Below are 144,179 nucleotides of genomic sequence, written 5' to 3'. Positions count from 1 at the left end.
CATTATCAAGTGCGAAAGAATAACATATAGAAGGAATGAGTTGTGAGGTGAGTATTAAGGTCCATATTTGTAGAAAAAGGAAGTTGAGCTACTTTGTAGCGAAGTGCAGTTTTGCTACCCATATAAGGATCGAGGGTTGTCATGCCTTAAGAAGGTGAGGCCCTCCATGGGCGACAGCTAGGGTTTAGTCATAGTATAAATAATTAGCATAAGTTAAAGTTTCATCGCAACCATGTTTGGGAAGGCAACTAGCCTTAAGGGTTAATTATGAGCTTCATACCTTTGTTGCCTTTATGGTAAGGTTTTGGTCATTGCATGAAAGGGCTATCTGAGCCTTCCTATGGATGTGAGATATCAATGGTCGAAATTAGTATTGTTCTTTAGCAAAGTGTTATTGTCAATGTACGGGATGGGTGAAGTTTGTCCTCCCTTAGACCATTGCATTTATAAGTTAAACAAAGTATCTGTATTTATAAATTATATAGGAATCATACCTGATATCGACACAGCCCCCTAGGGGTTGCACAGGGATGTGAGTGCACCTGAGGTGGCTATGGAGTCTAGGTGCAAGCCTGGGGTTTCTAGGTGATATGAGCGCTCATGGGGTTGCCAAGGCCTTCCCAGGGTTGCCGGGGAATCTAAGTGCAAGCTTGGGGTTACCAGGTGATATAAGCGCACCTAGAGTTGCCAGGGCCTTCCCAGGGTTACTAGGGAATCTAAGTGCGCCTAGTGTTGCTAGGGAATGTTCGTGTGCCTGGGGTTGCCAAGGCCTTCCCGAGGTTGCCGAAGAATCTGAGTGCGCCTAGGATTTCTAGGGCCTTCTTGGGGTTGCCAAGGAATGTGAGCGGGCCTAGGGTTACCAAGGCCTTCCCGGAGTTTCTGAGAAATCTGAGTGCACCTGAGGTTTCCAGGGAATGTGAGTACTCTTGGGGTTGCTAGGGCCTTCCCGGGGTTGCCGAGGAATCTGAGTGCAATCCTGGGGTTGCTAGGAGATATGAGTGCGCCTGGGGTTGCCAGGAGATAATGAATGCACTTGGGATTGCCAGGGCCTTATATATATATATATATATATATAGATAGAGAGAGAGAGAGAGAGAGAGATAATAAGCATGGTCAAGATTCATCGCACAAATAAAAAGATATCCATTAACATCAGTTATATCATATTATTTAGACCATATCAGTGTATCATAACTTCATCACAAGACTTAAAATAAATTGCAAGAGGTGTAACGAATGCATAAAAACTTGTTTCAAAATTTGTTAACCAAACTCAAAGTCATATTTTTACTGTAAAAAAGAAAAACCATGTTTTAAAACCACAAAATGATAAAATTTTGGAGCTAGATGATAACATATTTTACATATCTTAGATGATTTTATTGAAAGCATGTTTTTGGAAATAACTATTTGAATGGGAAAACCTTACTGGAATAGTGTTTTGTGATAAAAGCGTGCTTTTGAGAAATAACTATTTGACTTGAAATCTCATTTTCTAATAGCGTGCTTTGAGGGTTATCCGGAAAACAATCTCTTATTTAGAAAACTCAGAGGTAAAGCCTAAATTATGCGGTTTCAAAGGAATGATTTCTGATGTAGGGTGATTTGGCCCGACCTAGTAATAGGGGGACACGTGGACACGACCTAACTAGCAGGATGACAGGTCAGTCCGACACACCAAGTCTGCAATGGATCGAGCTACCGCGGGATGAGTTCACCTCAGTGCATGATCGCATCAGGACCACCTTGGTCCCAAGGCACTTCGACATTCATACCAAGTCGGATCCAAATGGCACTAGCTCGAGTAATACTAACCAACCACTACATGGCAACCCCGAAGATCTTGCCACTAGATTCTGCGCCTCAATGACTACTTGAAGGCCAACGGGATAATATCACAGTTAGCTCCTCCTGCTACACCACAGCTTAATGGTGTTTCAAAGAGGAGGAATAGGACATTGTTAGACATGGTCCGGTCACTTCTCACACGCTCGGAATTACCCACATCCTTTTGGTGATATGCATTAGAGACTGCTATCTACATGCCGAATCGGGTTCCAACCAAATCAGTTCCGAAAACTCCATACGAACTTTGGACCAGAAAGAAACCAAGTGTCAAACACTTGAAGATTTGGGGTTGTCCTGCGCACGTTAAAAGAACAAGTGTGGACAAGTTGGAATCGAAGACCAGTTGTTGCCTATTTGTAGGCTACCCAAAGGACTCGGTGGGCTATCTATTCTATGACCCAAGTGAGCAGAAAGTGTTCTACAGTCAAAATACCCAGTTCTTAGAGACCGATTACATCCTGGACACCCATCGTTAGGAAATAGTTCTTGATGAGGAGAGCTCAGGAGCAATGGGAGGTGTCCCATAAGTTCCAGGTAGTGACCAACCTATAAGATCCACCCGGGTATCCAGGCTACCAGTCCATTATGGTTATGACCAGGATAGTTACCTGGTGGAAGCCTTGACTATTGAGGAGAATCTCATGACTTACTCAGAAGCTATGTTAGACATAGATTCCCAGAAGTGGGTGAAGGCCATTAGAGCCAAGATGGACTCGATGGAGGCCAATGGAGTCTAGACTCTAGTAGATCCGCCCTCTAGGGTAAAAGCAATTGGTTGCAAATGGATCTATAAGAGGAAGAAGGGCCCCAATGGCAAGATTGAGACATACAAAGCTCGTTTGGCAACGAAAGGGTATACTCAGAAAGAAGGCATCGGCTATGAGGAAACATTTTCGTCCATGGCCATGCTTAAATCCATTAGTACTAGTTGTAGCAGCATACCATGACTATGAGATTTAGCAGATGGATGTAAAAATTGCGTTCCTAAATAGAGATCTTAGTGAAGATATCTACATGCAGCAGCTGCAAGGCTTTATTGTTGTTGGTCAGGAACGCATGGTATGTAAACTTAACAGATCCATATATGTACTTAAGCAAGCTTCTAGGAGTTGGAACATCCGTTTTGACTCTGTAGCCAAATCGTTTGACTTTGAGCAGAATCCAGATGAGCATTGTGTTTATAGAAAGTCCAGTGGGGATAAGGTCACCTTCTTGGTGTGGTATATGGACGATATCCTACTCATTGGGAATGATGTAGGAATGTTGACTTCGCTCAAGGTGTGGCTTTCGCAGCAATTCTCCATGAAAGATCTTGGAGAAGCCTCCTATATACTGGGTCTTCAACTCTATAGAGATAGATTGAAGCAGATAATAGGATTACCCCAGATTGCTTACATTGACAAAATTGTCAAAAGGTGCAGCATGGAGAACTCCAAGAAAGTAAATGTTCCTTTCAGGCACGGAGTCACTCTCTCCAAGAAGATGTCTCCCAAGACTTCTAAGGAGATTGAGGGCATGAAAGACATTCCCTATGCCTCAGCCGTAAGGAGCATCATGTATGCCATGCTGTGCACTCGCCTTGACATTGCTCAGGCGGTGAGTGTCGTAAGTAGGTTATAGGCCAACCCAGGGCAGGAGCATTGGACTGCTGTGAAAAATATACTCAAATACCTTCGACGGACAAAAAAGTTTTGTCTAGGATTTGATGTTAGTTCACTACAAATTCTAGGGTATACTGATGTCGATTTCTAGTCGAATCCAGATAATAGAAAGTCTACATCTGGATATGTTTTCACGATAGGATTGTATGCTATTTAACGGAAAAGTAGCAAACAAGGGTCCACGGAAGACTCCACGACCGAAGCCGGGTACATTGCCGCAAGTTAAGCTGCCAAGGAAGCCGTGTGGATGAAAAAGTTTATTCACGAATTAGGAGTGGTTCCGTCCAGCACATCACCCATCTCATTGTTGGGTGACAACAATGGAGCGATCGCCTAGGCTAAGGAGCCTCGAACCCACTCAAAGTCGAAGAACATCGAGAGGAAGTACCATGTACTGCGGGAGATTGTTGGTAGAGGGGACGTCTTGATTCAGAGGGTAGCATCAACGGATAATGTGGTAGACCCATTGACTAAGCCACTCACACAGAAAGTGTTTGAGAAATATGTGGAAAGCATGGGACTCCGGCTTGTACCAAATTGGACCTAAGTGCAAGTGGGAGCTGTTAAACAGTTTTGTATGCCCTTAGCTCCAACCAGTTTTGATGTACTTTTGACATTTTGTGTAAATGAATAAAGTGCATGTTTGATTTATGTTGTGTGGTATGTTTCTATGTAAGACCCTTAAACTGGACACTTAATGAGAGTCGTGTTAGTTTAGAATGTTCACAGCCGTTGGATAAGTCCTGTGAGATTTATCTTGCCAAGGCTGACACTGGTGTGCTGCCAAATGTTGGGGTGGCCTATCTCAGCCGCCAGGGTGAGACCCAAGGCACATGTAGTATAGAATTACTTAAATCTTTGAACCGGACCAGATTTATAGTATTGCCCTGAACCTTGGAGATTGATGGGCAAAACTGGAAAGTTACACCTGACCCCTAGACTCGATTATGATACTACATTGGGTGGTAGATTGGGTTGTCTTTGATATGCCAATCAGTGAGATCCTCAGAGGGGGTCAAAACTTGGGTATGTTGGGTTGGTTCGTGAACCCATCTGAGTGGGTGTTCATAGTGACGATATCAGCCCCTTTGTCGGACAAAGGTAATGATCGGGGATGCACTCTCTCTGATGGAAACCAAACTGCTAGCAGATGATTTCAATCGTTGGAATTTTGTTTTGCAAAATTTATATATAAGATATATAGATATGTACGGTTTCAAAATGTTTGCAAATGGTTTTAATTCCCAGGATTCATGTGATCGAAGAGTGCAGCACTGTTCCTTGTAGCCGAGGGAGAGGTCCTCTCTTGTTGGGCAATGATTGATCATTATGGGCTGAGAGGTTGAGTGTAAGGCCATTTAGGGTTATACCTAATGGGATAATCTTGCATCTGCCCACAATCCCTAGGTTTTTATGAGATGGCTTGGCCCAGAGACCACTTAGTGTAAGTGTTGGGCCCATAAAGTCCATGTTATGGGCTCAAGGGGTTCACTGGGCTTTCCAGTGAATTCAGCTAGGCCTTGTAACAGAGGCTAGGTCGAACCCATGTGGCTGATGTGTAGATCAGTGCTTGGGTCCCACACCATACAAAGAAGCCCAACTGGGCGGCAGTTTGGAAGCCTATTGATCACTTAATACATATTGGGCCTAAAGCCCATTTTGAACTAGGCTGATTTGATCAGTCACTTAAAGGGGAGGATCTGAGATTAGGTCAAGCCAAATGGATTGGGTCTTAACCCTATCCACTCATGGAGACCAAATTCAAATTAGGATTTGAATCCGGTAACCTCCTGATAAGATCAAGAGTGGGTTGATCTAATATACAAATAGGATTAAGAAGACTCCTTATCCAAATACAGATTTGGATTAGGATAACTCCTAATGGGATTAGGAGGTTTCTTAATCACTAAGAAAAAGAGGAGAAACCCTAATTTCGAATTACAAGAATTCAAACCCTAAGGATTTCATAGAACACTCTACAACTTTGAGATAGGATCTAGGAAACCCTAGAAAAGAGAAAAACAATTCACCATCTTCTTCTCTAGCATTCTCCTCCAGCAGTCACCACCATTCTACTGCCAGTTCGAGTTCTCTGTGAAGGAAGATCAAGAAAAGTTCTTGATTTTGTGTGGCGCTCTCTGCTTCCATCGAGTTCTTCAGAAGAACCTGGTTCATGGGACGAACACTGTTGGTTCTGTTCCATCATCACTGTGTCATCTTCAATGGGAGCAGATCTTGGGATTTTCTTTGGGTGTGAACACCAACATTGGGAGATACTGCTTCTCCGGATCAGGTATATCCCTTCCCTTCTCTTTTGGTTCAGAATTGGTTCGGTTTTGATTAAAGATAAATTCTAAAAAATTCAGGAATATGATTCCCAATTGGAAGAATGGCAAGAGATTTTTGAAATTCACTCACCCATTCTGCAACAATTTTGGCGTCCATATGATGGATCTTACCATTCTTTCAAAGGCCTGTGTGGCGGACACTTGGGGGGCAGGGCTCTCGCCTAGAAAGCGTTGTGACAAGGGTATTACTGGCCCACGATGAAGGCGTACGCACTCGAGCTTGTTAAGAAGTGCGATAAATGCCAAAGGCACACCAACATCCACCATCGACCTGCTACCGACCTGAAGTACCTCACTAGCCCATGGTCTTTTGCACAGTGGGGAATCGACATTTTTGGATCATTCCCGCCAACGACAGGACAGAGGAGATTCTTGGTGGTAGCAGTGGATTACTTCACGAAATGGGTGGAGGCGGAACCCCTAGCAACAATCACAGCCCAAAGCGTACAAAACTTCTTTTTGAGGAATATAGTATGCCGCTTCGGGCTACCTCAGGTGCTTATCTCAGACAATGGTAAGCAGTTTGAAGATATCAAGTTTTAGAACTGGTGTGCCGAGATGGGGATACAGCAAAGTTTCACTTCAATGGCACACCCTCAAGCAAACGGGCAAGCGGAAGTCACGAACAGAGCTATACTCCGTGGACTAAAAGCCCACTTAGCTCGAGCTAAGGGACTATGGGTAGACGAGCTGCCCAGTGTGTTATGGGCCTACTGAACTACCGTGAAGACGGCCACAAGTGAGACCCCCTTCAATCTCACCTATGGCACGGAAGCGGTAATCCCAGACGAGATCGAGGTGCCGACATTATGCCTAGAGGCATACGACGAAGAGGTAAATGATGACAAGCTCCATACCAACCTTGACCTGGTGGAAGAAGTACAGGACCTCGCATATATCCGGACCGCAGCCTACCAGCAAAGAGTGGCTCGGTACTATAACGCCCGGGTCAAGAAGCACCACTTCCATGTCGGAGACCTAGTCCTTTGGAAAGTTATGGTGCCTAAGCCCGGTGTCAGTAAGCTCGGACTAAACTGGGAAGGTCCCTACTGAGTAAAACGGGTACTTGGGGAAGGTACGTACGAGCTTGAAACCTTAGAAGGAAAACAAGTACCTCGAGCGTGGAACAACAGCAATTTAAGGCAATACTACCTGTGATCGTTGAACCGAAGAGCGGATTGCGAGTCACTCCCAGAAGTCCAAGGACTAAAAGTGTCGAGCTAATAAAAAACCTCGGCATCATATAAGTCCCACTCGCCTCTTCGACATGGGCGATCAAGTCCCAATCGCCTCCTCGGCATAGGCATATAAGTCCTAGTCGCCTCTTTGGCATAGGCAAAGTACCTCTAATGCCTAAGGCGTAGACAACTTGGGTATTAGCCCTACGATGTCTAGCCCATTTTGACATATATCAACAAGTTGGGCCCGTTAGGGACAACCGACATTTAAATGAGTAGCCCATGTGCAGACAGGTTGGGTATATACCCTGCAATGTCACTCACCCCGGCGTACATTACGTAAAGTTGCCCTTACTAATAGTCCAAGTAAATAGTTCGGGGTAACAAACACTTAGATAAATTTTTACTTTGGTTATCCTTACTTGTTGTCCAGTTCGGTAGCTCGACAATTCGGGTAACCTATACACTTGTTGCCCAAATCGGGAGTCATTTACACTTGGAATATTTTTGCACAAGGATTACTCGGAAAAGTTCGTATTTCATTAATGAAAAGAGTGTAAGTACAAAGATTTCATTGTAACCCGAGCTTGGTGGCCACGGGGTGTACATCCAAAACACAAAAAGAAGAAAAACCCAGAATCATGCATGAGGACTGCCAGCCGAGTCGGTCTCCATGTGCTCTCCCACATCCTCTTGACCTGAGGGACCCACCTCTACCACCTCAAGGTAAGGCCCGACATAGAGACAACTCTGAGATCAAGATCAGGGAACTTCTGTCGCATCAAGTACTTGCACAGCTTGTAACCGGAATGATAGGAGCTTGATCCATATTCGACCTGGAGATCGTGGAATTCCGAGGATCCCTTGAAGTGTTCAATGGCGTGGCTTCTTTCTTCAGCTCGTGCCTCTTGGATGGAGGTCTCGAAGATCTTAGTCCGCTCCTAGATCATCGCTTCAAGATTCTTGATCTCTCGTTGAAGCCTCGCCTTCTCCTCGATCATCGTTGAGATTAGCTCCTATTGCTTCATCTTCTCCTCGGTCAGTTCGGAGATTATTTCCTATTGTTTCACCTTCTCCTCAGTCATGACCAAGATTAGCTCCTGCTAGCTTCGAGCTCCATTCTTGGACCGAAGTATCAGCTCCTACAGAAGTGCTCTCCGGCTCATGAGGTTGGACGATTTCCTGCTCAGGTACAGAAGTGCTCCCCGGTTCATGAGGTTGAGCACCTTCCTCCTGATCGTCATCCAGGTCCACTACGGGGGGTTGAGGACGGACCTCCTCCTCGAGGAGCTCGGCAGAGATCAACTCCATGGCAAGGACTTCGGATGTGGCAGGGGCTGAAGGATTGGCCTCCCAGCGAGGCTTCTTCAAAGCCTTCCTCTTCTTCCCTCCCTGAAAGCTCTTGAGAAGGTTCTTGGCATCGACCTCCGGCATGGTAACTGCAAGAGCAAAAGGTTAGTCGCGAGCTAAAGAGAATCTTAAAGTAAAAACCAAGGTGGAAACCTACTAGGAGGGCTCAGAACAACTCGCACAAGCTTCTCCTCAGCCAAGAAATCTTTCTTCTCGAGGCCGAGGTCCCTCCACGAGTTAATAACTGCCCTAGTTTCCGCATCTAAGCTCACCCTAGGATCCTTGATAGCCACCCTCTAGTGAGGTGGAAAAGACCACCCTTCAGGATTTCGGACAATGAAGTACCTCCTCTTCTAGGTCGGAACCTTGTTCAGGCAGCCGAACAGGATTTTGAACCCAAGCCGATGAGAGATGTAATAGCTTTGTCTGACATCCCCGTGCAGACAAGCAGAATTTCTCTTGATCGCATAGATCGAGCTGAAGATGTCTAGGGACAGAGGTTGGTTATACGTGTGGAATAAAGAGATGGTACCAACTATATTCTAGATGAAGTTCGGGTGTAGTTGGTTGATGGTGATGTTAAAAAACTTTACTATCTTTACGATGAAGGGGTGAAGCGGGAAGCGCAGCTCGGCCGCGATCTCATGGTAATCGTGTGCCCAAGAATATTGACCTATAGGAAGACTAAAGAATAAGCTATCGGGAAGACGATAGCGAGCTACTAAGTACACTAGCCTATCCGATGTCAAAGTAGAAGGACTGAAGTCGTCTGGATCCCAACCCTAGAAAGAAGACGGGGCCTCCGTTCTAGAGGATGGACCCTCTTCCCGAACCTCGGTCTCCCCGAGCCGAGATGGCTCAACTTCAGGCACGGAAGTTCCCTCTAAAGACCGAAGAGGGGAGTCGCCCAGCAACAAGCTGACCTCCCCAGCAGGGGCCGTGGATTGCACCTCGGCACCCTCGACCTCACTAGAGTTACCGAAGAGCTTATCTATGCTAGAGCTAGACATGATTAAAAAAACAAAGGAAGAACAAACTTAGGAAAACACGAACTCACCAAGAAAAGAGTGACCTCGGAAAATGAAGAAGAAAATAGCGAACTGAAGGATTCCAACGCGACCTTAGAACAAAGACTTGTGGATTTGTGGCGAGAAAAATGAGCCACAGACCCCCCCTATTTATAGGCGCTATGTCCGAAAACTAACGGTTGAGATTGAAGCAATCCAATGGCTCCCTAGGAAAACCGGCTATACAACCCCTGAGGATAAAATCGGTTTAGCGCGTTTTCTGACGTCCGCAGAATTAATAGATCGTGTAACATCTGCGCGTAGGCCAGACGCGACATAGGTTTTTCCTGGTTGAGCCGGGTGGCCAAACAAGTCCGACCCGTGATTCAGTTGGCCAATGCCTGGACCTTGAACCAAATCCACTTGGCTCGTCATGAACTCCCCGCATTGGGTCGAAACCCTTGGCTTGGGGAGTGGGGGGCAATTGATGTAGGGTGATTTGGCCCGACCTAGTAATAAGGGGACACATGGACACGACCTAACTAGCAGGATGATAGCTCAGTCCGACACACCAAGTCTGCAACGGATCGAGCTCGAATAATCGAACCACCTCGAGGCAAGTCCACCTCGGGACGAGTTCACCTCGGTGCACGATCGCATCAGGACCACCTCGGTCCCAAGGCACTTCGGCATTCGTACCAGATCAGATCCAAAGGGCACTAGCTCAGGTAATACTAACCGACCACTGCATGGCAACCCCGAAGATCTCGCCACCAAATTCAACGCCTCACGGGATCACGCCTCGTAACAGCTAACATTATCTCCCCCATCCGATTCGGGTGAAAGTGATGAATCTTATCAATTGGCAATGTTATCCCCAATTAACGCGGAAACGGACCTCATCGTAACGAGGATCCCAAAACTGCTCTGCAAAACCCGCGAATGCTCCACTATATAAAGTCTCCACCTCCCGGGGGAGAAAGGTACGCATAATCTCTGCTCTCTAGCTCTCTTGCATTCTAAGCTATTATCAACTCGCAACCAAGTACTAACTTAAGCATCGAAACAACCTCGCCGGGTAAGCAACCCCGGGTTCTCTAATTTGCTTTTTGCAGATCAACCGAGTCCGTCGTCTACTGGAAGCCAAATCACCTCCAATTGGGAGCAGTCGGATTGCATTACATCAATTTCAAATCTGGAAAATGAGTTATGAAAAATGAAATGCCTTAACGTAACAATCCACCGAAAGTGAACCTTCCAGTGATGGTGATTCTAGTGTAAAACCCTAAAACAGATTTTTTGTCCTCATGTAAATTCCTAACCACTAGATATTAACACTAGAAGAAATATGACTTTTAGCTACGAACAAAACTGTGGCTAAAGGTTAAAAAAACTGTAGCTATAAACCTATAGCTATGGTTTAGCTACAAACAAAAAACCATAGCCTATTTTCGCGTGGCTATAGCCTATGGCTATGGTTCACCTAATCCATGGCTATAACTCATCTAATAGCTATAGTATTTGTCCATACTAAAGGGCAAACACAAACCATATGAACCTTTAGCCACGGGCTAAAATGTAACTAAAAGATGCATATAGCTACGATTTTTAAATTGTCTGTAGTTATATACCCAAATCTATAACCACAGATTTTTATAAAACCGTAGCTATAATTTTTCTATTTATAACTACAGTTTGCTACAAAACCATAGCTAAATGTACTAACCTATAACCACGGTTTTTTTTGTTAAAACCAAAGTTAAATACTCTAACCTATAGCTACAGTTTTTTGACAAACCATGGCTAAAAGATGCAATATATGCCCACAAATTTCTTGGAAAACCATAACTACTTGTCTTAATCTATAGAAAAAATTGTGGCTCTATTCCAAATAAAATAGCAAAATAATGACAATTAGGAATGCCACCTTAAAGCAACACCTATTTTATTCATACATCAAATAAAAATTATATAATAACTACTAGCAAATACTTATATTATTGTAATAATTCAATACATGCCACATATAATTTGAATACATCCATCGTTCTACAAAAAAAAATACATCCATTGTTTAAAATGTATTACAAATGTCAAATTTCCCTCCATACATATTAAAGTCTCCATGACTTTCAAAAAAATAGAGAAATTTTAAATATAAAAGAATTATCCATTGTCTTCAACTATGCTTTAACAGTCACTCGTTGCGTCTTTAACCTACAAAGAAAAACGAAAAAAAAAATAGAACAATGATTAGTTTGATCTAATTAAATATGTAATATACAATGAACAAATGTGAAGAAAGATAGGTAACAAAATCCAATATATTTTGTTTAATGCAAGATAAATTTTAAAATTCTAATTAAATGGGCTTGGTGCACTTATTGAGGGGATCTCTTAGCTTAATATATTTAATTTAAGTTGTGTTATAACTATAAATTACTTGGGCACTAGGCATTTTGAAACTATAAGGTAAAGTATTTCATTAAAATCAGAGAACCCCTTGAATTGCAAGGTCTGAATTAAACAAGATCAGCCCATCTGTGTCAAATGCAATTACAGATATTATTCTCATTGTTAATAGTAAAAGCATAACAGACTTGATAGTTTGGTGTTTGGAGCCAACTGCCCAACAAACCAATTGAGTCCTAGCTTATAGTATCTGAATTGTACAGTTTATTCCCAAGATTTTCTTATTATATGTAACAGTCAATAAGCTTGCTGGTATATTATAGTATCTATTGTTCTCATGGGTCCAGAGGTTGGTCAATAAGCTTGCTGACAACTTGGCTAGGGGGGAGGAGGGAGAGAAGAGGCTTAGACTGAGGTTCAGCCTTTCCCAAGTTAGTTGCTTTTGGTGTAAACTGTAGGCTTGGGAGGGGTGGGTCCTCTGTTTTTTCCTAGTGTAGGTGCTGTTAAAAGAAGGCCAAATGCCTTCAAGACTCTAGGCTCGTTTATAAGCACTGGAACTTAAGAAAGCACTAGGCTCATTTCCTAGTGTAGATGCTGTAAGAAGAAGGCTAAATGCCTTGAAGACTCTCTTTATTTTCAAAGCATCATGAAGCCCATTTCTTCAACAAACAAGCGATCGCCAAACTACTGCTTAGGCAGGATGTTTATTGACTCCAGCATCACCACCTAACAAAATTAAATACACCGCTCATGACCTTTGCCACAAATGCACCCATTAATCTCACAATACCCGAAATACCAGCACCTCATGTATAACCGATTCCGTCGATGGACTACATTCACCATTAAATTTCTCCCATTAAAATAATTAAGGTTAGTCAAAGGAAAGGAAATACTAAGAAGTAAGGACATGATCATTGTCGTCGTCAAAGAAATTCGAAACCTTAAGACATCAAAAAAGCATCATTTTTTTCTTCGAGAAATTCCCGTTTTCCTCAAGATTCCTTTCTTCCCTTGGAAGGGCTCTCATATATATTCTTAAATTACACATTGATATAATCAATCCAATCAAAGAAGGAAAAAATGAAGCTAAAAATAAAGAACACCGGCAAACAAAATAATCATTAATAACCAGATAAATAAGAAGGAATCAAAAAAATAAACAACCTGATCGTCCACGTCAGGAAAAATATCTCTGAGATGATTGAGCAAGGGCATGGAGGCCATCCCATAGCATACAATTCTTGCTCTGTTGTGTCTGTGCACATAAAGCAGTCCCCCATCGCAAATTGAATGAAACAAAAGCTACTGGCATTCTAGATTTTGAATCTTGGAGAATCATTTGAAGTTCCAATACCATCTGAAGCAAACAACATTGATAAAATCAACACCGAACAGAGATAGAACAATAAAACATAGTCAAGATATTGTAGATTTGAGAAGAAGAAGAAGAAGAAATTAGTCAAGCCTGTGTACATCGGGATCACTTGCAGTTCAGACTTCCTGTTCAAGTTTTTTGTTCGAGCCCTAAACTTTGAGTTGAAAATGAAACGGTGGAAAGCTCCTCCCCCCTTTACGTCTCTCTCTCTCTCTTTATGCGTGCGGCTGCGCGGGCGCGGGTATTTGAATTTTAGGGTATTTCAATTTTGGATCACCGCCATTTCCAAGTGTGGCCCGGGTAGGGTTAGGCATCTAAGTTTACATTAACATGGTTTTTGAACTGCCGTTGACCTGGATAGTCAGGCTGTTCAGCCCGGGAATTCTTCAAGCAACCGGTCCCGTTTTACCTCAAATTCGGTCCTTGGCTAAAAACCGTTGAATCGGTCAATACCTTGTTGACTTGGGTTGTCGAACCATCAACCCATATAATGGTTTTTGGCCATTTTTTATTTTAATTTTTTTAATTTTTGTTGTTAAAATGGGCCATCCATTCGAACTGGATAGTCAAACCGTCGACCCGAAAACCAATGACTAGAATAGTTCCATTTTCAGGTCGTTTTAAAACCATGCTAACTAATAATAAGCATTAATAAGATATATATTAACTAATAATTGTTAATTAATAATTGAATAACTATTTGTTAACATTAATCAATTAACTAATTATTTAACTATATAATTAAATAATAAAATATTAATAATTATTAATTAATAATTAAACAGTTAATAATTAATAATTAAATATACAATAATATAAAAGTTATTGATTAACATACCATTTAATTAATTTATTTACTAAATAATGATTAGGTAGGGATGGCAATTTCCCCCATTCCTACCAAGTACCCGACATCAAGCTAGGGATGGGGATTGCTTTGGGGAGGTGGGGACGGGGATGGGGATTAATAGGGATCTCCAATCAAGGTCGGGTTGGGATGTGGAATGAAGTCCCTACCCTGACCCCGACTATATATATTAAATAGTATTCATATTAAATATATATTATTTATATTATATGTTTAAAATATATTTAAAATATGACTTATATTTTAAATTTTTCTTTTATATTAATACATTTATTTTTCAAAAAATATTGTTGATTAAAAAATCCTAGGGATTTGGGGCCCCGTAGGGAACCCATCTTCGTTAGGGATCGAGGATGGAGGACAACTTTTATCTTCAATAGGGAACATGGTCGGTGATGGGGATTTATTTCAAAATCGAGGTTGGGGACAGGGAATATGATCCCTACCCTAAACCCACCTTGTTGCCATTCTTATGATTAGGGATACAAGCTAGGCTTAGTAGTAGGGGTGGAAACGATTGAGCTTTTCACAAGCTATCGAAGCTCAACTCGTGAAAAGCTTGATTCGACTCGATTAAAATTAAGCCTCAAGCCAAGCTCAATCCCAATATATAGGCTCGTTTGCTAATTGAGCTCAACTCATGAGACTCACCAATGATTTACATATATATATATATATATATATATATTGTATCATAATATTTTTATTTTTTATATATTTGATAATAAATGATTTTTATAATTCTTAAATATTTGTATGTAAAATAAAAAATAATTTTATATGTATGATTTTTATTTTTATAAGAAACTTAGCTCACATTCGAGATCAAATATAAGAGCTTTTGAGTCGAGCCGAATTTGAGCCCAAATCTCTACCTTTAATATATAAATTTTATATAAATATATTTAGAAGTGTAAAAATATATTCCATATATTGTATAATATATGAATCTATATGGTAAATTTGTTATGTTATATTTATATTAATTTATTATATATAAATGTTGAAAATAAATATTTTTTATTTTTTTGATATTCCATTGAATGCTTTCAGAGCCTTTTATGCATGGTTTTCAAAACCGGACCGGACGGTTGGACCCACTTATATTAGTATTTATAAACTAATATAAATACTAATATATATATATATTGCCTCAAGGGGCTACACAACGGGAGGTACCATATCCCCCAACCCTAGTGGCAACAGAATTTGATCATAGGTCTTTGCTACAATGACTAGAGATCCTACCAACTAAGCCCCATCAAACCAATAATCAAATAAATCAAACTAAAATTGCTTATTTAGTTTGGTTTGATTTGGTTTTCGTTTCAGTAACCAAATTTGAGTACCCCTATCTTTCATTGCTTGTGACATGACATTTGCTTTTTGAGATGAAAAATGAAACACCAAATATTCCATGACCCATCCCTTTGGTTGTAGTGTGTTTGTTGTCTCTATGTCATTAGTGAATAAAGGTCAATGGGGATGGTTGGTCATCAGTATTATAGATTGAAAATTAGATTTTGGTCACTGTGACCTGAATAAGATAATGTTGCAACACAAAAATGTTTCACTAAGAGGGGAGAATAGAAGAAATCTGACTATTGGGTCGAGTTTGAATCAGTTAAGGACTAGGTGGAACCAGTTCCAAACAGATAATAATTGGGACAATATATTCAAAACCAGAGTCAACTCATTGGTTCCTATTCCTATAACCATAACCAACCTAATCAGTTCATGAACATTGGGTTCGTTGGGTCGAACCTAACCCATTGAATGCCCTATTTCTATGTAATATAAAATAACATATATAGTATCTATAATATACATATAGTTAAATATATGTGGGTCAAGTTAAGTCCAAGGCGGGTTTAAAGTATTAGGCCTATGCCCAACCCTAAAATTTGGGACTCTAATGAAGGCCCGAGCCTCTGCTAGGGCTTAAACACAAAATCTAGGTACAAGAGTGAAAATTTCCAACTTGCTAAAATGATCACCCTTGTTTTATGGCAAAAATAGCAGGGTAAGGTGCCTTCAGTACTTTAAAACACATAGGTAGGGGCCCTATTATCACAATAACATCCAAGGCAGAAGAAATAATGCACCGATCCCTCCTCCTTTTTCCTGCACCAAAGAGGAGGTACTCATGATCATGAACAAGCTCATGGAAGATCATGTCATCAACCTACCGCCACCACCAGCAGGGATTGACCCAGAGAAGGAGAGACACGGAGGAAGGTGGTGTAATTTCCACCCATCATCGCACCATAACCTCATGGACTATTTTTCACTAAGGTGACTATATGTACAAAAGGTAAAACTTGACGATTTCGTGAAGAGGAAACCAGCGCAAGTAGAGACAAACCCCATCCATGTGCACACCTAGGAAGGAAGTATCAACGTAGTTGAAGTATCGGGGCAAGACCACCTAGATATGTTGATCCAAAGATTTGAACAAATCCCGGAACAACAATTTTTTAGTAAGCAGGGAGACAACGCCTCGACTAGGAGGCTTTTCATCAGGGCACTGGTAGAGATGTTTAGAAGGCTTTTGGAGCCCCGCCGGTCTGATAGAACAAATGTGGAATTCACCTAGGATGACATGCTAGCCACTGACCCCTACCACAATCGGCCCTTATACATCACAACAAGGAAAGGGGGCTTTGAGATGAGGTGATCCATGGTTGATTTGTGAAGCTCCGTGAACCTGATATCCATCCACACCTTGAAGTTGATGAGCATCCAAAAGGAGACAGTCAAGGGGTTACCCATGGAAGTGATGGACTTCAACGGTAACACATCTATCACGAAAGGATCCTTTGAGCTACCAGTTGCGATAGGGCTATTCACCACCACCCAAGATTTCCAGGTGATCTCAGGGAGGACTATATACCATGCCCTGCTAGGACGACCGTTGATACACAGGTTGGCCTTAGTCCCTTCGACATACCACCAATGCATTAAGGCAAAACACAAGGGACATGTGGTGAGGATCCTGGTGACTCATGTACCTTTTGATAAATTAGAGGCTCACTTATAGGATGTGATCTACTACACCGAATTGGCTGATGAGGGTGAGACCAGGGTAGCCAAGGTAGAGGGTGTGCAGTTGCCAAACCCCACGAATGAACCCCCTGCTGCACCAAAGAGGAAGAAGAGGACGAGATGCATACGAGTGACTAGTGATGAAGGGAAGAGCTACTACACCAACGTAGAGGAGTATGAGGATGATGAAGCGCCAACAACTAAGAAAGCCATCCTAAAGGTATGACTTTACGATTAATGTTTGATCACATATCATGAAACAATCACTATAAGCTATACTGTTAAGATTAAGATAACCAATATGCTTAAGATTTTCCATACATACATTATCAAAAATTTTGTTGTACTACAATCATCAAGTTCAAGTTAATCACTGTACATGCATCTTTTATTGAAGTCAAAATTTCCATGTACTCATCGCTTGAACCAAAATATCATTGTGCATAAATGTTCATATAGCTCCATCATTATACGCATGCACCCAGAATGGAAATGGTTATTGCACTTTCCAATATAAATATATCCATGCACTCATATTGAGTGACGTTTCAACCAGAACTATTTCGCCAGAAGGAGGAGACGTAGAATACTATGATGATGTCTACACACCTCCCAAACATATGCAAGATTCCATCGATACGATGGAAGAACCACCAAAAGAAATAAACATGGCCACGGAAGGAGCAGAGAAAAGACCATTATACATCTCAGCCAAGCTAGGAATTGAGGAGAAACAGAAGTTACTTGACCTACTGAAAGGTAAAAGAAGCCTTTCCTCATTGAAAATAGTAGGATTTTGTTAAAAGTAAAACTGATATGTGTTTTCTTTCACAGAATTCTAGGATGTCTTCGCTTGGTTGTATGACCAGATGCCAGGCTTGGACTTGGTCCTTGTCAAACATTCATTGTGCATAGATCCAAAATTCAAACCAATGAAACAACCACATAGGATCTTCAAGTCGAAAATAGCACTGAAAATCAAAGAAGAGGTCGAACGACTTCTAAAAGTAAGATTCATCAAGCCCATCGCACACCCGCAGTGGTTAGCTAATGTGGTTCTAGTTAAAAAGAAAAATGGACAACTTAGGTTAGTATTTGAACTTCAAGAACACAATTAGCTTTTGGTTATCAGAATAAAATTAGTGCACTAACTTCTCCCACCCCTACCTTAGGTGTTGCGTCAACTTTAGAGGTTTGAATAAAGCCCGCCCTAAAGATGAGTTCCCTTTACTAAACATGGATATCCTAATAGACTCGGTGATGGGAAACCAACTGTTCTCTTTCTTAGATGCCTACAATAGCTATAACCAGATTTTCATGGACCTTATAGATGCACTACATACAACATTCCAAATGTCAATAGGGAATTTTTATCACAAGATGATGCCCTTTGGCCTGAAGAATAACAGAGCCACTTACCAAAGGGCAATGGCAAATGTTTTCCATGATATGATGCACAAAGAGATAGAGTGCTATGTAGATGACATACTAACACTGTGATCAGCCTAGCAGACCGGCAAATATACTTCTTCCTAACTCATACATATAACATAGGCGATAATCATAGCAAATTAAAAAGCATATGCATGTACAAAAGGATCTTTTCAATCAAATTTCATACCATTTTACTAAATACAAAATATAGAACTTCATTCTCTGGACCACTCTTCCCTTACACGGGTAATCTCTTTTAAACTCTATCGCTCTAGCTTCTTGTCCTCTACCTCATATTGCCAAACTATCTTTTGCTGCCGAGTGCATTTGTCAAATAGAGCATTTAGTTTCTCCTTAGATTGGCCTGAACAACCTTGTGGTGCTGGCATAGTTCTTTTGAAGCTTGTGCAGTCGACGATCGGGACTCCTTGTAGCCAACCTTCTAGAAAATGTGAGCCAATCAGACCACCCTTTCCTCAACCCGGTCCATTTTGAAACCCATCGCAGCAAACAATGAACATGTCTTGAGCTAGCTGGCAAAACCCGACCACGAGAGCTCTTCTATAGCTTGACCCATAATTCAGTTCATCCGCAATTGTGTTCAAGGAAGATTTCGCCATAGAGTCAGAAACCACGTACTTCTCATTCCTATGTAGGCCCTAAATGGCGACGGGTTGGATAACGGAGTAACCCAGTGGGAGAAGTTCATGGCGTTGATAGTAGTTTTCAAGTTCCCGATGGACGTATGCTAACTCCTCCGCAAATGACATGGGCTCTGATAGCAACAGGACCTCAATTGCTATAGATTCAGATGTAGGCCGGACCTCGGGAGGCACATATGGTTCAAAGGAAGCTTCAGGGGGGATGAGAACTTCGTTAATCAATTGAGCACAGAGCTGCCTAAGCAGCCTGTCAAAAGATAGGGGGCTGAATCACAAAAAAATTAAAAGTTAGCCCAAAACAAACACTCCTGATTCCCATCCAAAGATATTACTAAGTCGAATGCCAGAATACTTATTGACAAGTTCACACTTATCAATAAGTAGGGGGCTAATAACATATCTAAATTAAAATTTTCTACAAACAAAATCCGTAGAGCATTCCATCAAAAACAGGAGCGATCAACAGATCTAATGCGAAAGGATCAAGGTACCACAACACCTACAATCCCATTCCTCATCGTTCCATCACAAAACCTCAAAAGTAGGGGGGCTAATGTAGGTACATAGTGGTCACTCAGATCATCAGAATATAGAGGGTGTCAAACCAATACTACACGAATGGCTACGATAAATCATAACCCATTGCACGTCTATGATAAGTTCAGAATTCATTGCACATCTGCGATAAACTCATACCCGAAACAGGTTGTGATGAACTTTGGCCCATACGGATTTGCGATGAGCTTTGGACACACGTGGACTCGCGATGTGCTTTGGACACACGTAGATTCACGATGAGCTTCAGGCCCGCGTGAATTTGTGGTGAGTTTAAAGCTATCGCAGAACCATGACAAGCGCATAATCACCGCAGGCCGAGAACAAATTATAGACACACGTAAGTTGTTAAATAACGTGCATGACGGGACACCCTGTGGGCCTAATACGGGCCCACAAGCTAAATAATAACGTCACCCATGCTACATCGGTTTAAAAGGGTCACAAAAGGAAGTAGTACACGTGTATTATGAGAATCCCCAGACGAAAGGAAAATTCATCATTGAGATATTTCATAAGACACACGGCGAAACCCTAGCAGTGCTCTCTGACAACTGACAACGAATCCGAAATCCCTTTCCTAATGGGAATCAAACGCTTTCGGCTCAACCCTTTCGGGACCTCAGGATTTCTCCCTATAAATAGGGATCCATATCATAACGAAATCACCATTCTATCATCTCATTTGCCCTTAGCCTTTAGCCTACCTCTTGCACTTGATCTTCCTTTGTCCTTCAATGAAGCCCCTGTGCATAGCCTAACCACCACACTCACATTGATATTTAGAACCTTGCTGAGGGTATTTTAAAGAACAGGTGTCAAAAAATTTCTAAGTGCTCATTTAACGTGATTACAACATTGTGTTTACCTGATCCAAACTGATTTCATCCATGAACAGGTTGCTTGTGGTCAACTTTGAGTTCAGTACCACACTGATCACCCTGCTGATATCCACACCAAGTCCCTTCTGGGTCCACGATTCATCATACTATGGGACAAGTTGAATGTGAAGCCTTCCCCTTCAACTTACAGGGGGATGTTATTTGCCAACCCACCCGATAGATAATATCGGTGTTCGAGATTATTTGAAACAATATCCAACTGTTGTATTTTGTCTTGATCTTTCCTGTTTCTTGGTTGTATATCCTTCAGCTTTCCTCTCATTGTATGATTCTAACTGTGTATGTATCTCATGGTATACGATCAATGAATCAAGTCATTCGCTCTTAATAAATTTTATTCTTTACCTTTCAAAAAATGAATCAAATCATTCAATTCTTCTCTTTAGGGAACCACCTTATTAACGAGACCAGATAACCAGTTCACACAGATATGCTGCATGCGTTCATGTCGGTGTGAAATGGAGGTGTTAATATAACCAAATGATGCTGGGTCCATTGAGACAGGCATGTAGAGAATGTAATTTATACAATTCAAACCCCTGGGTTCAATCCGTTTATCGATCATTTTGCATTGTAAAAGGATGTGGACCTAACGCCAAACCAAGGTTTTTAAAACTGGATTGGACAGGGAATTGTTCAGGGTCTGGTTTCGGGTCGAACGGTCTGACCCTTTGGGCCGAATGGATGGCCTGCTCTGATAAAAAATAAAAAATAAATAAACATTTTAAAATAGCCAAAAAATGGCTAAAAACCATTCCTGGGTCGAACAGTCTGATGGTTTGACCATCCAAATTAATGGTTCCTGATCAAATCAACGGGTTTTAATCAAACAGTAGTTTTGAGATAAAATAGAGACTGGTTCCTGATTTTTCCGGTCCGACCATTCGATTCGGTCTGATTTTGAAAATATTGCGCCAAACAATCAAATACCCATTGATTACCCCCAGAATATACTTCTTTATATAATCTAATTATGAACTCGCTTTCACATGAGCATCTACAGAGAGAGAGAAAACAATGAGGCCATCTTGGGTGGAAACTGGAAAAGCAAAACTAAATTGCTCTCTTTTCATCTCCTTTATGTACACAACAATCAATATATATTCTAATGCTTTGCAGAGACTGAGCAAGCTTGTCTTTCCTAGGTATAAAGAAGAAGATGTTCCTCTCTAAAGCATATTTTGTCTTCCATTCTCCCATTATTCTAGAGTCTCTTTTCTCCTTTATCTTTTCCAACATAACTTTACTTCTTCTACCCAGCTCTCTTTCATATCCTCAAGCATCTAAAGCACACTTTTGGGTAGTAAAATAAAGATGCTTTTGAATTAATATACTAGAAATTTCAGAGCATGTTTCTCTGTCATGGTTTTACTTTTTGATCCTATTAATCTAAGATACTTCTCCCCAACTGACACAGTACCCAGAGAGATGCCATGACAAGTAATGATACAAAAGTCCAAAATGAAAACCCTTTATTTCTCTATACATTAGGAGGTAAAAGTAGTTTTTTTTTATAGGTAGATAAAAGTAGGTTGGATCCTTGCATGTGAGGCTTCATGATTCTGCTTGTAAGAGGAGGTGGGTTTAGGTCCCTTTTAAATAATTCTAATTATCCGGAAAACAAATTGGGCTTAGATCTTTTGATCCTTGTTTACTTGAGCATGCTCAGTTTTAGCGTCCTCCATCTCCATTGTAAGACGAATCTAAAGGCTAAACCTTTTTAATAGATTTTACCCTTTGGGTCACGTTAGGATGTGTTTGGTTTGAGGGAAGATCTTGGTGGAATGCATGGGGATTAAGGCTATGTTTGGTTTGAAGGAAAAAGTAGGGAAAGGAAGGGAAAAGAAGGGAAACCCTTACAAATCTTGTATTGGTTTTCCTGCATTTCCCTTCCTTTCCCTATTCTTTCCTTCAAACCAAACATAGCGTAAAGGATGGGATAGGATGAGAAATGGAAAGTTGGTGGAAATTTTCCACATTCTATTGTTTTGTTGAAGAAGGGAAAATAATGAGAAAATCAATCCTAATAACAATTATTAATTAATAAAGTAATTAGTAATATTTTTATTTTTTATATTTTACTATTAATTAATCATTAATTATTAATATGTTATGAATTAATTTTATAATTAATTAATATTGAGAATTGGATAACTAATTATTAATTAAAATTAATGTTTTATTTGCATTATTAATTGCTTTTAATTATTTAACTTTTTTATTATTTAATTACTTACTTAACTGATTATTAACTTTTTTGTTGTTAACTGTAATTAATTAATAATATTTTTGTGATTTAGTATTTTATTATTGATTATTAATTTTATACTAAATAATAATTTCAACATTATAATTTTTATTAGTTCATATTGTACTATTAATATTTTGTTTTATCTATATTTATCATGTAATTAATAATCTTAGTACTTTATTCTAAAATATATTAGCAAATTTTTTTAATTGATTAATAGTTTTTAGTAATTATTACTTTAATTTATATATTAATTAGTTTTAATTATATGTTTTTAAATAAAATAATGATTTATTAATGGGTCATGGGTATAATAGTAACTCTTCGAAATACTACAAGGTATATGTTTTTTTTTTTTTTTTGTTAAACAAGTTTCCCCCTCCATTCTTAGTTGTTTCCCACCAAAAAAATAGGATTCTACATCCCAATAATTGGGATCTATAACCCCACTTTTTCCCATATATTCCACCTCATGACATTCCACAAACCAAACATAAAAAGGGAAGAATATTCCATATTTTTCCTTCCCATCCCACAAACTAAGCAAAGTTGATCATAGCAATCGAGAATAGTGTTGCAAGTTGACAAGAAATGCAAATATTTATAATCTAATTATCCTTTGTGAGAAAACAAAGGAAATAATGGAATTGATAATGACTTATGAAGCTCAAAATCTAGCATTGGTTTGCATGGCCTTGACCTTATTAACCACCTCATGCACAACATGTTCTAGTGCGACACCGTCACAATTAATAGTTCGCTGTCCATATTGACAATTTATTCTGTAAAATAATATTTATTAGATTGATGGGCTGATTTCTAATCATTGGATTTGTGAGCCTTTGATATAAACTTTATGAGCAAGCCCATGGGGCCCATGAATGAAAGAAGAAAGAAAAATAATATTATGATACAACATAGGTACATGATACAATAGTTACCATTTTTCAGATGTAGATTAGAGTAGCAAAACATAGGGCTAGGAAGCTAATCTATATAGTCCATGTCATCATGTATTTTCTTTCTCCTTAACTCTCTCTCTTTTCCCCTTCTCACCCCTATCATTATGCCAAATTAGCAGCTTCTCTCTCCATTTCTCTCTTCCCATTGGACGTAGACTCCTCTCTTATGAGTTTGTTTTCTTCCCCTGGCTCCTCCTATAATATCACTCGTATGATTTTATTGGATTCTTTTATAATATAGTTTCCATGTTTTTGTTTCTTTCTTGGTTAGAAACTATTTTTGAATGCCTACATTTGTTTCCTATATTTTCCTTATCATTCTTTTATGCTTCCCAAATTTTCTTATCATTCAGTAAACATCTATTACATCTCCTCCATATTCCTCTCTCTTCTCTTTGTTCTGTTTCGCCATATTCTTAAGAGGAGAGATCAAACTGCACCTAAGATCACCCCTCCATTGGATTTCACTTATCTCAAACAAGGTATGGTCTATCTCTTGCATTTTTTCTCTATTAACTACATTACCTAGATGTGTTTTAATGCTTCCTAAGTTCTAACTTTTATTGTTTCTAAGTTCTAAACTATTTGCAGGTTCCTTTTTGGAGAGAGCTAAGTTGAAGCAACGATATCCAAGTTCAAGTCCTTTAACCTTGGTAAGGTTTCCTTCTTGGAAATTTGTGTTACATCAGATTTTCCATTCTTTTGTGTTCTTTTGATGTGTTGGTTTTCTTTATGCTATTTTCCAATATTTAATGCCTATTTTAATTTAATGTATTATTTGAAATTTAATTAATAATTTTTAGTAATTTAATAAATATTATTGATTAATATAACAATAAATCATTGTTATTTTCATGGGCTGGATTTAATAAGAAGTTTCCAATAATTATTGGATGATTAACTTATTGTTATTTAATAGTAAGTTATTGTTAATTTCTTTTTGTTATTTAACAGTATATTTTCAGTAATTATCATTATTTTCATTATGCCGTTTTCTATAATTTAATTTAATTTTTAAAATAAAATTTTAATGATTAATTGCTTATATTATTCTAATTTTTATATTTAATTTAATGGATTTTCGGGAATTTAATTATTTATTAGTAGTAATTTACTTTGTTTTATGTAATATTTATTAAATTTTAATTTGTAATTTAGGTGTTAAAATATTATTAATTTCTTTTAGTTATTTAATAGTAAATTTATAGTAATTACTTTTTTTTTTAAATCTAGTTTAATGTATGTTTTCGAAATATTTTAATTTTCTGTATATAATGTTTATTAAATTGTTGTAATTTAGACATTAAATTATTGTTAATTTATTTTGTAATTTAATAGTAAAATTTTTAGTAATTATTTATGTTTGTTATGCTTCTATAATTTAATTATTGATTTGATGTAATTTAATCTAATGTATCTTAAGGAAATTATTGATTAATATTTATTAGAGATTAGACTATTTACCTAAATTTAAGCATTGGACTTTTAGCTCTATTAACCTTTGTACTTTGTGAAAAGGCCACTTTTGCCATTTTATAATCCAAGGGGCTAATTTAGATTTCAAACTAATTTAGAAAGGCCACTATTAGCCTAAAAATGCATGGTGTTAGTGATACCGTTCACAATTCGCTAAATGATAAATAAAATAATAGGAAATGCTGACATGATAATCTCAAAAAAATAAAAAAAAATGCAAGTGAATCCCATTGGATATAATAAAGACTATTTAATGTATAATTAATAAATATTGAAAACAATATATAAATGGGTCCTACTTGAAAATTTTCTCAAATAAGAGAGAAATAATAGGTGATTCCACATGAAAATTTCTCTTTCAAGAAAATATTAATAGGTGAATTTCACTCCAAAACCCTCCTATTTTCAGTCACCATTGAAACCAATCGAACAATGATCCGTGCTAGAAACACCTTTCTAGGTTTCTTTCTTTTCCCACTGTTATTCATTTCTGCCTTTGCAATCTCATCCTTTCTAATCTCTAATGATTCTTCGGTCTACAAACAGCAAACTCCTACCCAAGTTCAGTCTACCGAGTGGCTTCCTGCCTGGGTCGGTTAAAGACTTTTCTCTCACCAACAACCGAAGGTTCGTTGTTGAATTGGATAAACCCTATTACGTCCGGTTTGACTACTTGTTTTCTCTTTTTGGCTTGACTATCGTTGGTCGATTATATATACTTTCAGGTGGGGTTTATCAACAAGAAGCTTGACGTTGACCAGTTTCAAACGGTGCATTCTTGCCAAGACAGGATTTCGTGCAAAGGAGTATCTTTGGGTCATATTCATGATAGGAAATGGATAATTATTGGGTCATATCTTAGTATTTGTCAATTTCAAATATATATATTTATTTATGTATTGGGTTGATAATAAGTATGGGTCAATGAGAATGTTTTGTAAGTTGGGAGATAGACTCCTATTTGGAGTGGGATTCTAAGTGTGGTAAGATTGGATTGAGATTAGTTTGATGGGGAAATAATCTCAATTAGTAATAAGAATTGTTAGAGTCCTGGTCATCTCTAGATGGAGATTTTAGACCCATCACTGTTGAACTCAAGATCCAGAGAGACTAGTAAACTCAAAGAACTGATAAAAAAAGAAACACAGTACAAGCATTCAACAACAATGGCTGGAACACAGAGCAGAATTCAAAAGAATATGAACTTTTGGATCTGATTTCTTATTTTGTTTTACTGTTCGTTGATTGAATGAGTTTTATAACTTGCAATTGGTATCAGAGCCATTATCATCAGTTGATGAACGGCTTGATCAGAATTTTATTGCGTCTTAATTTTAACAAAATTTCGATTTGTCTCTTGTTGATATGTCTGAACAAGACTTTTAATTGATTCGTCTTTATTAGATTTGACGGTTTGTCTTGAAAGTTGTCGGTAATCGCTTGAACATCCGTCATTTAAATTGGTAAAGACTAGTTTACAGCCAGTTGGATTTTCGATCAATTAATCTTCCTTGTCATCTATAGACTTTATAACTAATGGGTATGATTAATGACTGCCGCTCTTAGTTTTTTAACCATTGGTTTGTATTGGCTTTGTTGTGAAGGGGTTTTTTTCTCATCAAAGCAAAAGGTTTAAAAATTAATAATAAATAAAAGAAAAAGGGGGCAAAATATTTTAACTTGCCGCTGTGAATTGCATCAAAATATTTTGAAAAGGCAAAGATAATTTAAGTATTCAAAATCCTTTTCAAAAGCTATAGATAACGCCCTTGAATTTTGTTAGTCTATTCAGCATTTCTAACAAGACTAAACCTTGTTATTTTGACCCGATTTAGACCCAACTACTTCTATTTCCATCTTAGTTATCTGAATTCTTGTGTAAACCCAAATTGATTTATCTGAAATATTATTGGTTCCTTTTATTTCTCTCTTTAGTATTAAATTTTATCTCCTTAAGTTTAAGATGAATTATTTGATGCATTTGTTAATATTGTATGTCAGTTTTATATGATTAGAGGGAAGGTATACGTTTAAAATTCATCGTTGATTGAAACTTGGGGACATTTAATAAATGGATGGTGCCAAAGTGCTTGAAGTTTATGACATGATAACCAAGCGTTTAATCCCTTATTTGTTATTTTAAGAACCTTGAAATAGGTTGTCATTACCATTCTTTCCTTATTCTTGTTATGGTTAGCCCAAAGGCGACACTTAGCATTGTGATAAAGATGGAATGAGACAAGGGAGGAAAGTACATGGTGTTTAAGTGAACTTCTTAAGCTCAAAGGAGTAAGAGGAGATCATATACATGAAAGAATGGTAGGATCCATCGTATGGATGCCAAAAAGGTTGCGGAATGGGTGGGCGAATTTCAAAAAAAATTTCCTACCTTCTTCCAACTGGGAATCATATTCCCTAAATTTAGAATACAATATCCAATGATCCTACTTGAACCATAATCGAACCAGATCTGAACCAAAAGACAAGGGAGGAATTATACCTGATCCAGAGAAGTAGTATCTCCCAAAGTTGGTGTTCACACCCAAAGAGGACACCAAGATCCGCTCCTATTGAAGATGACACAACAACATGTGGAACGGAACCAACAGAATGCGTCCCACACACTGAATCCTTCAAAAGAATCCTCTGGAAACACTGAGCATTGAATCTTTTCAGTTCTTTGATATCAAGAACTGATTTCTTTTCTTCAAAAGATCGAATCTTTTCAGAGAATGGCGGTAGCTGGAGGAGAATTCCTGAGATGAAGATGGCGAAGAATGCTTCTCTTCTCTCTGGAGTGTGTATGAGATCCTATCTCAATTCGTAGGATTTTCTTGCTCAAAAACCCTAGGTTCGAATTCTGTTGTCTCTCTCTTAGGGTTTCTCCCCTTTTCTTCTTGATTAAGAAATCTCCTAATTAGGAGTTATCCCAATCCAAATCAGCATCTGGATTGGGGATGATCTTAATCATATCTGCAAATTAGGTTAAATAACTATTGATCTTATCAGGAGATTACGATATTCAAATATGATTTGAATTTGGTCTCTTAGAGTGGATTAGGTTAAATGCCCAATCCTTTTGCTAACCTTAATCTCAGATCCGCCCCTTAAGTGGGTGATCATATCAGCCTAGTTCGAAATGGGCTTTTGGCCCATTAAATAATCAGTACTTAATTAGTTTCCAATCTGCTGCCCAGTTGGGCTTCTTTGTATGGCATGGAACCCCTGAGCTCATCATATGGACCCTATGGGCCCAACACTTACATTAAGTGATCCCTGGGCCAAACCATTTTATAAAAACCCATGGACTATGGGCAGATGCAAGATTAGCACATCAGGTATTATCCTAAATGGCCTTACACTTAACCTCTCAACCCATAATGATCAAGCACTGCCCGACAAGAGAGGACCTCTCCCTCGGCTGCAAGGAACAGTGCTGCACTCTCCACTCACATGGATCATGGGAATTAAAACCATTTGCAAACATTTTGAAACCGTATATATATCAAATATAAATTTTGCAAAACAAAATTCCAACGATTGAAATCAGCTGTTGGCAGTTTGGTTTCCATCAGAGAGAGTGCATTCCCGATCATTACCTTTGTCCGACAAAGGGGTTGTTCCTGTCACTATGATCACCCACTTAGACTGCCCCAACATGTCCAGGTTTTGACCCCCGCTAAGGATCTTACTGATTGGCATATCAAAGACAGACCGATCCGACACCTAGTGAAGTATCATAATTGAGTCTAGGGGTCAGGTGTAACTTTCCAGTTTTGCCCATCTATCTCCAAGGTCCAAGGCAATACTGGAAATCTGGTCCGGTTCAAGGATTCAAGCAATCCCACACTGCATGTGCCTTGGGTCTTACCCTGGTGGCCGAGACAGGCCATCCCAACACTTGGCGGCACACCAGTATTAGCCTTGGCTGGATAAATCTCCCCAGACTTATCCAATGGCTATGAACATTTGAAACTAACACAAGTCTCAATAAGTGTACAGTTTTAGGGTCTTACACAGAATCAAACCAAACAACATGAATCAAACATGCACTTTATTTATTTACATTAAATGTCAAAAGTACATCAAATCAGATTGAAGCTAAGGGCATACAAAACTGTCTAACAATACATTCATATATGGAACTTGCTTTGTTTGAGCAATGTTTATTCATTGAAAATGATGATGTGGCTATTTATCTTAGCCCAAAGGAGGGGATAGATAAGTCATAAACATTTAGGGCGATATACTATCTCTATGTCAGTCATTAGACATTCCCTTTTGTATGTGATTAGATGTGATGCATGATGTATGGACCTTAGATATAAATATACTCCCTTGACATCATGATTGCTTAGTTTTTTTTGAAATAATGATTAGTTTGATAGTTTAAAATTGCAGTTGATGTGAACACCTTTGCTGGACCTAATCAGTCTTACCCTATTGATCTTCTCACAAATAATAACTATAAGAGATGGAGAGGCCAATTGGAATCCTACTTAGGAATTCGAGAAATAAGAATTTTGTCTCACCCAACTTGAGCCATTTGAGCCTGTTCCCAATGCTTCTAAGACACTTAGAACAAGATACACCACTTGGCACAAAGCAAATAAACTAGTACTCTGGATAGTTCAGAACACTATCTCTGAACCTCTTAGACCCGGGATTCTCATTTTGAGCACTACCAAAGATACACTTGACAACATAGAGGTATGGTTTGCTAGATCAACTAAAGCCCTCACAATGAGCTTGTTCACACAATTCTTCACTATTAGTTTTGAGCCTAGAATGAATATTAGAGAGTTCATCTCTACGATCTCAGAAATTGTTTACCAACTTAGTGATTTGAAGATGAAATTAAGTGATGAATTTTTGGTGTATGCTGTCATGTCAAAGTTACCAAAATCCTTTGATACTTTTGTGGTGAATTTTAATACAAGTGCAGCAAAATGGATCGTCAATGAGATGATAAATCAATGTGTTCTAGAAGAAGAAAGGCAGAAAAGACAGAAAATAGAATCTGCTCATTTTACCTCCTTGGGTCCTAAAAAGAGCCCTTCAAGAAAGGTCCAAAGAAGGACAATGAGGGAAAGAAGAAATATAAGAAGGGTAAAAAAGTGTCACCAACCAAACAACCTGAACCGAATCCGACTATAATTGAACCAGCCACCAGTGTGGATAAGGTGATATGTTACTATTGCAAAATGCCTGGAAATTTCATAAGCGATTGTCAAAAGTTGAAACAGAAGAAAAAGAAATAAGGTATTTCTTATGTAATCTCTAAAGTAAATTTTTAGACACCCCATCTGATGTCTGGGTTGTTGACTCTAGTTGTACGATTCATGTTGCTAATTGTGTATAGGGATTCCAGAATCTAAGAAGAATTGATGATGAAGAGGAGATACTAATATATACAGGAGATGAACATAAAGTGAAGGCAACTGGCATAGGAACCTTTAGATTAGTCTTGAATACTGGATATGTTCTAGATTTATTGGATACTTTATTTGTACCCACTATGAAGTGCAATCTTCTTTCTATTTCTAGATTGGATATAGTTGGATATTCCTTTCATTTTGCTTCTAGTACTTTGTCAATCTTACATGATGCAAACATTATTGGTTCAGGAGTTCTTTATAATGGATTATATCTGTTAAATTTGAATAGGTCCAATGCATGTGTCCTTGCTAGAAATGATGTTATGTTGATAAATGAAAATGATAAAAGAAAAATGCAATGTGATAATTCTTCCCTATTATGGCATAAAAGGTTATGGCACATTTATAAGGAGAGATTGGAATGACTTGTCAAAGATGATATCTTACCTGTGCTAGATTTCAATGACCTTAATGTTTGCATAGATTGTTTGAAAGGAAAAATGACAAGAAAACCCTTTCCTAAGGATACTAGGTCAAGCTCTCTTTTAGAACTAATTCTATCTGATGTATGTGGCCCTTTTAGGCATTTGCAATGAGGTGGACAAAAATATTTTCTAAGTTTTATTGATGATTACTCAAGATTTGGGTACATATACTTGATGGAACACAAGTATGATGCATTAGAAATGTTCAAAATTTATAAAGCTGAAGTTGAAAAGCAACTAGGGAAGCAAATCAAGGTAATAAGAATTGACAAGGGAGGAGAATATGATAGCTTTGATGCCTTTTTTCAAGATCATGGGATTGTTCATCAAACTACAATATTAGGAACTCCGCACCAAAATGGAGTTGTAGAAAGGAGAAATAGGACATTGATGGACATGGTGTGTAGTATGATTGCTGGATCAACCCCACCTGAATCCTTTTGGGCAAAAGCACTCAAAATGGCTACCTACATATTGAATCGAGTACCCACCAAATTAGCATTGAAAACTCCATTCAAACTTTGGATTGGTAGGAAACCTAGCCTAAATCATCTTCATGTTTAGGGTTGTGAAGCAGTGGCTAAGATTAACAATCCTAGTTTACCTAAAACTATTAGCCGGGCAATTAAGTGTGTGCTCGTAGGGTATCTTGAAAGATCTAATGGTTATCGGTTGATTGAATCGTCTAACCTGAGTAGTGTAATTTTTTAGTCGAGATGTAGAATTTTTAGAAGAGACTTCTACATCACAAGGGAGAGGACAAGTAGAACTTGAAGAACTCTCAGAGTTCAGACCTTCATATGTTGAATATATTGATCCTCATACAATTGCTAGAGAAGAACCTCAATGCTCCCAAAGAGTGAGAAGGTCTGTCAAATCAGATGATTTTCTTGTGTAGTTATCTGACTCATCCATTGGTTGTAAGTGGGTTTTTAAGACTAAATGAGGCTCAAGTGATCAAATTAAGAAATACAAAGCAAGGCTCATAGCCAAGGGCTATACTCAAAATGAGGGTATTGATTATGATGAGGCTTTTTCTCCTGTCTCGAGAAAGGACTCTCTTAGAATACTATTAGCTTCTTGTGGCATATTTTGAATATGAAATATATTAAATGGATGTAAAAACAACATTGTTATATGGTGAGGTATGCAAGTTGAACAAATCATTATATGGACTCAAACAAGCTTTTAGACAGTGGTATGGTAAATTTCATGGCATTATCATTGACTTCGGATATAAGGAGAACACTGCCAACAATTGCATTTACACCAAGACCAGTGGGAGCAACATTATATTTTTTATACTATATGTAGATGATATCCTCTTGGTCTCTAATAATCTAGCATTGTTACTTGACACTAAAACCTTCTTGTCTAGATCTTTAGACATGAAGGATCTTGGAGAAGCCTCATATGTTTTGGGTATTCAAATTCGACATAATAGATGTATGAGAATGCTGGTACTATCACAAGAAAGGTATATAAAAAAAGTGCTAGAGAGGTTTGGGATGGCAAATTGTAAGTCTGGTGAATCTCCTATTATAAAAGGAGATAAACTACATAAGGGGCAGTGTCCACAGAATGATTTAGAACACAAAGAAATGGCAAGCATTTCATATGCCTTTGTTGTTGGTAGTATCAAGTATGTCATGAATTGCACCTGTCTAGATATTTGCTTTGCTACTAGTTTGCTTGGTAGTTTTCAACATGAAGGATCTTGGAGAAGCCTCATATGTTGTGGGTATTCAAATTCGACATAATAGATGTATGAGAATGCTGGTACTATCACAAGAAAGGTATATAAAAAAAGTGCTAGAGAGGTTTGGGATGGCAAATTGTAAGTCTGGTGAATCTCCTATTATAAAAGGAGATAAACTACATAAGGGGCAGTGTCCACAGAATGATTTAGAACACAAAGAAATGGCAAGCATTTCATATGCCTTTGTTGTTGGTAGTATCAAGTATGTCATGAATTGCACCTGTCTAGATATTTGCTTTGCTACTAGTTTGCTTGGTAGTTTTCAACATAATCTTGGAATTGATCATTGGAAGGCTGCTAAAAAGGTTTTAAGATACTTGCAAAGAACTAAATACTTCATGTTAGTTTTCAGCCAAGTAGACCAATTGAAGATTATGGGATATGCTGACTCTGATTTTAAAGGTGATCTTGATATTCAAGTGTCCATTTCAAGATACATTTTTACTCTTGCTGGTGGTGCTATTTCTTGGAGAAGTCATAAGCAGGAATCTACATCTCTCACCACAATGAAAGCAGAATATGTTTCCTGTTGTGAAGCTGCAAGGCATGCTTCTTGGTTTAAGACTTTTATCATTGATTTGATTGTGGTGGATTCCATTCATAGACCTCTTCAGATTTATAGTGATAACACTGCTGCCATACATTTGACTAAAGAGGCATGTTATCATGCAAGATCAAAGAAAATAAAAGTCCAACATCATTATGTCAGAGAAAAGGTTGCTGAAAAGGAATTAACACTCTTACATGCCCACTGAAGACATGCTAGCTGACCCTTTGACTAAGGGTTTACCTATCAAACTCTTCCAACGTCATGTATGCTAGTGAATTATTTTGATTAGTGGGAGTATCGTGTATATTTTGTTTTGTTTTGACACTGATGTCATTTAATATTCATTGATGATGAAGGCTCATTTGATAATTTTTTAATTTGTTTAGAAATATATATGTGCAAATTTGATTTCCCACATGGGAGCTTAACTATCCATGTAGATTTGATGGCTTGGGCATTCATGGTGACTGCACATCACCTATTAAGCCCTCATCGGATGAAATGCTTGCTGAAAGTAGCATTCTTGACCACATGGTTTGATATCCAAATGACATGTGTTTGATCAACTAATTGACACATGAAGTTTAGTGACCATATTTGGAGATTCCTTTGATGGCTTCCCAAACCACCATTCCCACTTTTTGTTTTGACCTGTGAAAGGTATACTTATAGATGCTTTGACCATGGAAATGAGTCACTATTGCATAATAACGTAGGTCTCTCCTGTTTGGGCATTTATAAGGATATTGAAAGTAGGATTGATTTGATCTTGCACTCTCATAATGCATATGTTGTTTTTTTTTTTCTTTATGAGTGGCCACTCGATTAAAAAAAAAATTCAACCCAATTGTTCAAAACTCCTTTTTTTTTAAACTATGACAAACAGTGGGAGATTGTTAGTATTTGTCAATTTCAAATATATATATATATATATATATATATATATATATATATATATATTATATATATATATATCATATTTATTTATTTATTTATTAGGTTGACACTTGATACGTATGGGTCTATGAGAGTGTTTTGTAAGTTGGAGATAGACTCCTATTTGGAGTGGGATTCTAAGTGTGGTAGGACTAGATTGAAATTAGTTTGATGGGGAACTAATCTCAATCAGTGATAAGAATTGTTAGAGTCCTGGTCACATCTGGATGGGGGTTATAAGAATCACATAGTGGTTCTAGACCGATCACTGTTGGCCTTAAGATCCAAAGAGACTAGTGAACTTAAAGAGCTGATAAAGAAAGAAGCACGACACAAGCATTCAACAACAATGGCTGGAACACAGAGCAGAATCCAAATGGTATGAATTTTTGGATATCATTTCTTATTTTGTTTCACTGTTCGTCGATTGAATGAGTTTTATAGCTTGCATCATATTCATCTTTGGAATTCTCTTCCTGTAGGTCTGCGGTAGCTCCACCGAGGTTGTAATGATCAATGTCCACACAGCTATGGAGGTCATTGTTATCTATATGTTAGGCTGGTTGCAAGGAATACCCTTTCTTCTCGTTTGCCTTGGCGAACTTGTTTGATATTTTTATAGGTTTTCTCAGTTTTCCAGTCTTTCTCCTTTTTCTCTTATTCAATCCTAGGGCTTCATTGTTTGTATTAACAGGACAATGAAGGAGTTCATACTGAAATTATATGACTCCACCAATGTGGTGCTTGGGAGAGATTTTTTTTGGTTCTACCACAAGCTCGACTTCAATGTTGCATTCACGATGGGTATTAACCGTTGCTGTTGAGAGTTGCAGTGGTGGTGGCGGGTTGAAAGGAGGAAGAAGACAAGGGAGGGAGATTCGGTAGAGAGAGAGACTATGAGATGAAGCAGACATAATTTGAAGTGGGACTCACCTATTGGTTTTTCTTAAAAGAAAAAAAAAATCAAGTGGGACCAACCTATTATTTTTCTTTGAAAAGATAAAAGTTCAAGTGGAACCCACTTATAAATTATTTTCAATATTTACTAATTATGCACTAAGTAGTCTTTATTTTATTTAGTGGGATGCACATGTAATTTTTTAGTTTTTTGATTTTAACAATGCCACATCAGCATTTCCTTTTGTTTTATTCATTATTTAACAGATTGTGAACAATGTCACAAACATCATACGTTTTTTGGCTAACGGTGGCCTTTTCAACTTAGTATGATGTATAAATTAGCCCCTTGAATTATAAAAGGGCTAAAGTGACCTTTTCACAAAGTATAGGGGTTGTTAGAGCCAAAAATACTTAAAGTATTGTTATTTAATAGTAAATTATTGTTGTTTTTTCATTTTTTAATTGCAAACTTCAATAATTATTGGAAGACTAAATTATTGTTATTTAACAACAAAATCATTGTTAATTGTTTTTGTTACTTGATAGTAAATTTTCAATAATTATTGTTATTTTCATTATGCTATTTTTTTTGTAATATTAATGTATTTTTAGGAAATGATTGATTAATTTTTATTAGAGAATAAATTATTATTGAAAATTACACTATTTATTGATTAATATTTATTAGAGATTAATTAATTCGAGATTACACTATTATTGATTAATTACTGATTTCCATTAATTTATGTATTCATTGTTTTTTTATTTGTTCTACGTATTTGTTATTAAATGATTATAATTTAGACCTTGAATTATTGTAATTTAGTGATATATAGTACTTAAATTATGGTGAATTTATCTCTTGATTTCCAATAATTTGTGTATTTCTTATTTTATTTTGTTTAATAATATCTAATAATGTGGTGAATTGAACATTGAATTTTTTTATGCATCGCATCCAACTAGTAAAGAGTTGCATTACAACATGACAATGTTATTGGTTAAATGGAAAATAAGAGAAAAACATAAAGTTGAGGGAAAGTTCCTAAAGCTTTCCCTGTGTGACTTGCTAGGCACCGGCGACATGCAAAAAGATAGAGGTAAGTCATGTGACGCATGTGGCACCAATGTGCATCTCAAGTCCCCATTCAAGCTTCCTTTTAAAGAATTAATTTGAGGATATGCTTAGATACCTACAATAAAACTGATGTAAGACAAACAAGTAGAAAATGACGAGGAAATAAAATATACATGTTAATCGGAAGTGACACTAGTTTATTCAATGATTAAAAGTAGGGATGGCAATTTTCCTCATTCATGATCGGTACCTAGGCTCTCTAACCTGGCGGGGCCGGGTATGGGGAGTGCTTTGGTGGAGTCGAGGTCGGGGATGGGGCTAGCATTGAATCTCCGATTGGGGATGGGGACGGGAGTGGGGAATGCAATCCCCGCCCTGCCCCAGCCCCGATTAATATAATATGTATAATATATTATTTATATTATAATATTATTATATTATATATTATTTGATTAATAAATAACAATTTCAACTAACAATTAATTAAACATTACAAAAATTACAAAAACTCAAAAAATAATAAAAAAAGTAAAAGACTAAAAAGACAAAAACTTAAAACTCTAGAGAAACTCTTCTACTACCACTCGACAAACGAAGAAGAAAGAACATATGCGGCGACTGAAAGCCTAAAACTCGAAACCCTAGTATGGTAGTGCCCTACTCTTCTTCTTCCGATGATCAGTTCTTCCTTCTTCGTCTCTCTCTCTCTCTCTCTGTCTCATGTGAGGCAACGCCACAACTCAATCCCCGCAATGGTCCTATCTGTCTCTCAATGCTTTTGATTTCTGGTTTTTGAAATCTCAAACAGATTACAGGTCTGAATCAATTTCAGTACAGATCTAAATCTACTCGCAAGTCGCAATTCTGGAGTCTCTCTCTCAAGTTGGGGATTCGGGTCTTTGACGGGGAACTCATCCCCGTTGGGGTCGGAGATGGGGATTTGGGCCTGATCGGCGTGTCTTTCCGCATGGTCTTTTGGCCGTTTACAAGTCGTGAAAACTGATTTTTGGTCTATTTTCGTTTAGCACGCAGAAAATCTAGCCGCCAAAAGATGGAACATCAAAAAGACGCGAGAAGCCCATTTTGGGCTGATTTCAAGAACCTACAAATGAAGCTTCTCGCATCTTTTGTGTTTTAATCTCGCGCGAAAAGACACACGTTTGCCAAACATGCTTCGGGCTGCTCAGATCTTCATGCAAAAGTTCAATGCATCTTTTGCATATTGGAGCTACCACAAGATCTTTCCAAAAAAACATACCAAACGTGCCCTTAGCTATTTTGGCGCTTTCCATACTATGAATTTGTGTGGAGGAAGGAACATATACCATTAAACGCGAGAGAATTTGATGTATATTGTATTAAAATGAGAAGACATTTCCTTGAGCGTTTCAATCAGTCAATGTCTGGTGAAAAAGACAACATGGTTTTTGAACCGCCATTGATCTGGACGGTCGGACCGTTCGGCCTGAGAATCATCCAGGCAATTAGTTCTGTTTTATTCAAACTCAGTCATTGGCCAAAATCCATTGAATAAATCAACGATCTATTGACCCGAACGATCAAACCGTCAACCTGTTAATCCATTCAACAATTTTGATTGTTTTTTTTTTTAATTTTTCTTATCAAAACAAACTATTTATTTAAACCGGACGATCGAACCATTAACCTAAAAACCGATAACTGAAACAATTCTATTTTCGGATCACTTTTGAAAACCATGAAACAAAATATCGCACGTCAAACCGATATCGAATTTAAAGCATTTGCGTATTCAATACTCATTGGAAGGTTTCTTCGAGCTTGTCCTGAATCGAGAGGTCGCAGAAAATGTGTTATTTATTAAAAGCTTAATTTGCTCAGCTATCTTACATTATATGCATGTTAGTCTTTACCTAGATAGTGTACACCACCCCGCATGTGATTCAATGACTGTGCATAATTAAATATATATCTTTGTTCTCGTATACCACAATTAATTTATCGATCAAATTTTGACCGTTCGTTTGGCAGATTTCTTCTTTGATGCACAAGTAATATTGATCAAGCTATAACACAATGGGAAGCACCTAGGTCAGACGAACATGTTTATTGTACAAAAGTGTGATACACTTAAATTTGTCCATATATATTTTAAATTTAAATTTAAATAATTAGTTCCATAGAAAATCTCCTCCCACGTCTCCCGAGAAATTGGATTCTGGGGACTTCTATTTCACGTGGACAATGGTTATAAATGGAGATTATAGAAAAGCATTCAATGAAAAAGATCTATTACACTATAAGGATTTCTTTGAACCCCATTAGCTGTCAAACATGGTTTTCGAAATGTCGTTGATCCTAACGGTTAAACCGTTCGACCTGCAAATCATTCAGGTAGTTAGTTTGGTTTTACTTTAAACTTGTTTTTTGGTAAAAAATCATTGAATCGATCAATGATTTATTGATCTGGGCGATCAAACTATCGATCCATTAATCCGTTCAATAATTTTTTATCATTTTTTTATTTTTTATTTTTTTATTAAAATGGGCCATTCATTCTAACCGTCGACTTAGAAACCAATGGCTAAAACGGCTCTTTTTCCGGTTCGTTTTTTAAAACCATACTGCTAAATGACAGAAATAGGAATAGAAAATGATTTTTCATAAAAAAATGTCTATACCAGAGGACTTACAATTTGTTCCTTCCACTGAACCTCTTTCCCATACCATCTAATTCACGGGTATGCCTTGAAATTTACAATGGAAAATAAAGAAGTGAATAAAGTGGAAGAATGTTCCTTGGGTAAAAATAGAAAGTCAAGAAATTAATATAACTCTTGTAAAAGTGCATAAGTTAAAATGATTGTTTACTTTTTAAGCAATTTTCTTTCACAAATCTAAAAGGATACAAGTTAAAATTAAAAAAAAAAAACTTAAAGTTAAATGAAAAGAAAAGGGAAAAAAGAACTTAAAGTTTGAAAAAAAATAGAAGAAAAAGAAATAGCTGGGACAAGGCTATAATGGACAAGAAATCCTTCACCCTGAAGACCAATTGAAATGGATGGGACACTCAACTTTTTACTCTTGATCAGAAGGTTAGGGATCCTCTGAGGATTTATTTTAGTGTATACACCATTGGAGGGTTGTCCAACATATCGAACGGTCTTGATCATTGAACTTAGTGTGTAATTTGGGACAAATGGTACAGGGACCACAAATCCATCATCAGATGATGTCTAGCCAAGTAATTACAACTGCATGGACAAAATTGCAGAAAAGTAGACAGAATCAACCAACTTCACTTCTCAGGGAGAACAATCAAAATATAATTAATAGCTGATTCGATCCCATAATAGTAGATTTTTGAAAAGGTCAATATTTCCTCACTTACACGGTCATATGTTTCTTAAATTCAGAAACCAGAGAGAGAAAGAGGAAGAGGGAGAGAGGTGTTGTTTACATCTTTGAGTGGGTGGACTCAGTGTGTGACTGTGAGTTACAAGGGTAAGGTTTCTTTGTCTGGTTTCCTTTGGTATGTTATTCATGGTGGAGAGGTGTGAAGAGATGGTATTGTCAGTGGATTATCACAAGGCAGTTCCCGCACCCTTCCTGACTAAGACATATCAGCTTGTGGATGACCCCCGCACAGATCACATTGTATCTTGGGGAGAAGATGAAACTACCTTTGTGGTCTGGAGACCCCCTGAGTTTGCAAGAGATCTCCTACCCAACTATTTCAAGCACAACAACTTCTCAAGCTTTGTTCGGCAGCTCAATACCTACGTGAGCAACAAAAACCTCTCTTTCTCTCTCTCTCTCTCTCTCTCTCTATTTATCTATCTCTATCTGTGTGTCTGTTAACATGTTGAACTCGTAGAAATAGGTCATGAGTTGAGCTTTTTACTCATGTTTTAGTCCAGAAACTTGTTTTTTTTTTCTATTAATTCCTAAGATTTTTCTCTCTGTGGAGTTGGATTGGCACTGATGACGTTTTCATGGGCCAGTAGTGTTGTTTTCGAATAATATTCAACTCCATGGTTATGATCTTGATGGAATGGGTTCTGATGATCATGCATCTTTCCTTTTAATTAAGAATATTTCGTTCCCTTCCTCAGAAGTTTTTCTTTTAATGTTTCTTTAAGTAGTTTGATTAAAGTTGACCAGCGTTAGTCCATTCTGAAAATCATAGAAGATGGCTTTACTTCTTTGAAGTGAAGGATTTTATCTTTCTTTTTTCCTTTTTGCCTTTTCTATTACCAGCATTTCTAACTTTATATTTACATTGTTGAAAGGTATGGACATGGCGTGCAATCCATATTTTTATATTGGCTTTATGTGTTTAGATAATAGCGTCGAGAAGATTGAAAGAATTTTCATTAGGGTTTTGTGTTGTCTTCTTCCAAAAAGAAAGTTTGGTTATGAAATAGGAATTTCGAATCAATTCCAAGAACTTTTGCTAGCCTTTTAAATGAATACTCCATGTCCACGAAGATGGTTCCAAAATAGCACTTAGCTTATAATTTCTTTTTTTTTTTTTTCTGACAAAGAGATTTTCTTCTCCTTATTTTCTCTGTTCCTGTTTATTCTATGTACAGGGATTTAAAAAGATCGTCGCAGATAGGTGGGAATTCGCAAATGAGTTCTTTAGGAAAGGAGAAAAACACTTGTTATCTGAGATCCACAGAAGAAAAACATCTCAAAGCTCTCAACAGCATCAGCAACACAACATTGATCCCACAACCCAGTTTTTAAACCCTGATGAAAATGGTGGTTGGATTGAGCCTGCTCCATTACCACCCTCCAACCGAGAATCAGATTTCTTATCCGTGCTTACGGAGGACAACCAGAGACTGAGGAAAAGGAATTTCATGCTCTTATCGGAACTAACCCACATGAAGAAGCTGTACAACGACATCATCTACTTCCTCCAGAACCATGTAAAACCAGTAGCTCCAGACCAAAGGTCCACGAGCTCGGGGCCTAAGCTCATAGAAATCGCTCCTTCCTTTCAGTCCCAAACTCTTTTAAGCTTTCAAACATTTAAAACATGTGGTACGAGTAGCTGCTCTGTGACATTAACCGAGGAGCCAAACAACACTGTGAAGCTCTTTGGGGTCTCTCTGAGTGGGAAGAAGCGATTGCACCCAGAAAAGATTGATCCTGAAGAGTCATAATGTTGGGTATGTTTTATCTTTCTTCCTCACTAAAGAGATATTAATATTCTAGTACTCTTGAGAGGTATTGTCATTAGGAAGAAGGCTATGTAAATAGGAACCAAATTAATGGTTAGACAAGGTGATGCGAACTTTCCAGAATCAGTATTAGTATTTGATCCATTGTTGTCTCTAAATTTTTTTTGATATTTTTGTTGTCTTTAACTCATAATTATCTTAATACGTTCAGGAAAAGTTCGTTTTTTTTTTTTTTTTTTTTTTGCATCTTTGAGAAGACGAAACTACAAAAAAACACAAACCATGAAATGCTTTTTTCAAATTTCATTTATGGGTTTCTCCGGGTTTAAGCAATAAAGACCAGCTGGTATGATTCGTGTTCTTTTTTTATATGTTTGTGTGGATAATTTGAAACTTTAATTTCGAGTTCGAAATGCAATATAATTTCGAATTCTATCTTGCTGAGTTGGTAAAGAGTGCTGTTTTATTATTATTATTATTATTATTATTATTATATATGAGTAAAGTCTGCGAATGTTCATATCACATACCTGCTAACTGGGTTTTGAACCTCTATTCACCACAACTTTTCAGTCGTTTGTTGATCTGCTAAAGTTTTTTGATAATCGAGCTCTCCATTCATCCGGAAAACATAGCTCTCCATTAAATTGGATTAAGTCCAAACGATAACTTCAACCGAAATATTCTGTATGCATGAGCTTCTGAAACCTGACCTTCTATGCATCATAAAAGTGCAGTTAAAGAGTACACTATTGTCCCTTTCTCATATCATATCCACCAACTGCTCTCTCTCTCTCTCTCCTCTGAAGACCATGTCCTGCTTGAACTTCAATAGCAGCAGGTTGGCACGCTAGGGAATTTGAATTCAACTTCCATTAATTATAAAGCTTTGCGCAAAAAGATTTATTGGAAAAGGAAAAAATAAATGATTGTGAAGGCACCTAGATGAAGAGTATTGGACAATCATTTCAGACTGTGTTTTACAAGCTTTCTTAAGTGGGATCTGTATTCCTTTTCTTCTTTCTCTTCTAAAAAGAAGAGGTCTTGAAAAAGGAGACACAGTAGCCGTTAGAGGATGCAATAAAGAGAGGAAAAGAGGATTTTTTTTTTTTTTTTAAGAATTGGAAAAGATTGCTTCGGGATTGTGATATAATGCACTTCTTTGTCATATCCTCCATTTTGTTTTCTTGTGGGAGCTCTCGCCATTATTGTATCTCTCCATCACTTCACTCATTCACTTCCTATGCTACCGATATCATATCGTATGGGTGCTTATGACATAGAGACCTAACAAGTACCCTCAGGCCTCAGAATGTTGAGAAGTACGTATTAACAGACCATGGTTCAATCAGCAAAGCCTCTACTCTAACTTGTTTTGGATCGATTGTTCACGACTTCACGTATAATAGTTGCGAACTGCAGCTTGTGAAATAACATGCAAAATGCAGATCAAAGGATAAAGGAATCAACAACAAATTTGAATGATTTTGTTTTTGAATATTTTGGTTTCGGTAAGCTACAGTACTTGAAATTTTAAGTTGGACGTTTCGCCCAAATTTTGAAATATTTAACTTATGTCAGAATATTTCAAAGTACTTACAAAAACATTTGTAACACTTAAAATTTTCAAAAAATTCCTACACAGCCAAAGTTTCAATTGATACTGATTTTATTTTATAATAATATCTATCTTAGATTTCAAAATATATACCTTTTAAATATTAGGAGCATTTCAAATTTTCAAAGTATTCATAGAAAACCAAAATTTTCAGTTGAACACAATTTTTTTTATTGATATTTATCTCATGGATTTTTTATTTTGACAATCCTATAACTTTGGGAAATGGCCATTTGTAGGAAAAAAGAGATGGCATTTGAAACGACATTGACGAATCTGTTAAACAACGTTATATGGCACTTCTAACATTTGAAAAAGGCCACTTGCGACCCTAAAGTTTGAAAATGGACCACTTTAATGAAGTTTTAATTTACTTCAGGATCTAAATAAATTACCCTAAATTATAATTAAGTTTTAATTTACTTAATTAATTAATAAAGTTAATTAATTAAATGATCATAAGTATTTAATCATTTAATTAAATTAAATTACACTAATTAAGAGATTATTTCAACTAAGCAATTAATCAATAAATTAAATTAATTAAGAAAACAAAGTTAGTTACTTAAATTAAACAAACGAAGCTAATCTATCTAAATAAGTAAATTAAACCAATTAACCAAGGTAATTTGAAAACCAACCTAGTTAAGAAGATTCCAAACATAGGGTTCAAATTGAGTCTAGCTTCGAGTCTCAAGATGGAACGGTTAACGGTGTCCTAATTAGACAATCTTAATATCATAGGATTTTGAATTCTGATCTCTATACACCTATAAGGTTGGCTTTCTAATTTCATGTGAGAGAAGGTTCGGAATCAAAATGACATCCATTGGACGATTGAATCGGTTCCAACTTTAGGTCTTAAGATGAAAGGGAAATGGTGTCAAATTTGAGTGATCTTGGTATTGTCAGATTGGAATTTTGGGGTCTATGTACCTATGGTGTTGGATTTGTTAACCCGAAAGGCCAAACTTTCGCGAAATTCTAAAAATGCTCATGAATCAACTAAGAGATTAATTGAAGCATGCTTGAAGCTCAAAATGCTGAAAAAAGACTAAAGGGCACAAAAATGGGGTGTCCACAGGTTGCCCCTCTTTAGTGGAGGATGATAATCTGAACAACAAATCTTTAGGAGACAATCCATTTTTTATAGAAATGTGACAAAAATAGCATTCCATTTTCAAAAGAATGCCACTCGAAAAAATATTTTCTTGACAAAAGCGTAGGTTGAAAGAAGATGATTTTTTTTTACTAAAAAATATTCCCCTGGATTTTGCTCCTATGGTGTGCTCCCATAGCTGTTTAGGACATGTTTGGCTATTGGCAAAAGGATTTCGTACGTAGGCCAATCCCCAAATCTTCCTGAAGGGGTTTTTGAAATAGAATCTCTCACCCATAACGTTTGTGTGGTTGTCTAGGACTATGGTTGTCCCAGCATTGGATAAATTGTGAAATCTCTCACTAGCCAATTCCTTGAGATTTTGTATGGTTAGATAAAGAAATGATGAGTTTTGTTAATGATAAAATATCTCTCTCTCTCTCTCTCTCTCTTGCAGAAACTATTTAGTGTGAAAAATTCATTCCAATTTATTTCCTTGTTAAGCACAATTGAAAGACACCCAACAAGTTCTTACACATGAAACCATGCATGTGTAATATAAGTCAATATGTGTGCCTCTTTAGGCATTTGGCTTTGAAGTCCAAAATATGTTTTGATGTTGGGAGTTGGATCATCCACCTAATATGAGGATTGGGGGCGTATAGGATTTAGAGTTCCGACGCAATGCGAAGAAGATGATGATGATGTTAATGCAAAGATGAAATATTTCAATTGTAACGAAAAAAAGCATGATTTGCATTATAAAAGATAAGGTAGTTGATGTTTGCATATCTAATACTTGTGTTGAGGCTTGATTGTTGGTGTTAATAACGTAGATTGTAGTTGATATGACTTGGAGAGGTGCAATGGAAATGGTGGTGATGGACTGCATGAATGATGAAAACACTTTTGTTTGGAGAAATGTAAATGCATGACTTGTTGAAAAGACTTTTTCTTGTCATTGGGACATTTTTTCCTCATATGCATTACTTGAGTTGTTGAAATGTTATTGGCATATTCCAGGCAAAGAATTTATCTGAACTACTAACTTAGGATCTTAACCACATGCAAATGTCACCTGAATCTACCTAGATTTGGGCATTGTCACAAGATTAGTTATTAGAATGCCGAACGACCCTGAGTATAGGGTGTCCATACAAACCCTTCAATAGATGCCAACTTCAATTCGATCTCGGCCATCCCGAACTGCTTGAATCTCTTGGTGCCAAGCCAGCGCTTTCCTCGGCAAACCCCCAATGGCTAATCTTCAATCTGGTCTCCATTCAAAGTGGCAATAATAATGTGCATAGGAGACATACGTCGGGGCGTGACGCTAAGCTCAAGACGGTCACACATGTACATAAACAAAAAGGGGGCAAAAATGTAGCTACAACACCTCTTGCAACTTGGGTCCATTATTTGATGGGCTGTGTCATCCATCTACTTGGACAAATACCCCAAAAACATTGACGCCAATGGAAGCAAATGACCGCAAGCAGTAAGCACGACGAGGGGAACCAACATCGTGCGAAGGTCATAATCAGGGTTAGTAGGAAAGAGGAACTGAGATGCAATGTATAGAATAAACGCTGTGAGATTGCACTAGCTATCACCCCTGCGAACCACCACATCTCCCAACTTGTTGGTCTCGAACCAATAGGCCACCCACGCCTCAAGTGGCATTTTACCCCAAGCAGTCGACCAATCTACCAGGGACTTGAAATCACTGACCTCACTCATTAGATACTCACAAAGTCTAGACAAACTTGTAGGGAGGGACTCAGGAAACTGTAAGTGGTGGGTGGACACCAACCCACCGACACGCAACAACGTCTTCCACGATGATACCAAACTCACTGAATGCACCTATGAATGTGTGAATGTGGCAATACCAGTGCTCCAACAGGGGTTTCACATAACTCACTCCCTCCTTACTAGGGAGGTCCAAAAAGAAATCCACAAAGCAAATGAGACTGGCATCCCATAGCAAAGGATAGAACATCAGATTCTCTAAAACTTAACGTGCCCAGCTTGAATAACTAACCGACGACTTTGAACTATCAGTCCTCGGCTCCTAACACTTAAATGACATGGCCCGATCCAAGAGACCATAGAGACACATAAATTCCTTCCCATTAATGGTGTCGAAACCCCCATCCTTTTCCCTTGATACTGGCATAGGGGGCTAGAAACCCTTACCACCGTCAGCCATCTTGGTTGCTTCATGCTCCGACAACATTTATGCTATGTCCATGACTCTGACAAATTCGACAAATGGGCACTCGGACTTCTTCTGGTGAGGAGCCATTGCCAAAGAACAAAGAACATGTAGGAAATGGACTGAGAATGGTGTGCAGAGGGAGAAGAGCAAACACAAAAAAAGCACAATCAACTTAGAACAACAAAGCTAGCAGAAAGAACCACTAGCGGGCATACCACCCTTTATAGAACTTCTGTATGAGTTTGAAATCCTAAACAGCATTGGGGAAGACAAAATAAAATGATTGCCACTTCCCTACCATCACTTAACCGAAAAGCAAACTAAATAAAATTACAAGCATACCCTCAGGAAGGCGGGAGAACCAATGCATTAATTCAAAAGTAATGCCACATTGGCAACCGCCACTTCAAAACATCACACCTAATCTCTGAACCACACGTGGCGACAGTTACTAAAAGTACTAATGATGAATGCCACACCACTGGCGCATAATCGCTTCTCCACCAATCCAACAGTAGTCGAATACGAAAAGCCACCCAAACAAAACACTCCTACTTCACACTATGTATTCATGATGGGCAATACCCTATCATGAAATAGGGGGCTAAACCTTATACGGGACAACTTCCTCTAACCAGAGGGTGGTAGAAGCCCAGGCTATGACGTCTGGTTGTTGTCTTTTGAAAATCCGCTTCCTATCGATAGACAATGTTGAGTACAGAGCTATTTATCGATAGAAATCAAATTGTCAAAAGACAAGGGGGCTGAATCACAAAATGAATGAAAAATTAGCCCAAAGTGAACACTCTTGATTCCCATTCAAAGATATTACTAAGTAGAGGGGCTAATAACATGCCCAAAGCGGACCTGATAGTGAAAATGTTTATTAGTAAGTTCCTACATATCAATAAGCAGGGGGGCGATGAAGTTTTAGACACATGCAGACTTGCGATGAGTTTCAAACATGCACGGACACACGAAGAGCTTTGGACATGTGCAAATTGGGATACCATAACACCCACAATCTTGCTCCTCATTGCTCCATCACAAAACCACAAAGCGGACCTGATAGTGAAAATGTTTATTAGTAAGTTCCTACATATCAATAAGCAGGGGGGCGATGAAGTTTTAGACACATGCAGACTTGCGATGAGTTTCAAACATGCACGGACACACGAAGAGCTTTGGACACGTGCAAATCTGTAGTGAGTTCAAAGCCATTGAAGAACCGCGACAAGAGTATAATTGTTGTAGACTGGGAATAAATATTAGAAACACGTGTGTCTTTAAATTATGCGTGTGACGAGACACTCTGAAGACTTAATAAGGATGCACTAGCTAAATAATGATGTCACCCATGCCACATCAATTAAAAGGGTCACGAAAGGAAGTAACACACACGGATTATGAGAATCCTCAGACAAAAAGAAAGTTCGTTGTTGAGATATCTCATAAGACATAAAACCCTTGCAATGCTCCCAACAACTGACAATGAATCCAATATTCCCTTTCTTAGTGGGAATCAAACACTTTTGGCACCTTCCTTTTGGGACCTCGGGATCTCTCCCTATAAATAGGGGTTCATTTCATAATGAAATCATTCATTCTATCATCTCATTTGCCCAAACCTTTAGCATACCTCCTGCACCCGGTCTTCCTTTGTCCTTCAAGGAGACCCCCGTACACAACCTAGCCACTCTACTCACACCTTGATAGTAAAACAAGGGATAATGTAAAGGCATGCTTTGATCTAAGGGTAATGCAAAGCATCATGAATCAAATGTTGCATATTTACCCCCTTACGTGTTATTCCTTATCTTCTACTGAGAAAGAAGTTTTTTGTAGAGTATTGAAATCAATTAATGTTCTAGATATATATGCATCCAACATATCCCAATGGGTGGATGTGAGACAATGAAAATTTTGGAGTTTCAAAATTCATCATTGTCATGTTTTAATACAACAATTTCTTCCGTTGGACATGTGGAGAACATTGCCTAAGAATGTGTGTTCCCCTTTGATTGTGCTATATGAAATTTAAAAAAAATAATTGTGTTCAATAGTTTTGAAATCAGATGAGTTATTTGAATGGAGAGGGAGATTGCACTAATACTTCGTCATTTAAAGAGAGTCTTTCCTCCAACATTTTTTACCATCATAGTCTATTTAGAAATACATCTAGCACATGATGTTACTAGGTGCAACCTAGTATAATTTCATTAGGTGTATCCAATTGAGAGGTAAATCTTTATACTCATTCTACTATTTTAATGCATACATATATATATATATATATATATATATATATATATATATATATATATATATATATAATGTGATCACAATTTAAAATTTTATTCTCTCTATCTATGTATTTTGGAAAGTTGAAATCCTACATTTGTAACAGAGTATATCCAAAAGGCTCTATAGTAGAAGGTTACTTAGCAGATGAATGTCTAACGTTTTGCTTATGGTACCTACAAGGTGTAGAGACAAGGTTTAACTGACCCGAAAGAAATAATGATGAGGCAAATAATTGGATGCAAGCATTCTCAATATTCTAGATGTTAGGTCGTCATTTAGAAAAGATAAACTCTATCCAATTAAATGACATTGCATGAGCCTAATTCCATTGATATGTGTTATTCAATTTGACAAAGTGATCCCCTATATTAAGTAAGTTTTTTTTTTTAATATATGTTTTACATTGATAAGTAAACTTTAATCTTTAAAAATTTAAGAATACTAACCTTAAGTTCATGTAAGCAACATGTTACAATTATCAAGCATCAACATCGACATACCCGTATCAGAGAAAAAGAGATAAAACAAATCCAAAATCTACAATTTCATGAGTGGTTTAAGTCACATGTAAGAAACATCTTGCATTAAGAAACTTCTTACACCTTGTTTGTAAATGCAAATCCATCGTAAACATTTTTTCGTGGTGTCTTTTAGGTTGCAAACCTTGAATCAAAAAATAATCCTTAAATTTTGGAGGAAATTAAATGGTTGGCTAAAGGTCCACTACATGAAGCATGGAGGTTCAAAGGGTTTATTGTAAATGATTTTAGATTTCACACCTTGTTTATTGTAAATGATTTTTGTCATAGTAGAGACATCAAGTTTTGTCAATTCAAGAGATATAAATCAAATTTTTGGAGATATCACTTATTATGAAACATTAACCGATATCATTGAGTTAAATTACTATGTGATTGCATTCCTCGTCCCCGTCCCTGTCCCCGATTGGGGATTCATGGGTAGCCCCATCCCCAACCCTGACCCCATCAAGGTATCCCCCATCCTTGACCCGAGGTCGGGGTGCCTAGGTACCCGTCGAGGATGGAGAAAATTGCCACCCCTAGTCATATAAAGTGAATATTAGGGTTACACTCTCTTTGATGGAAACCTAAATTGTTGGTAGTGGATTTCAAGCATTTCTAAAATGTATTTATATGTTATATTACTATTTTATTGAAAAGGTTTGCAAAAGGCTTTAATCCTAGGATCTATTTGAGCAGAAAGTGTGACACTGCATTTTACAACCGGGGAAGAGGTCCTTCCCTATGGATAGTATTTTTAGGATTATAGGCTAAGAGGTTAGGTGTAAGAGACCATTATAGGGCTAATTATCTTATGGGATTTATCATACATAAGCCCATTATCCTTGTGTCTTCATAGGGTTGTTGAATCCAAGGACCATTTATGTGTAAATGTTGGGTCCAAGCTGAGCCCAAGTTGATTGGGTCAAGGGTTCATTGCCCCTAAGCAATGAATTCGGCCTAACTTCTACCAAAGGTAGGATTGAACCCTTATGAACTTGTGTGAAACCTTTGTGGATTCCACTCCATATAATATTCTTGCCCAAAGTATCCATGCAACACCTTAGGACCTGAACCATTAAAGAAAATTGGCCTAAGGCCCGTTATTAATATGATTTTGGGTTAAAAATGGGTATGGATCTGGTATGGAGCGCCTATGCTCTTAAGAAGATAATGATTATCAATTAAATATGAAGTCCTGATCCAAATTTGATTTGGATCAGCTCCTAATTAGATTAGGGGAGTGCTTTATATAAGGAATTAAGAGGGTAGGGTCAAATTCACCAATTCTCTCCACTCTTTTGCTATCTTCTCTTCTCCCTTGCCTCCTAGAAACCCTAATTCAACCCATCTATGATAAGCACTGATTTCAATCAGTTCTCCAATGTGCTTTTGCAAGAAAATCATAAGAGGATATTAGGTTCACACACCCACATCGATCTAAGCAAGTTGGGAACTAGTTTTGTTGAAACATTGTTGTTAAATCAACTTCACATATATACTGCGCTATCTTCAATTGGAGGCCAATTTTGGGACTAACATTAGGCATGTACTACCACTTTGGGAGTTGCGCACTGTAGTCTCCGTATCAGGTATTATCAGTTTTAATTTGGTATTCAAATCTGGTTTAGTTCAATGCAAATTCGACCCTGAAATTTCAGATTTAAAATTTTCTATGAAATCGACTCCTAGGTTGGGTTAGAAAATTTTCATAAATTCACCTAGCCACTAACTAGTTTGGCCATGTTTGATCTGATTTCTAATCCTTCCAATAGTTTCTCCTTCCACTCTAAGCATGAGTTTTAGAAATAGAGCATTTGAGATCACATCTACAAGAGGAAGCCGTGAGCACGAGGATAGCAATGAACGATTTAGGTGACCAGGGCATGTATTGATATACAATGCCAGGTGAGAAGGATAATATCAATACTTCCTCAAAATATTCAAGGCATGCTAAAAGATTATCAGGATTTACCTTCAAGATATGTAGAGGTAATACAAGTCTCAAAGTGTAATTACAATATGACATATAAGATGTGTGTACTAATATGCTTTTTTATTTGTTATCATTATTAGGTTCTTGATACATAGGGAATTTAAGAAATAGCATAAGATTCAAAGTCAAAAAACCAATACAGAACTCATGAATTTGATCCATCAATTAATTCAAGATGAGAAAGAAACTAATTTATATAGGCATACACATTTGGAAGAAACAAGAATTACAATAATAGGAGGTAAGAGACTCCCTTAAATATAAAATGAAAAATATGAAAAAACCAATAAGGGCTTCAGAAGCAAGAGTATGAGTTATGCATTGTTTTTACTTAGAACCTTTTTTGACCTTCAAATTGACTTCTAAGTTATGTATTTGAATCTGAACGCACACACACACACACACACACACACAAACACTAAAATACAGCAGTAAATTTCCCCCTTTTTTGAATTTTTTATTTTTTATTCCATGTCATTTTTGAAACAACAAATGAGATGCTCTCCTTTCCCAAAGACTATGACCTAAAATCTCTCTCTCCCACACGTTTCTAGTTATCTAAACAATAATATCCTTTCCTAAAATTGTCCTAAACTATCTCCACCACTATCCCCCACTTTCTCCTAAATTATCCTTAATTCATATTGATCTTCTCCCCCACTATTTACTTATATCCATCTAATGAAATTATGAATTAAAAAATTTAAAAATTATCTAAATATTCCGATAAAATTATATTATAATTTTAAAATATTTATTAAAAACAAAAAATATAATTACAATAGGTGTAATAATATTCATATTATTAATAAGTTTATACTTTTACAAAATTCAATATGAAATTATGTATTGACAATATAAATTATTATTTTCCAGATGATTTAATTTAAATTTTATTAAAAAAAATATTATTTAAATATTTCACTAAATATCATAAATAACAAAATATTAAAAAATAGATACATAATTATATAAGGAAATATTTAATACTATGTAATAACATTAAAATAAAATTCAAATAAAGAAAAATTTTAAATATTTCATATGTTATTTAAATATTTAAACAACTAAATCTTTTAAATAACAAATATTTAACATAATTACATTTTAAATAGTTAAAATAATGAAATTGTGTAATAATAGTATAAATTATAATTTTATAGATTACTACATTCAATAAATAATTAATATTTTATGATTTAAATAATAATATTATTTAAATAAATAAATAATATTGGAAATAACTAATTTCACTTATATCAATTAATAATTCTAGAAAATAACTTTCAAAAATTAATATATATTATTAATAATTTTAAAATATTAATATATATTTATTATATATATATCTATACTAAAATTAATATTTATTGTATTTTGAGTAATTATTTATTATTTTTTATGAAAAATATATTTTCAATAATTATGTGTAAATTTATTTTTGTTTTATTATTTAATAAAAAAATTTCAATAGTTATTGGACTTTAAACCAATGTTACTTATCTTTTTAAATTTAATTTATTGTACTTATTGTATTTATTGTATTTTTGCTATTATTTATTGATTAATATTTATTAGAGATTAAACTATTATTTTAGATTAAACTATTTATTGACCAATTTAATATATTTTTTATTATTTATTGTATTTGTGTAAATATTATAGTCATTGTATTTTTATTAGCTATTTATTGTATTTTCATTATCAATATATTTTTAATAATTGTGTATTTTTGCTATAAATTTCAATAACTATTGGAGATTAAACTATTGTTATTTGTTAGAGATTAGACTATTGATTTAGCTAAAATTAGGAGTATTCTTGGGTTGGTTCGGCTCGATTGTTGGTTGTTTAGCCAACCAAATTGACCTAGTCAAGTTGGGGAGTTGGTCACTCAAAACTGACTGGCCATTAATGAAAATTGGCCAATTCAGGTTGTATCGGTTTGTGTCAATTTTCGGTTTGGTGGTCGGTTCAAAATATTTAAACTTAAAAAATCATAGTGGCACTTAAAAAAATAAATTTATGATATAAAATATTTTAGACTAAGAAATATGTGAATTTTCCCACTTTCCCGTCTTCAAAAAATTATAATAAAAAAAAAATATATATATATATATATATATTGATATAGGCACCTTTGGCAGGCAACTAGCATGTCGACACCTGGCCAAGGGCGGAATCAATTAGCACGTATGGCAAGGTGGAGGTCGGCGCCTAATGCGGGACCAATGGCACAACCACACGTGGAGAGCTCGGATCGTCGCCTACCCAAAGCCGTAGCGCATCCTGGCTGTCCGCATGATCCATTGTCAAACAACCTCAAGTATAAATAGGGCTCTCCCCCCTCTAGGTAAGGAGTTCCCCCACTGGATTCGGAACTCATCCCCTCTCTGGCTCTGGGTTCTCGTTTTCCCCAAGCTCTCTGGTGACGTCGTTCAAGCTCATTGGACCTTGTCCACCCTCCTTACTAGACCCTCACTAACTTGACCGTCGGAGTCCCCACCTTGGGTTATCGCCTAGGGCCTATGACGTTCCCTTCCTTGTAGGTACTCGACCGTAGCCGACCATAGTCGACCTCAGCCGATCTCAGGCAGAATCGACCAGCCCTCGTTCTTAGCATGCCCTCGGATCCGTCCACTAGCCAGACTATCCAAAAAGCTAAGCAAATTTACTATGTTGTCCTCGGCCAATTAGAGCATCAACAATTGGCGTCGTCTATGGGAAAGACTACTAAGGCTTCCCCCAACACTACAACTCAACTTCCAGCGGAATGGCTAGAAAGAAGAGAACCACCTAGAACTTGGTCACAAGGGATCAACTCCAGATGGTCCTCGACTGGCTTGGTCACCTTACACAGAGGCTGGATGAGGTGGGGCAACCGATAGGAGGCCGCCTCCCTGGAGACCTAGGGCATCGCCGCAGATGCCCTTTGCGGGATCCGCCGGCCAAGCGCCCTGTCGGACCTTACCGGGCCGACCCCTCAATGTCTGGCGGAAGCAGCCGAAGTGTGAGTTAGCCACCGAGAACCCTCTAAACTCTCGGCCAAAGGGAAAGCGAATCCGCATGGTCTCGTGACCATTGCCGCCGACAAGAAGCGCCCCCTCAACCTCATGCCTTGGACCTCCATGACTACCTCGACGACTGATGGGCCAAAAGGAACCGAGGTGCAGTTGTCCCGTCCCACAAACAAGGACACCAAGATGAAGCCGAGGCACCCATCGGCTAGCAGAACACCGCCCTACGGGCATAACTCAGTGCAGTAAAGAATGAAATTTGGCAAGTAAAGGAGAGTTGGGGTGACACCTCGGCAACTCAGCACAACTCCACCAGGATGGATGCCTTCACTGCCGCCATCACCTCGGAACCTCTTCCACAACATTTTAAAGCTCCAACCCTTGAGACTTACGATGGCACCTCGGACCTGGATGAACACCTGGAAAGCTTCTGGGCACTCATGCTCCTGTACAGGTACTCCGACGCATTGATGTGCCGAGCTTTCCAAGCGATCTTCAAGGGTGCAGCTCGATGCTGGTTTTTCGGGCTCCCACCTTGCTCTATCAGCTCTTGGGACACGTTCACCAACCTCTTCCTCACCCACCTCATCAGCAACCGACGATGCTAGAAGAGTGTCGTCTCACTCATGGCCATCCCGACAGCGACATGGGGAAAGCCTATGGTTCTACATTGATCGCTTTAAGAAAGAAGAACTCGAGGTCCGCAACCTCAACCCCATGGTCTCCATGCACATAGAATCAAGGCAGAATTTTTGAAGAAGGCATAGAAGTACATCGCCATAGAGGAAGCCTCAGCCGGCAAGCCCCGAGGTGGAGAGGCCAACCTCTGTGGTGACCATTGACATGAAGACAACCGTGGCAACGACAACAAGAAGCCACTAGCCTCATCCTACGACCAGTACATGCCACTCAACTCTACCTGAGCACATATCCTCATGCAAGTAGGAGAGGAGGAGTACATGAAGTGGCATGGAAAGAGAAAGAGGAACCCCAAGAGGGGTGGCCCAACAAAATACTGCAAACTTCACTACGGTGTCGTCCACGACACTGAGGACTATTATGACCTCTAGGACGAGATCAAGTTCCTCATCCGCCGCAGATATCTAAGGCAGTATGTTGACACTGACCTCATCACCTTGCCCCAGCAACAACGGTTGTAATCAGTCATCATCAATACCTCAGCCTCGGCTATGCCCGCAGGCTAAGCTATGTAGCCACAAAGCTCAACTTCGGCTGGCCATGTAAAAAGTTTTTTGCAATAAAGCAAGTTTCTCTCACCTCACTTCAAACCCTCAGTGTATACGTTCTCGTCTTGATCGAGCACCCTTCCACAACATACAACCTTCACCAAGGTTACATGCTCGGATTGGACCTCAGTCCAAGGCACAGGACTCCCTGTGGTCATAAGCCCAGCCACCAGGTCCCTCACCTTGGTTGACTGGCAGGCCACGACATACAACCTTCACCAAGGTTACACGCCCATACTAGACTTCAACCCAAGGCATACGACCCTCCTCGGCTAAATGCCCTCGGACGACTGGTTGTCCGCGGGATACAACCTTGACCAAGGTTACATGCTTGGACTGGACGTTAGCTCCAAGGCATATAGCGCACTAGAGGTCGCACGCCTGCTCGCCCCTTTTGATAGGGGACATATGGGACCTCAGCCGCAATTGACAGGGCAGCCCTTGATTTTAGCCTTGGCCTTGGAGAGATCCTCCAAGCAAGTAAGTTCTCATTGGGCTCGAGAGCTAGCATCGACCCCCCACTTGGCACAATTTATAGCAGAATAGACATGCTGAAGGGAACAACTCCACCTCGCTAAGACTAGGGCGGTCTATGGCACCGACCAGGCTCCATGCAGACTCGATTGTGCATAGGTTCACTTGCCCTATCCTCCATGGGAAGGGCAGCTAGGAGAGCTATGGCTTGTGCCTCCTTTTCCTTCTTGCTAAGGAAGAGGGCCCATATTTTCGGCAACAAAGCTCGGCCTCGGCCTTACCCACCTGGGTGCATGAGCAAATGGGTTATTGAGCGACAAAATTTTTACAACTTGCAACCTCTTGGAAGGGGGCATCGACCCCTACACAGAAGAAATGCAACCACAAAAAGCACAAGATACTCAAAACTTACATTCCATGTTGCAACTCAGAACGGGCCTCAGACCTCAGCAACCTCTTCAGCAACTTGGCTCGCCAACGACCATCAAATCTCACCTCATTCCATCACCATAGACGTCGCTTGCCTCCACCTCGGCGGCCCCCTCATCGCTGGAGACATTGCCTCCTTGCCTCAAAGCATCATCACCTCGGGTGACAACCTCACCTCGGTGGCTCTCTGCCCGCATCTCGATAGGTGCACACCCCTCAACTCGAGGCAGCATCATCCCAGACGCCTGCAACTTTACGTCTGCCACCATCCTCGAACAGAAGCTGCAAGCCAACGTCACAACAAGCAACCCTCCTTGCCGAGGTACCCTCCTGGCTGAGGCACCCTTCTAGCCAAGGTACCTCATGGCCGAGGCACCCTCCTTGCCGAGGTACCCTCCTAGTCGAGGTACCCTCTTGGTCGAGGCACCCTCCTTGCTGAGGTAACCTCCTGGCCGAGGCACCCTTTGGAACCGCCCGTTGAACGGGGCCCTCTCCAAACACCGACTTAAGCAGCAAGTCCCTAGTGTTTAAAAACATCCTTATTCAAGCACGAGCTAACCGATGCTTACCAACAAGAAAGCAAGACAACGTGTCGGGCCGACAACAGGAATCCACCTACCTAGGCAAGCGAAGTCGAGGCTAGCTTGTGTCAAAGCTTCCTTTTCCATCTAAGGCTCAACACAACTCCCCACCCAGTTGACCTAAACGACCAACCCTCTACACCTGATACAAGGGAACACCGTCATTGTCTCACGTACGGTAGAGACCCAATGCACATCTTGGGCACAGTCCAGACCTTCAACGCCAAGACCTGCCACGCGCGTGGACAACACCCGATACCGAAATTCATCTGGTGTGCCACTCATTGTGTACACATCACATGGTGATGACCGACCAGAAGCCAATGATTGGCCCACGCATGGACTCATCAGCTCATCTGAAGCACGCAATTGGGGGGCATGCACGACTCATACCCATAAGAAGCACGGTACAAAGCTCTTTGGAGCTAAGAACAATGCCTTCGCGCTCTTCAGCCCTCCACAACCTCCTCAAGGAACGCAATCAGCATAGTAGCAAGCAGAAGCCCCTCGAAGTTGAGGACGATGTTTGCACGCTCATGGGCCAGATTACCACCAACAAGGCATGAGACGCATCCAACGTCTCCATGCTCCTGGACCGGGCTATCCTCGACAGCTATGAAGTTGGCACTAGCACCTCCGTGCCTGAAGATTGCTCTCTCCAGCCTGGCTACAGCTAAGGTCCTTGCCGTGTAAGGCCACCCAGCACCTCCCAACAAGAATGACACTCTCTTTAGCCAAAGCCGAGGTCCTTATCTAAGACCTCCACCACGACCTCAAGAGTGGGGTGAAATGATGTAGGCGCTTTTGGCAGGCCGCTGGCGTGTCGACACGTAGCCAAGGGTGGAGCCAATCAACGTGTTTGATAGGGCAGAGATCGGCGCCCAACGCGGGACCAATGGCACAACCGCATGTGGAGAGCTCGGATGGCCGCCCACCCAGGGTCGCACCGCATCTTGGCCATCTGCATGGTCCGCTGTCAGACGACCTCAAGTATAAATAGGGTGCTCCCCCCTCCAAGTAAGGGGTCTCCCAACTGGATCCGGAACTCATCCCCTCTTTGGCTTTGGGCTCTCATTTTCCCCAAGCTCTCTGGCGACCTTGTCTGAGCTCCTCGGACCTTGTCCACCCTCTTTACTATGCCCTCACTAACTTGACCGTCAGAGTCCTCGCCTCGGGTTATCGTCCAAGGCCTCTGACATTCCCTTCCTTGCAGGTACTCGGCCGCAATCGACCTCAGACAGATTCAACCAGCCCTCGCTCGTAGTGCACTTCGGGCTCCCCTAGCCCTCGTCCTTGGCATGCCCTTAGATCCGTCCACTAGCCAACCCGTCCAACAAGCTAAGTGAATTTACTGTGTTGTCCTTGACCAATCCGAGGATCAACATATATATATATATATATATATATATATATATATATATATTGGTTAGGTCGTTCAATTTTGGTCGATTTACAAATGGCCAAAGCAAAATTTATCCAACCTGGTCGGTTTGGGAAATTATTGAACCAAAGCTGACTAGAAATACTAGAGAAATGACCAACTTGGGTCGAGTTGGTCAGGTTGGCTGGTTTCATCACTTTGATGAAGAACTCTGATTGAAATTAATTATTGTTATTTTTGTATCGTTAAAAAAAATTAGTAAAAATAGTATAATATATATATATATATATATATATATATATATATATATATTAATTTATGTAAAAATTTTAAAATATAAAATAATTGTATATTCTTATATGTTATCAGAACTTTCAAAAATATATAAATAAATAAATAGCTATACCATCCAACGTGCTTGGCACACATACACTCGAAGAAACCCTTCAATGATATTCTTTAATCGCTTATTCGAGTCACCTTGGATCAACACTACTCAATGTATGCACCGAGTCAGGATCACCTGCCAACAAAGTAAATTCCAACACCCAACCAACAATATCTGACACCGTACATTTCATGAATAGGGGGTCCCACTTTTATGGTGGGCCACAATTTTATAACAAGATGTGCGGTGTCAGATGTTGTTGAAACTTTTTCGTTGGCAGGTAATGCCAATTCGTTGGTCATGCATGTCGTGCTTGAGGAGTGTACTTTGAGGACCGCTTGATCCCATCTTAGTGAACTTCACTATCATTATAGCCCAATAACATAACTCCAGGCTCAAGAACTTCAACCATTGTACCCTTAAACATCTGCCCCCTAAATTGAAGTGGATATAAATCTGCAGTGACCTCTTAGCCTTGGACCCAAAATGGGACGTTCTTGCAAATACTGTCACATTTAATTTGATTTCCATTTGCCACATGAACCATGAATGCTACCACTATCGACCAGTACTGAAATGGTCCAGCCAAGAGAACCCCCACCAGGCGCATGATTTGAGGGGAAGATAGCCCACCCAATTGGGGACTATAATGATATTTCTAGCATTTCTAGGCTTTCTGGCCCATCTGATTGTTGCTCATGGCTAGACTTAAATTCTATGGCTCCTGCCTCCTCTTCCTGATCATTAGTTATTTAGTTTGAAGCAAGAACACTAGATAGGCTTTAGACTAATGTGCTGGCTCAAGTTTATCATCACAGTCGTAATACAACCCCGTTACATTTACCTACATTTCGACCCACAAAGCCTTCCGAAGGAAACAACAGCTTGGATTACATTTGTGGAGGACTTAGGTTGATTGGGCTAGGCCTAATCTCTTTAGTCTGTTAATCTTTTCCTGCAGGTGGGGGAGACCTAAAAGCCTTGACCTCGACTCATATTTCTTCTCTTAGCCCCCCTATGAAACACCCCAGTAAAGCCTTTTCAGGCCAACCGCGAACTTAGGTAGACAACCTTTCAAACTCAATTTGATAGTCCCTGATAGATCCAATCTACTTGAGTTTAGCTAAGCTTTCATCACAATCACACGTCGTAGGACCAAAGCAGATACATTAGAGCCTCCATGAAGCCAGCCCAAGAAACCCGAGTCGACTTTTATGGAACCATTGGAACCATAGGATAGCCTCACCTTCGAGGATATGGGGAGTCTGTTGACTAGAAGTATTCAAAGTACCTTTCTACTTTGTAAATCCATGGAATCAGGTTGTCACCGTTGTAGATGAGGAAATCCAGCTTGGCTGTCCTCCCCACCAACCATCCTTTCCAATGTTCACCACTTCACCGTCATGGTTGTTGGCGATAGCTCCTTTTCCCAGTTGTACCATCACTGCTGCTAATGTTTCTTTAATTTCTAACAGATCACACGTGACCTTGTGCAAGTGGAGATGCGGTCAAGCTGTTTTTCAACCATCTCCGACCAAGTGCTGAGCATCCTCTGCTTCCCAAGTCTTAGATTGCAAAGCTCTAATACCTAATTGTTGGGTTCCTACGGTCCTACCCAACACAATACTCAACCGACCCAACATTAGCATTAGTCTTAGATTGCTAATGTTTTTTCAATTTCTAACAGATCACACGTGACCTTGTGCAAGTGGAGATGCGGTCAAGCTGTTTTTCATCCATCTCCGACCAAGTGTTGAGAATCCTCTGCTTCCCAAGTCTTAGATTGCAAAGCTCTAATACCTAATTGTTGGGTTCCTACGGTCTTACCCAACACAATACTCCTCAAGGCGAGAGAGAGAGAGAGAGATTGGATATAACTACTTAAGGTCCATTTGGTTTAATAGAATAAGTGCTTAAAATCGAAATTGGAATGACCCATTCTTATTCCAACTATTTATTTATCCAACGTGTTTGGTGACATTTCCATTTCCAAGCCTATTAATATGATATGGAATATGGATATTTTGAACCTTGGGAGAGACTCAATAGATATACTAAAAATTTAGACACCAGTAAAAGCCAAGGAAACAACATGAGCAGAAAAGCTAATGTGCCGATGACCCAGTAGCTGAGATGATCACTCGTTCCCCCGAAAATGAAGGTGCGGGATCAAACGGTCAAACCTCCTGCGTGCAATCCGACTGGCCATGGAATCTCATGGTTCAAACAATGTCTTAAATATATTTTAATGAATAAATACATTGAGACATACTGGCATCAGAATTATTCCCAGTTTCAATGCGAAGTCTTCCCTGAGAAAATGATGAATACGCAATCAATTATTGAACACCACGCATATTGCAAATATGACTGCGACAAGATTGAACCGCTCCATCTACAACTTCTATCGAAGCTCCAAAGCCTAGAACTGTACACCAGGCAAAGCTCAAGAAAGCTTGTCTATAAAGCCACCCATAAATTGTATACAATGTGATTAAAGTATTCAATTTTTATTAGGAAACTTTTGGCTACTATCGTTTTCAACGCTTTTGTACCTTTCCTTTATCCTAGTCCATGGGAGCTAGGGTGGTATCCACAACTCCAGTCGCAGGAGATCTTTATGAGTGTCAAGCCACAAGTGGAGCATCAATGCACATTACATAGTACTAATGTCAAGCTGACTTTTGTGGAGCTGAAAGGCAGGAGTGATCCAGCTACCACAGCTGCATTGGATGCCTGACCAGTTGAAGTACCCCAATCGAGTGTCGCAATGAACACAGGACAGTTTGCCTTCCAATCCACCCTCTTCAACTGGACAAGTAGGAGAACTGTCAGTAATGCATCAATTCAACAGACAAATAAGTTGTTCATATGCAATGACATTAATTGAGTTACACAAATCATTTGAGAAGATTTTGGACATGATTGTAGCTAATAATTCATAAAATGATCAAGCTTCTTTCCATTGAAGATGAAGATGTGCAAAATCATTTAAACTGCTTTACTTTTTCCTTAAGGCTCCATTTGGCTGCACCTAAAATGCAAGGAAAATGAATAATTTTTGGAGAAATTACTAATTTAAGGCATTTGGTTTCATGTAAACTGGCTGCCCAGAGGAAAAAAAAAGCATTTTCAAAACATTCCTAATTTTAGGTAAATCATTTTCAGCAAAGGTTGATCCTGGCAATTCATATCTAGCAAAGCTGATATTTCTCAAGTATTCAGGTTTTCTTTCCAAGTGAAGCACCAGGAAAATTAGGGATTTGATTTCTTTTCCCATTGAACATTATCTCCCCCCACCATTATGGAAATGCATTGTGGTAAAGGGTACAATGTACAAGTAGGAAACATTGTCTAGTAAACTGCAAGTATCACCCTAAAATTCTTGACAAACACAATAAGAATCTATGGTAAGATTTACGATAAACAATTTACCCATCATTTAAATCAGTAACCTTTATCATTTTTAGCCCCTTTCCTAATGTTTTAGCTATTGAATTATGAATAGACTTTATTTAAACACCCTTAATGGAAACAAAATAAAAAGAAAAACAAGGTGAATTATACCTTGTTTAGATAAGTCAGACCTAGAAATTATTAAATAAGAAAGTCAGATGCATAATACCTGTGGTCATCCAGCGCAAGGGCTCAACAAAGATAGATGAGCACTCATAAGACCTGTTCAAAGGATCACCACTTTTCTCCTTTTGCCATCCAAAATATGTCTCATCCTCGCCAGGAGTGTGATCCACAACATTATCTTGCAATGCAACAACTCTCCTGCACTTTTTACATCGGTAGGCAGGAGTGGACTTAGTCGCTTTACCTGCTGCTACCTTAGAAAATTCAGCTTCACTGGGCAAACCGGGATCAGCCCCAAACTTAGAACTGTCTATCCTCTCCCCATGGTTATATGAATCACCTGAAATAATGGATCACAAATTTTAACTCTCATAGAGAAGCTTTATCCTTAAGGTTGACGAGACATAAAAAAACATATTGGCAAATTTAGCAATCAAGAGCACTCTAGGGATGCAATTTGGATAATCAAGGGGCAAAGCCCAGCAAATATACTTCTTGATTGGACCCAGATTGTGTCTAGGGCCCAATACTTCATCTCAATCCCTACATCAAGGGTGAAATTCCCAGTCCTGTGTTGTCTAAACCAGGTTAAAGTAGAGCAAACCAAGTCGAGTCCCTAGAAAATTCATGTAGGAGTGTAGCTACATCTACCATTTATAAAAGATTGGCACATGGAAATCAACCTGATTATATTCTTCTTCCTCCTAATTAGAAATTTCCCTACTAAAATATGTAAAATAAATATGACAACATTTAAGCAACTGATTGGGACTCTCAGGAATCAAGAACTATTTTAAAAAGAGCATAGTCAGCATTAAACAATCATCCAAGGCTCTCATCATGTGAGGCAATTTGTGGGTGCACTAACAAGTGTTCTGCTAGAAAGGAAGTACCGAAAATGATTCTCTCTTATGCATGCATCATGTTGTTAGACAATGTATGCCCTTAGCTCCAATCAGCATGATGTACATTATGACATTTATTGTAAATGAGTAAAGTACATATTTGATTCATGTTATTATGGTGTGTTTCTGTGTAATACCCTTAAATTGGACACATAAGAGACTTGTGTTAGTTTAGAACCTTCACAACCGTTGGATGGATCTGGGGAGATTTATCCTGCCAAGGCTGACACTGGTGTACTGCCAAGTTGGTTGGGGTGGTTTGTCTCAGCTGCCAAGGTGAGACCTGAGGTACATGTAGTGTGGGTTTTCTTGAAACCTTGAATCGGACCAAAATTTCAATGTTGCCCTGGACCTTGGAGATAGATGGGCAAAACTGGAATGTTACACCTGACACCTAGACTCGGTTATGATACTGCACTAGGTGTCGGATTGGGAAGTCTTTGATATGCCAATCAATGAGATCCTTAGAGGGGGTCAAAACCTGGGTATTTTGGGACAATCTGAGAATTCATTTGAGTGGGTGATCATTGTGACAGGATCAACCCCTTTTGTCGGACAAAGTGAATGATCGGGGATGCACACTCTCGGATGGAAACCTAAACTGCCGGCAGTTGATTTCAACTGTTGAAATTTGTTTTTGCAAAATATATTTATATAGAGATATACATACATACATATATATATATATATATATATATATATATATATATATTATGGTTTCAAAATGTTTGCCGAAGGTTTTAATTCCCGGGGTCCATGTGAGTAGAGAGTGCAGCACTTTACCTTGCAGCCGAGGGAGAGGTCATCTCCTGTCAGGCAGTGTTTGATCATTATGAGTTGAGAGGTTAAGTATAAGACCATTGAGGATTATACCTGATGGGCTAATAAAGCATCTGCCCACAGTCCTTGGTCCTTCATAAGATGGCTAGACCCAAGGACCATTTAGTGTAAATGTTGAGCACATTAAGAGCCCATAGTGATGAACTCAGGGGTTCACTGCATTCAGCAGTGAATTCGGATAGACCTTGTGACAAAGGCTAGGCTGAGCCCATGTGGCTGATGTGTAGATCAATGATAGGGTCCCATGCCTGAATGCTTTATGGGCCTAAAAGCCCATTTCGAACTGGGTTAATTAGATTAATTAAATAGGGGCGGATCTGGGATTTGGATCAGCAGATAAGATAAGGGATTATCCTTATCCACTTAAAGAGTCTAGATCCAAATAAAAGATTTGGATTAGGAAACTCCTAATGGGATTAGAAAATTGTCTCTTTAAGGCTATAAATAAGAGAGCAGGGTGGACCTTCAAAACACACTCACTGAATACAAAGAGAAGACAACACAGTTAGATAGATCTTGCCTTCTGCTCTTTTTATTCCTGCTCTTGCCGCCCTACCCTGTTCGATCTCCAGTTCTTGGATTGGTTCAAGATTCGATCTTGATATTGTTTCTTGCCAGAAGAAACAATCTAGAAGTTGTGCTCACTGTCCCACTCGATTCTTGCTGAAGAATCACTAGTTCTTGGTGAAGAACCATCTGCTGATCCTGCCTCATCCTAAGCTATGTCATCTTCAGTGGAGGAAGGATTTGGTACTCTCTTTGGGCGTGAACACCTACGTTGGGAGGAGCATTCTTGTGTGAATTTCGTATCAGGTATATCCCTCCCTTAATTTGGTTTCAAATTTGGTCCGATTTGGTTACAAGAACAAATCTTGAAAATGCAGTTTTCTAAATTGGGAATAGGATTCCCAGATGGGAGTAAAGAATTTTTTGAAATTTCGCCCAACCTTCCTACAGGGTTCGGCCATCCATATGATGGATCTCCCATCCCTTCACATGTGCCTAATTTAAAGTGAATAAGAAACCATCTCCATATGCATCTTTAAGTGACAAGACAACATAACTCAGGATCCATTGAACATATGTTACGATATTGCCTATTGGAGAGATTATCAATTTGGAGAACCAGAGAAGATGTATTGGAAGTCCAATATTCATCCAGCGATGTGGAGTGAATGGGAAGAAACAGGAGAGTTCATTTACAACGAATAGGCTTCTTTTAAAGCCCTAAGGGGTAGTTCCTCACCCTTGTTCTTGAATGCTAGTCACGATGGAATTCAAAGGTATTTCTAATGCCAGTATGTAAAGAAACCTTCCCTAGATTTTACAGTCCTAAAGCATCCCCCCAAGTGTTTAACCTTCACTCCCTACTCACAATTTTTTTTTTCTTTTTTGATAAGCACTCCCTACTCACAATACCACTGCTACAAAATATTGAGATTTGATGGCATCTTGGTCAGAAATCCCGATCTAGGGTACGAGTATTTTAAGTCAAACAGAAGCATTTTGCAGGCCTCCAGTATTGGCAAAGCAGACTCCAAAGCAAGCCATTGTAAGAGACCTTCAAATAGATAGAAATGCAACTTTGGCGGGTTCAGGTTGGGAATTTTTTAAGAGGCCATTTGGCAAGTCTTTTTTGAAAGATCTTCTGGAAGCTCTGACAGTGAAAGGACGGTGTGAGCTTTTGGTTAAAGTGCATCTTTCCGTGCGTCCTGTGTGAAGACGAGTTGAAAAAAGGCAAAAAGCTCCATTTGAAGCTTCCAAAAAATAGCCCGAAACGGGCTTCCCGCATCTTTTTGGGGCTGTGGCTTTCGACAACTAGATCTTTTCCCAACCAAATGGGAAAAGACCAAATTGCGGGCTGTCGGGCTTCTAAAAAGCCAACAACCCGCACTAAAAGATGCACCAAACGGGGCCTAAAATTGCAATGGTCACAGCCTGAAATCCCGGGGCCTATGCAGTATCAATTCTTCAAATTGGGTACCCAACTTGCAACCCTGCAAATAGATATACATAGCTAAGCATCTTTCTCTCTTAAGCCATACTAATTCTCTTGTTGCATGACTCGTGTCTCTATACTCAACTTCTACACTTGATTTAGCCACAACATTTTGTTTCTTGCTCTTCCAGAAAATAAGATTGCCACATAAAACATATAATACCCCATTGTTGACATCCTAACTATTGGTGATCAATCCAATCAACACCTGTAAACACAAACACAATCATATGACCATATCCTCTTAAAATAATCCCCATTCTAGGTGATCCCTTAAGATACTTTAGGATTCTATATACAACTTCAAGATGAGATGAGAGAAAAGAGAGAAGAAAGAAATTGTCGATCTATTTAGAGAATGATTAGATTGTCTTAATCCACCCTAAGCAGTCGACTGACCATTATATTAATAATAAAATAATGCTGAATTACACATATGCCCCTATTTATGATAAATAGTGGGCAGGAGTGTCCATAAAATAAGATAAATACTCATTTTATCCTACTGCCCGATACACCCAGAAAGACTATTCTTTTAACACTCCCCCTCAAATTGGTGAATATACATCATATATATCAAATAGACCCATCTTGTTAGTCATAAAATCAATATGAGGATGATGTAGGGCCTTGGTCTATAAATTAGCTAATAGGTCCCATGTCCTCACAAATGGTATGTCAATATAACCACTTTGAGTCTTTTCTCTAACAAAGTGGTAGTCTACCTCAATATGTGGAAAAGTTAGAAAATGGGACAGGAAGAGGAAGAGAATCACCCAGTGGAGAAGGATGCAGATCGATAAATGAGAAATACGGAGTAAACTCATGAAAGGTAACTTTAGCACTAACAAAGTGATGACAGGGAGGACTATTACACTTGTACCCTTTCTAAGTCTTTGAATATCTCAAAAAGGCACTCAACTGTATGGGGTTCAAACTTGTTACATTGACAATCAAAAAGATAGGCAAACACATCCAAAAATAGAAGGTGCTAAAGCAAATAAGGGAGCATTAGGAAACAAGATAGAATGAGCATCTTATTTTCAAAATTGATGAGGGTATTCTATTAATGAGGTTACAAGCGATAAGAACATCACTCCAATAAACGTTTGGCACATTAATCTGGATAAGAAGGGCTTGTGCAACTTCTAGTAGATGACAGTTTTTGGGTTCAACCACACCATTCTGTTATAGTGCATCAAGACAAGATGTTTGATGTATGATTCCATGCTCATTGTAAAATTCAGTAAATGGTGAAGACATGTATTCTTTGGCATTGTCAGATTGCATAACACAAATAATAGAGCCAAACTAGGTTTTTATTTCTGTAAAGAAAGACTTGAATTCAGGCCTCTCCTTTAACAAATATAACCAGGTAACTCCTAAAAAATCATCCACAAAAGTAATAAAATACTTGAACCCCAAATAACACACTATAGGACACGGACCCCAAAAGGTATAAACACAATTCATAGCTCAAAGAGGAAAAACAACCCGATGATGCTTGCTAAGCTAACACGCATCACACTCAAAATTTGTGTCGAACAGAAGCAAAGGAACCATGACATGAAGACTCTAAAATGAAGGATGACTTAGCCAGCAATGAAGTTGAAAAGGAGACATACCAGGAGAAGACTGCAAGGCAATGTTGGTGTGAACAAAAGAAAGTAGAGAACACCTTTTGATTCTGACTTGGAGAAATGAATGCATAGAACAAAAGAAAATAACAATAGGGTACTTATAAAGAACTATTCATTTGCATTTCTTTTACATCAAGTGTACAAGAATGAGAAGAAGGAAAAAGAAAATACAATTGAGAAACTATACAACAATACATTTCTCTTTTCTTTTTGATACAAAGAAAATTTCCTTCTCACTTCTTTCTTTACAATAAGCTGTAGTCAATCAGATGAAATTCTGACTGTAAACAACCTTAATCCTTGGATTTTTGCATACAAAAAGGGAATCGTAGTCAATCAAACTGAATATTTGATTGTAGACAGTTTTTATCCCTCTACTCTTCATTTTCATTTGAAGGGAACCATAATCGTCCCTTGAGAATTAGACTGTAGATGGTTTAATCCCTAACTTTGTCTCAGAAGAGGGACCATAATCAACCAAGTAGAGGCACTTGGTTGTAGATGGTTTATGGTTTATTTCCCTCTATTTCCTTTCTCCAAGTTTAAATAAAAGAGAGAGAAAGAAGGATACATAGCAGAAGACATATACTAGAAGTATTCACAGAGAGGACTTTCCCTTTTCTACTTGTATTAGTGAGACTTTTCCTTCCCTGCCTTCCCTTGAGCACTTCTCTTTTCTTCTCTCTTTATCTTTGCTTTTCTTAAGGATCTCTTGAGATAATTTTCCCCAAAGAGTGTCTCCCCTCCTCTAGCTTCCCCTGAAGGAGCTTAAATAGGGAGTGGGGTAGTTATGTAACTACCTCCTCCTACGTGAAGGACATCTGTCCCTCCCACTTAAAGAAAGGGAACTCCCATACGGGATACCCTTTTATAGTTTTGATGATTTGGCTAGCAAACTAGCCAACCCATTTATTTGGGTTATTAAATTATTAATATATTTGGATTAAAAAAATGCCTTCAATAGGTAGTAAGTCCTAAGCCACCTTGCAAATACTATAGACCACCAGATCCAACTCCACCAATCCTCCTCTTTCGTTTTTAAGTCCTAAAACAGACAATAAGAGGATAAAAGGTAACAAAACAATTTAGTGATTTTGTAGACTTACTCACAGACATAAGATTTGAAGGAAGGTGAGGAACATGAAGATCAATTGATAAAGATAGTTGGGATGTTGGGTTCATATAACCTATGCCAGATATTAGAGATTTATATCCATTAGCAAGAGTAACATGTTGGGCATAAGAAGACAAAGAAGTTAATTGAGAAAAAATAGATGAAGTACCTGACATGTGATCAGCTGCTGAGTCAATGTCCCATGAAGGTGATGAGGTAAGAAGGCAAGTGGAGACAATACCTGATGATTGGGCAAGAGTAGCAATGGACAAAGATGAGGTTGCAACCAACTGATTATACTCTTCCTTAGAAATAGCCATTGGCTCCCCTTCTGGCTGATTGTTTGTAGCAACTGTCTATGGTTGGGACTGTAATATATCATCATCTGGATAGGTGACCCGGTTGGCATAACTTCCCGATTTCTTTAATAGACAACAATACTCCACAATATGTTCCAAATGATGACAATGTGAGCAAAACTGAATTCCATACATATCTCAACAATAGCCAACAATATGAGTAGCAACTTGATCACAAAATAACTTGACAGGGTTCCCTATAAAAATACCTATCTCTTGAAGGAGATGTTTCGGCCATATCAACTCACAAGTGGTGTGGGTCATTGCAGTATACTCAGCTTCAGCACTACTCCTAGCAACTACACAAAAAGCTATAGTACCTTGTCATAGTCGTTCTACACATTGAGGAACCTGCCCAATCTGCATTGAAATATCCCTCAAAGGTTAATTCTCCCTCTTTCTTGTATAGTAACCCCCCGGCCTAGAGCACCTTTTAAGTATCTCAACTTACGACACCTTCCTAGTGAATGACTATGGGGTTCTACATGAACTGACTCAGAACCCCTACACTGAAGGAGATATCAGGACAGGTGATGGTGAGATAAATCAATTTGCCAACTAATCTCCTATACCCTCTAGGATCATTGAATGGCTTCCCCTAACTATCAGCCGTTTTCACATTAGGATCTATACAAGTTTCAACTGGTTTAGCCCCTAATAGACTGGTCTCATCCAATAAATCCAAGACATACTTGCGTTGTGACAAAGGGATTCCCCACTTCGAGTGGGCTACTTCAATACCAAGAAAATACTTCAAGGATCCTAAATCCTTGGTTTAAAAATGTTGCAAAAATTGTTTCAAATCATCAATCCCACTAACATCACTACTAGTGATGACTGTGTCATCAACAAACACTACCTAAATGATCTTCCCAGATGCGGTATCACTACTGAAGATTGAATGATGAACTCCACATTGCTTGGATCAAACTCCTGTACAACACCATTGAACCTACCAAACCAGGCCCACAATGATCAACACTACTGAACCAACCTCCCCCTAAGCAACATACCCAAGAGGTTGCTTCATGTATACCTCCTCTTGAAGATCATCATTAAAGACAGCATTCTTTGAATCAAACTAGTACGAGGGCCAACCAAAGTGGACAACAAGAGAAATAATAACCCGTAAGATGACAACTTAGCCATTGGAGAAAAGGTATCAGAGTAATCAACACTATAGGTCTATGAATAGCCTTTTGACATCAGCTGGGCTTTGAGTCTCTCAATGCTACCATCTTGTTTGTGTTAAATTGTATACACCCACCTATAGCCAACTGCTTGTTTCCCTGGGGATAAAAAGGTAAGGTCCCATGTATGGTTAGAGTAGAGAGCTTGAAATTCATCATCCATTGCTTTCTTCCAATCAGGTGAGGCAAGAGCTTCTTGAACAAACCTAGTGATAGATACAAAAGACAGAAGAGACAAATTTCTGAAGGGTAGTAGATAAACGAACAAGAGAACAATAACGAGAGATGGAATGGCCAGTACAAGTACGTTTGCCCTTACGTACAACAATGGAAAGATCAAGATCTAACAGTGGAAGGTCTATTGATGGTTCCGATGCTAGTGAAGGGACAAAAGATAAAGTTTTTGCTGGTGTAGAAAATGGCGCAAGCTCTTGAGCACGTCTAATGTACACTCTATGAATTGATCGTCAATTGGGCTCCTCAATAGTGGGAAGAAGGATACAAACACTACCTGAAGCAGACAAGACCCATCCAGAAAAATAAGGAAGACTCTCAAAGATGGTGACATCAGGAACAACAAACGACTTATGGAGGATAGAATCATAACATTTGTACCCCTTTTTTGTGCAAGAGTAGCCTAGAAAGATACACTGAATTGCTTGGGACTCAAGTTTATCATGTTACAAGCCCAAGCGATGGACAAAACAAATACAACCAAAAACACACAGAGAAAGAGAGAAAGGGAACTTTTGAAAGAATCAAAATAGAAAATGGAGAGTACAATTGATCAAGAAACATGAAGAACAACTTCACTCCAATAGGTTTTAGGAACAAACATTTGGAGTAATAAGGCACGAGTAGTCTCAATAGTGTGTCACTTCTTCTGTTCCAACTCACCATTTTGCCGAGGAGTGTGGGAACAAGAAGATTAATGTATAATGTTGTGAGTGTCAAAATATGATTGAAAGGAACTATGAAAATACTCATTTGCATTATCAAAACAAAAGATTTTAATACAAACACCAAACTGATCTTGAATTTCAGCATGGAAAGAAAGGAAAACAGAGAACAATTCTAAACATTCTTTCATTAAAAATATCAATGTCATTCTTGAATGGTCATCAATAAAGATTACAAAATATCGAAATCCATTGTAAGACGACACACGACTAAGACCCCAAACATTTGAGTGGACAAGATCAAAATGACTCTGGATTCTATTATCTTCTCTAGGAATAAAAGTGACTTTATGATGCTTGCTAAGTTGACATGTTTTACAATCCAACTGAGACACTGATGCCAAATTAGCGACTAATTTCTTCAAAATCCAAAGTGAAGGATGACTCAAATAGAAATGCCATTGGAGAGGAGTAAGAGATGAGTGAAGAGCTCTCGGTGGACCATCGACATCCAAGTAGTACAGCCCTCCAACTTCACGATCTCCACCAAGCATCTTCCTTGTCACAAGACCCTAAAAAACACAATAAGATGGAAAGAAGGTAATTGAACAGTTTAGCGACTTAGTACATTTACTTACAAACAAGAGAATAAAGGGAAACTTAGAGATGTAAAAAACAAAGTTAAGAATAATATCAGAACCAAGGGAAACATTACTAGTACCATTAATGGTAGAAGAAGTGCCATCAACCAAGGTAACCGTCTATGTAGTGGGGGTGGAGACAAGGACTCAAAAAGATCTGAAGATCCAATCATATGATCTGAAGCTCCAGAATCAATTACCTATGGTGAATGGTTAGAACTGGAAACTAAACAAGTTGTACCTGACTTAGCAAGGGTAGTAAAGGACTTGCAAGGCAAAGAAGAGGATTCACAAAACCTCTCATATTCCTCACAAGTGATGGAAATTATATCATTGCTCTTACCAACTCCTGTAGCAGGCAACTCATTAGTAAGCATCATTCATACTAGTGTCATCCGTAACTACAGCACGAGAGTGTTGTTTCTTCTTCTATTACTCTACCTGTTCTTGCTCCTTTGCCTACTCTTGTTTTGTTTCCAGCACCTACTTGTCCCTCTTCATAGGCTTTCAGGAGACAACACAGGAAGGTTAATTCTAATGTTCTAGGAGAACCCACCATTCTTTCTAAGACTCCAGGTTCACCAAACACAGATCCAAGTATGCCTATTTTTCTTGTTGATATCCTTACCCCTATTAGTGTTGATGATACACCTACTGCTAATGATTTGGATCTTCTCATTGCACTCCGCAAGGGGAAGAGAACACACAATCTTTGGACCATATTGCATCTCCCATCATCTCTCTTATAGTTCTCTTTCACCATCTATCGTGTTTTTTTGTCTTCCCTTGCTTCTATGTCCATATCCAAGAATGTCTCCAAGTCTAAGGCTCTTTCCAAACCTGAGTGGAAATAAGCTATGTAGGAGGAAATGGATTGATTAAGAATCAAACTTGGGAGATAGTTGATCTACATGCTGATAAGGAGACTGTGGGGTGCAGATGGATATTTACGATGAAGCACAGAATTAACTATGGTATAAGCAGTTATAAGGTAGAAGAAGTGCCATCAACCTATGGTATTGATTACATCGAAACCTTTAAACATGTGGCCAAAATGAACTCAGTTCATGTGCTTTTTTCACTAGCTTCTTAGCCATTGTTTCAACTTGACATCAAGAATGCCTTTCTTAATGGAGACATGCAAGAGGAGGCGTATATGGACTTGTCAGTTGTTGTTAAAGGAAATGTTTGTAAATTTAAAAGGAATTATATGGCTTAAAGCAATCACCTAGAGCGTGGTTTGATAGGTTCAAGGCTGCATTGATTAGGTTTGGCTATAAATTAACATAATCTAACCATACTCTTTGTGAAGAGAAGAGGATCATTGTTGACAGTTGTAGAGAACATTAATGTGGTCCCCACTTTGTTTGTTTACTTATGATGGTAGTTAGTTTCAGTTAGCAGTTATTTCAGTTGGTAGTTATTATTGCTTTTATTATTTCTTTTGCCATGTAAGCAGTAGGGGTAATTCAGCCCTTTTACTCTTTATTTGATTATTAATATAAATAGTTGAGTGGGGCGACGATCCTTGTTGACACACTCTTTCTGAATTCTTCTCTTCGTGTTCTCCTTCTCTTCTTCTCTCCTTCTCAATCTGTTTTTCTTTGTTTATTACACATTATACCTAGGACTGATTGCAGTCCTATTCAACTACTTGGTATGAGAGCCAACCTAGGAATTCTCATGCTAGTCTAATCAGGCCGACTACATGAGAACTTCCTAGGGTTGGAAGTTTCAGCAGAGATATATTCATCGGCTTGTTCTTGGAGGTTGCTGGCAGTGTGCAGTTGTTGCCCAAGGGTTTGTAGGGCCTTGGAGAGTGTTCAGCGGTAAGGAAGAATCAGAAGAAGGGAAGAAATCTCAGTTTTAGGGTTCAGACCTTGGTTTGAAGGTGGCGGCTAGACCTTTCTGAGTAAGTTAATATTTGTTCTTGAGATCGAACCTAAAAAGAGATCCTTTTTATTAATCTGGGAGGTATGGATGAAAGATCTTTAGTTCTCTCCTGAGTTTTTAGGGTTTCTTTCTTGACCTACGATCAGTTCTAGGATTAAAACCCTAAAGTTTATGATTGTTGCCAATTCTAGGGAAATAATTAGACCAGTTTCAGCATTCAAGGTTGAGTTTTCTGCTTTTTGAAAACTAACAAACCTGATTCAATATTTCTGGGTGGTGGCCGAACCTTCTAGGTCATCTGTTAAGCAAATTCTCAGTGTAATTTCACCTATTTCAGTTCTAAAAAGGAGTTTTTTGACCTATAACTTGAGAAGGGCTGACAATAATGGACTTTAAGAATCAAGGAGAAGGTTTTTTGAGGGCTGGTGGTTCTGATAGCATGCCTGAGAACAATTTTCAGATTACCACTGTCAATTTTGACGGATCGAACTAGTTGGAGTGGGCCCAACCAGCCATGATGGCTCTTGACAGTGTGGCCGGCCGGAAATAAGAGGAAGAGAAGAGAAAAGAGAAGAAGAGAAGAGAAGAGAGGAGGGAAGAAAGAAGGGTTTTGCAATGTAACAGTGCTGGTGGCGCCAACCTTTATTTTAATATATATAGGGCGGCAGAAATAACAAGGGAAAAGACCCTTGTGCCCTTGTGTAAAATAACATACATAACAGAAAGAAAAAACGAAATAAAAAACACGTTAATTATCCAAACAGGCCCTAACATCTGCAACTAAGTTATTGTAACATTATTCTAACACTCCCCCTCAAGTTGAAGCATAGATGTCAATCATGCCCAATTTGTCACAAAATCTTTGTGCTGCCGCACATGATGGAGACCTTTGGTGAAGATATTTGCAAGTTGTTCTTCTGAGCTGACATATGGTGTACACACTTCTCCACTTTCAAGTTTCTCTCTAATAAAATGCTTTTCCACTTCAATGCGTTTCGTCTTGTCATGCAGAACTGGATTAGCAGCAATATTGATGGCCGCTTTATTGTCACAATAGAGTGACATAGGATTGCTTACTGCGAAACCCAATTCACTTAACAGATTTCTTATCCACATGATTTTTGCAACCCCATGAGCCATCACTCTATACTCTGCTTCAGCATTGGATCTAGCCACCACACTTTGTTTTTTGCTTCTCTATGTGACAAGGTTTCCTCCTACAAAGGCACAATACCCATTGGTAGACTTTCGGTCATTGACTGCTCCTACCCAATCTACATCAGTATATACTTCCACTTTTAAGTGACTGTGTTTCTAGAACAACAAACCAGCTCCGAGAAACTTCTTGAGATATCTCAAGATCCTCTCTGCAGCCTCAAAGTGAGTTGTCCTAGGGCTGTGCATGAATTGACTGAGGACACCCACTACATAGGCAATACCAGGCCTGGTCATAGACAAACACAAAAGTCTCCCCACTAGTCTCTAGAACATCTTTACATCTTTCAAAAACTCTCCCTGACTGTCTCCCAGATGGTGATTAGGTTCAATAGGTGAATCAAATGGTTTTACCCCCAACTTGCCAGTATCTTCTAGTAGATCTAGTACATACTTTCGTTGGGAAATAAAGATGCCCTTGTGAGAGCGGGCAACTTCAATTACAAGAAAGTATCGTAAGGGGCCCAGATCCTTCACCTCAAATTTAGTGGCTAAGAATTTTTTTAGTCTCTGGATTTCAGCCTCCCAATCTCCTGTGATCACTATGTCATCCACATACACAATAAGAGCTACAATTTTACCTTCACCTCTTTTCACAAACAGAGTATGATCTGACTGGCATTGTTTGAATCCCATTTGTTGAACTACTAAATGGAACTTACTAAACCAAGCCCGAGGTGATTGTTTCAACCCATATAGGGATTTTTTTAACCTGCACACCTTTTGTTCACTGCCTTTGGCACAGAACCCTGGGGTTGGGTCATGTACACTTCCTCTTCCAAATCACCATTCAAGAAGGCATTCTTGATGTCCAATTGGTGAAGATCCCAGTCAAGATTTGCTGCCAAGGAAAGGAGAATCCGGATAGAGTTCATCTTGGCTACTAGAGCAAAAGTCTCTGCATAGTCCACTCCATATACCAATGTGAAGCCTCTTGCTACCAGTCTAGCCTTGTACATTTCAACAGTTCCATCAGCCTTGTGTTTCACTATGAACACCCACTTGCACCCCATTGGTTCCTTCCCTTCAGGAAGGTCTACCAACTCCCAAGTACCATTTTTGTGTAAGGCATCAATTTCTTCCTACATTGCATCTGTCCGTTCAAGTTTTGACAAAGCTTCTGCCACAGTCTTAGGAACGGGGACATTATCCACAGAAGAGAGAAAGGCACGATACGAAGGCAAAACATGCTCATAAGACACAAAATTAGAGATAGGATGATTAGTGGTACAAGATCTAACACCCTTTCTCTTAGTAATAGGAATATTAAGATCATTGGTGATAAGGGAATCAACATTTAAATGAGCAGATATATCAATGGAAGCAAGTGTACCTGGCTGATGAGTCGGATCTGCCTCGGGTGAATCCGATGATGTTGGTTGCATAGTGTCCGACTCCACGGCTCTTGAACTCTGTTGGCTCTTATGGCGACGATGAAAAACCCGAAATGGAGGAGGATCAGGTAAAGGAGGTAATTGAATTTGAGTCGTCGCCTGTTTCTCCTCAACCCTACGCTCCCCCTGAGGAGAAACCGAGAAAAACGATTAACTCTCAAAGAATGAGACATCAATGGAAACATAGTACTTGCGGGCAATGGGATCATAGCAACGATACCCCTTTTGAGATAAAGGGTAACCAAGAAAAACACAAGGAATAGCCCGAGGATCAAGCTTACCACGAGTAGGGGACAGGTTATGGACAAAGCAACGACACCCAAAAACACGCATTGGAATGGTGGACAGCGGGGCTGTAGGGAACAAGAGCTGATGTGGGGCCTTATACTCTAGTAGTCGAGAGGGCATGCGATTGATGACCTATGTCGCACACAAGACTGCATACATCCAGAACTGTTTTGGCACATTCATATGAACCAGCAAGCCACGAGCAACTTCGAGAAGGTGACGGTTTTTCCGTTCACCACACCATTTTGTTGGGGTGTCCTAGCACAAGAGCTTCGCTGAAGTGACCCACTCGAAGCAAAGAACTTCGTGAGATCACTATGGAAATATTCTTTTGCATTGTCCCATTGGAAGATATGGATTTCCGTTTGGAACTGAGTGAACACCATGCGTTGAAAATCTTTCACAATTTGTGGCACTTCATCTCGAGATCGCATTGGACCCAAGTGTATCTAAATAATCATCAATCAAAGTAACAAAATACTTATAGCCAGTCGCAATAGGTAGAGTAATAGGGCCCCAAACATCAGAATAAACAATATGAAATGGAAATTCAGATCTTTTATTTCGTAAAGGTAAAGAACTTCTACAATGCTTACTCAACTGACAAGTTTGACACTGTAACTAACTCACTGACAAGGACTCAAACAACTTTGGGAACATAACTTTTAACGACTCAAAAGAAAGGTGACCTAAACGACTATGCCATAAATAGGCCTGACTCTCACTTGACGAACTTGTGGACTTTGTCACCACTAGACCAACATTATTCTCCAACACGTAGAGACCATCCACCATGCTTCCTCTCTACCAATCGTCTTCCCTGAGGTCAAATCCTGAAACATACATGAAGACGGAAAAAAAGTGACTGAGCAGTTCAAAGAGTGAGTAAGACTACTAATGGACAACAAATTAATAGGTAATTTCGGAACGTGCAATACATTAGGAAGAGTAAGGCCAAGTGGGAGAGGTATGGTGCCTCGGCCAGCTATGGTAGAAAAAGAACCATCAGCCAGTCTTACCTTATCTCTCCCAGAGAGAAGGTTATATGTCTGAAACAAATTTGACTTACCGATGTGATTTGAGGCTCCGAAGTCAATAATCCAAGGAGAATCAGTAGTATGAGATGACACATGGAAGGCTGTGGCATTACCTGATGTAGACGCAAACAAGGTAGAAGGAGTAGGCCCAGAATCCATCTGGCGGAGAGTCCTACCATACAATTCCAAATGTTCACGAAAGGAGTTGATAATATCTTCCCTAGGGTTAGAACTGGGATGTCTCTCCTGATTTACTGAAGGACTAGTCTCTATCGATGCCATATTAGCTAAGTTATACCTTTTTTGATTCTGCTGGCCTGGTTTCTTGCCCTGATTAGGTGCTGATTCCTTTCCCAAATCCTGTGCCCATTTAGGTTTTCCATGGAGATCCCAACATGTATCTTTCGTGTGTCATGTCTTCTGGCAGTGAGTGCACCAAAGCTTGCTCTTATCATCTGATTTTTTTTGAGTGTCACCCCTTTTAAAGCCACCTCCGACATTTGTATCTGAATTTCCCCAGACAGCTAGGGCAACTGACTCCCCTTCTACACCATTCATCACACTTCTTCTGCTTTCTTCTGACTTCACCAAGGCATGCACCTCCTAGACTGATGGCAAGTCTTTACTACCCAAGATCTGCACCCTGATGGACTCATATGATGGATTTAGCCCTAGGAGGAAGGCAAACACTCGTTGTTGTGATACAAGTGACTTATAGGCCTTTGCATCTTCATCACACTTCCAATTCACATTCTGATAGTGATCAAGTTCTTTCCATATTGATGTCAAATCAAAATAGTACGTTGAGAGACTCCTCTCCCCCTGCTTGCAAGTAGAGGATTCAGCTTGTAGTTGATATATCTTGGCATAGTATCTCCGCTCTTAATAAGTGGACTTTGCTTGTTCCCATATCTCACAAGCAGTTTCAACCCACATAAAAGTCTTCCTTACTTGTGGCAGCATTGAAACCAAGAGCCAAGACATCACCATACTGTTCTCTTTGTTCCACCTATCATGCTCACTTCCATACTTCGGTTCCTTCACTCTCCCATTGATGTATCCTATTTCCCCCTAGCAGTGATGTAGAGTTTTATTCCCCTAGACCACTCAAGGTAATTCAGACCATCAAAGGGAATAACAGCCATGGGGAAGCTCATATCCATTCCCCCACTCACTCCATTGTGACTCCCTGAAATCTCTGAAGTAGTAGAATTCTCAGTCGACATGTTCAAGCAGTTAATCAGTCCCAAACACCGGACTTAGGACCCCTCCTTACTCCACAAAACAATGCTCCACGCAATTCACACCCACACACTTGGGTTTAACAACTAGGTTGAGCACAAACAGTACCAAATTCCGAACAAAACAGAGGTAATATTCGGCAGATTTCAGACATGTATAGTTTTAACAGTCCCAACCTACCAGAATTCCAGAATGTCTAACAGCCACTAATCAGTAGGAGAGATCCTTCTTACTTATAGTCAACTCAAACCATTGAGAAGACAGGTCATCCTTGACCTACGGTTGTCTTAACACATGAACAGGATCACATGATCCAAAAAAAAACAGGGGTTACACAGGTTCGACAGCATTCAGCCGCCCAGACTCGCAGGGTTTTCACTCGACACATGACCAAGGAGGGTAAAGAAGAGAAAAACAAGAACTGTACCAGTTGTAGCTATTTTTTAGTCCAGAATCAGATTTTTGTTCCGCCCAGGTTCTGCTAGTCTGTTCAATCTGTTCTCTAGGTTGATCGATCTGCTCTCTTTAATCAGTATTCCCGCTCTGATACCATCTGGACAGTGTGGCCGGCCAGAAATAAGAGGAAGAGAAGAGAAGAGAAGAGAAGAGAAGAGAAGAGAGGAGGGTAGAAAGAAGGGTTTTGCAATGTAACAGTGTTGGCGGCTCCAGCCTTTATTTTAATATATATAGGGCGGCAGAAATAACAAGGGAAAAGACCCTTGTGCCCCTGAGTACAATAACAGACATAACAAAAAGAAAAAATGAAATAAAAAACACTTTAATTAGCCAAACAGGACCTAACATCTGCAGCTAAGTTATTGTAACATTATTCTAACAATGGCCATTGGGGGGGGGGGGTAGAGGGAAACTGAATTATTTGTTGGGGGATGTGAAGGGACCAACTGAGGAGAACCCAACCTATGCCAAATGGGTTCAAGAGAACTATTTGGTTATGACATGGTTGTGCAACTCCATGCAGCCTCACATCAGCCGAAACTACTTGTGGGTAAAAACAGCTAAGGAAATTTGGGACATCATGAAAGAAACCTACTCCCAACCCCTTAATGTTGCTAGGGCTTATGAGCTGAAATGTGAAGCTAATGACCTTAAGCAAGGAGAGAAACTAGTTTCAGTTTACTTCTCAACCTTGAAATCCTAGTGGCATGACACTGACCACCTAGAAACAATTAAGTGGAAAAGTTAAAAGGATGCACATACTTACAAAAAGCAAGTAGAAACTAATAGGGTGTTTGAATTCCTAGCTGGTCTGAATTCTGAATATGATATTGTGAGACAACTTCTAACGAGAAAAAGTGTGACCTTATCACAAGCATACTCCTTAGTGCACAGTGAAGAGAGTAGGAGAAAGCTTATGTTGCAGCATCAGCCTTTTGAATCAACCTTGGCAGAAGTTAAACCAAAGTTTGGGGGTGATAAGGAGAGGGATATGAAGAAGGAAGATAAGAGGGACCTAGTATGTGAACATTGCAAGAAACCTAGACATACTAAAGACACCTGTTGGAAGTTACACCGACATCTAGTTCCAGCAAAACTCGAACTTAAAAAGGAAAATGCCAATGTGGCTGTTACTACTGATTGTGCAACCTCATCGGGCACAAGAGCTACATCCCTAGACACCTTAGTTGCTGTCTGGGCTGCTCTAACTCAGTTGGAGAGTGAAGTTGGTAATTCAGCACCATTATCTCAGTTGTCAGTCACAACTTCACTCAGTTGGAAAGTGAAGTTGGGACACTTTGTCTCTGCCAAAGGATAAGTGATAGGTAGTAAACAATGAGGACAGGCCAGTCATATGACCAGATGCACCTAAATCTATCACCCAACAAGGTTCAATGTTACTTGGGGCTGAAGCATGATAAGATGAGGCCCATATACCTAAATGAGCAAAATCTGAAGTGGAAGGAGCAATGAAGGTAGAAATGGATGCCCTTCTGAAGAACAATACATGGGAGCTAGTTGATCAACCTAAAGGGAAGAAACCGGTTGGATGTAGATGGGTGTTTACTGTGAAGCATAATGTTGATGGTTCCATTGAAAGGTATAAGGCCAGATTAGTTGCAAAGGGATTTACTCAAACATATGGAATAGATTACTTGGAGACTTTTGCACCAGTAGCAAAGATGAACACTACCAAAGTTTTATTATCTCTTGCAGCCAATTATTCATGGTCTTTGTTTTAGATGGATGTTAAAAATGCCTTTCTCAATGGAGACTTGTAAGAAGAAGTTTACATGTAGTTGCCTCCGGGATTTTGTAGTGGAGAAATAGGAAAGAAGGTTTGCCAGCTGAATAAGGCCTTAAATGCACTGAAACAGTCTCCCAGAGCCTAGTTTGATAGATTCAGACAAACTCTTGAAAATTTTGGCTATGTGCAGGCCCAATCAGATTACACTCTATTTATTAAGAAAATGGGCTCTTCCTTAACACTGCTGACTGTATAAGTGGATGATATTGTAGTGACAAAGAGCGATACACATGAGATTGAGTCTCTTAAGCAACTCCTTCATCAGGAGTTTGAGGTCAAAGACCTAGGAGCGCTACGATATTTCTTGGGTATTGAGGTAGCTCAGTCCAAACATGGGAATTTTGTTTCCCATAGAAAGTATGTTCTTGATTTGTTGGAAGAAACAGGGAAGCTCGGTGTTAAACCTATTGACACACCTATTGAACAAAATCACAAGATCAGTGCAGAAGGTGGAGAGCCCCTTGAAGATAAAGCTATGCTCCAATGGTTAGTTGGAAAGCTTCTTTATCTTTGTCTCACACGACCAGACATCAGTTATGTTGTTAGTGTTAGCCAATATATGCACTCTCCTAGAACTACTCACCTACTTGCAGTTGAGAGGATATTGGCATATTTGAAGAGGTGTCCAAGGAGAGGTATACTATTCAAGGATAATGGTCACATGAAAATAGAAGTTTACACAGATGTTGATTGGGCTGGATGTGTTGATGATAGGAGGTCTACCTCTGGATATTGTGCTTTTATAAGAGGTAATCTTGTTTCTTGGAGGACCAAGAAACAAAATGTTGTTGCTCGCTCCAGTGTTGAAGCTAAATATAGGTCCATGGCAAAGGTGTGGCTGAAGTACTATGGTTGAAATCCCTATTTGAGGAATTGGGTATTACTTATGAGAAGCCCCTAATGTTGTATTGTGACAATCAGGCCATTAATATATCCCATAATCCAATACAACATGACAGAACTAAGCACACTTAAGTGGACCGACACTTTATCAGAGAAAGAGTTGCCTCTCAAGAAGTGTGTCTTCCATATATCACCTCCAACATGCAGCTTGCAGATCTTCTCACCAAGGCAGTTTCAAAGACAAAGTTAGAAGCATATCTATGCAAGTTGGGAATGACAAACATCTATTCCCAACTTGAGGGGGAGTGTAGAGAACATTAATGTGGTCCCCACTTTGTTTGTTTATTTATGATGGTAGTTAGTTTCAGTTAGCAGTTATTTTAGTTGGTAGTTATTATTGCTTTTATTATTTCTTTTTCCATGTAAGCAGTAGGGGTAATTCAGCCCTTTTACTCTTTATTTGATTATTAATATAAATAGTTGAGTGGGGCAACAATCCTAATTGACACACTCTTTCTGAATTCTCCTCTTCTTCTTCTCTCCTTCTCAATCTGTTTTTCTTTGTTTATTACACATTATACCTAGGACTGATTGTAGTCCTATTCAACTACTACAGTTATGACTGTATATGTTGATATAGTTGTCGTTGGCAATGAATTGGTGGTGATTGATATGCTAAATAAGTCTTCGCATCATGAGTTTGAGATAAAGGAACTAGGAATTTGAAATACTTTCTGGGGATAAAGGTGGCTAGGTTGAGGCATGGGACCTTCATTTCCCAACATATGTTCTTGACCTCTTACAGGAGACTAATAAACTTTGAGTGATGTTTGCTAATACTCCTATTGAGAAAAATCATGGAATTATTTGTTTAGATAGTTAAGGTTGTTGGAAGGTATCAAAGACGGATAGGGAGGTTAATGTATTTGTGCATGACACATATGGATATCTTCTATGCTGTGAGTGTTGTTAGCCAATACATGCATGCTCCAGGACTTCACATCGGACAACTATTGATAGAATACTTGCAAATCTAAGAAGGATCCTAGTAGAGGTGTGTTTGCTAACCATGGACGCATGAAGACGGAAGCTTATAAAGATGCAAATTGGGCAAGATCCTTGAAATAATAGGAGGTTTACATCTGGTTTCTATACTCTTGTTGGTGAAAACTTTGTATGATCAAGGTTTGAAATGTCGACGCCGATGAAAATATTGCTTACCTAAAAGATAGGACATTTTTTGGAAATGTTGGAGGGAAATATTGTAAAAATTATAGACGTTGTGGAAATATTATGAAATATGTAGAAATATGCAATGATATTCTATGAAATGATAAAAGAAGTATAAATACACCTTTCTAGACTAGCATCTTCCATGATGCATCTCTTTTTGTTCTAATAAATAATTATAATTAAATCATACAAACAACATAAACCATTTAATATTTTTACTATTATAAAAGTAATTTTATTTATGCATTTTATTTTATTCTAAGAAGTAATTGGTTTAAGTAATATTTTATTATTATACAAGTAACTCTTTATTTTTTTATGAATATTTTACCTCAAATATTAACTTTCTTATTATTTATTCATTTTTTATTGCTTTTATAATGAGCGTCTACAACATTACCATATAAACCATTTAATTACTATAAAATATTTTATCATTTTATTGTTTTTTAATAATTAATTACTTTAATCATTTGGCTTGTACTTTTGTTTTTTATGAATATATTATATTTTTACCTCAAATATTAATTTTCATAGTATCTATTCATTTTCTATTGGCTTTTAGCTCAAATATTATTGTATACAATATGCCTCCACATATTGTAATAAGACTAAAAATATATTAAAGATTCTTTTTATAAGTTTTCTATTAGGAGATCTATATTCAAAGTCGGAGATGAAGGCCCGAGTTTCTCCCACCTACAATACGTCGATGATACATTAATATTCTTGGATGCTTCAGCAAATCAAGTGTTGAATCTGAGGGCTATTTTAGCCAACTTTGAGATGTTGATGGGTCTGAAGGTGAATCTGGAAAAAAGTTTTCAGGAACTTAAGTGTGAAGGAAGTGACGCAAAATGTAGAGGTTCTGGAATGTAAGGTAAGGGAGCTACATTTCACTTATCTTGGACAGCCAATGGAAGCAAAAACAACAACAAGAGTATCTGGAGACCTTTAATAGAAAGGGTGGAGAAGAGGCTAGATAGTTGGAAAGTCAAGTACTTATCTTTGGGTGGGAGAACCACAACTCATAAAGAGTGTCCTGTCTAGCAAACCAACATATTATCTCTCCCTATTAAGAGTTCCCAATGAAGTGGCAAGGAAAATTGAGAAAATTCAGAGGGACTTACTACGGGAAGGGGTGGGGGGACTAAAAGATTTCATTTGGTCAAATGGGAAAAGGTGTGTAGAGCAGAGGAGAGAGGTTTAGGGCTGGGAAGGGTGAAATTAGTTAACAAAGCACTCTTAGGGTAATGGTTGTGGAAGTTTGGGCAAGATGGAGAGAGGAAAACTTTATGGAGGGTGGTGGTAGGAAAATATGGAGTGGTGAGGTTTGGGTGGGAATCTAGGAAAGTAAGAAGCTCCTATGGGGTAAGTGTATGGAAAGGAATAATGAGTTTCAAACAAGAGTTGAAAGGCTTAGTGAAGTTCAAAGTGGGGGAAAGCCTTAGGGTAAGGTTTTAGAAAGATGAGTGGCTTGGGGTGGGAAAGTTGTGTGAGGTGTGTCCTAGATTTTACAAGTTGACAGATCATCAAGTTTCTATCGAGCAATGCTATGTGTGGAGAGGGGATAAAGTGATTTAGAACCCAAAGTTCAGAAGAACTTTGTTGGACCAAGAAGTGGAAGAATGCATTATGTTATTGGAGAAGTTAGAGGAGACAAATATCTCTAGAGGTGCAGCAGATGGCTTATGGTGGAAAGAGTGCAACGAAGAAAGATTCTCAATAAAATCCTTCTATAAGATTTTACTGAGATAGTAGGAATTTAGATCATGTAAAAGGAGTGTGGGGCAACCCAGTCCCCCCCCCCAAGGGTGGAAGCCTTTGCTTGGCTGGTGGCACATGACAGCATACTAACTGTTGATGCTTGGTTTAGCCAAGGGCAACAAAGTAAGTTCGCTCCCAAGCTTCGAAGGAGGGCCAAAGGCTTTGAGGGTCCGGAGGAGATAAGCTGAGGCGGATTGCTCCTTCGGGTATTGTAGAGGCTGAGGGCTGGAAATGAGAAGGGCATCCGAGGAAGAACGAGATACAGCTGTTCACTTGCGCATGCACAGGGTCTGGAGGAGCTCTCGGTAGTGGCTTTGCAAGGAAGCAGGCGTCAGAGGCCTCTGGTGAGAACCTGAGGCAAGGACTCTGACGGTCAAGTTAGCATGCGTACAGGGTAAGTAGCAAGTCTAGAACTGGGGGCTCCAGACAAGGTCTCAGATAGCACTAAGTCCTTAGAGGAGAGAGCACTAGAGATCACAAAGGTTTCGAATCCCTTAACTTGTGGGGGGTGCCTTGTATTTATAGTTGGAGTTGCCAGGGGATAGTTAGGCTCGATGGCCCAGATGCGAGTCGTACGAGGACCTGGTGAGATGTTCTACCAGAGCCACGCGGCGCCTTGCGATTGGGTCCGCCTGGTCCGCGTCGGGTAACCCTGAGCATCCTCATGGAAAGCCTATGCTGGCGCCCTCTAGTCGACACACATTAGTCCTATATAAGCCAGCCAAATGCGCCTACATCACTTGCCCCCCACTCCCAAGGCCGAGGTGGGGGTCTAGAAGGGGCTTCAGCTTCAGCCAAAGGGAGTGTCGATGTTAGTAGGTGCCACCGGGCTTGTTCAGCGAAGTGTACCCTACAGTGGCGTCGCATTCGTCTCTCTTCTGCTTCGGCCTGATTTCAGTTTGTGGAGGAGAGGTGAAACTGTAGATGCCTCGGCTTCGGCTAGGGAGCCCGAGGTGGAGGGGGCTCGGCAGAGCCAAGCCTGTGCCTTGTACTCACGCGGTGATGGTCTGGGGCCGTGCTCGATATGGGATTCGCGGGCTTACACGCCGGGGCCATGCCCGATACGGGTCTAGCATGAGGAGAGCCTTCCATAGGGTGGACGGGCACCCTGGGCGAACCTACGCGTCCACCAGGCCTGTGCACCCGAACCGGTGGGTTGCGGCGAATGGGCCCATCGGTTCACACGACGTCGTTTCGTCTTCCCGAGGCTGAGCGTCGATTCACTAGGCGTCGTTTCGTTTCCCCGAGGCTGGGCACCGGTTCACTAGGCGTCATTTCGTTTCCCCGAGGCTAGGCGTTGAGTGTCACACCGCGGATGGTCAGCGAAGGCGGAGGGCTCACGACCGTCGAATCTGGTGGGATCTGAGTCGTCCATTCTTCTATAAATAGGGGCCTTAGTGGCAACTTTTCTCCGTCATTTGTCTCTAAGCACCCATGTTGTCGAGTGAACACTGCTCCCAAACCTTCAACTCTTCAACACACCTCGTCTTCCTCTTTTTCTACTTCGTCTTTAGGTAACTCTTCGAACCATTTCTTGCTCTGACTCTGGCCTTGAGTGCTATGAACTTCCGACTAGTTCGGAAGGGAGCTCTCCTCAGACTCCTTCCCCCCTCTCTCCCTTAGGTCCACTGGTTGTTGTCCCCTTTCAACAAGAGGTGATGGTGCTGAGGGTGAGGGTAGCCTCCGGGGGTGCCGAGGGCAGCCGCCGAGGCGATGACCCTCCTTGTGAGAGCGTCGCATCTATGACACCGAGGGAGCCAAAGGGGTCCCCTCAAGCCGAGGGGGAGCGGATCCCGGAGCCCATCTCGGGGGCGGTGGCCGAAAGCACTGCCCGAGGGGTGGCCATGGCTGGCCACCCATATTCGGAGTTTGACAGCACTCTAGACGTGGACCAAGTTAAAGCCCTAGCTAGGAGGTTTTATATACCTTGGTCCTACTAGCTTAGGGTTCCTGATGTCAGTGATCGGTCGTGGACCCCTGATGAGGGGGAAACTTGTATTTATTAACACTTTTTAGAGTTCGGCCTGAGGTTCCCTCTTCATCCCTTAAACTCGGAGCTGATGGAATGGTACGGCATCACGATCAGTCAGCTCGTCCCCAATGCCATTAGGACCCCCAAAGCTATGTTGGTGTGGGCTCGGCTTCGGGACATGGAGTTGACCCCGAAGATATTTAGTGCCATGTTTGTGCCGAGGAAGCACTCCTCCTAGGCCAGCATGTACTACCTTCATCTCTCGCCCCGAAGGTTGGTCGTTTAGGTTGAGGTGGGGAGAGGCCTGCACAACATTCGAGAAGTGTCCCCCTCCGCTACGGGATGAGGAGGTTGCTACCGTGGCTCACCTACTCGTGCTGGGGACAATCAAGGCCAAGCCTTTAGTGGAGGAGGAGTTTCCCCTAGTGTTCATGAAGGGATGAGAGATCCATCATATGGATGGCCGAACCCTGCAGGTAGGTTGGGCAAAATTTCAAAAATTTCTCTCTCCCATGTGGGAATCACATTCTATATTTTAGAAAACTACATTTTCAATGATCAAACTTGAACCCTAAACCAGACCAGATCTGAAACCAAAAGGTAGGAGATGGATATACCTGGTACAACGTAGTAGCAACTCCGAATGAAGGTGTTCACGCCCAAGGAAAACACCAAAGACTGCTCCAACTGAAGATGACACGGCGTAAGGTGGAGCAGAATCAATAGGTGGTTCTTAAGCAAGAACCGAACTTTTCACCAAGAATTCGATGGAGGGTGAGTGAGCACGACTTAAGATCAGTTTTTCACCAAAAACTGATATCAAAAACCTTTCTTGATCACTCCTACAGGTGGAGATTGAACTATCAATGGTGGCAGCAATAGAGGGAGGCAAAAGTAAAAGATGGCATCAGTCCAACTGTAGCTGTCTTCTCTCTTGTATCTGTAAGACTAAGGATGAACTAGGGTTCACCCTCCTCCTCTATTTATAGCCTTGAAGAGAGGTTCTCTTGTATCTGCAAGATTAGCCCATCAGGTATTACCCTCAATGGTCTTACACTTAACCTCTCAGCCCATAATGATCAAACACTACCCGACAAGAGAGGACATCTCCCTCGGTTGCAAGGAACAATGCTGCACTCTCTACTTACATGGATGCCGGGAATTAAAACCTTTTGCAAGCATTTTGAAACCATAATATATATATATATATATATATATATATATATATTGTATGTATATCTCTATATAAATATATTTTGCGAAACAAATTTCAACAGTTGAAATCGGCTACCGGCAACTTTGGTTTCCATCAGTTGTTAGACAGTGTATGCCCTTAGCTCCAATCAGATTGATGTACATTATGGCATTTATTGTAAATGAATACAGTACATATTTGATTCATGTTGTCGTGTGTTTCTATGTAATACCCTTAAACTGGACACATATGAGACTCGTGTTAATTTAGAATGTTCACAGCCGATGGATCAATCTGGGGAGATCTATCCTGATAAGGCTGACACTGATGTGCCGCCACATTGGTTGGGGTAGCCTGTCTCAACTGCTAGGGTGAGACCTAAGGTACATGCAGTGTAGGTTTACTTGAAACCCTAAACCGAACCAGAATTCCAGTATTGCCCTAGACCTTCGTGATTAGTCGACAAAACTAAAATGTTATACCTAACCCCTAGACTCGATTATGATATTGCACTACGTGTCGGATTGGGCTGTCTTTGATATGCCAATCAGTGAGATCCTTAGAGGGGGTCAAAACCCGAGTATGTTGGGACATTTTGAGAATTCATCTGAGTGAGTGATCATAGTGACAGAATCGGCCCCTTTGTCGGACAAAGTAAATGATCGGCTTGGCCCAAGGATCACTTGGTGTAAGTGTTGGGCCCATTAAGAGCTCATGGTGATGGGCTCAGGGGTTTTGTGTTTCCTACAGTGAATTCGGCCAGGCCTTGTAACAGAGGTTGGGCTGAACCCATGTGGTTGATGCATAAATTAATTTTTGGGTCCCACGCCATACAAGGAAAACCAACTAGGCAGCAGTTTGGAAGGTTAGTGAGCACATGGACTTAATGGGCCTAAAACCCAAATCGAACTGGTTTAATTTGATTAATTAAAGAGGGGTGGTTATGGGATTTAGATCAACAAATTGGATAGGGAGTTATCCCTATCCACTAAGAGAGTCCAGATCCAAATAATGATTTGGATTAGGAAACTCCTAATAAAATTAGGAGGGTTGATCTTAATCTGCAGATAAGATAAAGGTTTATCCTTATCTCTTAAAGAGAGTCCATATTCAAATAAGGATTTGAATTAGGAAACTCCTAATGAGATTAGGAGAAGCTCCTTTAAGTCTATAAAAGGAGGAGGAGGGCGAACCTCCATTCACTCAATCTGATCTCATATACAAGAGAGAAAGAAAGCAACAATAAGATTGCGCCATCTTCTGCTCTTGTCTTCTCCTCTTGCTGTCGCCATTGCCAGTTCGTTCTCCACCTGTAGGAGCGACCAAGAAAGGTTCTTGATATTAGTTTTTGGTGAAAAACTTATCTGAAGTCGTGCTCACATACCCTCTATCGAATTCTTGCTAAAGGATTTGGTTCTTGTGAAACCACCTGCTAATTCTACTCCATCCTGCACTATGTCATCTTCAGTGGGAGCAGTCTTTGGAGATCTCCTTGGGCGTGAACACCTTCATAGGGAGTTTCTACTACTCTCTATCAGGTATCTCCCTCTCCTACCTTTTGGTTTTAGATCTGGTTCGGTTTAGGGTTCAAGACTAATCCTTGAAAATGCACTTTTCTTAAACAGGGAATATGATTCCCACATGGGAGAGAGAAATTTTTGAAATTTCACCCTACCTTCCTGCAGGGTTTGGCTATCCAGATGATGGATCTCTCATCCCTTCAGTGGTATCAGAGCCAGGTTCAAGTCTTGAACCAAAAATAGATAAGATCTGAACCTACACAAATGGGCAGAAGGCATTCTACCCGATTTGCGTAGATAATTGTTTTTCTGGGAAATCGGTTCCCAGATTAAGGGTTGTTGGTCTGAAATTAAATCTTTATAAATCTAAAATATATTTAGAATAGTTCTTTATATCTTTCTTGATTTATGGGTTCTTCATACGGTGGAGGTCGAATTCTTTTATTGGCGTAGCAAATCTGCGATTATGCAGTTCTTTTACTTTTGGTCTGGTAATTAATTATTTTTAATTTTCTAGACTTAATGTATAAGAATTCGATCTAATGTAACATTAATAGAAAATTAGGATTTTTCTATTTTATTTTATTCAAGACCGAAGCTGATTGCGCAGGAGGAGATTTCGTAGATTAGGGTTTCGCTATCTGCGATTTACAGTTTGTGAAACAGCAAACTATGATCTAACATCTGTTTTGTAGGTTGCAGATGTGCGAACAGCCCTAGTTCTGATTTTTTATTGTCTTTAATCTGTTATTTAATTTCATATCAATTTCTTGAATTAATTCTTGAATTAAAAATCAAACCCTAGACACATTCGAACCAGATTGGACCAAACTGGTTGGATCAAATTTGTGGTTCGATGGGGGGTGTTCTCAGCCCTAATTTCACACTCTTGGGTCAAGAGATTGATATTTAATTGCAAGACTTAATTCGGCCCACACCTGTAAAACCCAATTTTAAAGTGTTAAAACTGCTAAAGCCCATTAACTGCACAAAAGCTATATGGGTCGAAGTGCTTAATGCTATTCAGCCCATATACTTAGTTGATATTATTCAATAATATTATGGATCAAATTGGGCTTTAATAGTGGGCTTTACAGATATTAAATTGATTGGATCAATTCTATCCCTGCATGTGATGTATGGATGTGTGATGTGCAACGTTCATGGGCCATAAGTACTTGGCCCATGTAGATATGATAGTGGCTCTTGCACACACCATGGCTGAATGCACATCATTGCCATGGTGCACTAAAGATCACTGGATGATCACCCTTCGTGGTGGGCCCCACACCTCCCCTAAAGAGGAACCGTGCGGAACCCTAGCCATATAGGACCCACCTAAATCTGGCTTTATGAAAATCAGTGGGAGCCACTTTAGTTTGAACTAAATTAAACTAGGGCGTAACTTTTGTTCCCTCCTGAAATATAAGTGCATGTGATAAGGAGATTCATATGATTCACTCTCTAAAGGCCTTCCAACATTAGCATGTAGATGAGTCCTTCAAATAATGAGGAAACGCACCATAAAATTTGGCTATCCATTTGGTGTTGGATCTGTTGGAATGTTTTATAAGATGATAGGGGCGTCATAGACTGATGTGGGAGGGACTTATCCTAAAATGGAAGACTCTCTCACAATACCTTGGTGTTCACAAATATGATGGGTGAGCACTCACTGGACAGAAAGGTTTAACCTAAAATGGCAATGAACTTTGTCTGACAGAGGCCAAAGGGAAAGCTCATGTGATGAGTGGATATGATCCTTCACAGAAAGGTGGTGGGGTTATGCAGCTGAAACAGTTGGCTCCATGCACCCCAATGTGATTTCCCACATTTCTAGAGACATAATTCGCAGTCTCCGTCACTGAGATGTGAGGGAAATCTCGGAGATGAATAAATGGAAATGGAGCATATATTAAAAGCCATATCTATGTAGATAACATGAATCAAATTAGGTTGCGGACTAATGTTTGCTTTTTATCAGAAATGGCAAACAGTCAATTCGCAAAGCTCTTGGATGATAACAAACTAAAAGGACCTAACTATGCTGACTGGTACCGTAATCTCATCTTGGTCCTGACCTCTGAAAAACTAGATAAGTAGCTAAAAACCTTGCCCCAGAGCGTCCGGGTGATAGGGCTTCTGAGGCCCGCAAGAGGAACTACCAAGAATGGGAATAGACAAATTCCCTAGCCCAGTGCTACATCATTTCCTCCCTGGACAATCCAATACAGAGGCAAATCTAAAGACAATGTATGAGGAGAGAACCGTTCTACTCGCCAAAAGGTCTTGAAACAGTTCATGACCGCACAAATGTCCAAGAGCCAGCAAGTTCATGACCATTGTCTTCGGATGATGGGATATATCAATGAACTTGAGGCTCTTGGATCCAGGTTGGACCATGTGACCAAGGTAAATGTCATCCTGAATTCTTTGCCTCCTTCCTTCAATCAGTTCATCATGAACTACAACATGAATAAGCTAAATGTTACCATCCAGGAACTCAGCAATATGTTGCAGAGGGCCGAGGAATTGATAAAGAAGGATGAGCCAATAGTCATGCTTGTTGAAACAGGCAAGTCGGGCAAGAACAAGAGGAAGGCAAAGAGAAAGCCACAGAAGAAGGCTACCAAGTCTAAGAGGCAGAAGAAAGACAGAGAATCGGATGCTTGTCACTTCTGCAAGCAGACCGGCCACTGGAAGAAGAACTGTCCTCAATACCTGGAATCCAAGAAACGGTAATTTCGAATTCTGTGTCATAGAAACCAATTTGTTGGTAACTCACGTGTGAGTCAAAGCCCCGGAGTCAATACACCAAGAAGCAGAAGTTACCAACAAATTGGTTTCTATGACACAGGATTCAAAGTTACCTTGTCTCTTGGATTCCAGGTACTGAGGACAGTTCCTCTTCCAGTGGCCGGTCTGCTTGCAGAAGTGACAAGCATCTGATGCTCCGTCTTTCTTCTACCTCTTGGGCTTAGCATCTTTCTTCTGAGGCTTTCTCTTTGCCTTCCTCTTCTTCTTGCCCAATTTGCTAGCTTCAACAAGCATGGCAATGGGTTCATCCTTCTTAATCAGTTCGTCAGCCCTCTGCAACATATTGCTGAGTTCCTGGATGCTAACATTTAGCTTGTTCATGTCGTAGTTCATGATGAACTGATTGAAGGAAGAAGGCAGAGAATTTAGGATGGCATCCACCTTCGTGACATGGTCAAGCCGGGATCCAAGAGCCTCCAGTTCATTAATATAACCCATCTTCTTGAGACAATTGTCATGAACCTGTTGGTTTTTGGACATCTGCGCAGTCATGAACTGCTTCAAGACCTTCTGCCGAATAGAACGATTCTGTTCTCCGTACATCGTCTTTAGACTATCCAAGATATCCTTGGACAATTCGATCTGATCGAACTTTCGCTGTATCGGATTATTCAAGGAGGCTATGATGTAGCAGCGGGCTAGGGAATTTTTCTCTTCCCATTCCTGGTAGTCCCTCCTACGGGCCTTAGAAGTCCTTTCACCCAAACGCTCCGGGACAGGATTCTTAGCAACTTTGTCCAGTTTTTCAGAGGTCAGGACCAGCATAAGATTATGGTACCAGTCAGCGTAGTTTGGGCCCTTTGATTTGTTGTCGTCCAACAATTTATCGATTTGTCCATTTGCCATTTCTGATAAAAAGCAAATATCAGTCCACAACCTAATTTGATTCATGTTATCTACATAGATGTAGTTTTTAATCTATATTCCATTCCCATTTATTCATTTCCAAGATTTTACTCCCATCTTAGTGACGGAGACTGCGAATTATATCTCTGAAAATGTGGGAAATCACATAGGGTGCATGGAGCCAACTGTTTCAGCTGCATAACCCCACCACCTTTCTATGAATGATCATATCCACTCACCGTATGAGCTTTCCCTTTGGCCTCTACCAGACAAGGTTCATTGCCATTTTAGGTTAAACCTTTTTCTGTCCAGTGAGTGCTCACCCATCATATTCGTGAACGCCAAGGTACTGTGAGAGTCTTCCATTTTAGGATAGGCCCCTCCCACATCGGTCTATAACGCCCCTATCATCTTATGAAACATTCCAACAGATCCAGCAGCAAATGGATAACCCAATTTTATGGTGTGTTTCCTCATTACTGAAGCACCCACCTACATGCTAATGATGGAAGGCCTTTAGAGAGTGAATCATATGAATCTCCCTATCACATGTACTCATATTTCAGGTGGAAACAAAATTATTACGCCATAATTTAATTTAGGTCAAACCAAAAGTGGCACCCACTTACTTTCATAAATCCAGATTTTGGTGGGTCCTAAACGGCTAGGGTTCCGCACGATTCCTCTTGAGGAGGTATGGGGCCCACCACAAAGGGAGATCATCCAATTATCTTTAGGGACACCATGGCAATGATGTGCATTCAGCCATGGTGTGCGTAAGAGCCACTATCGTATCTACATGGGCCAAGTGCTTATGGCTCATGAACGTTGCACATCACACATCCATACATCACATGCAAGGATAAAATTGATCCAATCAATTATTATTTGTAAAACCCATTATTAAAGCCCAATTTTTATCCATAATATTAATGATTAATATTATCTAGGTATATGGGCTGAATAGCAGTGTGCAATTCGGCCCATATAGCTTTTGTGCAGTTAATGGGCTTAAGCAGTTTTAACACATTAAAACTGGGCTTTACAGGTGTGGGCCGAATTATATCTCACAATAAACTATCAATCCCTTGACCCAAGAGAGAAAAAATAGGGCTGAGAATAGCCCAATCGCACCACAGATTCGGTCCAACCAATTTTGTCCGATCTAGTTCGAATGGGTCTAGGGTTTGATTTTTAATTCAAGAATTGATCTGAAATTAAATTACTGATAAAAGATATTCAAGAACCAATACTAGGGCTATTCGCAGATCTGCTACCCTGCGAAACAGATGTTAGGTTACAGCTTGCAGTTTCTCAAACTGCAAATCGCAGATAGCGAAACCCTAATCTGCGAAATCTCCTTCTACGCGATCAGCTTCGAACTTGATTGAAATAAAATAGAAAAACCCTAATTTTTCTATTAATATTACATCAAATCAAAATCCTATATATTCGGTCTAGAAAATTAAAAAGAATTAATTACAAACCATAATGAAAAAGAACTACAAATCACAGTTTTCCTGCACCAATCAAGACTGCAATCTCCACCGTACGAACAGCCCATACATCAAGATAAATATAAAGAACAATTCTAAATATATATCAGATTTAAAAAGATTTAATTTCAAATCAATAGCCCTCAATCTGGGAACTGATTTCCCAGAAAATCTCTTATCTGCGCAAATCTGGTAGAATGCCTTCTGCCCATTTGTGCAGTTTTCAAATCTGGCCAATTTCGGTTCAAGATTTGAACCTAGCTCTGATACCACTGAAAGGATGAGAGATCTATCATATGGATGGCCGAACCCTATAGGTAGGTTGGGCGAAATTTCAAAAATTTCTCTCCCATGTGGGAATCACATTCCCTATTTTAGAAAATTACATTTTCAATGATCAAACTTGAACCCTAAACCAGACCAGATCTGAAACCAAAAGGTAGGAGAGGGATATACCTGATACAGAGTAGTAGTAACTCCCAATGAAGGTGTTCACGCCCAAGGAAAACGCCAAAGACTACTCCCACTGAAGATGACAGTGTAGGGTGGAGCAGAATCAGCAGGTGGTTCTTTAGCACGAACCGAACTCTTCACCAAGAATTCAATGGAGGGTGACTGAGCATGACTTCATATCAGCTTTTCACCAAAAACTGATATCAAGAAAATTTCTTGATCGCTCCTACAGGTGGAAATCGAACTGGCAATGGCGGTAACAATAGAAGGAGGCAAAAGCAGAAGGTGGTGTCAGTCCAACTGTAGCTGCTTTCTCTCTTGTATCTGTAAGACTGAGGATGAACTGGGATTCGCCCTCCTTTATTTATAGCCTTGAAGAAAGGTTCTCCTAATCCCATTAGGTGTTTCCTAATCCAAATCTTGTATTTGGATCTGGACTCTCTTTAAGAGATAAGGATAATCCCTTATCTTATCTGCAGATAAAGATCAGCACTCCTAATCTAATTAGGAGTTTCCTGATCCAAATCTCTATTTGGATCTGGACTCTCTGAGTGGATAGGGATAATCCCTTATCCTATCTGCTGATCTAAATCCCAGAACCGCCCCACTTTAATTAATCAAATTTAACCAGTTCGAATTGGGCTTTAGGCCCATTAAGTCCATGTGCTCTCTTATCCTCCAAACTGTTGCCCGGTTGGGTATCCTTGTATGGCGTGGGACCCAAACATTGATCTACACATCAGCCACATGGGTTTAGCGCAGCCTCTGTTACAAGGCCTGGCCGAATTCACTATAGGATACAGTGAATCCCTGAGTCCATCACCATGGGCTCTTAATGGGCCCTACATTTACACTAAATGGTCCTTTGGTCAAGCCACCTTATAAAAACCCAAGGACTGTGGGCAAATGCAAGATTAGCCCATCAGGCATTACCCTCAATGGTCTTACACTTAACCTCTCAGCCCATAATGATCAAACACTACCCGACAAGAGAGGATCTCTCCCTCGGTTGCAAGGAACAGTGTTGCACTCCCTACTTACATGGATCCCGGGTATGAAGAGGCCCGCCGAAGGTGGCCCTGGGTGAGCGTCCTGCTGGGGGCGCCATAATAAAGAAACCACCCATAAAGGGGCATCTGAAGGGGCCTCCATCCGCCCCCGCTTCTGCACAGGAGCCGATCGAGGGGGCTGGGCAGCTCGCCAAGGTCTTTTGCCCCCGATTGCAGATCCACGATGGGGACTCCATCACTGAGGAGTGTGTCGGCAAGGCCCTAGTGAGCAGGGCGATCCTACTGAGGGATCGCTTCAAAATGATGCAAAGTGACCCCTAGACCGTCCGCGACGAGGGTCTTTATCACTTGGCCAAGGTAAGCTTTTAGTTTTCATCTTCGTCTTTTCTTTTGTACTTCTCTTTTTCTTTTCTTTGTGTTTCTTACCGATGGTGCTTGATGTAGGTCTATCGCCACTTCGTCGGCTTGGGAAACTGGATGGGCCTCACCCTGGAGCGCTTGAACCTAATGGAGAAGATCAACAAGAAGCTCCAGGTGGTGGTTGCCACTGCCGAGAGCAAGTGGGACAAGTTCAGGGCAGCCCACAAGGACGAGCAGCAACTCCGAAAGACTCTGGAGGATGACCTGAAGACCGCGAAGGCCCGCCTCGACCTGGTGCAGGAGGCATTGAGGAAGTCCGAGGAGGACTGGGCTAGCCTTGAAAACATTGTTATGGAGTCTCAACAGCAGCCAACACAGGTTGAGAGCGGGCAGCCAAGGCCGAGAAGCGGGCAACTGAGGCCGAGAAGCATGCGGCTGAGGCAATGGAGGCCTTCAAACAGTCATTTGAGTACCAAAAGGTCCTCACAGAGTATGCGACCTCATCGTACCTGGATGGCATCGAGGACACTAAGAAGGTCCTCCTGTAGGTGATGCCTGACTTCGACGTCAAGAGGTTGAAGGTGATTCCTTACTCCCCCGAAGAGACCCAGGCTGCTGATGATGCTGAGGACTCTGCCCTCCCCCCGGCTGGTGGCGAAGCTTAGTGGGGTTCTTCCCGTTTTGTCTCTGTTTGTTGTTTTCTGTGATGTAAATGTGCTTGGCCTCCAAGGTCGCGAATTTTTTGTAATTGCTTTAGAGCAAATGAATGAAAAATACAAGCATTTTTTGTACAGTGTGTTCTCTCCTCTCTCTCTCTCTCTCTCTTTTTTTCTTCTCTTCTTTTTCTTTTCCTTTTACCGAGGGGTCCCTGCCCCTTCCAACGAAGAGACCACAAGGCACAAAAAATAGCTCATACTAGCCTGTTACACGCTCGCCTTAGATAATTAGGAGGAAAAAGCCGAGGTGGAGCCATGCGACCGAAGTGTGGCTCACCTGACCTAATTCCTTCCAAGTGTTTACTTAGGCAAGGCCGAGGTGGCCTATCGAAGTGTGGGGGAGGGGCCGAGGCAGAGGTGTAGCTCGCCTAGGTCCCTTCCTCCCAAGTGGTTACCTCGGCGAAGCCGAGGTGACTCTCTAAGGAGGTCGGGGTATCGGGCCGAGGCGAACCATCGAGTTAGTCGGGGTTTCCGCCTTTACTCAATCGTGCTAAGTGTATAAGACCAAGAGGCCATCCGCCACCAAGGCGGGTGGTGAGGCGTGCGATGCCTCAGCCGTCCAGGTGTATTTCCGTTTGGCGACCGTTAAGTTTGGGTGTTCGCCACTGGCTATATGCCCTGGCGACGGTCCAGCACGAGCACATGGTCCTCGAGGGAGGCTGCGCTCTTCGGCTAGTCGCGAAGCCGAGGAGTCCTAGGGACTTAGTGAGAGCACACGCTAAACATTGAGCCGAGGAGGAACTTTGCTTTATTCATTCATCAATTGTCCATCAAAATTTACATTTACTGGTAGTACATCCGGAAGTTCTTCGAGTTCCACGTCCAAGGGATGGGTCTTCCATCCAAGTGCTCCAGACGAAAGGTGTTGGGGCCGAGAACTTGCTTGACCTTATAGGGGCCTTCCCAGTTGGGGCCCAGCTTTCCTACTCCAAGTTCGGGGATCGTGACTTTCCTAAGGACGAGGTCTCCCTCTCGATAGTGTCTTTCTTTCTCCTTCGAGTTGTAATAGCAGGCCACTCATTGCTAGTAGGCAGCCACCCTAAATTGTGCCTACTCCCGAGCTTCTTCCAACAGATCCAGGTTTGCTCTATGTGCTTCATTGTTCTCGGCCTCATTGTACGCTTTGATCTGGAGCGTCGACTTGTCGATCTCTACTAGGATAATTGCTTCTGTACCATAGGTCAAGCCGAACGAGGTCTATCCTGTGGCCGTCCGAGGTGTGGATCATTATGCCTAGAGGACACTGCTCAGCTCATCAACCCATAGGCCCTTGGCTCGATCTAATCTAGTCTTCAGTCCATATAAGATGGTTCTGTTGGTGACCTCAGCTAGGCCATTTGTCTGGAGATAGCCTACCGAGGTGTACAACTGCTTAATGCCGAGGGAGGTGCACCATTACCGGAACTTGGCGTCGTCAAATTGCTTTCCATTATCAGTTATGAGCATGTGGGGGAGGCTGAAGCGGCAAATAATGTTCTTCCAAAAGAAGCTCTGGATTTCTCGAGTCATGATGGTAGCTAGAGGTTCGGCTTCGACCCACTTGGTCAAGTAGTCAACAGCGACGACGAGGCATTTCCTGCCCCCCGTTATTTGAGAGAAGGGGCTGAAGAGGTCCATTCCCCACTTGGCGAAGGGCCAGGGGCTGCTAAGAGCCGAGAGGGTTGTGGCCGGCTGGTGGCAAAGGTTAGAATGTCTCTGGCATTTGTCGCATCTCCGTATCAGCTCGATTGCGTCCTTTCGAAGGGTCGGCCAAAAGTACCCCTGCTTTAGTGCTTTCTGAGCTAAGGCTTGGCCGCCGAGGTGATTGCTGCGAATGCCTTCGTGAATTTCTCGAAGCACATACTCGTCTTCCACTAGGTGGAAGACTTATGTATAACTTTCTTTTCAGCAAGGTGTAGTGGGCTGCCTGACATCGGAGTCTCTTGGCTTCATTCCTATAGTCAGGCAGTCGCTCTGACAGTAGGAAGTTGATGATGGGGTCCATCCATGACGGTTCGGCCTCCACTAGTTACTTGGGCTTCTTCTATGGAGGACCTAGGTAGCTTCTCCACGCGGACAGTGCGGCCGAGGGTTGCATCCGAGGTGCTTGCCAACTTAGAAAGAGCATTGACTTGTGTTCTAGGCTCACGAGACTTGTTGCAAGAAGAAGCGCTGGAAGTAACGGGCTAGCTCTTGAACTTTGGCGAGGTACTTGGACATGCTTTGCTCTCTAGCCTCGTACTCGTCGTTGACTTGGTTCACCACCAATTGTGAGTCGCTAAAGGGTTCGATGTGTAGGGAGCCGAGGTCCTTGGAAAGCTGCAATCCAGTGAGGAGGGCCTCGTACTCGGCTTAGTTGTTGGATGTCGGGAAGTCAATCCTTAGCGCATACTCTATGACTACATTATCTGGAGTGAGGAGGATAAGGCCCGCTCAGCTTCCTTTGGCGTTGGATGAACCATCAACAAAGAGTTTCCACTTGGGGTGAGCCTCCTTAGCCCGAGCAGTCCCCTTCAACATCTTCAGGGCTTGATGAAGGTGCATTCTACTACGAAGTCTGCTAGGGCTTGTGTTTTGATGGCAGGCCTCGACTAGTACTGTATGTCAAATTCAGAGAGCTCGATAGCCCACTTGGTCAAGCACCCCGAGGTCTCAGGTTTGGTGAGGACAGCCCTAAGGGGCTGGTTCGTCAGGACCGCTATAGTATATCGGCTTCTGCGTTCCGTCTTCTTTGATCAGAACCTTGCTAATGTCGCAGAGGACCTTGCTAATGTAGTATATCGGCTTCTGCGTTCTGTCTTCTTTGATCAAAACTGAGCTGATTGCCTCGTCCCTGGCTGATAGGTATAGATATAGGATTTCTCCTGGAGTTGGCCGAGCGAGGAGGGGAGGTGAGGCGAGGTATGCCTTGAGTTCGTCGAAAGCACGTTGACCCTCCTCCGTCCATTGGAAGTTTTTCAGTTTCTTGATGGCACGGAAGAAGGGAGACAATGTCCAGCCAACTTCAACATGAAGCGGTTGAGGACAGCTATTCGGCCAGTGAGCCTCTGAGTCTCCTTCACTGACCGAGGGGGTGCCATGTCCAGAATGGCTTGTATCTTGTTAGGATTGGCCTCAATGCCTCTTTGTGTGACGACGAAGCCCAAAAAGTTGCCCGAGGTGACTGAAGGCACACTTGCTGGGGTTGAGTTTCATATTGAACCTTCGCAAGGTGTCGTAGGTCTCGGCTAGATCTGAGGTGTGTGCTTTGGCTTTCAGGCTCTTCACCACCATATCATCCACGTAGGCATCAACATTCCTCCCCATCTGATTTTTGAACACCTTGTTGACAAGGCACTGGTAGGTGGCCCCTGCATTTTTGAGACCGAAGGGCATCACTCTATAGCAGTAAGTGTCGTGCTCAATGATGAACGAGGTCTTCTCCTCGTCCTCTGGGTGCATCTTTGTTTGGTTGTATCCAAAGAAGGCAACCATGAAACTGAGTAGCTCGTACCCTGCAATGGCATCGATGAGGTGGCCTATCCTCAGCAAAGGAAAGCTGTCCTTAGGGCAAGCTCGGTTAAGGTCTGTGAAATCAATACAGATCTGCCATTTCCCATTAGCTTTCTTTACCAAAACCACATTCGACAACCAGTTAGGGTAGTATACCTCTCAGATGAAGCCGACGTCGAGTAGCTTGCCAACTTCCTCTCCTATGGCCTTCCAACGCTCCGGTGCAAAGTTCCTCTTCTTTTGTCGAACTAGCCTAGAGATCGGGTCCACGCTCAGCCTGTGAGTAATGACCGAAGGCTCAATTCCAGGTATGTCAGCGGTGAACCAAGCAAAGACGTCAGCATTAGTTTTGAGGAAACTTACCAGTTCGGATAGGCTCTCTGGGGGGGGAAGGTTGGACCCGACATGGACTGTCTTCTCGGGCTCGGCCTCGTCTAGGGGAACCGAGGTGACGTCTTCAGCTGGTTGGCCTCGGCTTACTGGTTCCTCCCCGAGGTTGAAGCCCTTTATGGCAATGCTTCCTTGTTCTTGCCCTTTAGTGCTGCCACATAGCACTGGCGGGCCGCTTGCTGGTCCCCACGAATGACTCTGACGCTGTGCTCGGTGGGGAACTTGAGGGTGAGGTGGTACGAGGAGATGACTGCCCTGAGCGCTTGAAGGGTCGGCCTCCCCATGATTGCATTGTAGGGCAAGCCGATCTTCACAACCAAGAACTCGTTCATCCTCGTCACCTGTTGAGGCTCGGTCTCTACCGTGACAGGTAGGGTAATTCTTCCCTCCGGTCTAACCACGTTACCGGAGAAGTCAACCAATGGGACGTCGACTGGCTGGGGGCGCTCAGGTGCTATCTTCATCTTCTCGAAAGCTTCGTAGAAGAGGATGTTGGTCGAGGAGCCACTGTCGACAAGAATCCTCTTAACTACGAAGTTTGCGATGACGGTCGAGATCACCAGAGCGTCATCATGGGGGACTACGACCCCCTTCAAGTCCTCGTCCATAAAGGAGAGGGTCTCCTGCTGCTTCGTCTTCTTGGGGGTAGGTCCTTGGATGTTAAGCTGCCTGGCATAGGCCTTGCGGGCCAAGGCCAAGGCCCCACCCGAGGTTGTGCCCCCGGCGATGACGTCCATGACTCCGGCTATCTGTTGTTGCTGCTGCTAGGAGGACAAGGCATCAGGCCCGCCACTAACGAACTGCTTAAGGTACCCTCATTGGATGAGGGACTCTATCTCATTTTTCAAGTCATAGAAATCCTCTGTGTCATGTCCAGTGCCACGGTGGTACTTGCAGTATTTCTTGGGATTTCCCCTTTTGGGGTTCCTCTTAATCTTTTTGGGCCACTTCATGAACTTCTCCTCCCTGATCTGCATTAGTATCTGCATTCGGGTAGAGTTGAGTGGCATATATTGGTTGCAAAACAGGGTTGAGGCCGATGGCTTCTTGTTGTCCTTGCTGTTATTGTTGTGGTGGTGGTCTCCGCCCTTCCTCTTCTTCTCAAGGGGCCCGTTATGGCGCTCGGCCTCCCTTTCTTGTTGGTTCCCAGCCGAAGCTTCCTCAGCCACAATATATTTTTGGGCTTTCTTGAGGAACTCTAGCTTTGTCTTCAATGGGGTCTTGGCAATCGAACACTTTAAGGCCGAACCGGGGCAGAGGCCATTGTTGACAACGTGCATAGAGACCATGGGGTCGAGATCACGAACCTCGAGCTCTTCCTTTTTGAAGCGGTCGATAGGACCGTAGACTCTCTCCCTGCTTCTGCTTGATAGACATTAGCAAGACTACGCTTTTCTGGCATCGTCTGTTGCTGATGAAGCGAGCAAGGAATAGGTTGGCAAACTACTCCAACAAGCTGACTGACCGAGGCAGGAGGTTGGAGAACCAACGACGGGCAACCCCCCTAAAGGTGGCCTGGAAGGCCCGGCACGTCAAGGCGTCGAAATACCCATGAAGTATCATGAGCGCTTTGAAAATTTCCAAGTGGTCGTCGAGGTCTGAGCTCTCGTCGTATATCTCTAGTGTGGGAGCTTTGAAGTGCTAGAGGAGAGGTTCGAAGATGATATCCGGGGTGAAGGCATCCATCCTCCCCGTCGGATTGCTTTGATTGGCCAAGGCGTCAGCTCGGCTCTCTCGAACCAGGCAGAGCTCGTCCTTGACGGCCCCGAACTTGGCTCACAGTTCCGCAATCCAAGGGTCAGTTGGAGCTTTCCACCCGTCTCTATCTCCGCGAGCATGGTGAGGGTCGACGAACTCCGGAATGCTCCAAGGCAGGACTGTGTGCCTCCCGTTTGGCCCAACGATCGTTCAAGACGTCACAGAGGTCTGAGACCGGTGCAGGAGAGGCGTAACGTTAGCCCTCGGCCCTTGAGTGGGCGCTACGACAGCCGAGGTGCCTGCCTTCGTCCCGGGGGTTCTCCCTCCTGCGACGGTGGTGCTGTTCAGAGGATTGGCGGCTGTCTTCGGACTGTGCTGGCTCTTCCTCCCTTCGGCTGGGAAGTCTCACGTTTCTTTGCGTCAGACTGGCAGGTCGGCTACTACCAGACTCGGCGGGCTCGGCCCGTTAGGGGTCGGCTGGGCCGAGCACTGGGGGCTCAACGTGCTCTCATCGGCCTTGGTGATCTAACACACTGGTGGGGCAGTCGCCTCGAAAGGGACCTCCTACCTAGGGGCAGGCTTGTTCCACACGCTGCGTGAGGTATTCCAGACGATCAAGGGCTGCCTGAAACTATTCATTCGTGACCAAGTTCTGGGGGTTCCTAGCTCTTCGTACCATGATGTCTGAAGCTTAGGAGATCTTAAGTTTGTAGTGTTTTTTGGGATCATCTTAGTAACGTTTCCCACAGATGGCACCAATTGTTGATGCTCGGTTTAGCCGAGAGCAACAAAGTAAATTCACTCCCAAGCTTTGAAGGAGGGCCAAAGGCTTTGAGGGTCTGGAGGAGATAAGCCGAGGCGAGGGCTGGAGGCCGAGGCGGATTGCTCCTTCGAGTATTGTAGAGGCCGAGGGCTGGTACTAAGAAGGGCGTCCGAGGAAGAACGAGATACGGCTGTTCAGTTGCACGTGTGCGGGGTTTGGAGGAGCTCTCGGTAGTGGCTCTGCAAGGAAGCAGGCGTCAGAGGCCTCGGGTGAGAACCCAAGGCGAGGACTCCGACGGTCAAGTTAGTATGCGTACAAGGTAAGCAACAAGTCCAAAACCGAGGGGTCCAAGCAAGGTCTCAGATAGCGCTAAGTCCTTAGAGAAGAGAGCACTAAAGATCACAAAGGCTTCGAATCCCTTACCTTGTAAGGGGTGCCTTGTATTTATAGTCGAAGTTGCCAGGGAGTAGTTAGGCTCGGATGGTCCAAATGTGAGCCGTCCAAATGCGAGCCAGAGCCACACGGCGCTGTGCGATTGGGTCCGCCTGGTCCGCATCGGGTAACCCTGAGCGTCCTCATAGCGAGCCTATGCTGGCGCCCTGTAGTCAACACACGTCAGTCCTGTATAGGCCAGCCAAATGCGCCTACATCACTAACCTATGGTCATCTGAAATCCAGAGGCTTGCAGCTAGTAAATTGTTGTTTTATGTGTAATCAGGAGGAAGAATCATCATCCATTTATTCTTCCCTTGCAGTGTGGCAAACTTCATGTGGAGGTTTTCCTCCTTTCTGTTTGGAGAGAATGTCTTTCACCCTATGGTTCCAGCTGAGTTGATTTCTAGATGGCCGAAAATCAAAGGAAGCAAGAAAGCCAAAATTTTGTGGAGCTGTATTCCTTTTGCTATATGTTGGTTCATCTAGAAAGAGAGAAATAGAAGGATCCTTGAGGACAAGGCAAGGAATTTCGAATACTTGTTAGCTGGGGTGAGCAATTTGATTGCAGCGTGGGTTCTCAGTCTTCCAGAGTTCGACCAAGTGAACAAGTCAGATCTGATAGAGAATTTTTGAAGTACTCTAGAGTTAAATCCCTGTAATTTTGAGTCATTTACAGTGTAATTTGTTAAGTAGTTTGTTTGTCATCTAGACAACCATTTTTCTGAGATGTACTGCTTCCTTTTTCAGTTTTAATAAAATTTCCGTTTGATCCTTTAAAAAAAAATGTTTCAGTAGACCCTATTGCACTGTTACATATTTATAGGAATGTTTTAAAGATTCCAATTAAAAGCTTGCTATTGTGATGATCTATAGACATACTGTAGTAAGTTTTTAATAACATAAGTTTAAACATTTAGGCTTGAGGGCTCATTGGTCATTTGAACTCTCAACCTGAAATTTAAAATACTCTAGACAAAATGCAAAGATGCAGTGTGTGTCATGGAAGCATTTCAGGACCTTAACAAAGCCCTTCAACCAAAAAAGACGAAATAAAAGAGGAAGATGAAGATGAACATTCTCCTCCTCAACCTCGAGTCCTCAAGTCCCCCATTTATTTTTTTCTTTTTTCCCCTTATTTTTCTTGGTTATTCAATGTGAGAAGGAAATAGGGATAGTATTGCATAACTGAATCAAGACGAGAGTGATTTTTACAGAGTTTTAGAGGTCTAGTGCCTTGCTTCTTGTTCCAAGAAGGTATTTCAACACAAAACGGAGGGGAGAAGCCACTCTTGTGCCTATTCGAGCCTGAAGTTGTAGTCCTTCCAGCTCACTTCTTTATACGCCCCCCCCCCCCAAAATCTCTCTGTTTTTCTCTTTTTGTTTGAGATGAGTTCTGTCTTTAATTCGAATATATGCAGACATTAGTCAAAAATATTTTGAAATATTATACTTTTTTTTAACGATATTGGCAATATTTACTGAAATGGTCGAAATATCGACCAACATATTGTATTATTTTAATTCAAGTGAGAGTTCATGTTGGTGGATCTTGACACTGACATATGCCGGGCAAAATTTCAAAATTTCATGACATTTTAAACCATGACATGAGTATTATGGAAGAGTAAGAAACAATCTGTAGTGGCAACATCTAGTGCAGAAGCAGAATACAAGTCCATGGCCCATGGGGTATCTAAGTTGCTTTGGCTCTGTTCGCTGCTGGGACAACTAGGGATTTTTTTATGGTAAAATAAAATTTCATTAAAATAAAAGGAAATAGCATACAGTCTAGCAGGTGACAAGGCATCACCCGCATACAGATATTAGAGAAAAACTGCCAAATGCAATTCAAATTAAGTTTTCCCATATTTGAAATCCCAGGACATCCCCAAAATCTTCCTCAGCACAGTCCATTTCCTGCAGTAACACTACATCTGGGACATGTTTCCTCAGAACATTTCTTACTAAAGACCTTTCTTTCTTCTCTCAGACCTCTTACGTCCCAAGAAACCAGCTTTATATCCTAATACTGCCTTCCACCCCCCTCCCCTAACGATGACCACCCTTTACTCTTCATCAGCTAAGACTTCTTCCTTCCCCTATCCTTCCACCCACACATCTCCCCCTTCCCCATAGGCTTACTTTTTATTGTATTCTTCCCTTCTGCTGCTCTTAAATTGATCTATAGCCTTTCTCACTACCCCTTCTCCTCTCAGAAAAAAAAAAAAGGAAAAAACAAGTGATTTACCAACCTCCAACAGCTTGTCAATATCCACCCTCCCTCTCTAAGTGCTGGACTCCCTTATTTCGTTTCCACCCTTGGTCCCTTCTGATTTCTTCTCTCTTTCCCCAGACCTTTGGCCACCTTGCTTCAACTCTTCTCTTTCTCCCTCTTCTAAACTCTTTTCACCCTATTATAAACTTTGTTAGTTCCCCCTTTGATCTTTTCCTCTTCAAACAAGCTCTCCTCACTTCCAATTCCCCTCATTATCTCCTTTACTATCCATATCTCCCACTACCAAAGAAGAATAAAGAGTAGAAGGACAAGACAAAGAGGAAAGAGGAGATAGAACCCAGAGGACTCGCACCAACTGACTCTTCAGGATTCCCAAACTCTTCAAACGTTGTGCCATTATCAGTTAGAGCAGATTCCCCCATCAACTCTTCTCCTCTTCTCCACATTGTTGTTGTTGTTCTGATGTACCACAACCTCTGGATTTCTCTGAGAAGGAGGCAGCCGGTCATCTGCTCATGAATAAAAACCTCAGTTCGACTTTGATTTGATGCCAAGACCTCATCTTCCTCCAATGTGTCAGAGTTCGGCAACTTCTCTTCCCTTCCTGATCGCCGATTTCCCTACCATTATTGTACTTAGTTACCACCCAAATCCATTCTTCTTCAGCTTTGGATCCACTGTTACTTGCTCGGCTAGACTTTAGAGAGTTAAACCCCTCCTTCAAGAAGGGATATCTTTTCCTCAAGTTGTGCCTCACCCCCTTAAACCTTTTCCCCTTATTCCTTCTTTTGAAGTCAACTGCTAACCTCTTGAAATGGTGGTCCCCACCCCTTTCTTTTGTGCAGCATTACCAATTACCGCTTGTTCCCCATTTCCTCTCCTATACACTGCATCTCCTGACTCTTGGTCTCCCTTCGACTCACCCTCCCTATCCACCAGCTGTCTTTCCTTACTCGAACCATTCAACCAAACTCTATCCACCTATACCCCCCTACTAACAGGTGTTGCCACCTCACCATCTCTTTCTTCCATATGACCTTTCAACTCCCCTTCCCTCTTTGTCACCTCCCCTATTCTGCAACCCGGCAACCCCCCATCTCCCTCTACCCTAGCTCCTCCTTTCATCCCCTCATCTTCAAATATCCTCCCATCCATCAAATGCTTCTTCTTATTCTTCCAAAAAGATCCATCCGCACCTTCAACAATTATTCTCAACTCATAAAGTTCTCCTGCAAATTCCAGATTCAATCTATCTGGAATATCAGCTATATCATTGACCAATACTAGAATCCTCACCAACTTTGATGTTTTACTATGACAATCAAGCTTCCATTAACATTGTTTACAATCCAGTTCAGATGAGCAAACTAAGCATGCTGAGGTTGACAGGAACTTAATCAGGGAGAGGGTGTCCTCTAGAGAAGTGTGTTTGCCCTACATTTCATCTGAGATGCAACTTGTAGACATTTTCACCAAGGGGGTTGCTCGAAACAAGTTGGAGCATGACTTAACAAGTTGGGAATGATTAATATATATTCCCAACTTGAGGAGGGCTGACAGTTGTTTTAGCTTATTATTCTATGTTTAGTGTTATTGGACCTTGGCCCATATGGGCCTGTTATATTTTTAGCTTCTTTCTTTATTGTTTTTAACACTAGCCGCCCTACTAGGGGCATCTTTGTCATTGTACATGTTTAGATAAAATATAAATACAACAAATTAATAGGGCTGCCATAGAAATTTTTTTGTCTGCGCATGTCTTTCACATATCTTTCTCTTCTTCCTTCTTGTCTTATACTTCAAGAACCCTTTCTCTCTGCTCCCTTCCTTTCTTTTGCTTATTTTTCCTGGCTTCAAATTTCTACTGTTTGGCCAAACTTTGCATGGTGCTGCAAGCTGCTTGTTCATATCTTGTGTTCCTTTTACATCCCTCTTTTTGTGAGCTAATTCAATACAGACTTTTACCTTCTATAAGAAGGAAAACATGAAAATAATTGAGGTTTTAAGTATTAGAAATATAATGCTGCATGGCCATTACTTCGCAGTACAGTAAGTCTATCAGGCTATCCAGTTCAGTCTTCCAAACCATCCAGCTATTACAAGATTATCTAAAATAATTCATTCCACAGAACCAACCAGATTAATATGATTGATCATACAAACCAATCAAAATAATATAATTGATCATACAATCAGTCAGTCTGTTACTGTATTGTAAAAGCAGTACAGCATTATAACTGTGATCCAATTATATAAAAAGAGGTATATAACTCGAATAATACATAAAATCTGGATATTTTTATTGTGTAAAACAGTAATCATTTCAGGAGAAGTATAGAAAGTTGTTGTATCATGTCAGATACTTCCATTTAGTGTTAATTTTGTATCTGACAATTTGTCCTTGCCATATCTGGACAACTTAGCCAGTAAAGCTGATAAGATCAAAAGTTCAAAACATAATCAAAATAAATGTGAAAGCAAAAAAAAACTCACCCAAAACTTTCAGGCGAAAACGCTTGTATATGGGGCTCAAAGTATCAACTTTGAAACCCATGTCTTCAAACATTTTTAACTGCATTAAGAAAAGGAGAGTGATATGGCATTCTATTAATTGCCTTGACATATTATGAAGTAAGATTCTTAAATCACTTTGGCATATTATAAAATACAATCCTAAAATCATTTTACATGCCGTCTTATAAATCATAAGCATAGAACTGCTTCGTATCACCTGTTCCAGAAATCCATCATTCGGGCAAACAAACTCACAGCTTTCCTTTAAAGATTCAATTGCATCTGGAGAAATATATGGAAAGGACAAAGGAAAAGATACATGATTAAATAAATATAAAATAAAATTGCACAAAATATCCAATTATTTTTTCATTAATAGGAGAAGGTTTAACAAAAACAAATAACCATTGCCCAATGGGTCATCAAAAAAGAAATTAACATCCACCAGCCCATAATACTCCAAAACGAACAAAATGGATTTGTTCGAACCTTCTTGAGACAATTGCTCAGTTCTCATCAGATATGCTGTAATAATAGCAGCACTGCAATAAAAACACATGCAACGAAGGGTGTAAACTGCAAGAGAACCATGATGTAGAGAAACTTCTCATATGAAACAGAAGATAAAGTTTCCCAAATTAGTAGTTAATATTTGGCACTTATGCATGGGGCAAGCAACTAACATTCAGGAAAAAAACGATAAATAAATGCCCAGTCATGCAAAGCCATGGTGAGCCAGTGATGTAACCAGCATAAAGCTAGTTAAAAAATGAAAGGAGAAATAGATCATATTCTTGTGGTAGCAATGAAAAAGAAAGACAAAAAAACAACAGTTAAGGTCCTCAACTCCTGATTTAGAAAACCAACTAGCCATTTTTCATATCAAAACACCTTCATAAACTTGTACTGTTCTTTCATTTAATTCCCCATCGGAAGTCATTATATATGATTACTGTATGGTACATGTTATCAACAGTATTGCTTTTAATGGAAGAAAACATAACCCTTCAGATGTGCATGCCACCGGTTTATAGTAGGAAACCTGTAGTTCTCTCAAAAATAGACCATGATACTGAAACTGACTGACATGTCAACTATGTTGTATGGAGAAGAGTGTTGGGCAGAAAAGAAACAGCATGTCCAGAAAATGAGCGTAGCAGAAATGCAAATCCTTTAGATGGGTAATAAAATGAAGTAACCTAGGAGTAGCTCCAATAGATAATAAAATGAGAAAAAGTAGATTGAGACATCTTGTCGCATGCATAGAAAACCATCTACAGCACCTGTTCAGAAAAGTGATCTGTTACAAGTTGAAGGGGCTAGAAGAACTAGGAGCCGACCAAAAAGGACTTGGGTGGAAGTAATGAGAAATGATTTAAGTGCCCACAATTAACAATGGATATTGCACTGAACAGAATGGAATGGAGAAACAGGACTCATGTAGCCAACCCCATATGGTTGGGACAAGGCTTAGATGATGATGATGATACCAAAGTCGTCATACAGTCATGATTTTCATTTAGGGGTTCTATTAAATGTTCAACAAATATCATATTTAATTGAAGGTATTCTTTTAAAGAAGTGTTCCAAGAAAAGTAGCCTATGTTACTCAGATACAGCAAGGAAATGGCCACCCTACATGTCAGATATGAACTTTATGACTAAAAATTTAAATGTTCTGCATAATGCAGTACCACTATACAGGTACCCAGGTATCATAGAAGGTATTTTAGGGGTGCAACTTGGCAGGTTAGATTGGATTGAGGAACAACCTAGGCCCAACCCTAAGACTTAGCTTTTGGCCTTTGGCCCATCCAAACCTAAGGTCAAGCCTGAGTTTACCAACCCAGGCCCAACCCGAGCATAACCTAGCACAACTTGGGCCAGGCCCGATGTCAGTCTCATGCAAGTTTGGTCAAGCCAGAGAAAGCTTAAAAGGATTTTTTAATATGTTTTGCACATCCACGTTTTCTTGGGCTTTTTATAGCCCAATTTAAGGGTACAATGCATTGAAAATATGCATAAATACCATTAATAAATGCATAATACCACTTTTCAATCCATTCTATTTTCTCTCATTAAATTCCAAATTTAAGGTATTGTTGTTTTTAAATTCCACTAACTGAATCCATGAATATAATTCTAGTAGTATTAAAACCTATATTTTTAAAACTGACCCATAAATGAAGCCGGTTTTTTAGGTGGTGGTTAAGCAGCTCAACCATTTGGGTCAAACAAGTGAACCCATGATGTTATAATTAAATATTAAAAATTTATAAATAAATAAAATACAAAAGAATGTTTGTACCTTTACGACAAGGGTGTGTCACCCAAGACTCCCGAGGAAATAGAGAACATGAGAAACATTCCCTATGCCTTAGCCATGGGGACCCTCATGTATTCCATGTTGTGCACCCATCCTGACATAGCTCAGGCAGTAAGTATCGTGCACCCATCTCAAGCATTGGACTGCTATAAAGAACACATTGAAATACCTTAGAAGGACAAAGGATTATTGCCTTATCTTTGAAAGTTCACTGCAATTGGTTGGGTATATTGATGTTGATTTCCAATCAGACCCAAATGACAGAAAGTCTTCATCTAGATTTATCTTTCTACTAGGGTCAAGAGATGTTAGCTAGAATAGTAAGCAAGGGTCTACGGTGGATTCCACAACAAAGACCGAATACATTACTGCAAGTGAAAATGCTAAGGAAGTTATTTGGATGAAGAAATCTATCCAAGAGCTTGGAGTCATCACCACCATATCATCTCCCATCCCCTTGTTGTATAACAAAAAGTGTTTGAGAAACACGTAGACAATATAGGACTATGGCTTATGTCAAATTGGACCTAAGTGAAAGTGGGAGTTGTTAGACAATGTGTATGCCCTCAGCTCCAACTAATGTATTATACATACTTTTCCTATGAACAAAAGAACATATATTTCATGTATCATTGGATTGTTCTGCTAAATCCCCTTAGTTCACATTAGCATTATGTATGAGGCCACATAATTGCAATAATATGCAGTTGAATCATCACAACCAATGGATACACTTAAGGAAATCTATCCTGATTCCTGACAAGGTTGTCATTCTCACACTACCCAAGGTAGTGGAGCAGTGAGTCTCAATTGCTTGGATTATGACCTAAGGTGTGAGGGTGAGTGTTTACAAGAAACATTGAATTAAACCAAACCCAAAATATTCCTAGACTTTCTAACAAGTGAAATGACTGGGTGTTGCTTTTAATCCCTAGACTTAATATCAATATCAGATTGAGTGTTAGACTTGTCTGTCTTTGATATGCCAACCAATGAGATCCTTCCAGGGTCAAATACCTGGGTATGTTGGGACATTCAAAGATGGTATGTCAATTGATGATCAATGTGATAGCACCTATTGTTATGTGAAGACATAAAGAATACTTTGTACAACTTCCCCTTTGATGTCCTAAATCTGCCGGCAATAGGATTATCTGAATCCTCAATGAAGGATCCAATGGTGTTGGAAGTTGGACACCATGTCATAAAGACAGAGGGAAAAAAACCCTTCCCTTAATGTGGTATCAAGTGTTTTTAGCAAAGAAATTGATTAAAAGTGATTAATTGGGTTGTATTGACTTAATTATCACATAATGGACTGAACCAATAGACTTGAGCCTTTAGGATGGTAAGGTTCCAAGTAATTTTAAATGTTTACCACTTAGTGGGCCTAGTTGCATAAAGCATGTGACATGTTGGCTCTCCCATTAAGTTGTCGGTTCCACACCATACAAGTTGTAATCTCCTAATTAGAAAAGTATTTTCCAGAATTATTAGAGCACTAATGGATAACTAAAAGACTCACATAAGAGTGCTAGTCAAACTAATTACTAGATAAGTCTAGTAAGACTAGGATTTGACTAGTTTAACTAGTTAGATGGATTCCAATCCAATGTTTGGTTTAAGAGAGCAAGACTCTCTCCCATCTAATCCTAAACAAGTTAGAAGTTATAGATAGACAAGGAGAGGGCTCTTGCAGCCCTCCATAGTCTATAAATAGAGATGAATGCATGTTCTCCCATTCTTGCTGAAATCAATCCCACCATTGTGATAACTTTTAGCTAGGATTTTGAACCTCATTCGACCAGACCTGTTATCCAACATTGATAGCACTTTTCCAGATTTGTTTTGGGTCAAAATTAACACCCAAAAATGTGAGAAAGATCAGACCTTTGCTGCTGGAAATTCTGGAGAAATTTTCCAAGACTACAATGATATAGTTGCACCATCTTCAACTCATTGTAGTGTTTCCGAGTTGATCCAAGCCTGAGTGTGAACGCCACCTCGGTTTCTGCACTTGTGGACATCATAATCAGGTACTACACTCGATCTTAATCCAAAAGATTTTATCTTTCTTGGTCCAATATCCCAAACAATTCAAAGGAAAAAAAAAACCAGTTTTTCTCTCTAGTGCGATTTCAGAATTAGGGTTCCAATAAAATTTTGAAATTTTCTCTCTAATTGCTAGAGTTTTTTATACAATATAATTATATGTTGATCAACTTTCAATTTTGGCTTGGGAACACCTTTAGTGAGACAATCATCCAATTGATCTTCAGACCTCACAAAAGGTAAACAAATCTCTCCACCGGCAACTCTTTCTCTAATGAAATGCCTGTCAACCTCTATATGTTTTGTACGGTCAAGTTAAACAAGATTGTGGGCTATGTGTACCGCAGATTTTTGTTTTTGGATCAATATTATGGCAGCTTGGTTGTCACAATATAATATCATTGGAGTATCAATTTGTACTCCCTTTTTTTTTTTGATAAATAAATTTGTACTCCCATTTATGTCAACAAGTTCTTCAACCATAACAATTTAAAAACCCCATGAACCATAACTTTGTACTCTACCTCTACGCTAGATCAGGTCACCATAGATTGCTTCTTACTTCTCCAAGATGCAACATTACCACCCACCAAGGTACAATAACCAATAAATAGAGTACCTATCATCCATAAAACCTGCCCAGACAGCATCAGAGTAGGTCTCAACCTTGAGATGCCCATGATTAAAACACAACATTCCTTTTTCCTGGAAACCCCTTTAAATAGGGAAGCATTCTATTCATTGCTTGCATATGAGAAGATCTAAGCTCATTCATATATTGACTAACCACACTCACAACAAATGATATATCAAGTCTAGTCAAACATAAGTACAGAAGGCGACCAACAAGTCTTTAATACACACCTTCGTCAAGAAGAATATCTCCATCATCAACTCCCAACTTATGATTGGGATCAATGTTTTAACAGGCATGGGAGGCATACACCTAATGGCGTGCCTCCAAGAAAGGCACCCCCAAAATTGACACATTAACCCTATCTTGGAGATTGATCAAGAAGATAAATTCCATCAGCTTCATGTCCACTGTCAATCGTCTTCCTCATACTCAAATACTGAAAGACACAATGAGATGGAAAGAAGGTTATAGAACAATTATGAAATTTGGTAAGGGAACTAACAGACAGAAGATTTCTATGCAATTGTAGAACATGGAGTACAAAGTTCAGAGAAAAGTTGTTGGTAAATTTAACTTTACCCAAACCTAAGATTGGAGTCCGAGATCCATCAATAGCAATAACCTTAGCTTTCCCTAGAAATATTCTATAAGTTGTAAAGTAGAAAGGCATACCAGTCATATCATCACTGGCTCTTGTGTCAATTATCCAAGAACTAGGGGATGAGGCATGGCACACCAGTGCAGTACTTTTTTACAAAGGCATTGGAAGGTGTATGTGAACCAATAGATGTAGGCAAACCGCTATTTTTAAGTTAAAGTAAGATGCCTCTAGTTTGTCCATCACAACAGAGGTGTCATCAGTAGGTGCCTGAGCAGGAGGATTTCCTTCAAGCATAGTTTAAGAATCACAACTACTTGTAGCAACATGACCATTTCCTTTCTTTCAAGTTTTAAACTTCTCAAGCTTCAGATGGGATTCAATTTCCAACACCTATCCTTGGTATGCTTTGGCTTCTTGCAATATTCACAAATCTCTCCAAGTTTTTCAAACATAGGAGGCTTACCAAAACTCTGTTTGGGCTTTGTGAACACAAGGATAACGTGTTCACCTATAGGTACCTATATCATAGCATTCCTCCTACTCTCCTCATTCTACAAGAGAATATGTTGTGGAGAGTGACAGGATATCAGCACTAAGGATGTATTGCTTGGCAAAATCATAGTCAACATTCAATCCAGCAAAGAAATCAAAAACTTGGTTTTTCTCAATGTACTTCATGTATTGTTCAGCATGAGCAGGACCTTTCCACACCAAAGCCTCTGAATGATCAATTTCTTCCCAAATTGATTGTAGGGAAGAGAAATACATAGCCATCAACCTCTCCCCCTAATGCATGTTACATGCTTCTCTCTACAACTAATAAATTCTAGCAATGTTTTTAGCTTGAGAATAAGTGACAGTTAACATGTCCCAAATATCCTTGGCTGTTGAAAGGAACATATAGTTGTGGGTGATGTGTGGCTAGATAGAGCATATAAGCCATGACATGACCAACAGATTATCTTGCTCCCATTTGGAACGATATGGATCTTTAGGCTTTGGCTTAGCTTCCTTACCGGTAATAAACCCAAGCTTACCTCTCCCACCAGTTGTAAGCTTAGTTGATTAGGACCACTTAAGGAAATTTGCTCCAAGTTTTACATTAGCAATCTATCCATCAATATTATCTTTACCTCTCGAAAAGACATAGGTAGCCACACAAGCATCCTTGTATGAGTCCATCAATCACAACCCTTCCAAAACATATTTCTCACCCAGCACTACAATATCAAACACTAGTTGAACACCCAAAACCCTTTCCCATAAGGTTGAACAATGGTTGCACTTAGTGACAAAACAAAGGAGGAAAATTTCTTAAAAATATTTTAGGGCTCCAAAAAATCGGGAATCACTTCCTACAAGCTCAGAAATTTCCCATAATTCAAACACAAGAGGCTCTAAAGGCAGCTAACCACCATACAAGGATACAAGCCCTAAACTCCCAATCTAGATTTTCAACCAATTTTCATCCAGAAAATCCAAAAATGTAAAAATCTCAAATATCTCCAACCTACCATGAAAAATATACCCAAATTCCTCTAAAACTGAGGCGCAACAATGTGCATCAAAAACACATAGGGCTTCCGCCAACTATACGGACTATTGACGTCACCTGACAATGTGTTGGCATTAGCAGGTTTGCTTGTAAGTCATGACCAGCAGCAGATGATTACCTTGAACACAAGGTCTGATACCAAGTTACAAGGTATTGTGTGATAAAGAAAAGAAAAAGAAGAAAAGAGAAGAACAAGAGAAATAAGTCTTTGTTAAGAGAATGAGGTGTATTACTGTTTGGGTCTCTTTAAAGACTTTTCAGAGGATGATCTACTCAAAAATTGGAAGGAAATTGCAAGTTCAGATCTGGTCAAAGACACTTCCTTTCCTGCTTGGACTCCTCCTCCTAGTGGTTTTGTTAAACTTAACTTTGATGGAAGCAGCATGGGTAATCCAGGTCCTTCAGGTATTGGGGGTGTCTTAAGGAATGAGGCGGGAGTGATAATCTGTTTTCGGGACCAATCAGTTTGGGTGATTCTCTGAAAGTTGAGATTTCACAAGGTTTAAAATGTCGATGTCAATGGAAATGTCGCTTACCAAAATATAAGACATGTCGGAAATGTCGAGGGGAAATATTGTAAAAATTAGAGACATTGTGGGAAGATTATGAAATATGTGGAAATATGCAATGATATTTTGTAAAATGATAAAAGAAGCATTAATACATATTTCTAGACTATTATCTTATTACCAACCATTATATAAAGCTAAGAAACTAAGATCAATAACAAATTAGTAAATGATGACTTACTGATTTATTATGCATTTTGATGTTTTTACAAGGTTATCTGATATTTTCTTTTCTTATTTTTAATTCTGATTTATTATAAATTCTAATATATTTATTTCACACTAGTAAATAGAAATGCATTTATTCTGATTTTTAAATATTAAAGTTATAATACATTGTTTTATTATAAATTTAATAAACTGATCTCCTTTTTGTAGTATTATGATTATGATAAATTCTGATTTCTTATAAAACTTAATGAATTTATTATGATTTTTAATACTAAATTTATAATAAATTATGATTTAGTATAAAATTTAATAAATTTATTATGTTTTTTTATATTAAATGTAGAATATGATTTATTTAAAATTTAATAAACATTTTCTGATTTTAATAAATATTTTAAAAAATACTAACTAGTTAATATTTTATTATTTGAAAAATATTTTATGTTTTATATTATAAAGTAACTAATTTATTCTTTTGTTTTTATATTTTGCTAATTCTTTTTCATAAATATTTTATTTGAAATATTAAATAGAAATTATTATGGAATAATTTATATAAATATATTGTATTATATTAATATAATATACTAATATATTATATTACTAATGTACATTAGTCGACATCCTGTCAGCATTATCGACATCCTGTCGGCTATCGACATCCTATCGGCATTATCAACATCCTGTCGACATAATAGGAAAAACTGTCTTTTTTTTTTTTGGTTATTTGGACCGGCTTGGTCAACATTTCCAAAATATAGGAAATGTCAACTGAAATAATGTAATTTTTATATTACCATCCATTTTCATGTCGGTGAGCCTCGACATCGACATATGTCGGGCAACATTAGCGACATTTCATGACATTTGAAACCATGATTTCAACCGTCGTTATTGAAGGAACTCAAAGGGTGATTCTCTGTTTTCGGGTCCTTCTGCTAACAAATGGTTAACAAAAAACATTGAGGTGAAGTTGAATTGGGTTAAGAGAAGTGCTAACTCCATCGCAGTTCGCCACCAAGCAATTCACCACCAGACAGTTCACCACCAGGCAGTTCGCCTAGGCATTTCCCCACCAAGCAGTTCGCCAGTAGGCAGTTCACCACCAAGTAGCTCATCACTAAGGCACGCCACCACCGAGTCAAATGACGAGGTACTTGGCCAAAAAATTTTACATCACAAAACATTGGTACGTGGTCAAAAACAGTTACATCAACTATCATTTTGTTAGAGAAAGGTTCTTAATGGAGAGATTGGTATCTCACATGTGATCTCAAAAAATCAATGGACAAATTTGTTTACCAAAAGTCTAAGTCAAGGAATAGTGGATTACATATGTGACAAGCTAAGATTATATGATATATATTCTCCAACTTGAGAGGGAGTATTAAAGGTCAACTTATTAGGGGTGTTTTAGTCTTTTTCATGATATTTTTCTTCTATGTAATTAGACTGTTGTATCCTAGCTTAAGTTAAGTGGTACTTAAGTAGGGGAATAATAGTCATTGTATTATAGTTGGAAAGTTATAAATAATAACCAATTAGGACTAGAGGCCTATCTGATATTCATGAGAAAAAGAAAAGAAAGAAACCTCAGAAAATATAGCACGTAAGCCCCTATTTTAATTCCAGTAAAAGAAGAAAAGAAAGGAGTGGAAGAAGAAAAGACTACCCTAGAAAAAGGAATGAAAAAAAAAAAAAAACTTAGAAAATAAAAAGGGAAGGAGCCCCTATTTTTTTAGGGGTCCAGGTTTTGAAGTTTTCAAGGGTTCAAGACGATAACCACTATCTTGTGTGTTGGTTGAACCCTAACAAAATAAGAAAAGAAGAAAATAATAAAATATACCACGTAAGCCCCTATTTTAATTCCAATAAAAGAAGAAAAGAAAGGAGTGGAAGAAGAAAAGACTACCCTAGAAAAAGGAATGAAAAAACAAAAAAACTTAGAAAATAAAAAAGAGATGGAGCCCCTATTTTTTTAGGGGTTCAGGTTTTGAAGTTTTCAAGGGTTCAAGACGATAACCACTAACTTGTGTGTTGATTGAACCCTAACAAAATAAGAAAAGAATAAAAATAAACTAGCATATGAACTATGAAAAACAAAAAAAAAACATTATAAACCCACAAAATGAATAATCTAATGTAACAATGTCTGTTGTAATATTTTTTTGACAAGAAATGTTATAATCTCACAAATTAAAAATATAAAAATATTATATGGCACCTTGAACAGAAAGAAACAGGCGCTTAGGAAAGTTGACCCTCCATGGACACTCAGTTGCCTAGGCGTCTCCTTGGCAACTATGCTCTCATTCACTCTTCTCAATGATGTTTTTCTACATTGTTAAATCACCACCCTAGCTCTTATTACCTCTTTATAAATAGGCATCTTCTTTAGGTTGTTTGGCTAGCAAGTATGGTTGGAGTTTCTCGTTGCTATAAATAGGCCTGTTCTGTCTCATTTTGGAGTTATTTGTTTTGATCATCAAAGTAAACTTTTATTTGAAATTAGATTTAAGAAGTCTTACAACAATGTGTATGGAACAAGAAGTCCCACACGAATACATATTTCTGTCCCTTTTACAATGCAGCCCAAAACAATTGTTGCCTCAAAGCCCCTTGTTTAGCAAGATAATCAACTAGCCCATCTGCACTCCTAACCCATTTGAATTCTGCTCTATCTCCCTTGCAGCCTTTTCCACTTCCCTTATCACTTGTTTGAAGGTCCACGGAGTAGTTCTATTGTTATTAGCCCAAGAAATGATCACCTTGGAATCCCCTTCAACCTCAATTTGCCTCATTCCTAGTTGCTTGGCTATCTTCAATCCTTGTAGCAATGCCATTACCTCAGCTTTTAGAGAGTTGCCCATTCCAATAAGTCCAGAGAATAATGCTAATATCCCCTTTCAGAATTTTTCATTACTCCCCCGATACCTGACAATCCCGGATTCCCAAATGAACTTCCATCAAAATTCAGTTTAATTCTGTTACCATTTGGAGGTTTCCATTCCAACCTTACTCTCTCTTTCACTCTTGAAGATTGTGCTACTTCTGTCCAAGATCTTATAATGTTTGTGACTGAGAACTCTTGGAATATATGCAAAGAACTTACCCAATGGGCTACTTTAACTTTGATAGTGTCAATCACCTCCTCCGTGGTTCTACTCTTTTCTAAGAATATTCTGTTATTCCTTTCTTCCCATATCGCCCAACAAATAGCTGCCTTTGTAGCTTTCCACATAACCTTCCCTCTTTTCTTTGATTGCCTCAAAAAGTCATAGTTAAAAAGACATGCCACATCTTGAGGGGGAAACCCACCTACAACCAAAGAGAAGACAAAAAGAATCCCAAACATGATGCACAAATGAACAAGATAAAAAAATGTGTGTCAAGGTCTCACCACTTTCCTTACAAAGGGAGCACATGTGAGGAGAAAGGCAAGCAAAATGCCTTCTTTTTTGTAGCATACCACACGTATTAACCTTACCAAGGAAAACTTCCCAACAGAAGGCTTGAATTTTTGGGGGGATAGGCTTACTCCAAATTTCTTTTATAAGGAAGTCCCCAGCCGGGTTGCTAGGTGAGGCAAGGACATTAAAGAAAGAGGAACAAGAGAAGAGGCCATTTGTGGAGCCTTTCCAAATTCTGGAATCTTCCAAGGACAGGTCCAAAAGGACTTGTCCTAAAATATCCAGCAAGTTAATTAAAGATGCACATTCATTTTCCCTCAGGCCCCTTCTAAAACCCAGATTTCAATTGATCCCACTTGGGCCAGGATTACCCAAAAGACTTATTGGTTTCCCTTTTAAGTTTGACAAAGAGTATAGGTCAAGAAAAAGGTCTTTGAGTGGACTATCTCCCACCCAAAGATCTTCCCAAAAACGAACTTTATTGCCCTAGCCCACATCAAACCGAATGGAATTAAGGAAAGATGGGTAAATTTCATGGATAGCTTTCCAAGGAAAACAAGAGGATACATGAGGGGCGACTTCTGCATCCCAACCATTCCCATCCATACCATGGATACTCACAATGACTTTGTGCCACAGTCTCTCTCTCTCAAAAGGGAACCTCCACAACCATTTTCCTAGCAGAGCTGAGTTCCTAAGTGAAATATTTCCTACTCCCAAACCCCCTTTATCCTTGGGCTTTCTAACTTGATCCCAATTTATCAGGTGATCCTTCCTCTCCTCTCTTGGACCCCAAAGGAAATCTCTCATGTATTTTAATAACCTCCTTGCCACTCTACAGGGTATTCTACAGGGTATTCTAGTGTATCCATCCCTAACAGTATCCAGGAGGCTCTAAATGTTCCTGAGTGGAAAGAAGCTGTTTTTGAGGAGATGAGAGCTTTGGAAAAGAATGCTACTTTGGAGAAAGTGGACCTGCCGGATGGAAAGACAGTTGTTAGTTGTAAATAGGTGTTCACTCTGAAGTACAACTCAGATGGATCCGTGGAGAGATACAAGGCTCACCTAGTAGCTAAAGGCTTTACTCAGACATATGGAGTAGACTACTTTAAGACCTTTTCTCCAGTGGCAAAGCTAAATACAGTTCGAGTACTCTTATCTATTGCAGCTAATCTTGACTGGCCACTGAATCAACTGGATGTGAAGAAATGCCTTTTTGAATGGAGACTTGGAAGAAGAAGTATATATGGAGCCTCCACCTGGTTTCATTGAGAAGTTTGGAACTAAGGTATGCAAGCTAAAAAAATCTCTATATGGACTTAAACAGTCTCCCAGAGCCTGGTTTGAAAGATTCACAAGGTTCGTTAAAAGTCAAGGATATAGTCAAGGACAATCTTATCATACTCTTTTCACAAAGAGATCCACCAAAGACAAGGTTTCGGTTTTGATTGCCTATGTTGATGACAATCTTGACTGGAGATGATATTGAAGAGATGAGCAGACTAAAGCAAAACTTAGCCAAGGAATTCGAGATTAAAGACTTAGGCCAGCTAAGGTACTTTCTTGGAATGGAAGTGGCAAAGATCAAAGAAGGGCATTGTGGTTTCACAACGAAAATATATTTTAGATCTCTTGAAAGAAACTGGAATGAGTGGATGCAAACCTTCAGACACTCCGATAGAAGTTAATACCAAACTTGGAGAAGTTAAAGATGGGGTTCCAGTAGATACAGGAAGATACCAAAGGCTGGTAGGAAGATTGATTTACTTGTCACATACACGTCCTGATATTGCCTTCGCTGTGAGTATGGTGAGTCAATTTATGCACTCCCCGTATGAAGAACATCTTGAAGTTGTGTATCGAATTCTTAAGTACCTAAAAGGCACACCAAGAAAAGGACTCTTCTTCAAGAAAAATGAGAAGAGAGGGGTTGAGGTGTATACAGATGCAGACTGGGCAGGCTCCATCACTGATAAAAGGTCAACTTCGAGGTACTGCACATTTCTTTGGGGCAATTTAGTTACTTGGAGAAGCAAGAAGCAAAGTGTAGTTGCTAGAAGTAGTGCTGAGGCTGAATTCAGATCAATGGCTCAAGGAGTGTGTGAGGTTCTTTGGCTAAAGAGGGTGCTAGCAGATCTTAAGATACCAGTGAGCTTTCCTATGAAACTGTATTGTGATAACAAAGGCAGCTATCAGCATTGCTCATAATCCGGTTCTACATGACAGGACTAAACATGTTGAGATTGACAGACACTTTATAAAGGAGAAGCTTGAAGAAAGAATAATTTACACTCTGTTTGTACCAACCACGCAGCAAGTTGTAGATGTTTTGACTAAGGGCTTGTTGAGACAGCCATTTGAACTTCAAGTTAGCAAATTGGGCATGATAGATATTTTTTGCACCAACTTGAGGGGGAGTGTCGGCAAATTAAGAAAGACAAGATTTACAGCATATTAAGAAATATATGGTTTGATTTGAATGAATTTAGGAAAGATTAGATTTGAATAAATTTAGGAAAGTCATATCCTAGGATTAAGGGAAAGATTTAGTCAATCCCTGATTGAGAGAAATTCTAGGGGTTTTGTCTTTCCTATCTTTTCTTATTTAAGGTGTATGCTCAATATGTTTTGATCAATAAAGAAAATCTTCTTCTTTTCTCCCTATATATTTTGCAACAAAGATTTTCCTTAGTGCCCTGAAATCCCACTTTCGAACTGAGTGACTGTTCACTTGCCTTTGTTTTGCAAAAACGATCAAGTTTCTTTGTTTCTTTGACCCTTCCCACGTCATCATCTTCAACCTCCCACAGATTTCTCCACAATCTCTCCTCCACCGACGATAGCAGCCACACCGCGGATTGAGAATCTCCGACTCCCAACTTCACTGTTCTTGGAACTTCTTCCACCTTAATCCCTCTCACACCCATTACGGCCGCACTGAGATTTGAAGTGTCCAGCTCTTCCAAGGCGCCACCGCACTGGGATGCGATTTGTGTGAAAGTTTCAGAGGATCATAAATGGAACGGAAACCCAACCACTTTCAGCCTGAAAACTTCTGTTTGGTCTACACGATTTGCACTCGGTGTCCACTGGCTAACTACCATTATTCCTTCCGAAGTCTGAATAGGGAGAGCATGAACCTCCCCAACCAACCTTCCCACTTCTAACAGGGCCTTATCTGCTTGGAACGTCGCAGATAGAAGGACCCTTCGAAATTCAATTTCTGTTTTAGTTCCTCTGCTATCGAACCCCATTTAGCCACCTTCTTTGTTGCTGAGACAACGTATTTTTCATTCCAGCCCTTTTCCTTTCCTGAACCTGTTTTTGATTGGAAAAGTTCACTATTGTTGGCCTGGGATTGCCTTGACTGTTCCATATTTCTCCACAAAAAATCCTGTAGTTCTTTCGCAACCATAATCCAACCTTCACTCTGGTTTCCACATGGGATGCATATCATCTGTTTCTTGCCTAGCCCAAACCACTCTGTAACTGTGATGAACCACCCTTTCCTATTAAACCGTTGTTCTGCTTCAAACATCTTACCATTTAATTTCATACTGTTCTTCCAATTCTGGGATCTTCTTGAAACTATGGCAACGTCCAGAAAACCTTTTAACCATACGAACACATTCTTCGGAAGGTACACTGAAGCTTTTTTCTCTTCCCTGATCTTCAACGACACCAGATTCCTTGATTTCACTTCCTCAAACTTAAAGAGTTTTGCTTCAAGGGATGCTTCCTTTCTCCATCTACCCACTGTTTCGAACCTCTCCATCTTCATCTTCTTGCAGTCACTTTGTAAAGCTCAGGTTGGTTTTGCCATTACAAGTCAATCTTTCCAACTGGGCAGCAATGATATATAGATCTGATACCTTAAAGGGGTTTCACTGTTTCATTGATACTTAGTATAATGGTAAAATCTTGGGTTGGAAAGGATGAGAATGCAGTTCGAGTCTGAGGACGGCCACTTTGTGTGACAAATGCCAAAGGTTAGAACCGTACCCACTCTACCCCTCACAAGACCCCCTCATTTTGGAGTTATTTTGTCATTTCAAATGAAGTTTGATTTTCCACAATTATTGGGGTTCATGCATTGAGGAAGAATCCTCTTTCTATCTTTTCATGGAAACACCATTAATATCTTTCTCTCTTCATCACTTGTTTTTTATTCACTCTTTCTCTTTTTCTTTTGTCCCTTTCTCTCTTTTTGCTAGTTTTCTTTCATGTGTGATATTTCTTGAAGGTGCAAGAACATACTTCCTTCATATGGAAGCCTGGCATACCACCTTATCCTAAAGGTTGTTTCTTATACTCCAAATGCATTACAAAACAGCATGTGGCAGCACCTTTCATAGCATGCTGCTCCTCTACAGTATCAGACACACAACAGTAGCAAGGCTGTTGTGTGTCTTTTCTTCTTGCACTCCTTCCTTTTCTTTTTTCTAAGGTAGTCTTTTCTTCTTCCACTCCTTTCTTTTCTTATACTCCAAATTCATTACAAAACAGCATGTGGCAACACCTTTCATAGCATGCTGCTCCTCTACAGTATCAGACACACAACAGCCTTGCTGTTGATCAAAAGTGGAGACAACCCTTATCCCTGGGGACACAGTACACCAGAACTGGAATACAGTTCCAACAAGAAATCCATTTTTTATCCAAAAAAATGCCAACAGTAGCATCCTTGACAAGCCATGATTTTTTTTTCTTTTTTGAGCAAGCTGTGAATTACAAGAACATTTTATGTTCACTAATGTGTGCATTAAATAGAGTGATTCAATGAGGAAATATGAACTGGCAATTCAAAACATGTGATTATAGATAGTCAGTCCATCAAGTTTAATGGCAAAGACCATAGTTGTCAAGGAATCTAGGCAATGTTAGATGCTAATGGAGCACCTAGTTCCCTAGACAATAGAATTTTACAAAGAAAACACTACAAGTATAGGCTAGTTCTGTAGTTTTACATTCCATCAACATGTGTGTTAATTGAAAATAGCAATACTCTTTATTAATAACATCAATTTTTCTCTCATAATATAGCAAACCATTGCATCTAGAAGACAATAGTAATTTGAATCAATTAATTTTAATATTCAAAAGCAAAACTATAACATAGTAAGTATTCGATAGAGGAACTGTAGGTCAAAAACTTATTAGAAACTAAAGAAGGATAATAATATAATAAAATAAATTAAGCAATTGAGTAACAAAAAGGGAAAAAGGAAAAAGGAGAAGAGGCTTTTTCTATTTAATGTAAGAGAGAGAGGGAGAAAAGAAATTGTAGAAAAAAGAAGTAAACTCTTAGTCCTTGTCTTCTTAAAATCCCTCAATTTTTTATGTTTTAATTGTAAAATTATTAAGTAAAACATAAATAACATAAACAATACATAATAGGATGTATTAACACACACAGTAATAACATGCGGTCGCAGTAATAAACTAATAATATTACAATAAGCCATCCAACCAACCAAGGGCACCACCTTTTTCATATAAGCCATGGTGTTCATTTGGATGTCTTGTTGCACCGCTTAGGCAATGCCTTAGCAACTATTCCAATAACAATGAATGGTTAACTCTAGCAACAATTTCTCAATTCACCATAGGTTTGCAAAATAATTTAATGCTTCATATGGTTACAATTATTTACTGGCCTAAGACATCACTTCAATTGGATGAGATAAAAGGTAAAATTTCAGATGTCCTCTGCATATAACCAACAGGTATAAAGAAGGGAAGTTAAATTTGAATCTACAAACGTCTCAAGTCAGGTATCCCTTGATAGCAATATGCAATGACTTTAAAGGTTATCTGCAAAGATTGTTCACCTAGCTGTTAATAAAAATGATTGTTCAGATTGGTTACAAATTCAAGCCATCATTTCACATGAGAAAAAGATAAAACCCTATAGGCTACATTCTAGCATTAGCGTTTTTTCTGATGAGTAATAACTGATACTCTACAGGCCACATTTTAGAATGTCAATACTCGTTTTTTTAGAGGAATGTCAATACTCAATAAGCATATGAGAAAACAACAACTTGCATCTAAAACAAGAAAAGAGGGGGAAACCCCAAAATGGAAATCCTAAAAATAGAAAAGCAAAACAAACTCACAAAGAAGATTTTAACGTACAAGTAGAACAAACTCAATCAGAGGAATCGAACGTAGATACCTTCTTGACACTCCTGCAAAGCAATGCACCAAAACCGCCCCCTCTTTTCTATTCTCGTGAATGAAATCTAAACACACATCCAAGTAATCCAACAAATCCTCGTTCTCCGTGTCTCTCAAGGGAACCGCCATTCTTACCAGCTTCAAATCCTTTCCGGCATACTCAAGCGAGTAGAGAAGTTTCTCACGTGGCAGCGACTTCTTACAACCTTCACCAACATCCTCTTCAGAGGTCGAAGCGTTTCCAGATTCTCCAATAAAAACCTTGCGGATTTCCTTTGAAGGAATGGATAGACTGGACCGCCATTCTGTAAAGAATGAGATGGATGCCGAGCTGAGAAGCGATAGAATGTGTGTGATTTCAGTGCTCCCGTTCTGCAGAATTTCGGCAGCGTCACTGATGTTGCCGATGAACAGACGATCGCGCACCAGATACGGCATGACCGTCACCACACAAATCCCTTACCAAACAAAAGGAAAATGAAAAGAAAATCCTCTTCCACCGAAGGATCCTTCGCTTAGGCTTTTTTTTTCAGTAGAACATAGAAAGTTCCTTCTCCCTTGATTGGAAAATCTAAGTGAAAGATGGCCCGTATCAAGTAATCAGAGCCCCGGCGCAAATGATTCTCCCCCGGAGTAAATATGCACACAGACTGTTTTTCCGGCGAGAAAATAAGTGATTCTGCGATAAGCAAAAACATAATTCTTAAGAAAACTTATTTTTCCGGCAATTGAAGAATAAAAATCTTTTCGTACTACAGCAAGAAATCTGACAGAGAAACTGAGTTTTCGGCAATCGAAGACCTTCTCTCTCTCTCCTTCTCACTCTGTAGGTGCTCCTCCGTATGGAGATTCTAACGAACGAGCAGCGGATGAAAGCATGCTCGAGGTTTATTCTTCGAAGATGCTGTACACGTGGCGGAATAGAAGTTATTCTTATATATAAATCGGATCGGATCCGAATCATATTATATCCGAATCTTAATCCGGATGTCGATATTCAAATCCGAACTAATTTTTGAAAAGTTAAATAGATTATTAAAAGAAAAAATATAACAGTTTATATAAAAAAACAAATAATACAAATATTTTTTTGGGTAAAATATAAAAACCTCTTCTGAAGTTTCTAATAATCATAAAAATATTCTATCTAGTTTCACTTTAACAAAAACCTTCCCTGAATTTTCAAAAAATTCAACAAAAATCTCCCTTTATCATTAATCCAAACAGAAGATAATGAAAGAGAAGGAAGGAAATTTTTATTTTACTAAACAGTGTTGATTTATATAAAGAAACAGAATCAAGGAAATCTTTATTTTACTACAAAAATACTAACACGAGTAAAACTGAAAATGGAATAGAGATCTAAGAGTGAAATTAATCAATGAATGAGAGCAGAAGTTATTTGATAGATAAATCTACATGAGGAAAAAAAAGGTATGGAGAATGAATAAACGAAATGAATTTGTCATTTATGCATATAAATGAAGGTCAATTAATTTGGTTATTCATTGGAGCCGGCTTCTAGTTCTAATTACGAGCAAATACAACAAACTCACCTTTGCAAGTGAAGGAGTTTAAGAAATATCTTTTAAGTTCGAGGAAGACCCAAGGTTTTCTTAAAAACAAGAGATTTCTTGGAACTAGATAAGAAGAGAATAAAGTTGCTTCTGAAATCTTGGTGGACTTGGATACTTAATCTGCAAAATTCATGTCCGACTCATTGTGTCCAATGTGGCAAAATTTTGTATTTAGGAAATTGGTCAATTCTACTTTTACTATTATATAATATCTTGAAGTATCCTTAAATTTTTTTAACTTTCCGTAATATTACATGTGATATGATGTAATTGATATATTTTTTAAAATTTCTAAAATATCTATTTTCCAACAAATTGTCCAAATCCACTCCATCTCCGTCTCCCTCACCGGTGTCATCTCTGTCAACCACACTGTCCCGCTTCAACAACTCCTCCATCTCTGTCTGTTTCCCTCACCGACGTTATTCCTGCCACACCCATACTGTCCTGTTCGGCAGCTCCTCTCTCTCCGCCTCCATCTCCCTCACCTGCGTCATTCCGGTCAAAACCTTTTAACAGGTTAGTCCTTTTAATTATATTTTCTTCTACATTTTTTGAAAAATCAAATAAATTCCACAATACGCTCCAGCCTGTTTTGTTCTTAATCGTTGTGATTGAACGGGGTTTTCTTGTGTGCCTATCAAAAGGAATACAAATAGGGGATTTAGTGTTGAGTGAGCCGGTGTAGGCTGCCTTAAATGGATCGAGGGTAATAAGGTAATTATACTTTCAAGACGAGGGTTGGTTGATAAGTCCAAAGTCTACTGTGGATGAGGGCCTGTAGATCATTCTTGTAGAGTAGCAGAACACGTTAGAGGCCCTGGGTGATAGTCCAAGGTAGAGACTCTGATGATCAAATTAACTTGAGTGTAATAGGAAATAGACAAGGCCTAAATTAGGATTAAGGGTGAGCATTGGGTTGTTCGGTTAAAAATCAAACTGAATAAGCTGAATTTTCAAAAATCAGTATACCTATTTGAGAAACTGAACCAAAATTGAACTTCGCAAAAACTGAACAAACTGAATCGAAATTATTTTTTTAGTTACTTCGGTTGATTCGGTTAAAACTGAATTTGGTTGCTACTCTACATCTTTCCTATGCATTTGTGCAAGTGCATCTAAAATTTACATTACAAAGTTTAAAAAAAGCATTTAAAAACTAAAGAATCTAGTGGGCGGTGGTGGCTAAAAATTTCCACAATTCAAATTCGGTGACTAACAAAAATAGCAGGGAGGGGACGAAAATGAACTGAAAAACTAAAGACTAAAGAAGACTTGCCGGACTCTATCACTTGTCGCTGCCTACGGAAAAATTAGTTTGTTGGATGTTGGACTTTGGAGCCAGAATTCATAGTTTGCTGCTACTTTGCTCGCTCAAATGCAAAGACGCTCACCGTTGCAAGGGACTCAAGGCTTTAGTCTTTAGAGGTTAGAGGAAGATGAAGGTCGATGGTCAAAGAATAATGGGTTTTGGCTTAAGGTTAATAACCTTTGGGATTTTCACTATATTTTTATATTTGCCAAGTTATCCCTAAAATTTAGCTTTTTGGGTTTTGACCAAAGGCTAATAACCTTTGGATTTTTCATTATATTCACATGTTTACCAATTTACCCCCTAAAAGTTCGGTTTTTTTTATTAACCGAACTACTAAATGTCACAATCCAAATCCAAAACCGAAGTTTGGCAAACCAATTTTTAAAACTGAAATCAAACCGATTTTTTGAAATAACTGAATCGAAAACTCTAAAACCGAATTTTTGGTTCAGTTATTTGATTTCAACTGAATTATGCTCAGCCCTAATTAGGATAGTTCAGACTAGGCCGCAATGAAAGTAATTGAATTTCAAGTAGCAGTGTCCAGATCCCTGTATCACCCCCTATTTATACTTGAGATCACCTAGAGGTAGGTAAACATGGACGGTTAGGATATAGTCCGACTTTATGAATGCAGCCACCCAACATCGCCGCGTGCAGCCGTGGGCACATTACTAGCTTGCCATGAGTGCCTATATCATAAACGGAGAAGAATCTCTTATAAATAGGAACCGGCACCATCCTCATGCCCAATGGCTGGTGTGTGAACAATTTCCACTTTTGCTTTATTCGAGGATGCTTCGAACAAAGCAGAACATGATATATACATTTGATTGCCAAAGCCCAAAAGGTAAGTAGGCTTTTCTGGGGCATAGAGATTCTAGAAGACTGAATCAATCAGCGAGTAACAGTTTGGGAAATTTTTCATCATTTGGGTTTTGTTTTGAAAATTTGAAGAGTAGTGGAGGATAAATCCGATATTTTATTTTTTCTGTCAATTATTAAAAAACTTAAGGGTACTTTAAAACGATATGAAAATAATAAGGGTAGAGTTATAGGGGTGTTCATGGGTCAAGTTGGGTTAGTTTGAGTGATTTTCTTCGACCTACCCGACCTAGTCAGTTTACTTATTGACTAAATCGAAATCAATCGACCCTAAAGCAAAATAAACCCAAACATGAAGGGTCCGATTATTGGTTTAGTTGGTTTTTTATATATTTTTAAACTGAAATGTCTATATCTAAATATCTTTATATTTAAGTATTTCTTTTTAGTTTTTATGCAAACCCAAAATATATATTTAAATTGATTAGTTTTTCTTATGCAAAACTAATTTTTTGTCAATATATATATATATAGTTTTTAAATTTATACAAAACTGAATTAGATATTGTACCATGTATCATATTTGTATTGGTTTTGCATTTTTAGTTTTTATCATACATAACTAATTTTTTCTTTCAAAGTTCAAACAAGACAAATAAAATATATCAACATTTAACATATAGGGTTGGGACTAATTAGTAATTATTTAGACATACAGGATCAGAAAACCGAAACAAAACCGAGATGTTGGTTTATTTTCTCACACAAACCGAAACCGATCGGTGGTTTTGTAAAACTGACCAACTCGGGTTCGATCGGACCGGTTTGGTTGGTTTGACATTTAATGTGAACACCCCTAGTCAATTTCCTAAACCATAAGGGTACTTTAAGAAATTTGCCCTTATGGTTACATTTGGAAATTATGCGAACAAGTTTAAATGCAAATATGTAGAGTGTAAAAAGGTTCAAACAAATTGCAAAATTGGATTAGTTTTGCACTGATAAATTTACCAAACACAAACAAAAACACAAAAGTGAACCAGAGTGCAAATTTACCCTGAACTGGGATTTACACTCCATTTGCATCATTTCCAAACGCAGCCTATCGTTTTCACTTTTCATCGTAACAAAGGCTCTGCAACATGTATCATGCCTTGATCTACATCTTAGTAGGATTGTCACAGTCCTTCATTGTGCTTCAACCCTAGGAATGTGTATTGCGATTCTACCATAGCTTCATGTTGCTCATCACACACGCGAGTTGACACCCAAACATTCTCAAGTTAAAACTTCCCCTAGCATAGACACCTGAGAACCCAGACGGGGCAACAACAACACTCATGCTCACATGTTCATGTCAGTAAAGACAAGGAACTTAAGAACCAAGGTAATTGCATGGACATTTGGTGAAACCTTAACTAGTCCATATATTTTAGATCTAACAGCTTTCTCTGGGAAAGTTTTCTCTCTTTTGGGAAAATCTATAAATAAGGGATCTCTCAAGGACCCCCACATGCGTCCATAGCTCATCAATGTGTAAGCTTAACTTTTCTACACCTTGAGGATTTGGCCTTGGACTTTTATCTTAAATCTATGAGAAACCTCCTCCTACAAAATTTCTCTCAACTGCCATGAAACTTCCCTTGCAAAACCATCTATCATCTTTCAAGTAGACCTCTATAATGCCCTTCCTTGTAGACTCATAAAATCATATAGGACTTAAATAAAGATTCAGCTTCCATTAAAAAAAAATGAAATCTAAATGGTTTAAAATGAAATGGAACCAACCTTTTATTTATTTTAATAAAATAAAGGTTCATCTTACTTTAGATTTTATATATTTTATTATTTCTAATCTTTTTATTTATTTTAGTAAAACCCATTTTATTAATTTTAAAAATTCTATTAGTTTTATTTTTCTTATTTATAGTTCACTTCAAGGTTCAAAATATCATACAAGGTAATACGCCCGTAAGGTGTATCAGCCTGTATTGGTACATTTTTTTTTATTTTTATTTTTCAAATCTGATTCAGAAGGATCAGTTTTAGGCCAGTTTACCTTTGAACCACTTGCCAACCCAAAACATTCCGTGTAGGGGTGTATCGGGAAGGCTCCGATGTAATACATATCGGCCAATACAGGCTGATACTAGGAATTATATTCCCTACCCTTAACGTCTCCCCCTCCCAATTCAATAAAATGAAATACTACTATTTCTTGTATCTCCAAATGGACCTACTTGCCATTTAAGTTGAACACTTGTTTAAGTTAACATATTAAAGACTTCATTTGCATAAAAAATAATAAAATATTAAACAAGCTTAGTCAAGGTTACTACCCTCCACAATAGTCTCACTTGATTTGTGGTATGGTGGGCCTATTTTGTGACAGTCGAGGCATATGAAACTTGATTCGTGGTATGGTGGGCATATCCTGATGGGTTGGTAATTGATTGGAACTTGCCCAGTCTGACCCTATCAAGTCTCTAGCACGAAAAAACTCAAGTAACATTGTAAAAGGTATCCGGAAATTCATTCCGATTCGAATTGAATAAACAATCGAATTTGAATTTATTTTTCATACCGATTATTTAATGGGATCGAATTCGAATTTCACTAATATATTATATAAATTTATTTGATAATTCTATTATATTTATATTTTTTTAATACTTTAAGGGTATATGATAGATGCATGGCCCATGGAGGTGTGTGGCGTGGAATAGGGAGAAGAGCAACAGATTTCCTCCATTTTCTCTTTATTTTCTTGTTAGTTTATTTCTGTTCTATTTCCTTGTAATTTGTACATAGGAATATGTTGGCCTTAGGAAATAGTCAATTTGGTTAAGTAGTTATTACTTAAGAATATGTCAAGTTGTTAGTGGTTAAGTAGTTATATTCCTATGGCTTAGGGATAGACTAACTACTAGAGAAGCTAATCCCTTAATCATTGGCTATGTTAGTGGAAGGAAGTTGAGAATTTTCTTGTATTTAAACACCACACATCCAACATGAGAGGGCAGTTGAAGTTAAATAAATCTTATGATTTTATTCTCACCTTAAGAAGAATAGTCTTTCCTTTCTAGCTTTGACTGAGACCTATCATTGGTATCAGATTTAGGCACCATGGCTACTAACAAGGAGAGAATTGAGAGCTTAGAGGCTGGACTTGGAGGACTCCAAGATAGCTTTAGTCGTATGGAGGTGTGAGTAGCTGATAAGTTCTATCAGTTAGAAGATGTCATCAACAAATTATCGGAAGCTCTACTCTCCAACCGTGCTGCATCGACTGCCAATAGCCTCGAATTTAAGGCAAACTCTCCTACCAGGCATTCTCGCAACATGAGAGAAGAATCTCGAGACAACTCCGAAGTGGGACAACAATTGTTCTCTTCCAAACTAGCCAAATTGGAGTTTCCTCGATTTGCGGGAGATGACCCCACCGAATGGTTCACAAGAGTAGATCAATTTTTTCAATACTAAGGCACTCTTGAATCTCACAAGGTGTCCTTGGCTTCTTTCCATTTGGAAGGCGAGGCTAATCAATGGTGGTAATGTTTGAGAAAATTCTATAAGGAAAAATGCAAAGAAGTGACATGGGAAATTTTTCAAGAGGAACTTTGGGCAAGATTTGGTCCTACCGAATGTGAAGACTTTGACGAAGTATTGTCAAAGATTACACAGGTGGACTCCTTATGTGATTATCAAAAAGAATTCGAACGACTAGGAAATCGAGTACAAGGGTGAACTCAAAAGGCATTGGTAGGCACCTTTATGGGAGGTCTTAAAATTAAAATAGCATATGGGATTCGGATGTTTAAGCCAAAATCCTTGAAAGAAGCCATCAGTTTAGCTAGGATGCGAGATCAGCAACTAAACTGTTAAGAGAAGGCTACATGTCCATTCAATAGGACCACTATCGACTATTCTCCAACGAAATTAAAGTCTGCTTCACCAATGAAACTGAAGTCTACTTCACCAATGAAACGACTCACTTGGATGGAGATGCAAAGGAGGCGTGCTCAAGGCCTTTGTTTTAATTGCAATGAAAATTTATACCGAGGCACAAATGCAAAGGGCCACAGTTGTTGTTGCTTGAAGGAAATTATGACAAAAGTGAGACAGATGACGAAGAGGGAGCTCACACCAACCTTCCATGAGCTATGGAACAAATACATCAAATTGGACCTTGAGGACAAGGTCCCTATGAAAGACGGGGGCAATGATAGACGCATGGCCCATAGGTGTGTGATGTGGCATAGGGAGAAGAACAACAAATTTCCTCTATTTTCTCTTCATTTTCTTGTTAGTTTATTTCTGTTCTATTTCCTTGTAACCTGTATATAGACATAGGTCAATAAAGCCAAGGTGTTGGCCTTAGGAAGTAGTCAATTTGGTTAAGTAGTTATTACTTAATAATATGTCAAGTCATTAGTGGTTAAGTAGTTATGTTCCTATGGCTTAGGGATAGGCTAACTACTAGAGAAGTTAATCCCTTAATCAGTGGCTATGTTAGTGGAATGAAGTTGAGAATTTTCTTGTATTTAAACACCAACATAGAACCAGCCACCCAATGATAAGTTACAGTCAAAATTAGAAAGGTGAGAATAAAACCATAAGATTTATTTAACTGCCCTCTCATGTTGGATGGGTGGTGTTTAAATACAAGAAAATTCTCAACTTCCTTCCACTAACATAACCATTGATTAAGGGATTAACCTCTCTAGTAGTTAGCCTATCCCTAAGCCATAGGAACATAACTACTTAACCTCTAATAACTTGACATATTCTTAAGTAATAACTATTTAACCAAATTGACTACTTCCTAAGGCCAACACCTTGGCTTTATTGACCTATTCCTACGTACAGGTTACAAGGAAATAGAATAGAAATAAGCTAGCAAGAAAATGAAGAGAAAATGGAAGAAATTTGCTGCTCTTCTCCCTACGCCACATCACACACCTGCATGGGCCATGCGTCTATCAGTATAAAGGTAAAACCATTTTACCCTACACACATTTCAACTCTAAAACTAAGACCAAAAGTCCCTACAATGGCAACTAGAGTTGAGAAATCTTCTGCTACAATATTCCTTCACAAAGTTTAGTGCTAATATCTTTGCATGGGCAAAATGGTGAATGAATAAGTTAGAGAAACCTTTGTTGTTGCAACATTCTTCACAAAGTTCAATATTATTAGCAACTTTCCAGTAAAAATCGATGTCCACATTGAGGTCATTTTTCTCTAAGATGCGGTTGTTGTCGATGACTTGTTATGGACGACGAGGACCATTAGAGGCAATGGCAGATCAACCAATCAACTAAGGTCAGATTCCAACTTGTTCTTTTTGCTTTCTCTTCTATAAATTTTCTAGTGTTTGTAGTTTTTTTGATTTCTTCTTTTGCTTAATCTTTACTATGGGAATGGTTACTGAGTTTAGGTTCATATTTGTCAAAATTGTAGCTACCATATTTTGATTCTAAGTAATATTTTTGTATTTTAATTCACAAACATAAATAGGTAGCTTGTTTTTTGGGTTTGGAAGGGCGAGATTTTGCTTCAAGTGCTCATCTTTCATTTATCCCCAGTTTCTTTATGTTTATTAGAATTAGAATTTTATGTTTTTTGCCCAACCTAAACAATGAATTCGAATCGGTCAAATATTCGATTATTCACTTGAATTCGAATTTAGTTACTAATTTTATATATTCGATGGATATCTAATCGAATTCAAATATTTATTTATGCAATTGAATTTGAATTTGGATATATCTTGATTCGTTTTGAATTCAGTCCATTTACACCCCTACCTGTACACGCTAGATCAAGTTTCTAGTGTGAAAGGTTAATAGCATTATCCCCAATTTCTTATATATATGTTAAAGGGGTTATAGTCATAGCTTGCCTACACCCTTTGACTACCTTGCTGCTTCAATAGTAAGCAGAAATAAGGATCCATTTGGTTTACAGTCAAAATTGGAATCAAAATCCTTTGAAATTAGAATTAGAATGGTCTATTCCTATAGTTTGTTTGGTTTAAATAGGGATGAGAATGAAAATTAGAATCATCAGGAATGAGATTTCATTCTCAAGGGAGGGGCAGGGAATGACCATTCCCTTAAATGGGGGAATGCCATTCCAACAAAAATGGGAATGAAACTCCAATTCCACCCAATCAAACTGTTGGAATCGAAATAATCCATTATGATTCTGATTCCAAACCCCTATTCCTGTGAACCAAACAGGGCCTAGGAGATACATCTTGGACTTTCCCTTTCTTACAAACAAAGAAAGTTCTAGAGTTGTGAATGTTCACTTCCCATAAACTAATGGCACCATTATCATTATCGGAGCTCATGTTCTTTGAGATAGTACAAGTCCAAACTTCTTCCTGTTGGACTTCGTGTTTCAGCAACAATGAAATCATTAGTCTTTTGTTCAAAGACTACGAAAATGGTTCTCAAGTTTGAACAAATAATAAAAACAGAGTAAGAAATGATAATCTTAGAGAGGGCCCAGTGCAGTTTCATCCAATACCCTGTGCCAAGGTAATAACAATGGGAATTGAGGAATGTGTGAAGATGGATGACCAAAGTTAACGATGAGAATGGATGACACAAAATAGAGAATAAATCAGATAGTTTACCAAGTCCACGTTGAATGTGTGAAGAAGTTTTAATGGGAGATGAACATGAGAAGAAGCTTCAACGGGTATAAGATTTATCGAATTAATGAGAATCAAATAAATCATTGTCACATGCACCATCTCGAGCCAGCTAATAGCTTCACCACCACGGAAACCGTTATGCCACGTTATCCATGCATCTGAGCTCTCTATAGCAACTTTTGTCTTTATTTGAATTATCTTCAATTGTATCGGTATAAACACCTATATATTCTGGCATTAACCCTCAATGAAGATATGAATCATCATTTCATCTTGTCTTCTTTAATCTTTTTCCCTTTTGAGCAATGTGAGACACTAGAGCTCGGGGTCGGTCACAGCTCTCAGTCTGGCAATGGGGTGAGGTCCGTGACATCGTGGTATCAGAGCGAACGACCTTCTGGGAGCCAACAATGGCTAGGTTGGAGGAGTGCTTGAGCAGTATTGAAAAAAATCATGAGGAGCTCAACGCAAAGCTGACTGAGATCTGGATCGAATGAGCCAAGGTCAAACGGCAAGAGCATCAGCAGAGGAGGGGAGCGGAAGAAACTCTCTCCAGGGAGCAGGTTCAAGAGCCACTGAAGGGTTGGGACATGGAGTGATTCACCGGACGGTGAAGATTGATCTTCCTAGATTCAATGGAACCCACTTTGATGGTTGGTTCCTCCTTATACGGCAATACTTTCAGGTTCATGACCTTGTCGAGCAACAGTGGGTTACCATTGCTTCCATGGGATTTGAAGGTCAGGTCGTAGGATGGTACCAGTGGTACTATGAGTACCATCCTCAACCTTCATGGGAGCAATTAGTTTCAGCGATGGAAGAAAGGTTTAATGGGCCGTTGAATATGAATCATGCGGGTCGTCTCTCAAAACTGACACAGACCACCACTGTCTCCGATTATCAAGAAGAGTTTCAGAGGCTCTCTAGTCGTGTGACCGGGTTGTCTGAGTCCTATCTCATGCGCTGTTTTATAGCAGGCCTAAAGCCAGAGGTCCGGGTGGGAGTTGAAAATTTTGAACCACCTACTCTCGTGTGAGCATTTCGATTAGCTCTCTTGGAAGAAGAGGAGATTGCGGTGCGACGACGTGCATCAAGGTTCGACGCACCAAAACAAAGGTCGATGCTCGCAAGCCCTCCGTCCACCAAACCTCTAGTTGAAGTCAAGCGACTCACTCCAGCAGAAGCACGAGACCATAGGGATAAGGGACTGTGCTACAACTGTGATTAACAGTATGTTCCCGGACATCGCTGTAAGAACCAGAAATTATTCTGGATAGATGGCTCGATTGAGGATGAAGAGGAGGAAACACCCCCATTAGAAGTTCCACAAATAGCACCAACAATTGTTGAATCAGATGAAAATTCTCCTAAGATTTCAATTCATGCCATTGCAGGAGGGCTTTCTCCCTAGACCATGAGAGTTCAAGGTACTGTGGCAGGATACCCTGTTCTGATGCTGATAGACTTAGGGTCCACCCATAACTTCTTGGACCCTAGGACTGCTGTGAAATGTGGACTTTCACCTATTCAAGAAGCTCAATTCAACGTAATGGTAGCTAATGGCGAGATGCTTGCAGGGTCTGGTAAGTGCTCTAGAGTTAAGGTTAAGTCTCAAGGCAATGTTATTACTGCAGATTTTTTTCTCTTGTGTTTGCAAGGATTTGATGTGGTTCTAGGAGCTCAATGGCTCTGAACTCTAGGTCCTGTTACTTGGAATTTTACTAATATGACACTCCAGTACCATGATAATCATGGTTCCCACCTTCTGAGAGCTTCTGGGCTTAAAGACCCTCTTCTCCTAGGCACAACCAAGACTTCTAAATCACTGTCAAAGGAGAGCGAGATCTTCTTGTTGCAACTCCACTCAGTGGAAGCCCAGCTTGAACCACCTAAAATGGATTACAGAATTGAATCCATTATTGAAGAGTTCCATGATGTATTTAAAGAACCACATGGCCTTCCTCCTCCCCGACATCTGGATCATCCTATCACTCTAGTGGAAGGGTCAAAAACTGTTTGCCTTAGACCCTATCATTACCCCTTCTACCAAAAAAATGAAATAGAAAAGATCACCAGGGAGCTGTTGCAGAGTGGTTCTATCAGACCTAGTTCCAGTTCTTTTTCCTCACCAGTCTTGCTTGTGAAAAAGAAGGACGGGAGTTGGCATCTTTGCGTTGACTATAAAGCATTGAATCAGGTTACAGTGAAGCATAAGTTTCCAATTCCAGTGGTGGATGAGTTCCTTGATGAACTGCATGGGTCTCATGAAGGGTTGTATGAGTTTACAGTGATGCCCTTCGGTCTAACTAATGCTCCAGCTACTTTTCAAGCATTAATGAACCAGGTAGTCAAGAATTTCCTTAGAAAATTTCTGTTGGTACTTTTTGATGACATATTAATTTACAACAAGAGTTTGGAGGAACATCTTTCTCATCTTCGACAAACCTTGGAAGTGCTACGGTTGCATAATCTATATGCCAAGAAGTCAAAATGCAAGTTTGGAGTGTCGGTGGTGGATTATTTAGGGCATCTTATTTCATTTGAAGGGGTTCAGGTGGATCCTACAAAGATTGATAATATGGTCACCTGGTCAACACCTTCCTCTGTCAAGGTGCTAAGGGGATTTTTGGGACTTACAAGTTACTACAGAGAATTCATACAAAATTATGGGACCATAGCCAAATCATTAACTGAACTTTAAAAAAAGGGAAATTGGGGGTGGATAGCAGAAGCCGAGATGGCATTCCAATATCTGAAGGTTTCTATGACACAAGCCCCAGTGTTGGCTTTGCCAAATTTCAATCAAGACTTTGTAGTGGAAGCTGATGCTTGTGACACAGGTGTGGGGGCTGTCTTATCTCAGAATGGTGAACCCATAGCCTTCATGAGCAAGGCCTTACAAGGGCAAAATTTATCTCTTTCTACTTACGAGAAAGAACTTTTAGCTGTGGTGATGGCAGTGGAGACCATACTTCTTAGGAGGCAAATTCATTGTTCAAATTGACCACCAGAGCCTAAGTCATCTCCTCCATCAAAAACTCACCACCCCTATTCAGTAATGACTGTTGGCAAAGCTTATTGGGTACAACTATGATATTCAGTACAGAAGAGGTAAGGAAAACATTGCTGCTGATTCTCTTTCTCGAAGACAGGAAGGGGAGTGCTTGGCAATCTCCATGGTTGTTCCAATTTGGATAGATCAAGTTAAGGAAGAATTGGTCTTAGACCAAAAGCTCCAGCAGATTATTCAACAACTAATCACAGGAACGTTGAAGAATTCCTAGTTTGAATATAAAGGGGGGGGGGGGATCCTATGGAGGAAGGGCAGACTAGTTATTAGCTCACAATCTCACTTTCATCGTGTTCTATTTGAGGAACTCCACTCTTCCCCCTCTGGAGGGCATGCAGGCTATCATAAAACCTTGAAGAAACTCAGAGGAACTTGTTACTGGAAGGGCATGCATAAGGAGATTTGCACATGGGTTCGATATGTGAAGTCTGCCAGAGGCAAAAAAATGAGAATGTCCCTCTTTCAGGTTTGTTACAACCCTTACCTATACTAGACCGAGCATGGATGGACGTGTCTATGGATTTCATTGAAGGACTTCCTCCTTCAGACCGGAAGACTGTAATCCTTGTTGTGGTCGACAGGCTAACTATATATGGTCATTTCTTCTCCTTATCACATCCCTTCACTGCCAAGGATGTAGCAAAAATCTACTTGGATGGAGTCTTCAAACTACATGGCATGCCATGTTCAATTGTGAGCAATCGTGACAAGGTGTACACTAGCAACTTCTGGTAGGAATTGTTCAGACTACAGGGCACTACTCTTAAATTAAGTTCTGCCTACCATCCACAATCAGACGGGCAGACAGAAGCACTCAACTGTGTACTGGAAACCTATTTGAGGTGTTTTGCAAGCTCTCAGCCTCACAATTGGGTCCGTTGGCTCGCCTTAGCAGAGTGGCGGTACAATACCACACCCCATGACTCCATCGGGATTACACCATATGAAGCAGTATATGGAGCTCCCCCACCCACTCTCTTAACTTATGTGCCCGGTACCACAAAGGCACAGGCTGTGGAAGATGAATTGCGTAGTAGAGGAAATCGTATCTTCTGCTCAAAATCGTATGAAAAAATATGTTGATCTAGGCCGTTCTGAATGTAGCTTTGATGTTGGAGACATGGTTTTTCTCCGGTTGCAGCCATATGGAAAAGCAGTCTTGAAACCGGGCCATTCCAAAAACTGGCAACCCGTTTTCATGGCCCATTCGAAGTAGAGGAAAAGATCGGAAAGGTAGCCTTTAGTTTGAAGCTGCCCGAAGGATGCAAAATACACCCTGTTTTTCACGTTTCTTTGTTGAAAAAACAACTTGGGTCTTCCAACCAGATCCGACCCACCTTACCTCCCTTATAGCCCGATGGGTCGCTTCGTCCTTACCCAAAGGCAATCCTTGATCGCCAAATGGTCAAACGTAACAACCAAGCAGACATAGGTGCTCATTCTCTGGGAAGGAACCACAGAAGCGGATGCCGTGGGAGAGGCTAGAAGATGTTAATCGTCTCTTTCCTGATCACCGCCTTGAGGACAAGGCCATTGTCGAGGGAGCGGCAATGTCACGTGCACCATCTCGAGCCAACTAACAACTTCACCACTACAGAAACCATTATGCCATGTCAGCCACGCACCTGAGCTCTCTGCAACAACTTTTGTCTTTATTTGAATTATCTTCAATTTTATCGGTCTAAACACCTATATATTCTGGCATTAGCTCGGGGTCAATCACATCTCTCAGCCCAACAATGGGGTGAGGTCCGTGACAATCATAAACAAACTAAAATTAGGATAAGCTTGAACCAATGAGACTACCTGCTCTATTTTCTATAGCTTTAGAAAATAGAATATAACTAATAGATTGAACATGCATGGTATAAAGTGATAACTTGAACACAAAAACCTTAATTTGCTCTTGGGAAAATCTATGATATCAGAAGACAAGGTACCAAAAGAGCTTTGACCAATCACAATGCCCCAAAGCTATTTGATTGGTCACCTCTTTTATGACACCAGCTGTATAGCTGTAATTACTTAGGGTATTATTGTCGAACCCTCGAACTATTAGTTCAATACCATCGTTTACCCATCATTTCCATACTATTTTCTCCGGTTAAGAGAAAAGGGTTTGACTATAACATGGAAAAGATATGATATCTAAAAAAATATGATAGGATAGTCAATCAGGTGTTATTTATCAAAATTTATGGGTAGGTTTTGATTGGTCAAAGCTCTTCTGATATCATGTCTTTTTTGCATCATAAGTTTTTTCATTTAAAATTTTAAAAAAAGAAAAAAAAATGTAAAAGATTCCAAAAATTCAAAAATTAATTAGGTGCTATAACCACTCTCACTTTTTTGGATGTATGGGGTGGTTACTATGGTAGATCTTTTATTTGAATTAGAAAGCTAGGAGATTACTACAATGGCTTCCTCTTGATTTGGATCTTGTTTAGTAAGTGAAAATATTCCACGTTTGATTGGCCATTCAAAATTCATTCCAGCATCTAGGAGTTGACTAAAGTCTTGTAGTGCTTGGGATATTAGACGAAAGAAAAAGGGCTCCCTCAAGGTGTGGACAAAGGTTTTGATGAGCTCCTCTTTAGTTACTGGGTCTTGCATTTGGAAAGAAAGTGATCTCTACTGACAGAGGTATTCTGAGAAACACTCATCAAGGCCCTATGTCACTGTTGCTAGGTCTTTTAGTGTCAGGGGTTGATAATAACAAAAGCTATCATGAAATTGTCCCAAATCCTTCTGACTTCCAAGTCAAGATGGGTATACCAAGTGAGTGCAACTCCTTCTAGGCTTTTATGAAAATGTTGGACCAAGAAGTTCGTAAGATCCAAGTTGAAACATGAGCCCTTAGGCAACCTGTCCCATTGAATTTGTGAAAACTTGGTAATTTGAGTCCTCTAGGTAGTCTCAATCCCGAGTGTAGACTTGTGTGTTGAAGTTATATGCCAAATATGAACAAGTTCTCTTAAACTCCTCTATTTTTCTCTTTATCTGGGCAAACTCTTCATGCCACGATTCGATGGGTACCAAGGCCAAGGGTGCTATTTCTCCATAAGATGGGGATATTGTCCTTCTGGGTCTCTTAAGTTCGATTCCATTATCCTAAAAGGAAATTTCCAGATTTAGAGGATGTGCATGGGTCAAAGAGAATGTATTTGATAAGAACTAGTGTGATTCTAAGGTGAAGAATGCCTTGAATGGAATGCAACGATAAAACTGTGCAAGTGTCCTGTAAATCATTGGAAAATTGCGATAAAAGTCTTTGATGCATAGGTTACTGATGAAGGAAGATTTGGCTCGACCTCTTTATTATGAGACACGTGGCAGAAACAACAACTCGGCAAAAGGGGTCAAGCCTAGGCGGGAACAAGGGGACACACTTCGTCGAACTAACCCACCTTGTAACAGCTCGGGATAGACTTCGCCGAACTGACCACCTTGTAACAGCTCGTGGTAGACTTCTCCGTACTGACCACCTTGTAACAGCTCGGGGTAGACTTCGCCGAACTGCACCTTGTAACAGCTCGGGGTAGACTTCGCCGAATTGCCGCCTTGTAACAGCTCGGGATACATTTCACCAAACTGACCCACCTTGTAACAGCTCGGGGTAGACTTCGCTGAACTGCCACCTTGTAACAGCTCGGGACACACTTTGCCGAACTGACCCACCTTGTTACAGTTCGGGATACCTCCGAGCTCAAGACCGCCTCGCTCAGCACTTCGCATCATCTTCTAGGCACCAAAGCCAAACAAGTCGTACCATGCCTGACACCAGGGAAGTCCGTGCCCGAGGGCGCCACGCCTGACTGACTTGGGATCTGACGTTTTGGCAGCAGCACTCTAAACGGCCACCTGCCACCGCCACTGACGCCGCCATCTCCAGTTAGACGGTTAGGCAGTGACGGTTCTGTCTCAGCAGAAGGGACGATGGCCGAGTTGACAAGCGCAAGGGTAATCATACCCGATTTGACAAGGGCCTCGGGACGAGTACGCGAAGTGACTATAAGAGCCCCCTGCCCCCCGACAACGGAGGTATGCAAACTTTGCGCTATCTGGTATTACCTTGCTTTTGAAAGATTCTAACTTGAGCTTCGAAGCCTCTACACCGG

General features: G+C 39.7%; 2 protein-coding genes and 1 long non-coding RNA gene across 6 annotated transcripts; 1 reads left to right on the top strand and 2 right to left on the bottom strand.

Annotated features, from left to right (window-relative positions):
* Positions 1 to 11,320: 11,320 nt before the first annotated feature.
* On the bottom strand, positions 11,321 to 13,415 carry LOC148871672 (uncharacterized). The gene is made up of 3 exons (XR_016107714.1): positions 13,281 to 13,415; positions 12,972 to 13,164; positions 11,321 to 11,609 (listed from the first exon to the last, which is right to left on the bottom strand). It is a non-coding gene; the product is annotated as an uncharacterized LOC148871672 (long non-coding RNA).
* Positions 13,416 to 39,711: 26,296 nt separating this feature from the next.
* LOC148871671 (heat stress transcription factor B-4d-like) lies at positions 39,712 to 41,738 on the top strand. The gene is made up of 2 exons (XM_088972551.1): positions 39,712 to 40,185; positions 40,998 to 41,738. The coding sequence occupies exons 1-2, from the start codon at positions 39,937 to 39,939 to the stop codon at positions 41,574 to 41,576; spliced, it is 828 nt and encodes a 275-aa protein (XP_088828677.1). The 5' UTR covers positions 39,712 to 39,936; the 3' UTR covers positions 41,577 to 41,738.
* Positions 41,739 to 60,783: 19,045 nt separating this feature from the next.
* On the bottom strand, positions 60,784 to 127,504 carry LOC148871670 (uncharacterized). Of its 4 annotated transcripts, none has more exons than XR_016108043.1 (7): positions 126,606 to 127,504; positions 109,512 to 109,648; positions 109,324 to 109,388; positions 109,086 to 109,164; positions 62,496 to 62,792; positions 61,426 to 61,681; positions 60,784 to 61,298 (listed from the first exon to the last, which is right to left on the bottom strand). XR_016108043.1 is itself a non-coding variant. In XM_088973350.1 (6 exons), exons 1-6 carry the CDS (start codon positions 127,043 to 127,045, stop codon positions 61,527 to 61,529), a joined length of 1,089 nt encoding a protein of 362 aa, XP_088829476.1. In that variant the 5' UTR covers positions 127,046 to 127,472; the 3' UTR covers positions 60,784 to 61,526. The 4 variants fall into 4 exon arrangements, 2 of the variants coding, with proteins under 2 accessions (XP_088829476.1, XP_088829475.1); XR_016108044.1 differs by having other exon boundaries at positions 109,596 to 109,648; positions 126,606 to 127,467; XM_088973350.1 differs by having other exon boundaries at positions 60,784 to 61,681; positions 109,596 to 109,648; positions 126,606 to 127,472.
* Between the last annotated feature and the right edge of the window lie 16,675 nt (positions 127,505 to 144,179).

This window comes from Nelumbo lutea, chromosome 2, assembly GCF_056320005.1.
Source record: "Nelumbo lutea isolate HS-2025 chromosome 2, American lotus-T2T, whole genome shotgun sequence".
Lineage (NCBI taxonomy): Eukaryota > Viridiplantae > Streptophyta > Magnoliopsida > Proteales > Nelumbonaceae > Nelumbo > Nelumbo lutea.
Note: the sequence above shows the minus strand (reverse complement) of the source record. Positions and strands in the feature narration are given on the sequence as shown.

What these genes read in the sequence shown, in the direction of transcription:
- LOC148871670 (XM_088973349.1), bottom strand. Translation starts at nt 127,045, where the DNA reads ATGCCGTATCTGGTGCGCGATCGTCTGTTCATCGGCAACATCAGTGAC. An exon ending in ATGATGGATTTCTGGAACAG is followed by an intron (nt 109,165 to 109,323) that starts GTGATACGAAGC and finishes TTCTTAATGCAG; the next exon opens with TTAAAAATGTTTGAAGACAT. An exon ending in TTTTCGCCTGAAAGTTTTGG is followed by an intron (nt 62,793 to 109,085) that starts GTGAGTTTTTTT and finishes CCATTATTTCAG; the next exon opens with GTGATTCATATAACCATGGG.
- LOC148871671 (XM_088972551.1), top strand. Translation starts at nt 39,937, where the DNA reads ATGTTATTCATGGTGGAGAGGTGTGAAGAGATGGTATTGTCAGTGGAT. An exon ending in TTCGGCAGCTCAATACCTAC is followed by an intron (nt 40,186 to 40,997) that starts GTGAGCAACAAA and finishes TTCTATGTACAG; the next exon opens with GGATTTAAAAAGATCGTCGC.